The sequence below is a fragment of the Monodelphis domestica genome, chromosome 1, assembly GCF_027887165.1.
Source record: "Monodelphis domestica isolate mMonDom1 chromosome 1, mMonDom1.pri, whole genome shotgun sequence".
Taxonomy (NCBI): domain Eukaryota; kingdom Metazoa; phylum Chordata; class Mammalia; order Didelphimorphia; family Didelphidae; genus Monodelphis; species Monodelphis domestica.
The window spans coordinates 309,205,975-309,350,153 of record NC_077227.1 but is presented as its reverse complement, the minus strand read 5'-3'; the positions used below and the strand labels follow the sequence as shown (position 1 = coordinate 309,350,153).

Here is a 144,179-nt window from a genome sequence, read left to right as displayed (position 1 = left end):
ATGGACCTTGAGGAATTAAGGAGGGTCTCAGTGTACATATCAAGGCCATAAACAGAAAACTGTGGCAACAAATGATTTGGTAGCAGAATTAAGGAAGGAACTAAAATCCTTAACTGAAAAAGAGAAAGAAGGTCAAGTAGTGACCATTTCCCCTTTGCAGGAGTCCACATAGCAATCACTTATATGCCACTTCTGTGCAAAAAGGGGTTACATAATAATGAGCTGTAGGAACTGGAAACAAAGCAATTTGGAATAATAACTTTAGAAATAATAACTTCAGAAATTACAACTAAAGAAATAATACTCCACATCCAACTCCAAATCAGGCAATTGATAACTCACACTAAAATACCCAACAACAATATATCTGAAGTGGAGCCCATCCACACTATACTCAGGGTGAGACTGCCCCTCAGCCTAGAGGAGCCCAAGGTACTACCCAAAGATCATTATAAAGGTGTGAGGTGGGGAAAGGGTACTGGAATCAGAGGGTACAACAACCTTCATTTTCCCTGACCTTGATGTCTTAAAGCCAGTTATCTCTATTCACTTCCCCCCCCCCCCATATTGATGAACCTCATGTAACCCTAAAAGTTGGAAATACTTATTATGATTGTCTTCTGGACACCGGGGCCTCCAGATTTGTATTGATGACTATACCTGATTCTGATTGTAGTTCCATTGGTTCACTACATGTATAGGGGTTATCAGGGCCACCTCTAAAGGACCTAAAGCTTTCCCCTTGGATGGTGTCTGTAGGGCCCTTAGCAGTGAAATATTCTTTCCTTCTAATGCCTAGCTCCCCAATAAATCGCCTGGGGAGAGTCTTTTATGCAAATTTAGAACCACAATAACTTCATTTCCAGATGGCTCTGTATCACTCAAATTGCCAGAGGAGTCTTTGAATTTGCTTCCTGTACTTCTTTCAAGGAGTCAGGAGATGAAGGAACCCATTTTTACAATCCCAGCTGATATTACCAAATCACTCTGGGCAACATCATCTTTTGATGTTGACCTATTAAAATCAACTTTTCCTGTTCAAATTTGTACACAATCTGGCCTACCTTTTATTTCTCAGTACCCTCTCTCAAAGGAAGCAATTGAAGGAATTACCCCAGTGATAAATTCATTAATTGAACAAGGCATAAGAGTTCTTTGCAAATCTACATATAATACACCCATCATACCAGTGAAAAAGCCAAAATTAGGTACCAATGGAAAACCTGTCTATAGATTCATTCAGGACTTAACCATCATAAATAATCATGTCATTAAAAGACATCCTGTGGTTTCAAACTTAATTCAATTCTCTCTAATATTCCTAGCACAGCTACATACTTTACTGTAGTAGACTTATGCTCCACATTTTTTTCTATTCTGGTACCTGAGGATTCCAGGCATATATTTGCCTTTACCTGGAAATGTTCAAAGTGGACTTGGAATTTTTTGCCCCAAGGGTTTGTGGACATCCCTACATAATTTTCCCAATTTCTGAGTGAAGACACAGACACTATTAAGTTTGAGCATAGCAGTTTGATTCAATATATGGATGATTTGCTCTTGGCCTCCCCAAATACTACAGTGTGGCAAGAAGATATGAAGCATCTCCTTTTAGAGCTGCATAAAAGAGGCCACAAGGTCTCAAAGGAAAAAGTTCAGTGGTGTCTCCCCAAAGTCAAATATTTAGGATTCATTTTACTGCTGGTTCCTGTTCTATTTCTCTTAAGCACATTGAAGATATTAAAAATTTGAGTGCTCCCTCCATTAATAACTGAGGGCAATTCTTAGAGCAACAGGGCTTTGTAGGCAGTGGATTCACTATGGGGAAACCACTAAGCCCCTTATAGTATTAACAAAAAATTCAGAAGCAGAACATCTTATAGCTCTTTTGAAATTAAAACAACCTATCCTATCTGCCCCTGCTCTATGCATCCCAAATTACAATAAGTCACTCACTTTATATGTACATGAATGGAGAGGAATAGCTTCAGGTGTTTTGACTTAAACTTTAGGGCCTGCTTGGTGCTCAGTTGCTTATTATTCCGCCCAGCTGGACCCAGCCACGCTAGTGACTAAATCTACTGATTTAGTATTGGGATTCCCTTTAACCATAATGTGCCCACATGTGGTTGAGGCATTGTTTCTGTAACATAGAACACAGGCAGTTTCTGATCAGAGAATTACAAGGTAAGAGGTAACCTTGTTAAATAATGAAAAAATTACATTAAAATGCTATGCAGTTCTAAATCCTGCAACCTTTCTTGCTGATTTACCAGTTTCAGGAGGACCTTTGCACAACTGTGAATCTTTAGTGTCCATGGCTTAAAAATCTCAAAATTATTTACTGGATACTCCTTTAACCAATCCAGACCTCATATTATTTACTGATGGTTCTTCCTTTATGAAAGAGGGCATATGCTATACAGGAAACTGTTGTTGTCACAGAATTTGCCACTCTGTGGTCAGCTTGGTGAGTGAAAAGGCTGACTCATTTCCTGGATTTTCTGAAGGCACTAGCCTCGGGAGAGACCTACCTCTTGAGAGAGGCTTCCTGCATCCTCAGGTCCTCGGCTCAAAGCCGAGGCCCCTCCGGCTAAGGACTAGTTAGCTATATCTGGATTGAGCCCAGGGCCAGAGCAAAATACTTAGTGTGTAGGCTTACCTATTATCTTACCCTATTCTCTCTCTTTCACTCTTTCTATATTTTATAAATAAATTTTTAAAATAAATCTCTTTGGAATTAATTAAATTCCTAGTGACCCTATTCTTAGATAATCCAGTCCAACCTTTTATAAAACCTCTCAACATTTCTACCCCTTATGCCCAACAGCCTTAGTCTGTGGAAACTGTCATTGGTTATTTAACTATTAGGTGACTTTGCTTCATAAATGTGTCTGATTCCAGGAAAAGGGATCAAAAAGGAGCACAGACTTCACTTGCATGTGCCTAGGAAGAACAGACTTAACCTGAATGGTGCCAAAAGAGCACATTGGTCAAAAAGAAACCAATCCATGTAGGGTTGATGAGATTCTGCACCAATATGAAAGGACTTCAACCATGTGTGAGACTCGAGGTTGTGGCACTTGACTTGTTAAGACACAGGACTCCTTGTACCACACTCCTTATAAGATACTTTCTATCAAGTACCTAACATTGGCTCTTCTGGGTCACCTATCCCTGAGAGATAAGAAAAGATCAGACCAGGGAATGATATTTTTCATTTGCTTTGAATATCTAGTCCCTTTTCTATATTTAATTTACTGTAGTCTTGGCTGCTAAGTGGGTAAGTGTATGATTACTATTACAAGCTTAGCGTACATAAATTACTTTAATTAGACCCTGATTCAAGGACCTGTCATAATTTTATTTTTCTGTACTTGGGATTTTTTATATATCAGATTTGGATTTGGATATTTTATATTTCATCCAGTAGTTACTTTTTTCTCTTTTAGTTGGATTTCTGTAATGTTTTTTATTTTTCTTGGCAATGATTCATATATTTCATACCTCAACCATGTATCCTTGTATGATGTCTATGTTTCTCTATATCCTTCTCATGGGGGAATGTGTTATTATCTTATGATGAATAGTGTAAGTTCTTTTAAAAGTAATTTTAGGGTAAGAAATTTGCTGCCTCCCAGAATCCAAAAAGTGAACTCCATGCAGAAGATACCATAAAAATGCCTGCAGATACCACACACTGCTCCAAGAGATTCTGAGCAAACCTTTTGATATGTTGAATTGAACTTTGAGGGGTCAAATGCATTTGTTTTATTAATTGCATTTATTTTGTATGTTCTTCCAAAAGGGACTTCCCCCTAATTGGTTTTGTCCTTTTTCTCTTTTGCTTCCTATTCTCCCCAAGTTGTTGTATATTCCCCTTTAAAAATCTTTGGGGAAGCTGTGTAGCTCAGTAGATTGAGAGCCAGACTGAGAGATGGGAAGTCCTAGGTTTAAATCTGATCTCAGACACTTCCTAGCTGTGTGACCCTGGGCAAGTCAGTTGACCCCCAGCAAGTCACTAGACCCTCATTGCCTAGAACCAATACATAGTATTGATTCCAAGATGGAAGGTAAGGGTTTTATAAAACAACAACAACAACAATGTATCTTTAGTTTGGTTATATTTGCAGGCTCCACTGGGGAGACTGGTCTCTCAACAGATCCCAGGGGGAAATGTGGGTTTTGAGAAAAAGAATGTATGCTGGAACTTCATCCTCCAGCATGCCTTGAACTTCCCAGGGTCCCTCCTCCCTACTACCTAGTGTGGAATTGGTCTGTGAGTGGACCAATCCCACGCCAGGGCCAGGGCGGGGGGGGGGTTGCCCTTTGAATTGGACAGGGAGCTGGTTCAGGGGAGCAGAGTGAAGTCGAGCTGAGGAGCTGGACTGGAGCAAAGGTATTTTTTGTTTTCTCTTTATTAAAACACCCTTTTAATATATTTTTGGAGTCTCTCTTTTTTTTCCATCTCACACTACCATTTTGTATCTTCACAGCCAAACAACCTTAAAAAAACAACATTCTTAGCTATACCTTCTCTTCTCATATTCACTTAGTCTATTTACATCTGACTTCTTATCATTCAATTGAAAGAGCTCTCTTCAAGGTTACCAATTTAATTATTAATGCCAATGGCCACTTCCAAATCTTTATCCTTTTTTTTTAACCCTTACTTTCTGTCCTAGTAACAACTCTAAGACAAAACAGCAAGGGCTAGCCCAAACATAATTAAGTGATGTTTAGGGTCATAGATCTAGGCAGTATATCACCTAGCTGCCCCACAATCCTTATCCTTCTTGACCTCTGAAGTATATGATCTTGTTGACCACTTCCTCTTCATAGATACTTTTATCTTTCCATGGGTTTGATGACATTGCCCTTTTGGTTCCCTTTCCTATCAGAATGCTCCTTCGTGGTCCTCTGTTGCACTGTCACCTATATCCACAATGGAAATCTTCCAAGGTCTTTCTTAGACTCTCTTTTCTCACTACAATCTCTCTCAAAAGTCTTATCCTTTCATGTATTCAATTATATTCTCTGTGTAAAACACTCCAAAATTTACACTGATACCATACTCTTTTATGTCAGAAATATTCAACTCGATATCCCATGGGCATCTTAAATTCCACATATCCAAAACGGATTTCCGTCTTTCCCTTTAGATCTATGTCTCCTTCAAACTTCCCCATTTCTGTTGAAGGCAGCACCATCTAGTCAATCAAATTTCCAATACAATCTTCTCAGCTTGACATTAAAGTCATTCAAAATGTAGGTTTCCTGCCTTTTATTCTACTTGATGCACTTTATGTTCTAGCCAAATTGAATTATTTGCTATTTCATCATCTCCCACCTTTGTGACACTGCACACAACATCCTTTAGGCCTATAATACATTTCTTCCCTACCTCCACCACTTGGACAACAAGGTGATATACCAGATAGAGCATTCGACCTGAAGGTCCAAGAGGAACTGAATTAAAGTCCTGACTCAGATCTTTACTAACTCTGTGACTTTGGGAAAGGCACAACCTCTCTCAGATTCAGTTCCTTTATATGTAAAGTGGGAGTATCATCTATTCTGACAGGACTGTTGTGAAAATCAAATAAAAGTGCATATGTAAAGCACTTTACAAATGTTAGAGTGTTATATAAATGGTAGCTATTATCACAACCCTAGCTTCTTTTTAAAAAAGTTGTATTGATGCTTTAAAATAATAATTTCTCTTTTGAATATTATCTCTCTATTCCAATAAGACTAATTTATGACAAAATATAGTTTTAAAAAAACAAACACATTTGTTATATAGGATAACATATGCCATGTTCTGCAGCTATAGCTGATCACCCCTCTAATACATAGGTCATATTTTTGTGCTAGTCCTCTGTAGTCAAGAGGACTGCATTGACCACAGTTTTGAGGTTATTAAGAATTTCAAACTTATGTCATTGGGTCCCTGAAGTGCCATCTAGTATAGAAGGCTTTAGAAAATCTCTCTAATTATTAGTGTTCTGTACTTTATCAAATCGTTATATATGTATTTACCTGTTTATATGCCTAACTGTAGGATTGTAAGCTTCTTGAAGACTAGATCTCTTTTCTTGTCTTTGTAGATCCAGGGCCTAGCACAGCGCTTTGCATATTTGTTGTCTATGGTTCAGTTCTGTCTGACTCTTTGCGACCCTGTGGACCTTCACACACCAGGCTCTTCTATCCTCCACTCTCTCCCAAAGTCTGTCCAGGATGATATTTGTTGTTTCTGTGATACTATCTATCTCATTTTCTGCCATCCCCTTCTCCAACTACCTTCAGTCCTTCCCAACTCTTTTCCACTGAGTCCAGTCTTCTCATTATGTGGCCAAAGTATTTCAGCTTCAGCTTCAGTATTTATCCTTTCAATGGATGGTCTGAATTAACATCTTTAAGTATTGATTGATTTGATCTTCCTGTCCAAGGAACTCTCTAAAGTCTTCTCCTGCACCACAATTAAAAAGTATCTATTCTGTGGTGTTCAACTTTCCTTATAGCTCAGTTCTTACAACTACACAGTGCTATTGGAAAATCCATAGCTTTGACTATACAAACCTCTATCAGCAAGGTGATGACTCTGCTTTTTAGTGTGCTATTCATATTTGCAAACATCTTTTAATTTCATGCCTATAGTTTCTATCTGCAGTGATTTTTGAGCCCAAGAATAGAAAATCTGACATTGCTTCCACTTCTCCCTTTATTTGCCAGGAAGTGATGGGACCAGTTGCCATGATCTTATTTTTTTTTAATGTTAAGCTTCAAGACAGCTTTTATTACTCTCTTCATTTACCCTCATTAAAAGGTTTCTTAAGTCTTCATGTTGTACCATCAGAGTGGTATCATCTGCATATCTGAAATAGTTATTTCTCCCAGCAACCTTAATTCCAGTTTTTGATTCATCCAGCCTGGCATTTCACATGATGTATTCTGCATATGAGTTAGGTAAATAAAATTATTATATACAGTCCTACTGTACTCCATTGCCAATCTTAAGCCAATTAGTCATTCCATGTTCAATTCTGATGGTTGCTTCTTGATCCATATAGAGCTCCCTCAAGAGACAAAATCTAGAACCCCCATTTCTTTGAGGCCTTGTTGTCATCTACAGAGTCAAAAGCTTTAGTGTAGTCAAGTAAGCAGAAGCAGATGTTTTTCTGGAATTCCCTTGTTCTCTCCATTATTTAGTGAATATTGGTGGTTTGGTCTCTTAATTCCTCTGCCTCTTTGAAAAGTAGTCTGCACTCCTGGTAGTTCTTGGTTCACATATTGCTGAAGTATAATTTGCAGAATCTAAAGTATAAATTTCCTGATAAGTGACATGAGAACAATTGTTCTGCAATCTGAACATTTTTCAGCATTGCTTTATTTTAGGATTAGTACATAAACTTATCTTTTCCATTCTAGTGGCCACTGTTGAGTTTTCTAAATTTGCTGGCATACTAAGTGCAACACTTTAACTAGAATTCCATCACCTACTCTAGCCTCATTGTTAACAATTGTAAAAGTTAAAATTAAATCTCAATAATAAAAATATTATATTTTAAGAGATTTATTAATGATCATTAGAAATTAAGGAATAAAGAAGATATAAAATAAAGACCACATGCCCATGGCTGATCAGTCAGTTCAAACACCCACCTTACCACCACCAAGCTCAGGAAAGACGTGCCTTTAACACATGTTAAACATACACAACGTTGAACCCCAAACATTTTCATCAATACCATCAGGATTGGTTGGTCTCTTTGACTTTGTGCTCAATTGGCACTATGCAGTTTAGCTTTGTGCTTCTTTGGCACTGTGCAGTGGCTCTTTTTGTATTTGCTTGTCCTAAAATCAGACAGAATCATTAAGCAAAGTTCCATATTTTTTTTAAACAATCAGTGGCATCATTTTTATAGTCTCAAGCTTTTTGGGTATACATTGACATTATAGCAAATATATTTTAAACTTATATTACTGCAAAATCAAAAAAGTTAAGAAAATCTCAATACTGGTGACATGTGCTTCAAATACAAAAAGGAAAGAAAAAACTAAAATAGTATATTGCACATGCAAGCAAAAACAATAATAAAAAGTTTTAAAAATCAAAAATATATAGCTTACAATCAGTGACACTCTGTGTGAGCTAAGGAAAGGTAGAATACAAAGGTTTCTCACCAAAAAATGAGATCCATTTCCTCTTTTAAACCTGGCCATGATCCAATGTGAGTACAAGCAAATAATTTTCACAAAGCAGCAGTTTTTTATAAAGAACAGTAGTACAGCATGTAATGCACATTCAAAAAGTATTAAAATCCCCAAAGTTATAATAGCCCATTTAATGACAATAGCAAGCTTAATTTTATGGTTGGACTGAATATATTTAATTGGTAGCCAGAGATATATTTGCTAAATCCCAAAAATGAATTACTAAAGTCAGAATGGAATTTACAGTAGTTTATTTTACAAAAGAGGGAAAATATTAATGAAGAGAGAAAGAGAAGAAAAGGAGAGAGAGTTTTGACTTCCTCTGACCCAGATAGGAATTCTAAGGCCCCAGGCAGGGTAAAGGCGTCTCAAGACAATGGACCTTTCCTGGAGGCTTATGACTCCAGAAAGGCCAAGGAAAGGAAGTCAACCTTTACACTCACCACGTGTCAGTTCAATCAGCAGATTCTGTATCAGATCAGCCTCAACTCCAGTAGAACTGCTTCTTAAGGAGACTCCACTCCAAGTGTGTCTCTTTCAAACTCCCAGAAGACCAACCGCAACAATAAACCAACCTCATTCAGGTCCTTGTCCCTTTCTTATAAAGACCTTTTTCTTGCATCACTTCCCCTAATTCCACATCTACCAATCACAGCTGATGCTCTGCTCTAGGACTGCCTAGAAGGCAGTTAGTCTATTCTAATTTGTTGCCCATTGTCGAACAAGTGGGTCATGAACTTCCCAATACATGATTAAGTGGGATATTTACACCTTTGGTGATTATATCTAACATGGGCAGATCTTCCCATTCAACTTTAAGTACTGTGCTTACATTTATGGGGATTAAATCAACAAATAGACAGAGAATTATAATTTAATCTTCACAGTCAAGGAAGAGCTAAGTACCTTCATTGTTACAATCAGGGGAGAGTCAAATCCAATCTTCACACAATGCTCCTTAAGGCCCACTTGACTTCATTCTCCAGTATATCTGGTTCTAAATCAACAACTACACCATCGTGGTTATCAGTGATGTTAAGATCTTTCTTTCACATTTCTGCATATTCTTGCTGCTTTTAAAAAATCTCTTCTAGTTCTGTTGTCTGTGCCAATTTTGTCTTTTAATATGCTCATTTTTGCATGAAATGTTTCCTTGATAGCTCTAATTTTCTTGAAGAGATCACTTGTCTTTCCCATTCTGTTTTTATTTCCTATTTCTTTACATTGCTCATTTAAGAAAACCTTATCTCCTCTTATTTCCTCTTCTATGGAATTCTATGTTTGCATATATCTTTCCCATTTTCCTTTACATTTTCCTTTTCTTCTTTTCTCAGATTTGTAAAGCCTCATCAGACAGTCATTTTTCTTTCTTGCTCTTCTTTTTCTTTGAGATATTTTTCATTGCTGCCTTTTGTATAATATTGCGATAGTTTCTCAGGCACACCCTTTACCAGGTCTAATCCCTTAACTCTATTATCACCTCCATTTCAGATTCATAAAGGATGTTATTTAGGTCATATCTATACAGTCTGATGGTTTCCCCAACTTTCTTCTGTTTAAGTCTAAATTTTGCAATATAAAGCTTATGATCTGAGTCACAGTCAGCTCCAGGTCTTGTTTTAACTGACTGTATAGAACTTCTCCATCTTTGGTGGCAAAATATATATAGATATATAATCCAAGTTCATTATTGACAATCTGCTGATATCCTTGAGTAGTTGCTTTTGGGGTTGTTGAAAAGGAATGTTTGCTATGACCAGTGAGTTATTTGGACAAACCCTATTTGTTTTTACCCTGCTTCATTTTGTACTTCAAGGTCAAAATTGCCTGTTAATTCAAGAATGGACTAGCATTATTAATATGTTGAAGAGTTTGCCTTGAATTCAAAGAGATATCATTCTGTAATTTTTTAGATTATACCCTAGTACTACTTTTCTCACCCTTTTATTGACTATGAGGGCAATTCAATTTCTTTTCATGAATTCTTGTCCACAGTAGTATATATAATGATCAATTGAATTAAATTCACTCATTTCCTTCTATTTAAGTTCACTGACACCTTAGATATCGATGTTTACACTTTCTGTCTCCTGTTTGGCCACATCCAGCTTACCTAGATTCATAGATCTTACATTTCAGATTCCTATGCAATATTGATCTTTGAAGCACTAGACTTTCCTTTAGTCACCAGACACATCCACAAGTGAGCTTCCTTTCAGCTTTGACCTACCACTTCATTCTTTCTGGAGCTACTTGTAGTTGTCCTCCACTCTTCTCCAGTAATGTGTTGGACACCTTCCAATCTGAGCGGAGCTCATTTTGATGTTGTATCTTTTACCATTTTAACACTGTCTAAGGGGTTTTCTTGGCAAAGATACTGGAATGGTTTGCCATTTTCTTCTCTAGTGGATCACCTCTTGTCTGAACTCTCTGCTACGAACTGTCCATCTTAGATAACTCTGTATGACATAGATCAGAGTTTCATTGAGCTACTCAGGATCCTCCACCATGAAAAGGCATTGATCCATGTGGGGGCCTTGCCTATAGTAGGTATCTAATAAATCTTTGTGATATTGTTTTAAAATTGAATGGACAAAACAATGTGGTACTGGCTAAGAGATGGAAGGGAAGATCAGTGGAATAGGTTTGGGTTAGGTGACCACAGAAAGACAGTGTATGACCAAAGATCCCAGCTTTGGGGACAAAAAATCCACTATTTGACAAAAACTGCTGGGAAAATTAGAAAACTGTATGAAAGAGATTAGGGTTAGATCAGCATCTCACACCCTACACCAAGATAAATTCAGAATGACTTTAATATAAAGGAAACTATAAGTAAATTAGGTGAACACAGCATAGCATACTTGTCAGATATTTGGGAAAGGAAAGATTTTAAGACCAAGCAAGAGTTAGAAAAAATTAAAAAATATAAAATAAATAATTTTGATTACATTAAAAAGTTTTTGTACAAACAAAACCAATGCAAACAAAATTAGAAGGGAAGCAACAAATTGGGGAAAATATTTATAACAAAAACCTCTGACAAAGGTCTAATTACTCAATTTATAAAGAGCTAAATCAATTACAAAAAATCAAGCCAATTGATAAATAGACAAGGGACATGAATAGGCAATTTTCAGAAAAAGTAATCAAAACTATTAATAAACACATGGAAAAGTGTTCTAAATCTCTTATAATTAGAAAATCTCTTATAATTAGAAAAATGCAAATCAGAACAACTCTGAGGTACCACTCACACCTAGCAGATTGGCTAATATGACAACAAAGGAAAATAATAAATGTTGGAGGGGATATGGCAAAATTGGGACATTAATGCATTGCTAGTGGAGTTGTGAATTGATCCAACCATTTTAGATGGCAATTTGGAACTATGCCCAAAGGATGCTAAAAGACTGCCTGCCCTTTAATCCATCTACACCACTGCTGGGTTAATACTCCATAGAGATCAGAAGGAAAAAGACATGTACAAAAATATTTATAGCCACACTCTTTGTAGTGGCAAAAAATTGGAAAATGAGGGGATGCCCTTTGATTGGGGAATGACTAAACAAATTTTGGTATCTGTTGGTGATGGAATACTATTGTGCTAAAAGGAATAACGAACTGGAGGAATTCCATGTGAACTGGAATGACCTCTAGGAAGTCATGCAGAGTGAAAAGAGAAAAACCAGGAGAACATTATACACAGAGAATGATACACTGTGGTATAATTGAATGTAATGGACTTTTCTACTAGCAGTAATGCAATAATCCAGGACAATTCTGAGAGACTTATGAGAAAGAACATTATCCACATTCAGAGAAAGATCTGTGGTAGTAAAAATACAGAAGAAAAACAACTGCTTGATCACATAGGTTGATGGGGAAATAATTGGGGATATAGACTCTAAACGATCACCCTAGAACAAATAATAATATGGAAATAGGTCTTGATCAATGACACACATAAAACCCAGTGGAATTTCATGTCAGCTACAGGAGAGGGTTGGGGGGAGGGGAGGGAAAGAACATGAATCATGTAACCATGGAAGAATATTATAAATTAATTAAATAAAATTTTCCAAAAATAACTGAAAATTCTATGAAACTTAGACTAGAAGCATAATTTTTGATACAATAAAAATGTATCTCTAAAATAAAAAAAATGAATGGACAATGAGTTGGGCTCAGAAATAATTGTATCCCACTGCTTCTTTTAACTCCATTATTTTGCAGATTAATGCTATTTGGTGATAAGGCAGATAGCATTCCAATCTCTGAAGAATCATGGATAAACTTAAAATATATGTACACAAGCTGCAGCATATTACAAATAATGACTTATACAGAAGAAATGGCATAGAAGAGTATAGTCCAGAAAGGTACGATCAAAAAAGGAGACAGGTTGGTTGTAGAGTGAGAACAAAATATAACTGAAGAGGAACCTGAATACATTGGTACCCATAAAGCATGAAAAGACCTAAAGAAAGGCCTGCAAATACCTTGAGTCAAACTACTGAGGGAAGCATGGCAGAATGTGGATGAAAGTTTGCATAGAATAAGGGGATATGAATTGGCCCTAGGATACATCACAGTGATGTATCCTGTATGCTCACATTGATGAAATCCCACATACATTTAAGTATTGTAAGAATTTAAATTTAAGTTTTGTGCTAAATATGAGAATTCTAAAGTAATATTGAAGTCATCAGTTTAAAAATATTACAGCTTAAATCAAAATGACTTTTAGCAGCTTTATTTACAATGAGGTGGAAAGAGTGAAAGTGGAAAAATGTAGATAAAGAGACAGAAAGTACTGCCTAGCTACAGATACCCTAAGTGTAATCTTAATGTCTCCAGACTGCAAATGTGAATCCAAAAGGAAATCTCACCAGAATCCAAAGTTCTAATTAGGAAGCCAAAATCCAAAGTGCCAGAAGATGTTGAAGATCACGCTCACCATGAATCTCACCAGAACTCGTGCTGAGGGGAGTGTACCACCAAAGCATTGTCGAGCAGAGAGGGCCTCCTCACCAAAGAACCAAGGAAGAAATCACTCCATTCACCACTGAAAACTGGCATAGGATCCAGGGAAAAGGTCTCCTCCAAGTCAGAAAAGGAATCTCTGGAACCAATCTCTCCAAATGCTAAGAAGGGAATCAATCTCTGGAAACAATCTTTCCAGAAGCTAGGAAAGGAAATGCATGCTCGACCATGCCATTCTCTTTTTATGCCCCTTTTATCCACATCACTTCCTGTCACTTCCTGTCACTCCTCCTTCACAGAAACCAATGGCAGGCTTTCAATTTGCCTAGCACTGTCTGTGTGTGTGTGTGTGTGTGTGTGTGTGTGTTTGTGTGTGTGTGTGTGTGTGTGTGTGTGTGTGTAGAATAGGGTAGTTTCCAGAGATTATTTTATATGATGTTCCCAATCAGAGGTCAATGAAACTGAGAAGGGGTTGGACAACCACTAGAAACTGGGATGAAAAGCGTTATCAATGTAGCTTTATTGCACTTTATTCTCTAGATTAGGGCTTCAACCTCTGGGGAAACAAGGCACCACATTATATGTAGAAGTCACCCATTTAGAAAGTAAAGCTGAGAATAAGGAAATTTTGGGACTATGAGTTAGCTATTATTTTACCATAAATTCACAATAAAATGGTTCCAAATCTGACATTCCTAGTGATAGTGCTGTGATTTCTGCCCCCTAAACCCACCCAGGTGGTCTTATTGCTTTCTCATAATATAATTCTTTATGTTTACTTTGCTTCATAATTTACAAAGCACTTTGATTTTATTTTGATTTTCACAAAATACCCAAAGGACACAGACTATCTCTGTTTTACAATGAAGAAATTGAGATTTAGGAGATTAATTTATGCAAGGTCACATGATTAATACATGGCAGGCATGGACATAGAATCCATGTCCCTTGACTCCTAATCCAGAGGTGATAACTTTGTTTGGGGTTGAAAGTGGGTCCAAAATGCCTTGAGGCAGCTAAGTTGCATAGTGGATATAGCACTGGACCTGGAGTCATGAAGTTGTTTAGTTGTTTTCAGTTGTGTCTGACTCATCACGACCCTATTTAGAATTTAATTGGCAAAAATACTGGAGTTGTTTGTCATTCTTCTTCATGCCATTTCCTTCTTCAGCTCATTTTACATATAAGGAAACTGGCAAACAGGGATAGGTAACTTGCCCAGGATCAGATAACTATTAAATATTTTACACCAGATTTGAACTTAGGAATATGAGTCTTCCTGCCTCCAGGTCCAGCACTCTTTTCACCTGGGTGGTGCCCTAGTCATGAAGACCTGAGTTCAGTTCCACAACTTACAAGCTGTGTAACTCTAAGTCATTTAACCTGTGTTTGTCTCAGTTTCCTCAATTGTAAAATTAGGATAATAACAGAACCTGCCTCACATTTTTGTTGTGAAGGTTAAATGAAATTATTTCTGTAAAGAGCTTAGCACAATGCCCGGCAAATAATAGGTGCCATAGAAATATTTATTCCCTTCCCTTTCATTAGAAGACTGTTTCATGGATTCAGTGCTTCAAATCTTTTCTTTTCCTCAGGAATAGTCAGCACTCCTTCCTACCAGAATACATCATGCATGATGCTCTCCTTTGTTATCTGCCTTGATAAATTTAAATCTCTTTCCCTGTTTTGCATCACAAGAACTTTCTATTTTTGGCCCTGTGTTCTTGTCAGAAAAGAGCAAAGAGCAGCCGGCTGCTGCATGAGTTAATAGTTTTTATTCTAAGAAAAGAGAAAACCTGCAACTACACAGAAAGACAATCTAAAGCATGCCTTCCACATAGCAACAAGCTATCTGAATGTCTCTTTAGTTAGATTTACATCATAGCTCAAGACAGAAAAGCCAACAAATAGACCCAATAAAGTCTAGGCTGGGGTTCTCTTAATATTTTTCCATTGAAGGCAAAGCATTTCAATGCAATTGAATGAAACAAATACCTATTGAATGCTCTCTGTGTGCCCAGTCTTGTGCTAGGCATTTTGAGAAGACTTCTGAAACCTGTAAAAAGATAATAGATACTATGTTAATATATTCTTCTTTGATTATGTGCACTAAGTGCTATGTCTTCTACATAGAAGGGAAAAAATGACCATTTTAATAGGATATGATGTGAGATATTTGGGGAAGTCTCTCCTGCCTAAACCTCTTCCCACAAGTGCCTTTAATGCCCAACAATGGATGTGTTGCCAGAATGGCTTTATGGAAATGTATTTGTGTTATCTGAGAGGAGTAGGACACCCCTCACACTCATGTAACACATGAACATGGTGTAGCTTGGGGGGCAGAAATCAGAAACATGGGGGGATGGGAACACTGTACATATATGTTTGGAAAGGAGGTAAGGGGTAGCGGATAACAGGAAAGGGGCATGGGATTTTACTGGCTAGAATGTGGGACTATGGGGAACCTCAGAGGTTCATGGGGAGATGGGAATGCTATAAGGGATGGGCTGAAGTGCCAAAGACTAATTTCATTTCATAAAGTTCACCATTTGTGAGAGGCTGTCCACTGTCCTGCATATCTGGTAAAGAGTTTCAGAGCCTGCTCTATGTAGTGCTCTAATCTTCCATGTCTCCACTGCTCTAAGCCTGTGTGCACAGAAAAACAAACAACGTAAAAGGCCACTGCTTCACTGTGTTTAGGAGGTGCTACCATATGTGTCCTGTTGTAGCTGCCCCATCAGATTTAAAAGCAGAAGCTCTAACTCCAATCCTAGATCTGTTACATTGAGCCCTTGGGCAAATGGTTTTATCATTCTGGGTCTCCATTTCCTCACGTATAAAAAGAGGAGTTTGGACTAGGTGACTTGAAAGGCCCCCTCCAGTTCTAAATCTAGAATCTATTGACCCTAGTCTTAAAAAATCTGTAATAACAAGGACAGTTTAGTCCATTGCTTCTCAAAGAAGGAAACCAAGAGATTATAAACAATGGAAAAGTGGTGTGCATAAGTATGTGTGTTGGAGGTGCAGGTGGGTGGTTCAGGGGATAGGCAAAGAGTTATTTCAATTCACTTAACATTTATTAAGCATTATCTTTTATAGGAATTACTTCTTATGCCCCTGGAGATATTTCTATCTGCTCTATTTTAGTGTGCTTAAGCAGGAACACAGATAAACATTTTTAAGCAACTCAAAACAAAAATGGATGTGCTCATTATTGAAAAATCATCTCAGACACTTCCTAGCTGTGAGACCCTAGACAAGTCACTTAGCCCCCACTGCTTAGCCCTTACTGCTCTTCTGCCTTAGAACCAATAGTATTGATTCTATGATGGGAGGTAAAAGCTTTTTTTTTTAAAGCTTTTCAGTAATAGGAAGCTTATACATTGGTCCCACTGGAGCTATGACATAACTAGGTTTTCTATCTCATAAGTCTTACTTAACCTTGGAGCACTGTTAACCACTGGCAGTGGGTACTATGGCTGTAGACTTAGTCTCTGGGGTTTTTTTTTTGCTTTTTTTTTTTAACCAACTCATTCCTTTCATTATTTTTTCAACTCTATGTAGAAATAATTTTTAACAATAGTTTTCTGACCTTGTCCCTGGGTTTTCTTAGATCTATAGGCCATTACCCTTGCCTTGGCCCTCAAGGAAACTAAAAGTTTCTGGAAGACTTGTCTAACCTACAATGAGGTGTTTTTCTTCTTCTTCTCAGTTTTATTCATAGTCTTTCATCAACATAGACAGCTGCTATATTTGAGTTAGAACCTCAGAAGAACAAATGTTTCAGTAATTTTAGCAGCTATTAGTGAACCGTAACTACATGAAATGAAGCAGGTGAGGATAATAGAATTTGAAGATAAAGGTCAGTTAAACTTGAGTTTAAGGAAGGCAAAATTCCTACTTAGAAATACCAAAAATATGTTGCTGCTGGTTTGAATGTGGACTTTCCTCTCATTTATATCATAAAGGTGCTATAATCCCAGCAGAATTCATGAAGCAAGGCTCTCCTGTCAGACAAAGTAATATGGTGGTAACTAAAACAACTTGTTACCAGCACACTGTTTTGATATATGTGTATATATCAAAAACAGTGTGTGGAATATATATATATATATATATATATATATATATATTCCACTCATAGCTGTAGATCAGATATTCTAGTAGGTTTATTCTCAAAAGGCATAGACCTTGGACTCAACCTCAACATGCCATTTTCCTTTTTACTCTATATCCAGTTAGTGACTAAATCTTGACAATAAATCAGACAAAATCTGATATCACATTGCCTCTCATTACTCATCTGATCAGCATTTCTTGGTCACACCCCGAGTACCCCATGTCTAAACTAATTGGTCTCCCTGCTTCTAACCTTTCTCCAATCCTCTGCACAACTGCCAAAATACTATTTCTAAAACACTACGTCCCTCCCTGCTCAGAAATCTTCAGTGGCTCCCAGAAAATGAAAACTTCTTGGTTTGGCATTTCAATCCTTTATAATCAGTCTCCAGCCCACTTTTCAGGCCTTTACATTACTTCCCTTCATGCCCAGCTGGTTACTTAACTTACTTAACTTACTTACTTATTTGCTTTATGCCCCAAACTCGTTCCATCTGGTGCTTCCATGCCTTTGTTCAATATTTGTCAGTTCAGGTGCTGCCTCCTATGAGAAGCCTTTCCTGAGTCCCCTTATTGTTTGGGCTCTTTCTCTCATTATTTTAAACCTATTTATTATAATAAGTGTTTATCTACTCATTTACATATTGTACCTCCTTTTAGGATAGGATTTTGGATAAGGATAAGGGATGGAAAGGTTTGCAATTTGCAAAACTGTGCAAGAAATGAAAAGTACAAACCTAGGTATGATTGACAGTGGCATGTGACCAAGGCTCACATGGGAGCCTGAGCTGGAGGATCAGGGAAGATTCCATCTTGCCCCAATGGACTTTTCTTCTGGGCTCCTGAGGAAGTGAAGAGGAAGGTATCAAGAGGATTTTCCCTGTGTTGAACTGAGGAAGGTTCCTGTATCTAGCTGCTGGCAGCATTCAGTCTCACTTGGACATCAGGACTTGCTTGGACATCTAACAACAACAGATCCTGGCTCTAACTGGTTTTGGAACCCTGATGTGATATTTTGTTAAGTTCTTGTAGTTTAGTAACCTAGTTAGGATAGTTAGTTAGTATTTTAAATAAGAAATAAGCATAAGTAAATCCCTAAGCCCTTATTCCTTTCCCTTCCAAAACAATAAAGTAGGTTTTTATATATTTTTTCCTCTTGTGTTTCCCTTATCCAAAATCCTATCCTAACAGTTTGGCGAAGCCAGCTAGGTAAAGAATCTGTATATTGTATTTGTTTCTTGTATGGTTGTATATTTCTCTGTGTACTTAGCTAGCTAGGAGCTTAGGGGGTTACATAGAATTCTGAGGGTTGGCTTCCTGAAGGGGTTACTGAACCTGCACCACAGACCCTGGCAGCCATCTTGGGGCAGCCATCTTAAGAGGAAAAAAACTGTTTTGATTGTTTGAAATTTATTTGTGTTGTCTTTAGTTTATGTACAATATACATTGTAGCAATAATATTACAATGGAAGCTGGCATGTCTGTAGACATGTTTAGCAATGTACTATATCTGTTCTTCAATTATTTTCTGCATGTACTATATTTTATATTTGTAATGTTCCCTAATTATTGTCATTATGTGTTTGCTATTGACTGTCTGAAACCCCTAATGGATGTTAAGCTATGTGACATTATGGCTTATGTACCCCTGACTGTAATCTGTGCCTGTGTGGTCTATAAGTCTCGTGTCTCTGTGTGCCTCTGTGTTAAGCATCTAAAATATCTGCTGACCTGATTTAGAAGGGATGACATGAAGATGATGATTATGCAAATGAAATTCCAACTAGTTACTCTCAAATACTTAATAAACCTAAATATGACCCAAGACTTTGCACAAGATACCAAAAGAGTAAACAATAATGGGAAAAACTTAAATAAACTAGATAAAGAGGAAGCAGCAGGAATAATTTCTTTGTGCCCACTTAGAGATATGCCAGTGGTAAAACAAAATGGAGTCCATAAAGTGAAAATACACGAGATTTTCCCCAGAAAACCTTGAGTCCACCAGGAAGAGAACACCACTTTTTAATGACGAACCCAATAGGGTGATTAAGGAGATGCATAGGACAATTGATTTGTAAGATCCAGACTTCAATGATTTTGCTCTACTGATGAAGGAGGTCTTGACTAAGAGAGAAAGAACCAAATTTATTCAAGAGACTAGAACAGATCCGTTATTGCAATCCTGGCCAGAGGATTTGAAGTTAGATACATCTGAAGAGGCAGTTTATGAGATATTAGTAGAGGCAAGAGATGCAATTCTGGAGGTAATGGGAAGGTATGCCAAAAGGCCCAATTCATGGTCAAAATTTGAGGCAATCAAACAGAAGGTGTCTGAATCTCCTGCAGTTTTCCTGGAAAGGATAACTGAGGCAACTAAAATTTTATTGGGAATGGATCCCCTGGAAGAGAATTCAATTGCACATATTAAGAGGGTCTTTGTTAAAAATGCAGTCCCAAAAATCAGGCAATTTTTAAAAACAAATTACCCTGACTGGGAGGAATTAGAGTTGGATGATCTACAGAGAAAGGCTACATATTTGCTTACAGTCTTGGAGGAAAGGAATGATGACAGGGATACTATTGTTGAGGACTTAAAGAGGAAATTGAAGGAAGCTGAATCAAATGCTAGAGAGAGTGAAATAAAAGAAATAAAAGCTGTGGCTGCATTAAGATCTGTACAGCCAAGATATACTAATAATACTTACAAACCAAATAAAAGGAAATTAGGCCGCAGATGGTGTTTTCTGTGTGATCTCATTGGACACCTGTACAGAGACTGCCAATTTAAGAATCAGGTTAGGAGACAATTAAGTAATGGGTATAATAGAAACAATAACTTGAATGATAATAATTAAAATAATAATAGATGGAATGCAAATAATAACAATATCAAATAACAATATCAAACTAGGTATGCCAATCAATGTCAAAATGTCTGTTGCCAGGGACAACAAGCACCTGATTTATATCTTGGGTATATCTTTATTATTATTTATATCTTGGGCAGTCTTGGGTAAATGCTGGAGCAAGGCCTAAATATAGCCAGGTTGTAAAGGATGACCAGAGTAAGAATAGTTTCTTATGAAGGTTTGCCCAGGGAACACATGAGAATGAATCAAGGAATGAGTGTGATATAATTGCAAATGAGTTAAGGATAAATGAAAATGGGAGTAATGAAAATAATATAGGTGGTGATACAAATGAATTAATTGAATCAAAGGAGGATATAGTTGGTATAAATAATTGTACATAAAAGGAACATTGTAATATAAATTTAATAGAAAATCCTAATGAATGTATGATAATAGAAATTAATGAAAAATATAACCTAAATAATAATAATGAAATTGTAAATGGGAACAATGATACTAAGATGGAGAATTTAATGACCAATGAGAGTAATATAAAAGCTAATGATGCAAAATCCTGGGAAAGTCATATAATTCATGCAGATGTTGACTTGGATGGACAGGAAATGACTGAGCTTTGTACTGATGTTACTATGCTTGCACCAATTCTTGAAACCTTCCAATTCCCAAATAGTACTGAACCCTATGTTTCTGTAACTATAGAGGATCAGACATATGATCTTTTGATGGATACTGGAGCCAGTAAATCAGTTTTGCAAAGTCTTCCTAAAGATTGTAGAGCTGTTGGTACTATGGAAGTGATTGGAACTACTGGAAAACCAGAGAGAGTTACTAAATTACAACCTAAAATGATTACCCTTGGTCCATTAACTGTGGAACAGGCATTTCTATGTATGCTTGGATGCCAAATGAACCTTCTTGGGAGGGACTTGCTTTGTAAATTACGAGCAACAATTCAATGTATTGACGCTGGGGATATATCATTACAACTCCCAGAAGAATCTCTGAAAGCCTTTGCATTGCTGTTCTTATATTCAGTCAGTGCACAGAATGAGTTGAATTCCATCTATCCTATTCCTGAGGAACATACCAGAAAATTTATGGGCAAAGTCTTCCACAGATGTTGGCCTATTGAAATCAGCTGATCCAGTGATAGTGAGAACCAAGGAAGGACCAGTTCCTTGTGTTCCTCAATATCCTTTGAGTAAAGAAGCTATAGATGGAAGACTGATTATTGAGTCCCTAATTCAACAAGGGATCATAATACCATGTTTTTCAAATTACAATACTCCCATACTGCCAATAAAGAAACAAAAGCTTGATCAAGATGGCAAAGTTGTCTATAGATTCATACTGGATTTAAGAGCTGTAAATGATCGTGTAATTAAGACTCATCCTGTAGTATCAAGCCCAGTTACTATAATATCATCCATTCCAAGTCAAGCAAGATATTTCATTGTGATAGATTTGTGTTCAGCATTTTTCTCAATACCAATTCACAAGGATTCTTAAAAGATCTTTGCTTTCATGTGGGTCAGTGCCCAGAGGATGTTCACTCATCTTCCACAGGGATTCTGTGACAGCCCGAACCAATTCTCTCAAATTTTGAACAGAGACCTTAAAATAACATCATTCAAAGAAATTAAAATAGTGCATTTTGTAGATGATATCCTCCTAGCATCTCCATCTGCTAAAGTGTGTTTGAGAGACAGCAAGATTCTTTTGATTGAATTATATAAACGTGGACATAAAATATCTAAAGCAAAACTTCAGTGGGTTTTGCCACATGTTGAATATCTTGGTTTTGTGTTGTCAGAGGGTTCCAGAAGTATCACTAAGAAAAGAATAGCTGATATTCAGAAACTGAGTGCACCTAAGACCAAGAAGCAACTCAGAGCTGTTCTTGGGACAACTGGTTTTTGTAGACAATGGATACCTGCATATAGTGAAATTACTAAATATTTAACAGATCTAACTAGGAATATAGAACCAGAACCTCTGAAACTCAAACCTGAACTTCTGCAAGCCTTAAGTAAGCTTTAAGGAAGCAATTTTATCTGCACCAGTTCTTGGAATCCCAGACTAAATTAAACCTTTTCAATTATTTGTGCATAAGACCAAAGGTATTGCATCTGGTGTACTGATACAGACTTTAGGACAAAGTTATGGTCCAATTGTATACTATAGTTGTCAGCTAGATCCAATTGCTGCAGGTACAGCAGGGGTATAGCTGCTGCAGCTGTGTTATTTAAAAAGTCATCAGATTTAGTTTTCAGATATCCATTGATGGTATTCTGTTCATATCAAATAGTGCTAATGAGGAAATTTTGTACTCAAGCATATTCAGACCAATGAATATCTAAGTATGAAATTATACTTCTAGGTCGTGAAAAACATCACGTTGAAAAGGTGTAGTGTATTAAACCCAGCTACACTTCTTCCTGATTTTCCAAAGAATGGTGAACCATTACATGAATGCTTAGAAGTAGTAAATCTAGTGGATATTGCCAAGGACAGATTTAAAAGACACTCCGATTGAAAATCCAGATTTGGTTTTATTCACAGATAGATCTTCATATTTGTGTAATGGAATTAGATGTACAGGTGCTGTAGTTGTCACAGAATTTGAGATGTTGTGATATGGATCATTACCTAGTAACCTTAGCACTCAAACCACAGAGTTAATTGCTTTAAAGTAAGCATTTCTTCTGGCAGCTGGTAAAAGTGCAAACATTTACACAGATTCTCATTATGCTTTTTCTGTTTGTCATGCAACAGGAAAAATTTGGAAACAACAAGGTTTTATTACTGCATTGGAAAAACCAATTGCTCAAACAGAAATAATAACTGAGTTGTTGGATGCTATCCAGAAGCCTAAACAGCCATAGTAATCCATTGTAGAAGTCATACTAATAGAAGAGATTCAGTTGCTAAAGGAAATCATAGAGCTGACATAATGGCAAAATTTGCGGCCAGAAATGCTCCAGTGTATATTATGAACTTATCAACTATAGAATATGATGATCTAGAAAAAGCTTATGTAGACTTAGAAATGCAAAAATGGAAAGAGACATTTGGAGCTAGAAAAGAACATGGTATATAGTTAACAGATACAGGAAAGCTGCTGTTACCAAAAGACCTGTATACCTATTTGTGTCAAGCCATTCACACAAAAGGTCATTTTTGGTAGCCAAGCTGTAATTGACACCGTAAAAAGGCAATGGGTTGCTCCTGAAATAAGTACTGTAGCAAATAAGATCTGATCAAGCTGTTCTATTTGCCAAAAATTCAATCAAGGAGCTTTCAGACAGAAAGGTTTAGGTGGTAGACCTTTAGCATATTGTCCATTTGAGAGTCTGCAAACTGCTTACATCAGCATGCCAAAAGCTGGAAGACACAAGTTTTGCTTAGTAATTGTTGATAGATTAACCAAATGGCCTGAAGCTTTTCCATATTATACAAATACATTTAGCTTTGTGGTGAAAATATTGATTAAGGAAATTATACATGGATTTGGAGTACCACTAACAATAGACTCTGATGAAGGATTGCATTTCACTCAAGATATCCTGAAAAGAGTCTATGAAAATCTAGGAATAACACTAAAATATCCTGTGCCATATCATCCCCAAAGTTCAGGCTAAGTTGAGCATGTGAATAAGGAAATAAAGACTATGGTGGGGAAGCTCTGTGCTGAAACTCATCTCAAATGGATAGCTTTGTTTTACTTATGTATGAGGCCAAGAGCAGATTTGCATATATCATCCTATGAAATAAAATGCTCTTTGGACATGCTCCACTACAAGCAAAAACTTGTAAGATAGTCTATACATCTTTCTTAGGAGGAGATTGTCAACTTGCTTCTTACAAGAATTACATGAAATGGGAGTATTCAAATTGGTCCTTTGGATTATTCTCTTCATAATTATGAACCAGGAGATATGGTATATGTAAACAATTTTGCTAAAACATCAGCAACACAGGAAAGTTAGTTAGGTCCTTACACTACTGTGTTGGTTTCTCCATCTTCAGTAAAAGTTTTGGGTAGAGATTCTCGGTATCATTGTTCACATATAAAATTAGCACATGGTATAAATAATGAAAATGTACAAATCATTGAAGAAGAAGGAAATGAAGAGACTGCAGAAAGATAGAATCATCAGTCAAATTGAGTCTGCAGTCAAAAAGATCAGTAAGGAGAGGACCATTCCTGCAGAAGAGGATAATGTAGATGAAGAGGAGAATTCAGGAATTAATGGACATTGATGAAAGACTGAGAAGTTAAAAATTTTAAAGACTTTGTGAAATTTGCACTGAAGAAGATTATAGGATAAATGGACTAATGATTTTATGCTTTGGGTAATGTATTACAGTAAATAATAACATAGTATTTATTCATATACAAACACAAATATATTTCCTACTATGGAATTGCAGAAGGATATTCAAGAGGAAGGAAGTAGTTGTATGTTGCATACAACAATAACATAATTCATATAACAGTAACATTGACATTTAAATAGCAAAACAACATGACATAACAAAAGTAACAACATAATAAAACAAACACTAAACATACATGGTTAGGTTACATTGAATCTCTATTTAAATGAGTGAAACAATGTATAGTTAGGTACTAATAGTGTTATGATTAGCTATAGATATGTTATTTACTAACAAAATGTAGTTACATACGTAGACTTAGTTTAGGTATAGAAATTTAGTTAGAAGTATTTTGAAAATAGAGATTAGTTGGGTTATATTAAGTAAGATAAGAAAATTAGATACTGACTTGCACTGCATCATACATTACACAACACAAACAACATATGACATCACATATCAAACACAATTATAAATAAATATGTAAATAGGGTGTATAATAGGATTGTAAATTAATTGTATTATAGTGCATGTAGATATGTAAACTATGTGTAAATATGAAGTGCACATAAGTGTACATATGTACATGTATAGCATACCTGCATGTATTACACATGTGTACTATATGTATATATGTAAATTATGTACATAGCTCACTGTTACATGTATTTGCATAAGTGAGTTTATTGTTTGGTTTAATGTTCATTGTAAAACTTATGCAATGTTGGGTTTATTGTGATTTTTCAAATTTTTTTCTCTAAGTTTAATGTTAATGTACTGCAATACTAGTACATTGTTCTGTTTTAGCTGATAATGTTTTAAGTTTGATATTTGCATGGACATTATGTTCACCTGTTTGATGTTATTTGCTGTTCTGATTGGCTTCTGTTTGACTTTTATACTTGTTCATTATTTACTTTGTTTTCCTTTTCCTTTTCCCTTGTTACAATTCCTTAGAATAGGTTAGTGTAAATTAGAGTAAGATAGTTGAATGTAGGTTGTTTGTTATTTTGGGTAAATTTCTTAGTTTAGGTAACTGGTGAGTATTTTAGATTGTGCACAAATTCAAAAACCCTGTTTTCAACACGATTTTAGATTTGTGCAATACAGGAGAATTGTGATAAAGGATGGAAAGGTTTGCAATTTGCAAAACTGTGCAAGAAATGAAAAGTATAAACCTAGGTATGATTGACAGTGGCATGTGACCAAGGCTCACATGGGAGCCTGAGCTGGAGGATCAGGGAAGATTCCATCTTGCCCCAATGGACTTTTCTTCTGGGCTCCTGAGGAAGTGAAGAGGAAGGTATCAAGAGGATTTTCCCTGTGTTGAACTGAGGAAGGTTCCTGTATCTAGCTGCTGGCAGCATTCAGTCTAACTTGGACATCAGGACTTGCTTGGACATCTAACAACAACAGATCCTGACTCTAACTGGTTTTGGAACCCTGATGTGATATTTTGTTAAGTTCTTGTAGTTTAGTAACCTAGTTAGCATAGTTAGTTAGTTTTTTAAATAAGAAATAAGCATAAGTAAATCCCTAAGCCCTTATTCCTTTCCCTTCCAAAACAATAAAGTAAATTTTTGTTTTTTTCTCTTGTGATTCCCTTTTACAAAATCCTATCCTAACACTCCCAAGGGTTCTTACTTAAGGTATATTGATTTCCAAGAGCTTCATGGATAGCTTTCAGGCAGATCTCTGAACTTGCATGGGAAAAAAAAATCATTTCTTTATTTTCACTAACCTCTAGCTAAAATTTAGCATTTGCTTCAATTATTTAGAAACATTATTTTGCTAAGGGGTCTACAGGCTTCACCAGACTATCAAATGGGTCTATGAAACAAAAAGAGGTTAAGAAGCCTGCCTTAATCAATTTCTTTTATTATTCCTTGAAGACAGATGCTTTGATTTATGTCTTTTTATGCACAATACCAAGTATAGTGACTTGTACATCATACATGCTTTTTTTTACCTCTTGAATTATGGAAAAGGAAAACTCCAGGAAGAGACCTAGACTACATTCCTATTTGGTTTGATTTCAGATACATGGGAAAACCTTTTTACTTAATGCATTTGATTGGTGCTGCCCTTCATATTCAAAGATTGGAAAATTGGCTCACCATTACTGGAATAAGGGATTTGAGTTATTTCCCTAGGAGAAGAAATGGATTTGCATTGAGTTTTTGTTACCAACAGAATGCCTATGGGAAGAAATTTATTTTATTTTATTTTTTTATATTTTTTCTCATTTGAATTAGTTTATTTAGTCAATTTAGAACATTATTTCTTGGTTACAATAATCACATTATTTCCCTTCCTCCCCTCCACCCACCCTTCCCACAGCTGACAAGCAATTTCATTGGGTATTACTTATATCCTTGATTAGAACCTATTTCCACGTTGTTGATGTTTGCACCAGGATGTTCATTCAGAGTCTACATCCCCAACCATATCCCTTCGAACCATGGAATCAAGCAGTTGTTTTTCTTCGGTGTTTTTACTCCCACAGTGTTTCCTCTGGATGTGGATAGTGGTTTTTTTCTTGGATTCCTCCAAGTTGTTCAGGGTCACGGAATTGCCACTAATGGAGAAGTCCATTACATTTGATTGTACCACAGTGTATCAGTCTCTGTGTACAATGTTCTCCTAGTTCTGCTCCTCTCACTGTGCCTCAATTTCTGGAGGTTGTTCCAGTTCCCATGGAATTCCTCCACTTTATTATTCCTTTTAGCACAATTGTATTCCATCACCAACATATTGTGACAAGGAAATCACTTTAAAAGACTGATATATATTAATTTTAAGGTCGCCAAGGAATTCAGCTATGTAATTCCTAAATGAAAACTCAAGTCAGCAGTCAACCTTTTATGGAGTTTTTAATTACAAACAGGAGGAAGAAAAGTATTACAGAGAGAGAGAGAGAGAGAGAGAGAGACAGAGAGAGAGAGAGAGAGAGAGAAGGGAATAGGGCTTAAATACCCCCTCTGTTTAGGCTGGGCCAAAAGGCCCAAGCCCTTAGATAGCTGAGGCAAAGAAAAGAGATCAGTCCCTATCACTCACGTGACCAAAATGGAGAAACAGTCTCAGGGGCCTCCACCTCCAGCCTCCTTCAGAGCAAGCTTCTCAGAGCACCACCTCTCAGAGCAAAACCTCTCGAACCACCCCTCAGTCCTCAGACCCCGCTATCTTTAAGGAAACCATTCCAGTTCCCTCCCCTCAGTTCTCACATCTACCAATCACTGTCCATGTCTTCCCTGTGCCAATGGTGGCTCTAGCTTAACCCAGGACCGCCCAGAGGTCTGCCCCTTTGCACATGTCTGTTGAAGGTCATATTCTCAAATAATTAAATTTTGATCTATGCTGCAGCCCTTCCTAAATCCTGTTAGGACTGAGTAGGGTGGAGATTGTAAGTTCCAAGACCTGGTTCTGTCATTCCAAGTATCTCTATTGTATCAATTCTAAAATCAATCATGACTCAAAGAACTTCCTATTCTATGCTTAAGTATAGGTCAAAGCCCTTTCCATTGTTCAGCAAAAGGTTTCTGTCCTAAAGTAATCTTAAGTAGGGAGGAGAAGGACCCTCCCATGCCAAGGGGGGTTCACATTCCAATAGACTATCAGTAGGAAATTTTTCAAGTATGAAATTTCCCAATGGTGAAATTTCCAACATTTATAAGTCTAAGAAATTTTAAGGTTTACAATATACCACAATTTGTTCAGCCCTTCCCCAATTGAAGGGCATCCCCTCATTTTCCAATTTTTTGCCAACACAAAGAGTGCAGCTATCAATATTTTTGTGCATCTCTTTTTCCTTATTATCTCTTTGGAGTACACAACCCAGCAGTGCTATGGCTGGATCAAAGGGCAAACAGTCTTTTATCGCCCTTTGGACATAGTTCCAAATTGCCCTCCAGAATGGTTGGATCAATTCACAACTCCACCAGCAATGCATTAATGTCCCTACTTTGCCACATCCCCTCCAGCATTCATTACTTCCCTTTGCTGTCATGTTAGCTAATCTGCTAGGTGTGAGGTGATACCTCAGTTGTTTTGATTTGCATTTCTCTGATTATCAGAGATTTAGAACACTTTTTCATGTGCTTATTAATAGTTTTGATTTTCAAGAAAACATGTAATGCCCAGTGGATTTATGTGTCAGCTATGGGGGATGGGGGGAAGGAAAAGAAAATGATCTATGTCTTTAATGAATAATGCTTGGAAATGATCAAATAAAATATATTTTTTAAAAATAGTTTTGATTTCTTTAGCTGAAAATTGCCTATTCATGACCCTTGCCCATTTATCAATTGGTGAATGGCTTTATTTTTTTGTACAATTGGTTTAGCTCTTAATAAATTTGAGTAATTAGACCTTTGTCAGAGGTTTTTGTAATGAAGATTGTTTCCCAATTTGTTGCTTCCCTTCTAATTTTGTTTGTGTTAGTTTTGTTTTGAAATAGAAGAGTAAACTGACAGAAACTACTACTGATTGAAATAGAGATGGTAAACTGAGGGGAAACTGCTGTTCTCTGGCTGTGACTTGAGAGAGCTGCTATAGGAGCCTGAACCTGCTTATATGTAATGGATTGTAGAAATGAGAAATGCTGAGGGGTGAATACAGCAATACTACCATACAGGGAATACTGCTCTAGATAGATACTGGAGGATACTCTAGGGTTTGCCTACGAATCCATACTGATTGGATGGATGGTGGTGGATGATGATGGATCAATCTATTTCCTAACCTCCTCCCCCCCCTTCACTTCCTCCCATTTCCAACCCTTTCCATCCAGTTCTTCTTGAAGCCTTTGGCTCCTTTCCTCCCTCTATATGAACTATAAAGATACTTCAGTTGTTTTCTCAGTCAGGGGGTTTATTGGGATAACAGGATGGGAAACTGAGGTAAGAGGGATGAGGATTTCCCTAAACTACAAGGATAATTTTAGGGGGGTTTGAGGAAGTATTCCAGTCACAAACTATGACTCTAAGACAGTTAGGGAGATGGAGGACAACAGCAATTCAAAATCTTCTTTCTTCTTCACAAATCAGCCAGGTCTCTCAGCTTAACCCCAGAAAGAAACAAAGTTCAAAGTCTCTAAGTTTTCTCCTGGCCAGCTCAACTCTCAAATAGACCACCAATTCAAAAGCCTTTCCCCTGGTCAGCTTCCACTGCTCAGAGCCAGAGAGACAGAGACCAAGTCCCAAAAGCCAAGTTTTTCTTCTCAGTGTCACCTTCAACTGCTCAGAGTCAGAGAAGCCCCCAAAAACAAATCAGCCTCACAAAGGTCTTTCAGCCAGCTTCAAACCTCCAAGGAGAGAGAGAGAGTGTGACTTCCAGTCAGAGACCCAGAGACCAAAAGCCAGATCAGCCCCCCAGGATCCTTTCATCCAGCTTCAAACCCCCAGGGGAAAAAAGTGACTTCCAGTCAGAGACAAAGACCCCTCCCCCCAGTCAGCTCAAACTGCCCCCAATTGGGGACATTCCATTAGAACCCTGGTTCTTGCATCTTAGTCCACAAGTCCTGCAAAATCTCTTCATGTCTCCATCACAGTTTGTACAAAACCTTTTTAATTTGATGTAATCAAAATTATTGATTTTACATTTTGTGATTTTTTTCTAGCTCTTGCCTGGTTTTAAAGTCTTTCCCTTCCCAAAGATCTGATAAGTATACTATTCTGTGTTTGCCTAATTTGCTTATAGTTTCCTTCTTTATATTCAGATCATTCACCCATTTCGAGTTTATCTTGGTGTATGGTGTGAGATGTTGATTCAAACCCAATATCTCCCATACTGTCTTCCAATTTTCCCAACAGTTTTTATCAAATAGTGGGTTTTGGTCCCCAAAACTGGGCTCTTTTTGCTGAGGTCATTTACCTTAAATCTATTCCACTGATCCTCCTTCCTGTCTCTTAGCCAGTACCAAATTGTTTTGGCTTTATAGTATAGTTTGAGATTTGGGATTGCAAGTCCTCCTTCCTTTGCATTTTTTTCATGATTTCCCTGGATATCCTTGATCTTTTGTTCTCCCAAATGAACTTTGTTATGATTTTTTCTAATTCAGTAAAGAAGTTTTTTGGTAGTTCAATGGGTATGGCACTAAATAAGTAAATTAATTTGGGCAGGATTGTCATTTATATTATGTTAGCTCATCCTACCCATGAGCAATCAATGTTTTTCCAATTGTTTAGATCTAGTTTTAATTGTGTGGAGAGTGTTTTGTAGTTGTGTTCATAAAGTTCTTGTGTTTGTCTCAGCAGATAGATTCCTAAGTATTTTATATTGTCTAGGGTTGTTTTATATGGAATTTCTCTTTCTGATTCTTGCTGCTGAAATGGGTTGGGGATGTATAGAAATGCTGATGATTTATGCAGGTTTATTTGGTATCCTGAAACTTTGCTAAAGTTGTTGATTAATTTCGATTAGCTTTTTGGTTGATTCTCTGGGATTCTTTAAGTAGACCATCATATCATCCACAAAGAGTGATAGCTTGGTCTCCTCATTGCCAATTTTAATACCTTCAATTTCTTTTTCTTCTCTAATTGCTACTGCTAGTGTTTCTAGTACAATGTTAAATAATAGAAGTGATAATGGGCATCCTTGTTTCACTCCTGATCTTATTGGGAATGCATCTAGTTTATCCCCATTGCAGATGATGTTTGCTGATGGTTTTAGATATATATACTGTTTATTATTTTTAGGAAAGGCCCTTCTATTCCTATACTTTCTAGTGTTTTCAATAGGAATGGGTGTTATATTTTATCAAAGGCTTTTTCTGCATCTACTGAGATAATCATATGATTTTTGTCAGTTTTCTTGTTAATATGGTCGATTATGTGGATGGTTTTCTTAATATTGAACCATCCTTGCATTCCTAGTATGAATCCTACCTGATCATAGTGAATAATCCATGTGATGACTTGCTGGAGTCTTTTTGCTAGTATCCTATTTAAGATTTTTGCATCTATATTCATTAAGGAGATTGGTCTATAGTTTTCTTTCTCTGTTTTTGACCTGCCTGGCTTTGGGATGAGTACAATATTTGTGTAATAAAATGAATTTGGTAGAACTCCTTCTTTGCTTATTCTGTCAAATAGTTTGTATAATATTGGGATTAGTTGATCTTTGAATGTTTGATAGAATTCATTTGTGTATCCATCTGGACCTGGGGATTTTTTCTTAGGGAGTTCTTTGATGGCTTGTTCAATTTCTTTTTCTGATATGGGGATGTGTAGGTAATCTATTTCTTCCTCTGTTAGTCTAGGCAATTTATATTTTTGTAAGTATTCATCCATATCAGCTAGATTACCATATTTGTTGCCATATAACTGGGCATAATAGTTATTAATGATTGCCTTAATTTCCTCTTCAATAGAGGTGAGGTCTCCCTTTTCATCTTGAATACTGTCAATTTGGTTTTCTTCTTTCCTTTTTAAAATTAAACTGACCAGTACTTTGTCTATTTTATTTGTTTTTTTCAAAGTACCAGCTTCTGGTCTTGTTTATTAAATCAATAGTTCTTTAACTTTCAATTTTATTAATTTCTCCTTTGATTTTTAGGATCTCTAATTTAGTCTTTATCTGAGGATTTTTAATTTGTGCACTTTCTAGTTTTTTTAATTTGCATGCCCAATTCATTGATCTTTGCTCTCCCTAATTTGTTAATATATGAACTCAAGGATATAAATTTCCCCCTAGTACTGCTTTGGCTGCTTCCCATAGGTTTTGATTGTCATTTTCTTCAATGAAATTATTAATTGTTTCTATCTTTTGTTCTTTAACTAACTGGTTTTGGAGAATCGTATTGTTTAATTTCCAATTAATTTTTGATTTACCTCTCTATGTACCCTTGATGATTATTATTTTCATTGAATTGTGATCTGAGAAGTTTGCATTTATTATTTCTGTTCTTCTGCAGTTGTTTGAAATGTTTTTATGCCCCAGTACATGGTCAATTTTTGTGAATATACCATGTGCTGCTGAAAAGAAGGTATATTCTTTTTGTCCCTATTTATTTTTCTTCACATATCTACTAACTCTAATTTTTCTAAGATTTCAATCACTTCTCTTGCCTCTTTCTTATTTATTTTTTGGTTTGATTTATCTAGTTCGGATAGAGGAAGGTTCAGGTCTCCCACTAGTATAGTTTTTCTATCTATTTCATCCTTGAGCTCCACTAGTTTCTCCTTTAGAAATGCTATGGATGCTATGCCATTTGGTGCATACATGTTGATTCCTGATAGTTCCTCATTGTCTATACTGCCTTTTATCAGGATGTAATTACTTTCCCTATCTCTTTAATTTAATTTAATTTTTTAAAACCCTTACCTTCTGTCTTGGAGTCAATACTGTGTATTGGCTCCAGGGCAGAAGAGCAGTAAGGGCTAGGGAATGGGGGTTAAGTGACTTGCCCAGGGTCACACAACTGGGAAGTGGTTAAGGCCAGATTCTCTATCTCTATTAACTAGATTTATTTTAACTTTGTCTTTGTCAGATATCATAATTGCAGCTCCTGCCTTCTTTTTGTCAGTTGATGCCCAATATATTTGGCTCCATCCTCTTACTTTCACCCTATGCATATCTACCTTCCTCATATGTGTTTCTTGTAGACAGCATATGGTAGGGTTTTGAATTCTAATCCACTCTGCTATTTGCTTGTGTTTTATGGGTGAGTTCATTCCATTCACATTCAGGGTTATGATTAACAGCTGTGTATTTCCCAGCATTTTGATTTCTACTCCTAGTCTTACCTTTTCTTCTTTCACTATTTCCTTCTACCCCAATGTTTATTTTTAATCAGTCTCCCAAGTTCCCACCCTTATTTTACTTCTTTTTCTACCTCCCTCCCTTCTTATCCCCCCCCTTATTTTCCTTGCAGTCTTTTTTTTTAAACCCTTACCTTCAGTCTTGGAGTCAATACTGTGTATTGGCTCCAAGGCAGAAGAGTGGTAAGGGCTAGGCAATGGGGGTCAAGTGACTTGCCCAGGGTCACACAGCTGGGAAGTGTCTGAGGCAAGATTTTAACCTAGGACCTCCCATCTCTAGGCCTGGCTCTCAATCCACTGAGCTACCCAGCTGCCCCCTGCAGTCTTTAAAAAAAACACTACCCCCTCACCCTCTCCCTCCCTTGTACTGCTTCCTTCCCCACCAGTCCTTTTGTTACCCTTCTTTTCCCCTATAGGGCGCAAATCTATTCTCTGCCCCAATGGATTGTATTGTTCTTCCGTCTTAGGGTCAATTTCAATGCACATAAGAGTTGAGTATTTCCTATCTCCAACCTCTTTACCCTTCCAGTGTATTGATGTTCTCCCTCTTCCTGCAATGAGCTTCTTTGTGACATATAAATTTACCCCCTTTTGTTTCTTTTCTTTTCCCATTTCTTTTAGTATTAACCTCTTTTTAGCTCTATTTGTATATATATATATATATACATATATATATATGTACATATATATACACTCTTATTATTTTACTCTGAGTTTAACTTTTCAAAGAGCTTTTATAAACATCATTTAATTTGGACGACATATTAGTTCTGTGTAGTAGGGAAGGGAGAATAGAAGCTGTTTATCTATGTATATATCAATATGACAATAGATGGGTAGATAAATGGAATGGTACATAGAAGCATATAGTATAGATAGAAGATATATAGATAGATATGTGGATAGATGGAGGGAGGGAGAGGGAGAGGGAGAGGGAGAGGGAGAGGGAGAGAGAGAGAGAGAGAGAGAGAGAGAGAGAGAGAGAGAGAGAGAGAGAGAGAGAGAGAGAGAGAGAGAGAGAGAGAGAGAGAGGGAGTTGGCCTCATAGTCTGGAAGACTCAGACAAGTCATTTAATCTCTCAGAGTTTATAAGATGTTGAAAATGTGCTTCATTGGTAGAGGAAGTTTCTCACTGTAATGAAATCACAGGTTTAAAAAAAAACCCAAAGACCTCTTGTTCTCTTTGTCTCTGTTTCTATGTGTCTATCTCTGATTTCAGTTCTTTCTATGCATCTGATGCTTAAATATATATTTCTAGCCTTGACTTCTACCTATTTCTACCCACTTCTAATTCCATCTTTCTAGCTGCCTGCTATATACATATCCATGATAATGTTTAGCCATCATTACAGAATCAACATGTTTCAAACTAGACTCATCATCTTACTTAAAAAAACCAAACCAAACCAAACCAACAAAAAAATCCTGCTTATCCTCCTGACTCCCTTGTCTCTGTAGATAGTATTAACATCCTCCTAGTTACTCAGGCTGAAACCTTAGGTCATCCCTTACTTCCTTGACTTTCATACTTCACCACCACCCTTCTAAGTAGTTACTAAGTCTGATCACTCTCCTTAGTAATAATTTTTTGAGTCTCTCCACTCCCACTCTGACCATCTTAATTCAGACCATCAAGATCTTTCACCTGCCCTAGCCTCTTAAAAAGTCTCAACGCCGCTAGTCTTTCCCCTTTCTGTCATTCTTCATGACAATGTCAAGAGTAATAGGCCCAAACCACAGAATTGACCATATCACTTTCAAGTCAAAAAGTCTTTCTGCAATTCCACATTCATAAGATAAAACACAAACTCCTTGGTATGTCATTTAAAGTCCTTCAACCTACCTTATCATATACTACTTCCCTTCATATATTCTATGTTCCAGTTGAATTAGGATGAATCACATTGTCTCAATTTCATCTTGCCCTTACCTAGTTCTATACTTTTGTCCAGGCTGTCCCTTATGTCTGGAACAATTTTTACCTATCAGAATTGTATTCTTCCTTGAAGATCTACTTCAAGCATCAACTTCTCTTATCTTCTATTCCACCCTGTAGAGCCCCCATGACCTATAAATCAAGTCAAGAGCATTTATTAAGGCAACATGCTACCTGCTAGCTATACAAAGAAAGGCAGCAAACAGTCCTTGTTGTTAAGGAAATCATGATCTAAAGGGAGAGACAACAAGCAAACAAATGACTACAAACAAAATTGTAGCATCAAGGGGAGCTAGGAAAGTTTTCTTGCAGAAAGTAAACTTTAGCTAAGACTCAGAAGGAGGCAGAAAAGTCAAGAAGCAAAGAGGAGGGGAGAGAATTGGGGGACACACAGAATGCCTGGAGTAGGGAGTTTAATTTTTTATATATTTTTTTCAGTTTTTATTTTATTTTATTTTATCTTGAGAAAAAAAATTTAATTAGTTAATTTAGAATATTTTTCCATGGTTACAAGAATCATATTCTTTCCCTCCCTTCCCCCAACCTCCTCCCATAGCTGATGCACAATTCCACTGGGTTTTACATGTGTCATTGATTAAGATTTATTTCCATATTATTGATATTTGCACTAGGGTAATCATTTATAGTCTATCTCCCCAATCATATCCCCATCAACCCTTGTTTTTCTTCTGTGTTTCTGGAGTAGGGAGTTTTAGAGGATCATTTTTTAGGAACAACACAGAGGCCACTGTTCCTAAAGACTAAGATGTAAGAATACTGGAAAGGTATGAAAGGGCCAGGTTCTTTTTTTTTTTTAGTTTTTAAAACATTATTTTATTTGGTCATTTTCATACATTCTTCATTGGAAACAGATCATTTTCTCTTCCTCCCCCCCAATCCCCCCCCCTTCCTAGCCAATGCGAGATTCGTCTGGGTATCACATGTGTCCTTGCTCTGAACCCATTTCCTTATTGTTGGTATTTGCATTAGGGCGCTCATTAAGCATCTCTCCTCGATCATGTCCCCTCAACCTCTGTAGTCATGCAGTTGCTTTTCCTCAGTGTTTTTACTCCCTCAGTTTGTTCTCTGCTTGAGGATAGTTTTTTTTTTTCTCGTAGATCCCTGCAGATTGTTCAGGGACATTGTAAAGCCATTAATGGAGAAGCCCATTACGTTCTCTTGTACCACAGTGTGTCAGTCTCTGTGTACAATGTTCTCCTGGTTCTGCTCCTCTCACTCTGCATCACTTCCTGGAGGTTGTTCCAGTCTCCATGGAATTCCTCCACTTTATTATTCCTTTTAGCACAATAGTATTCCATCACCAACATATACAATTTGTTCAGCCATTCTCCAATTGAAGGGCATCCCCTCATTTTCCAATTTTTGGCTACCACAAAGAGCGCAGCTATGAATATTCTTGCACAAGTCTTCTTCCTTATTATCTCTTTGGGGTACACAACCCAGCAGTGCTATGGATGGATCAAAGGGCAGACAGTTTTTTTATTGCCCTTTGGGCATAGTTCCAAATTGCCCTCCAGAATGGTTGGATCAATTCACAACTCCACCAGCAATGCATTAATGTCCCTACTTTGCCACATCCCCTCCAGCATTCATTACTTTCCTTTGCTGTCATGTTGAACAATCTGCTAGGTGTGAGGTGATACCTCAAAGTTGTTTTGATTTGCATCTCTCTGATTATAAGAGATCTAGAACACTTTTTCATGTGCTTATTAATAGTCTTGATTTCTTTAACTGAAAATTGCCTATTCATGTCCCTTGCCCATTTTTCAATTGGAGAATGGCTTGATTTTTTGTACAACTGGTTTAGCTCTTTATAGATTTGAGTAATTAGACCTTTGTCAGAGGTTTTTGTTATGAAGATTGTTTCCCAATTTGTTGCTTTCCTTCTAATTTTAGTTACATTGGTTTTGTTTGTACAAAACCTTTTTAATTTGATGTAGTCAAAATTATTTATTTTGCATTTTGTGACTCCTTCTAAGTCTTGCTTTGTTTTAAAATCTTTCCCTTCCCAAAGTTCTGACATGTATACTATTCTGTGCTCACCTAATTTACTTATAGTTTCCTTCTTTATATTCAAGTCATTCACCCATTCTGAGTTTATCTTGGTGTAGGGTGTGAGGTGTTGATCTAAACCTAATCTCTCCCACACTGTCTTCCAATTTTCCCAGCAGTTTTGATCAAATACTGGATTTTTGTCCCAAAAGCTGGGGTCTTTGGGTTTGTCATAGACTGTCTTGCTGAGGTCATTTACCCCAAGTCTATTCCACTAATCCTCCTTCCTGTCTCTTAGCCAGTACCAAATTGTTTTGATGACCACTGCTTTGTAATATAGTTTGAGATCTGGGACTGCAAGGCCATCTTCCTTTGTATTTTTTTTTTTGTTATTTCCCTGGATATCCTTGATCCTTTATTCTTCCAAATGAACTTTGTTATGGTTTTCTCTAATTTAGTAAAATAGTTTTTTGGTAGTTCAATGGGTATGGCACTAAATAGATAGATAAGTTTGGGTAGGATGGCCATTTTTATTATGTTAGCTCATCCCACCCATGAGCAATCAATGTTTTTCCAATTGTTTAGATCTAGTTTTAACTGTGTGGAGAGTGTTTTGTAATTGTGTTCATATAGTTCCTGTGTTTGTCTCGACAGATAGATTCCTAAGTATTTTGAAAGGGCCAGATTCTGAGGGGCTTTAAAGGCCAAATAGAGGATTTTATATTTGATCCTGGAGGTGATAGTCATTGTTGTTTATTGAATGGGAATTAGGGAAGGAGAAATGTCATGATCAGACCTGCATTTTAAAAAAGTCGTTTTGACAGTCGAGTAGAAGATGGATTAGAGTGGGGAGAGACTCAAGGCAGGAAGACCCACCAGCAAGCTATTGCAGTAGGAAAGGTATGAGGTACTACAGGGCCTGCACTAGTTTGGTAGCAATGTCAGAGGAGAGAAGTGGGAGTAGACAAGAGATGTTCTGGAGGTAATATTGACAAGCCTTGGCAACAGATTGGATATTGAAGGTGAGGATGAGGAGTTGAAGATAGCACCTAGTTTGTGCATCTGGATGACTGAGAGGATAGTGTTATTAATAGTAAAAGAGAAATTTGGAAATGGAAAAGGTTTGGAGGTAAAGAATGAGTTCAGTTTGGGACATGTTGAGTTTAAGATGTCAAAGGTTCATTGAGTTCAAGATGTTTAATAGGCATTTATAATTAGTCTTTCCCTTGTAAGATTTCTCATACTGCCTTATTTGGACATCTTTGCATTTTTCCTATTGTAACTTTGGTTTTAATTATATTGTAATTATGTATATATATTTCTCTTTTCCCACTCCCATTAGATTGTTGGCTCCTTGGATGATATGGGAAAAAGAACACTACATTTGGAATCTAAGGTTCTGTTCTCTATAAAATAATGGGGCTAGACTAGATGATGCCTAAGATTCTTCCAGTTCTAAATCTAGATTTCGCCTTTGGGTTCTTTACTACCCAACTGAGCACATTAAATGTTTGTTGAATTGAATTCAACCTTCTATTTGCATTTGATTCAGGAAAACAACTTCCCCTTCCCAAGCTAAGGTGCAACCAAATAGAAATTACTTCTAACTGATTTTGTGAGTCTTCTCTCCTCCTCACTGGGATATATTATGACCCAAAGATATCATGCATATTATTAGAAGGGAAAATGAAGTTTCCCTGAATGATGACTAACCCTGATGTATTTTATTCATTAGCTTGTATTCATGTTTATTTGTCTTTATAAAAGGAAAATCAAGAGATAATTGAATTTCTTTCATTAGGTGCCCACACCATCACTTCAAAGAGGGAGGGCTGCTCCATCAGTAATAAATAAGGTGATTTTGCTCAAAAGGACCAGCTCTAGCATAATAATCTATGGGCATCTGTATTAGAGTAACTATTAGCTCACAGTTTTCCCAGTTTCATTTTGTTTTTTGCTATCCAAAATATTAATTATACTAGGTCCCATGCTCAGCTACACTCTGGGAAAACTGTCTCCTATCTCTCTAGCCCCAACACCTAGTGAACATTTAAAAAGTGAAAATGCATTTGTTGTATTTGCAATACATGGTCCCTGCCCCAAAACAGCTCAGTTCAGTGAGGGAAAGTAAGGACTATACAAATAAAAGATTAAATAGTAAGGTAGTAGATGATTAAATTAGAACATGATATCATCCTTCCAGCTTTGCTACTTAATAATAGTTCTCTGACCATGAGCAAGTTGCTTCACCAGGATAATGTGCCAACTCACTTGATCAAAACCATTTTAAAAATCATATAAATAGGGATCCACAATTTCTTGCTCATAGGATAAAAATACAGATTTCTTAATAAGTGCACCATCTTTCACATGAAGCATTTCCTGATCCTTTCAACTATTAGTGTCTTCTCTCTCAAACTACTGTGTATGCAACTAATTTTGTGTGTATACTATATTAAATACATTAACTTTCTATTTATGCTATATACGTATGTGTCTCCTTCATTAAAACATAAGTTCATACAAAACATAGAACTTAACAAAGAACATAACATAACTTAGAAACATAAGTTTCTAAGAGAAATTGATCCTTCTTTGTACTTATATCCCTAGCACATTTGGCACATTTGGTGCTTAACAAATATTAGTTGATTGATTTTTCATATTCTTCTTCACGGAGATCTGGGATTTTTTTAAAACCCTTACCTTCTGTCTTATAATTAAATCTAAGTATTGGCAGAAGAGTGGCAAGGGCTAGTCAATTGTGGTTAAGTGACTTGCCCAAAGTCACACACACCTAGGAATTGTCTGAAGCCATATTTAAACCTCCAGACTCTGGGCCTGGCACTGTGCTATCTAGTTGCTTCAAGATCTATGATTCTTAAGTTGTTTCTATGGAACTTGATATTGAGGACAATGGCTTTGGCCTATACAGAGATTGTGTGTCTAACATTGTTGCCTTTTGATTCTTGGCTGTCAAATTTTCTTCTACTTCAGTATTTTTGCATTATAAATATGTTAATTTCTATAATTTTTGGGAAGAATTCCAGCTCCAATTTTTTTCGAATCTACTAGTTGAATTTTTATTTCCAGGTTGAGAGCAATAAATTCTGACATGTATTCATTCCTGATTTTTTAATTTTATGGATCTCATTTTTCTTTTGAGGCATTTGGGAATTTCTTCTCTTTTTTTCATTTTTTTTCCTATTTAAAATTTTATTTATTTAATTTAGAATATTTTCCATGATTATATGATTCATATTCTTTCCCTCCCCTCCTCCCATAGCCAATGAGCTGTTCAACTGGGTTTTAAATGTATCAAGATCAAGACCTATTTCCATATTATTAATATTTGCATAGAGTGATCATATAGCGTCTACATCCCCAATCATATCCCCATCGAACCATGTGATCAAGGAAATATTTTTTCTTCTACTGTGTTTTCTACTCCCATAGTTCTTTCTGTGTTTCTACTCCCATAGTTCTTTCTCTAGATATGGGTAGTGTTCTTTTTCAAAAGTCCCTCAGAATTGTCCTGTATCATTGTATTACTGCTAGTAAAGAAGTTCATTACTTTTGGTTGTGCCACAGGTGTCTCTGTGTATAATGTTCTCCTGGTTCTGCTTCTTTTGCTCTGCATTATTCCTTTTAGCACAATAGTACTCCATCACCAACAGATACCACAATTTGTTCGGGCATTCCCTAATGGAAGGGCATTCCCTCATTTTCCAATTTTTTTGCCACCACAAAGAGTATGGCTATAAATATTTTTGTACAAGTATTTTTCCTTATTATCTCTTTGGGGTACAGACACCAATATGGTTAGATCAAAGGGCAGGCAGGCATTTAAAGCCCTTTGGGCATAGTTGGGAATTTCTATTGTTCCATACTATCTTGGGATTCCACAGGAATCTGTGTTCAATCAGGTATTGGATCATGTTCTTTTGTCTTGTAATAGTTAAGAGAATTTTGTATTTTCTTTGGGGATTTAGAACTCATCCTACCTTTGAGATCAGTTTGTGTTTTGCATTTTTATGGGATTTTTTTAACTATTGAAATTTTTAATATTTCAGCCATTTTTCCCTTATATCCTATCACCAATATTCCTATCACTGACTTTGACTCTTTCCCTTTGGTTGGTGAATATATATCCAGGACTGGATGGCAAAGCTTCCTCAACCTCTTTCCAGATTGGGGGTATTTATTTAGTGTGCATTGACCTGAGAGGTCCTGCTACTAGTAGCATTTAGTTAGTCAGGATTGGCCCCAAATGGATTTTAGTCCCTTTTTGTTCAGGTTCAACACAGCCATTTACACTGGTCCCCAGCCCCATTCAAGACTCTCCTCCTTTCCTTCTTTGACTGGGTGGATCTACCATTTTTTGTGAAGTAGTAGAAGGTAGGATAGATTTTCAGGGTAGAATATCTGCAGTTTTGGAGATCCCTAACCTATGAAAAAATAAGGCAGAAGGCAAAACCCTTCCCTATCTTTCTTCTTCATATAGTTGAGCACACAGAATGTGTCTTGCTAATTGTGGGATTGGGGAGCTGGAAAAGAGTACAAAAAAACCTCTGAATCAGGAGAGGTTTAACAATGTGGGCCACAGATACAAACCCACAAATCAGTGTGTGTGTGTTCTTACCAGAGTTTGGAGGCTGGGGGAGGGGTGATGAGTGATCCAATTAAGTATTAATTCATGAGGATTTTACTTTGTTGGGGTTTTCTCCTTTTTGTTCTATTGATTCAGCCAACAATCCTCTGTGTTTGGTGTATAATTATTCTTCTAGGGTTTTGGGGGGAGTTGATGGAGTCTGGAAAAACTGTCTAGTCTGTCATATGTCCTGAAAGGCTGGCACCTTTTTTGTACAATAATGTCACTTTCATATTCATCCTTCATTCCTATTCTTGCTTCCTTTATTAATAATGAATATGAATCTTAAAAATCCCAGTGGGTTATGAATCTATACTTGTCTCTTTAAACAACTCTCCACCTTTCTTCCACATCAGGATTTGTGTTGTCAGTATTTTGTTCTTAGACCAATTTTTACCAAAATTTTCATCTTGGGCCATAGGATTCTACCTAATGATCCAGAACAGTAGTCCCTCTCATGGTTTCTTCTACTTTATTAAAATAATCAAGAACACCAATTCAATCTCCTTGTTATACAGATAAAAGCATAGAGATACAGGAAAGGGACGCATTTGCCTTTTATCATGACTTAGAATGGGCAGAACCTAATTGGCCTTCCTGACTCCTATGGATTGTTCTGTTAGAAAGCTTCACCTAGATTTCTGATTGTTGAAGTCAAAACTAGCTTGAATGGTTAGGGCAAAAGAAGGACCTTTCTCTGCTCTCAGGAAGTAGTGGTACCATCTACAGACAGAGGGGGGTTTGGAGCAGGAACCATTGATGTTACAGTGTAAATAGTGTGATAGTGTGTATAGTGTTATAGTTAATTCTTCTCATTTCACTTTGTATCAGTTCATACAAGTTTTACCAGGTTTCTTTGAAATAGTTTCTTTATTTCTTCTAGCACAATTTGTTGTTGTTATTGTTCAGTCCTTTCAGTCATGCCTAACTCTTCATGACCCATTTTTAGGTTTTCTTGGCAAATATACTGGAGTGGTTTGTCATTTCCTTCTCCAGTTCATTTTACATATAAGGAAATTGGGGGGAAATGGAGCTAGGTAACTTGCCCTGGTCACACAGCTAAGTGACTGAGGCCATATTTGAACTCAGGTCTTCCTGACTTCAGATCCAGCACTCTATATCCACTGGTTCACCTAACTGCAGAATTATATTTATAATATATCCATTATATTTATATGCCATAATTTTTCAGCCATTCCTCAACTATAGAGAACACCCATTGTTTCTATTTCTTTTCTACTTAAAAAAAAGCCATTAAAATACATATAGGCCCCTTTTCTCTTTCTTTTATCTCTTGGGAATATAAATCTAATAGTGGTATCACTGGGTCAAAGCTCATGTACAGCTGAGTAATTTTGGGAATATTACCAAATGGCTTTCCAAAATGGCAGTACTAGTTTTCAGCTCCACCAACAGTACATCAATGTGCCTGTTTTCCTGCTGCTTCTCCAATATTTGTCATATTCCCTATTTGTTAGCTTTGCAAGTCTGATGGAAATTCAGAGTTGCTTTAATTTATATTTCTCTAATTATTAGTGAATTGGAGGATTTTTCATAGAGCTATATATAGTTTGTATGTTTTACTTTGAGAAGTGCCTGCTCAAGCCCTCTAGCTATTATCAATTGGGGAAAAGCTCTTATTCTTACACATTTTAATACATTTTTTAGATATCTTAGAAATGAGACCTTTATTAGAATAAGGTGAAAAATAATACTCTTCAATCTGTATTCAGACTCTATCAGTTTTTACTCTGGAGATAGATAGTATTTTCTCATCATAAGTCCTCCAGAATTGTCTTGTATCATTGTATTATTGAGAATAGTTTCCTTTCTTAGTTTATCATCATGCAATATTGGTATCACTATGTACAGGGTTCTCCTGGTTCTGCTCAGTTCACTCTTACATGAGTCTTAATAGGTAAGCTTCTAAGGTTTTTTAAAAAACATTTCTGTAGTTATTTTAAATAAAATTTCTCTTTCCATCTCTTCCTCCTGGGTTTCAGAAATGTTGAGGATTTATGTGGATTTGTTTTATATCCTGCAAATTTGCTCCTTATTAAACTTTTGTTTGTTCTCTGTCTATGTTTATTCCCTCAATTTCTTTTCCTAGACTTATTGCAGTAGCTAGAGTTCTAGGCTGGGCCTGACTTAGGCCAAGCCCTGGTATTTTAGATTTGATATCAGAACAAAATCAGATACTTGTAGGTCATCAAGTTATTAACAAAAAAGAGATTCACTTAGTTGTAGCAGAAGAATATTTAACAAGGATGGATAGTGAGAACATCTCAAGTTGATTCAGCTGACAAAGCTCTTTTGCCTTAATCATTCACTGTGATCTCCCTGCCAAGCATCAACATGACTTTGGAGTGAGCTCCTCATGGCTATTTTGTATTCAGACAATGAGGAAGTGATATCAACCCTTTAGTCTCCAAGAAGGTCTCAATTTTTTAAAGAAAAGTTCTCCCAACTTACAAAGGGAGAAGGAAGTGTATTGCTCCTATCACACTCCAAGTCCTTATCTAGTGGTAAGGGAGGCCCTTAAGTTTTCTTCCAGCACAATCTCCCAGTTAGATTAATTTAAGACTATCAGCTCTGACATTCAGTTTTCCAGAAACCTGATACAATGCCAGTTGTAATAAAGGTGGAAGAGGAACAGTACAATAGAAATGTAAAATAAAAAAACTAAACTAAACTATCAGTTTTCAGGAAGGAGTGACTGAATCTGGAAGAGTCCTAAAAGGACTGAGTCCTTGTTTTGATTGTTTTCAGTTGTATCCATCTCTTTATATCTCCTTTTGGGACTTTCTTGGCAAAAATACTGGAGTGGTCTGCCATTTCCTTCTCTAGCTCATTTTACAGATGAGGAAACTGAAGCAGAGTTAAATGACTTGCCCAAGGTTACACAGCTAGTAAGTGTCTGAGGGCATATTTGAATTCAGGAAAATGAGTCTGACTTTAGGTCCAGTAGGCTTATCTACTGCACACCCTCCAGTTGCCCTTACTAAAGCCTAGGTAAGTTACTGTCTATAACATTCACCTGACTTACCAGTTTAGAAAACTTGCAAAAAAATAAAATAAGGTAAGTCTGGCCTAATCTGTCCTTTATGAAACTATGCAGTTTAGATCACTTTCTTTTTTAGATGTTCAGTCTCTTTAATGAGCTGTTGTAGAATTTTCTGGCAATTAAAGTTAAGCTTACTGGCCTATAATTTGAAGATTCTATTGTCTTCCCTTTTTTTGAAATCGTTCTTTTCCAGTCTCTTTTTACCTATTTCATCTTTCCCATGATCCATGTACTTTCAGATATCACTGATTGTTACCCAACAATCACATCTTCTTACTTCATGAGCTATAAGAAATAAAATATTTATATATCTTATTTATATAAGAAGTAAGAATTCCGGTAAACATAACTTGATATAGAATAAAGTAAGGAGAACCAGAAAAAAACACAATATACACAATGACCTCAACAAAATTAAAATCATCCATCTATAAAATAAGGGAGTTAGATTAGATAATTCCTAAGGTCCCTCTGCTTTAATATTTATAATCCTAAAGAGAATACCACTCCAGAATTAAGGCAAAAGGAAAAAAAATCAAATAACTAAGGTTTAGTGTCTGGCTTTTTCTACAATTCCATTGGGGATTATCCTTTTTAAAGTGCCTCAGAACTCACCACCACAAAGTTAGACCAATCCCAGGCATCTCTGACTATTCCAATTGCTCAAGCATCATATAGGGGATAAAGTCCAAGAGCTGGAATCTCTCAGACCTGGGTTCAAGTCTGGCCTGAGATAGTGACTAGCTGTGTGGCCTTGGGTGTTTGTTGATGTCACTGAGTTTTAATTCCCTCCTTTGGTAAATGGGGCTAATGATAGCATCTAGCCCCCAAAACTGTTGTGAAGAGAAAATGAGGTCATGGATGTAAAGCATTTTGCAAGCCTTAAAGCATCATAAAAATGTGGACTTTTCCCCTTCTCTTTCCACTCCAACTTCTGGCAAACACTTTGTATTACTAGTTACATGCTCACTTTTATAATCTACTTTAGACTGCAAGGTCTTATAAGGCAGGACCTTTTTTTTTTTAACTTTCTCTTCCCTAAAACCATCCTGGGGCTTCAAACACAATGGATGCTTAATTGGTTATATTGAATGACTAAACCCAGGCAAAGGATTTCTCTCTTCAAGCTGTAGTCTTTGCATTTACAAAATGGGAATAACCGTAATGATCACCTCTCTAACAAGTTATAAAGCTCAATTAATGATTAGTTTTCAGGCACTTTGAGATTTCAAGACAAAAGATGCTCCCAGAGAGCAGGATGTCATTAAGTCACCTTTCTGAAAGAAATATTGCTCTTTGGGCTTTATAATAAGGCTTAAGAAGAGACCATTATGCAAGGATCCAAACAGCACTGAGCATCATAATCATTATCCTCTGTATCTATTTATAAAATACAAGAGGCTTGGCTTTGAAAGACAGCCATACACAGAGGCACAAATGTACTAATAACCAGTGTTCATTAAACAAACATCTAAGTCTACAAAAATATTTACAAAAACATTTATCATAGAAAGCAGAATTAGGATGTGACATTCAAAAAACACCCTAAAACAAAACCACAAAGATTGCTACTGCATGGTGGGGGCAGGGTGGGGGAGGGAGGGAGGGGATACAATGGAGAACAACCCATGGATTTTTGTGCATCTTCCAACCAAGCATGCCCTTCCCCCTTCCCAGCTGGCCAGGAAGCAAAATGATGTCAGGGTCAGGACAGACTCAGGCAGTGTACCCTGCAGCCCCACTGATGGGCTTGGCTTAATGCTCTAATGAGATCTACGATGCATTTCATTTCCTTATTTCATTCCTTTCCTGAAAAGGTTTCATCCTGCAAAGCCCAACTTCCAGCCTTGAAGCCTTATTGTACTAAAATGGCATCCTTATTCTGAGAGGATCACAGTTCATAACAACTTTTAAAGGTGCAGTAACTTAATCGTTAGGCTGTTTTTGTGTCTCTAAATGATTAAACAAGAGAAATTAATTAAATTCAAAGAGTTTAGTTGAATGTAAAGAATTTCGAATCCAAAATCCAAAAGGGGATAAAAGGAATAAAAAAGCTGTAATGGGTTACAAAAATCATAGCATCATAGAGGCGAAAGGGACTCAGTGTTCTAATCCAACATTCTTATTTTACAAATGAAGAAACCTGGGCCCAGAGACGTTAAGTGACTTGTCCAACATGGTCACACGGGTCACTCTAGGTAGACTCTACTTAGAGCTCCTAGGGCCTATTTTCATTTACCAGGGCATTTTCCATACAACATGCCCCCATCCCCTTTTCAGCCACATACACAGCTGCCAGATGTCCTGGGACAACTCCACTAGAGGATGAACTCCTATTGTAGATGATAACCTACCTGTTCCCCATCATATCTACTTCATGATTCTGAAACTGATTGACACTGTTCAAACCCTTTTCTCCATCTTTTGCTAACTGTTCCTTTATTCTCATCCCCCTTAAACTCCCACTCTACCAATCTCTCATGCTAAAACTACCCAACCCTTCCACTGTGCTCTCTTAGGTAAAAAAAAAACAAAACTGGATTTCACCATAACTCTTCCATTCTAGCTCCTTTAGACTTTTTTTTACTTACTGAGATCCAGCTTCTTTCTGATGACACAGCTTCTCTGGCTATTTCTAGCACTGGTTGCACTTTCACTTAACCCCTGACTCACTGGTCCTGCTAGGAAAGCTGAAATATTCCTTGTACCCCAAATGACTCTCAGGCTCTGCCCTCTACCACCATCACTCAGTATCCTCTTCCTTTGAGGTTCATATAACACATTTATGATTCAATCAAGATTCTCATAGCTTTTTCTCTAGATCTTCAGGACATTCTTTCTTCCCTAATAAGTTTAGTGCCTGGTTAACAGTCTTTTTCTCCTCCCTAACACCTGCCCTTATACCAGAAGACTTCAATTCACACACACACACACACACACACACACACACACACACACACACACACACACACACACGTTTTTATCTATATATGGATATATATGTATAAATAATACACACATGTGTATAGATAGATACAGGCATAGATAGATGGAGATAGATAGAGACTCCCTCAAATGCCTAAATCATCCAATTCCTCAACTCACCTATTTCCCATGACCTACTCCATCACTATGCAGTGGTGGTCATACACTTTGTATCATCATTCTCTTGTAAGTGCTCCATATTCATGTTCATAAACTGTGAAATCCCTTTATCTGCTCAAAATCTGTTGTCATTTCACTTGTCTTGCAAATTGAAACCCTATTCTTCATCCTTACAACCTCCAATCCCTTTAACCTTCAATCCTTTCCTAGATCATCACCCTTCACTGGATAGCCTCCCTTTCTTTCTCCATCCTTATCCTCTGGTGAACCATATCAACTCTACACTGTCCTCTTCTCTCAAGTCCCTTATTCTTTATCCTGTCAAAGATTTTGTCCTTCCAGACCTCAGTCTTGGATGACCTCTACCATTTGCTCTCTTTTCATGTACTACTGAATGAAGCTGGAGAAAATAATTAAACCATGTTAACTGGATCCACTACAAATCTGTGTTATCTTAATTCAACTGGACCCTCACTTCAGCAGAGCAATTTTTTATACCTCCATCATCAACTATCTATTCCACTCTTCACAATGGCTTTACCAATCCTTTTCATCCCTCTTCAAGATTCCCACAAATCCTCCTCCCCTACCCTCCCAGTTGAGAGCCTTGCCTCATATTTCACTGAAAAATATTTGTCAAAAGCTCCTTTTTCTACCCTATTCCCCATTTCAAATCACTGATGCCTTCTCCCACTTTCTCTTCTTTCATCCCTGTTTCACAGGAAGACATGGTCTTTCTTCTTGCCAAGGCTAACACTTTTACATGTACAAGTGATCCAATTCCATTCAGTCTTCTCCAACAGATTGCACCAATCTATTATCCCAATTAACTTAATGATCCTCAATTGATCCCTGTCTACTGATTAATTCTACTATTTACAAACATATCCATGTCTCCCCTTTCCTCAAAAAATCTGCACTGCATCATCATCCACCCCTGTCTTCTCCCTTTTGGGACTAAAACAAGCATGTCTACAAGTAAATTAAAATATGCATATCTACAGTGAGTACCTCTACTTCCTTTCCTCTCACTCTCAACTCTGCATTCTAGCTTCCAAACTCAATTAACTGAAACTGCACTCTCAAAAGTTACTAATAATCTCTTGTCAAATCTAATGATTTTTTTCTCAATCCTTATCCTGACCTCTCTGCTGTTCTTGGCACTGTCCATCACCTTGTGCTCTTTGATGCTCTCTTTTTTCTAGGTTTTCATGACATTTCTCGCTCCTACTTTTCCTCTTACCATTCTGATTGTTCCTTCTGTGCACGTTTTGCTTCACTTTTATCTATTTCATGCCTGCTAATGATAGAGGTCCCTCAGGGCTATTTCATATTCCCTTTTCTTCCTCCACTTCACTTGGAGATCTCATCAGCTCCCATGGTTTCAATTATCATCTCTATGCAGATCACTCTCAGATTTATTTATTCATCCCTCTTTGCTGACCTCCAGTCTTTGCATCTCCAACTTCCTTTTAGACATCTTGAACTCAATGTACCATCATCATGTTAAATGTCCATAACTAAACTCATTAGCTTTCCCTGAAAACCCTCTTCTCTTCCTCATGTCCCTAGTACTCTTAAAAAAAAACAACAACTTATTTTTTTGTCTTGAAATTGGTACTAAGGATTGATTTTAAGGTAAAAGAGTGGTAAGGACCAGGCAATTGGGGTTAAGTGACTTGCCCAGGATCACACAATTACGAAGTGTCTGAGGTCCAATTTGAACCCAGGTCCTCCCTGTAGCAGTCCAGCCTATAGGTATTATGGAGAGACAAGGATTGTGAGTGAGCACATGGCCATCCTGCGCATGGCAAAGAGCTCTATTCCCAGCGAGGCTGAAGTTTAGGCGCGAAACCTTGCTTCCCTTTGTCTCATTCGCCCAAGGATAATAACCCCACCTTCACCTTGTCATAAGTTGCATTATCCAATGGCAATACGCCAGGTAACTCATCCATATGTATTGAGGTATCATGTAACTGATCAATATGTATTGAGCTCATTTGTATGTCAAAGAGAATATAAGGGACGTGACACAGCCAGCCCTCCCACTGGGAGGACACCAACAGGTTTGCAATGGAGCAACTTCTCCCCTTTCTCTCTCCTCTCTATCTTTCTCCCTGAGGCCTGGCCCTTCGGCCAGGCCTCCCTGTTTCTCTCTCTTTTATAATGCTAATACCTAGCATTATCTACCCCCTTTAGTTTCTGATCTCCTTTCCTTCTGAGCTAGCATTATCCTCTGACCAGTGCAGTGTTAAATTGAGACCATTGGATGGGAATAGCCTGAATTAATAACCACCAGTGGTCGGAGCAGGCTGTGGCTCCCGAAAAATAATAATTGATTACTGACTCGATTATTTACATCTCTAAAGTCGGCTCGTTCACGCCCTTCGCGGGATCTAAAACTTCTATCCTGTTTCTATCTTCTCTCCTTGTAACCTCTCGCAGGCCGGGAGGTTGCACTCCCAATGCCAGGCCTGGCATTCTATGCACTGAACCACCTAGCTGTCCCAATTTCTCTATTACTCTTGAGGGTACAACTACTCTCCCAGTCCCCCAGGTTTAGAACTCCCAATCTAAGTGTCATCTTTGACTCTATTCTATCACTGCTCATATCCAATCAGATGTCAAATCATTTCTACCTTCATAACATCATATATATACATATGCATGTTTATATCCTCTCCTCAGACACTGAAATCACCCTAGTGCAGGTCCTCATCACCTTACACCTGGACAACTATAGTTGCTTGCTGGTTGATCTCTGTCTCAAGTCTCTCTACTCCTCTAGTCAGCAAAGCAATCTTCCTAAAATTCAGTCTGAGCATATTACTTCCCTGTTTAATCAACTCCAATGCTTCCCTATTCACAGATAAACATGCATTCTAGTGGAAGACATAAGTACATATAAAAGTAGATAAAATATAAATATAATATTTACACAAACATATACAGCCTCCCCAAGTACTTACAACCAAAGTATTTTCAGAGGGAGGATACTTGTAGTTGAGGCGATCAAGAAGGACTTTGTGTGCATGATGGTGCTCGATTCACTTTTTAATGGAAGAGAGTCTATAAGGTAAAAGTAAGGAAGAAGTTCATTCCAGCTATGGTGTTGTGAGAAGATAATTTGTATTTTGATTTGATCAATCAGGGATTTAGACTTCCCTTCCATTTATTTTGAATTTGGGTCAATCAGCAACCAGGGAATTGATTCCACAGGCACTACCCCTCCTTCCCCCTCCCCCATGCCAGGCTAATTGAGAAATTGTGATTGGTTCCTGTGGTGGTGGTGGGGGGGGGAATGTAAGAGACCTAGTGAGTGTAGTGAGGACTTATGAGACCTGGCAGGAAGCTGGGGATGATGTTGTTATTTTCTGAGACTGAGATTCAGAAACAGTGAGTTGTTAGGCTTTGGATTATTAGGCTAGGAAATTCAACTCCTTTCTATATTTCTTTTATTTTCTTTTTCTTACTAATAAATCTAGCTCTTAACAGTCTTGTGACTTAAAGGTCAAGTACAATTTTGGTGACCATCCATTCTAATCATTATAGCATGGAGACAGGAGATGGAATGCCACCAGTGAGGACAGAAAGTCAGTATGGCTGGTTTGAACAGATATAGGAGAGAAATTCTAAGGGCAGGAGATGTGGAGATAAATACTATGTCATGCATTGGGACTCATTTATGAAGAAAGGAAGATATTCTAGGACATAACAGATAATGGTTACTAGCACCTTGAGAGAGTAATGGTATGGACCTCAAAGGAAGAGAGGTTGCTGAGTGATGGTAGAGTCTGGAAGTGACATTAAGGAGCAGATTATTCCAATCCCTCCCCCACTTTCATGACCATTGAATTGGAGCACATGAATGAAAGTGCATTAAGTATCAGAAAGGATGAATAGGGATACAGGATCATTAGGAAGGATTCAGGTCTCACTGAGTGCACAAAGATAGAAGGAATAAGACCTTGTTTAAAATTAGAACAAATTTCTTATTATGAAACAGGCATTTAAGAGAGCATGATGGAAGGGGAGAATAAATCGAGTGGGGAACATTGTGGGGTAGCATTAAGAGGGAGAGGAGTAAGAGAGTAGGTTATTGGGTATGGTTTATACATCAGTATATAGGGGTTTAGAATCATTGAAATATGGAAGTGTGAGGATATTAATATGCTTATCATTAAGGAATAAATGCAGACAGTGTAATCGTGGTTGGAGAGGGATCCATTGAAGAAGGGAGATGGTTAGAGACTGTTTTAGGTTTTCCATTGAGATCCATCTTTAGTGAGTCAACTTTTTTAGTGAGGAGAGGACACAAGTGGAAAACACAGCTAGACATATCTGGGGAGTGCAATAGAGGCTTAGGACTGAATAAGTCAGAGCTAGCCTATTAAAGCCCAGTGAAGTTCCAAGGACAGAATCCATTTTTCTTGTAGGTAACTACAGGTTTTGGTCTTTAAGAAAAGAACATGGTACTTCATTTTTTTAATTAGAAAGATATTTTATTTTACCAGTTACATGTAATAAATTTCCACAGAAGTTTTCCGAAGTTATATGATCCAAATCGTCTCCCTTTGTTGCTCCTCCTCCAAGAGCTGGCAAGCAATTTGATCTGGGTCATACATGTATTATCATGCAAAGCTTATCTCCATATTGCTCATTTTTGTGAGAGAATAATCATATAAAACCAAAATTAAACAATTAAAGTGAAAAATCATGCTTTGATCTGCATTCCACCTCCATCAGTTCTTTCTCTGGAGATGTCATAAGTCCCTCAGAATTGTGAACAGGGTACTTCATTCAAATGGCAGCCTGTGGTCTGGTCACACACCATTTTGTGGCATTCAGGTCTGCATGCTGCATTTGAGGAAAGACATTAGCCATTTGCAGTACATTGGGATAGTGAAGAGACAAAATATGAGATATGTGTTGACTGAAGAAACTAGAGATGCTTAACACAGGGAAAATAAGGCTGAGTTGAGGAGAGGAGAGGACAGCTGTTCAAGTATTTGAAGGACTGTTAGGTAGATGAGGAATTAGAATCAGTCTGCCTGAAGGCAACATGAGAAAGCTAGGTTTGGGAGCCAAAGGGCTAGAATTCAAATTCTGGCTCTACTGTTCACTATTATGTAATTTGGGGCAAGCCATTTACCTTCTGGGTCTCAGTTTCCACATGTGAATGAATGAATGAAGAGACTGGAGGAGACAATCTGTAAGGCCCCTTCTATTTCTATGATCTTATGATCCTGTGCTTGTCTCCAAAGGATAGAATTAGGAAAAATGGGTAGAAGATGTAGAGAGGCACATTTAGCCTCAATGTAAAAACAAAAGCTTTCCAATAATGAGAACTATCCAAAAGTGCCATGAATTAACTTAGAATGTAGTGGGTTCACCATCAAAGGAGATCCTCAACAGGAGGCTGAGTTTGTCAGGGATGTGACATAGGGATCCTGCTCACATAAAGGTTGGATTGTGACCTCTAAAATCATTTCTAAGACTCCTTGAAATCAGCACCTCATCACATTCCTCAGCCCAAGAAGGTGAAGCAAATTGCTTCGACAGAGAAATATTATAAAATGACTCTTCCATTACTTCCATAAACTGCCTATCACAGATAATTTCAAAACTTTAGTTGCTTTAAATTTTTAAATTTCTTTTAAAAGAACCAGGAGGGTTTTTTCCTCCTATCCACTTAGCACATATGAGTATTTTACAGAGAGAAATTTTTTTTAATTGTTTCCAAAAGTACTTGGCAAAATATTTCAAATGAATGAGAGTTACTGTAACCTTAGAGCACTATCTGCTACTCTCATACTCATACTTTCATTTTAAGTTTCTGGTGTCTGTTGAGTATCCCTGCATCCCAAGATCAAGAAGAGATCACCCCTAGCAGGCCTAAAATAAAATGCAGATCAAATGTTACCAGGTCCATCCAAAGAATATAGTGTTTTACATATCATCCATCTCCTTAAAAGAACTATTTCTTGAAAAGCTATTTTTTCATAGGAAACTATACAGAACAATGCCTGCTATGTCAGGTTTGGTTCAGGTTCTGGTTAGTTTCACTGTTTTTTTTTCTTTTTATTCTTTATTATAAAGGAGGGGAAAAGGGAGTATATAATATTAGTAATAGTAGTAGTAGTAGTAGTAGTCTAGTAGTAGTCTCTCGATAACCGAGGATGACTATTGTCTTTGTGTGTTTTTGTGCACAAAGACACTTGTGCATGAAGATTTAAGTGGAAAAGTCGATGCACAGAGACAGTCCCACTCTCTCATTGTTGGAATCCTGGGTCCATTGGCACAAAAGGCCGTTACACCTGGAGACTTCCTCAGCTGCATTGGATGGCCGTGTTGTCTTTTGTGCTCCATCATGCCCTAAGCACTCCACAGTGCCTTGCTGCGTCGCCATCTCAGCCGTTGAACCTTCTTATTGGTTTCTTCCATCTGTTCAGCCGAAGCAGTCTTCACATGCTGGGTGAGCAAAGCCCTAGTTTACCAGGGGTCCACAACGACCTGATGGCTACCCTCACAAGGTTTAGCCGGCCTGTCGAAGCCATTGCCCAGGGTGTGGCCACTGCTGCATGCTAGCAGCTACTAGGAGCCACAAGTGAGAGCTGGGTGTCAGGTGAGGGTCAGAGGCTGGAGAGCTGCCCTAGGAGGGCACGACAAGCCCTCCATACCAAAGATATTACTCCTCCCTGAGCACCCCATACATGTAAAGAGACCAATTTTTTAAAAAAAGGAACCTTTCGGGGGGCCGATAGATGCTCAGTGAATTGGAAGCGAGGCCTAAATGGGAGGTCTTGGGTTCAAATTTGGCCCCAGATACTTCCTAGCTGTGTGATCCTGGGCAAGTCACTTAACCCTATTGCCTAGCACTTATCATTCTTCTGCCTTAGAACCAATACACAGTATTGATTCTAAAACAGAAGGTAAAGTGTTTTTTTTTTTAAGGTTATTTCTCAGAAGCCCGTTTTGTAATTTTCCTTTATTACCGAGTGTGTGTGTGTGGGGGGGGGGGGGTCTGTTGTGTGTGAATCAGTATAGAAGTGAGAATACTGTTCTCACATTTTTATTAAGTTTAAGGTGGCCTGGCTTAAGATAATTCTCAGCAGAGAGCTCTTGGAACTGATTGGTCATTTTGTAGCCAGGCTTATATGGAAACTCACCTCTGCAAACATTTATTCATAAGTGAAGCAATGATAAGAGGATATCTAGATGACATCTGAATGAATTCAAGTTACCAGGCCCACAAGAATTACATGCCAGGATTCTGAAAACTTTATTAAATTGCTTAACCACACTTAGTGATCCTTAGAAAATTATGGAGAAAGGGAAAAGTGCTACAAACCTAAATGCAAGCCTGATTTTAAAAAAGTAACAGAATGGAGTATGTACCTGATTTTGATTCTTGACAAATTTCAAGAACAGACTATTCTGTTTATGAACTTTAAAAACAAAAACAAACCAACATGTCATCAAAGACAGGACATGCCATATAAAAATTCATTTCCTTTCTGAAGAGTTCTTAGATCCTCTAAGGATCTCCGCTGGTTAGTTATAAGTTGGACTAAATGACCTCTTCTGATTCTGTGATTCTCCAGAAGGATTGTGTTTAGGAAACCTTCTTGGACCATGAATTCAATAGAAAGGTTTTTACCTTGGTTCTGAAAATGTTTAAATGACACTTATCTGTCCAGAGATCACAGGGTCACAGATATAGCATCTAGTGCAAACTCTGCATTTTACATATGAAGAAACCAAGACCCAAGAAGATTAAGTGACTTGTCTAAAATCACACAGGTAGTAAAAATTAGAGGCAAGATTTGAGCCCAAGTCCTTTGGTCAGTACTTTTGCCACTGAACCACACTTTCTCCAAATATTTATGGTAAAAACCTTATGGTAAAGAATAACAAAAGGGGGGGGGCATTTGGAATTCCACATTTTAAAAATTGTGTTTCTCATTCTTCTTGGAGAATGTAAAAATGGAAACTATATTTCAACACTCTGATAAATTCACCTGCTATTAGACTGTAATCACTGCCTGAGGTTAAAACTCAGAAGAAAAAGGGATTGGATATGGGAAGGGAAATAAGAGCATTTAAATATAGGAAAATATTTTGTTATTGTGTAGAACTGATACTACTATACGGTGACTTCCTCTTTTGAGGGATCTTTTCTGAAAGAGTTGCAAACAGCACTGAACATGGCCTGGATTATAATTTACTATTCAATCCAACAGTCATGTTGGATCCAACTATCATGGTTCTTTGTATACATGTAATTAAAGAGCAGAACAGATGGTAAACAATTCATTTAAGGTGATATACCCACTAATATGACCTAACATGTTGCTGTTGTCCCTGGGAATTCAGTATGACAGGACTTTGATTGGGAAAAGTAGAATGGGAAGGCATCTTCCTTGGGAAACACTTTACTATGCGAAGATACTGAATATGAGTGAAATCCTCTGCATCATCATGAATGAGGTTTTGACTCAGTTCCAGCTTTCCTCAATGCCTAAAGTGAGACTAAGCAAGCTCAAACCTCACCCAAATAGCAGGAAATGCCTACACCTCTCAAGGGAAAAAATGCAGCCCGACAACATATTTTGACAACACGAACTAGGTATATGTAGTCAAGACAACCAATTGGAGAAGGGTTGCCTTATGGTTACTGAGAAGGGTCAGTTAATCATGATTATGGAGCAAGGAATCCATTCGAATGGTAATATTCTTTTCCCTCCTTCCTCCACTATACACATGCACACAGAAAGGCACTCCATGTTTCTTTGTGTCCAAAGTATTAGACACAGTGGAAGAAGAGAGAGGGGTGTTTATCAGTCAAGTCTCCCCACCAAAAGCTGTCAATTCTCTAAGCACTGACTCTAGTCTGGAATATGGGCAGAGCTTCCAGAAGAATAATGATTGTCATTTGGGGAATTTACTCATTTTTGAAAATATATTTGTATATCAGTTTATAAAGCACTTACCCTATTTCATTTGATCCTCACAACAATCCTGGGAAGAAGGCAGAAAAGAGATTATCTTTATTTTACAGACAAGGAGGCTGAGGTCCAGAAGGATGATATGGTTTTTCCAAGGTCATACAGCAATAAATGGCAGACCTGAAGACTAACCCAGAGTTTCTGATGAAAGGAAGGATCTACCTGCAGTGACACCTTTCCCAATTATAGCAGGAATTTGAGAAGTTCATATCTCTGGGCTAGGTCACATTATATGCTTTATCTGCTTTATCTGCTCCACTTCTTAATTTCTTTAAAGGAGATTACAGATAAAGTGAAATTAGCATTCTTTATTACTTGTCTGTCATGAATCATTGGTAAGTGGATATTTACAATAGGATTTCAATGGTGGTTTATGTAATATAGGAAGATTAAACCAGCCAAAAGACTAAACATATATTCATTTTATAAGCTGTTAAAAAAAAAAAAAGCAGATGTTAAAGTCTCTTAGAAAGTCCTAGAAACTGATACTTTGATGCATCTGTGGTCTCATTCATGTTGATACTCCATGATGTAGACTGCAACCCACTTAAGCCCTCTTGCCTTACATGACTTTTGCCCACAGCACATCTAACAATTTGGAATCACTTAGGTTTTCAGACATCATACTGCTGAGAAACATGCTAATAGAAAGGTATTTCAAGGGTAAGGATATCTTATTAAAACTGCCCAGTTGTAGAAAGGATCACCACATGGAAGTTTAGAGTTCCTGGTCATGGGAGAAGTTCAGATGCCAGATGAATCCCTGTTATTATAAAAGGGATTTGATTTGGGTGTATGCATGGAAAGAGACTGATTATACTAAATGGCTTCTAGGTTTAAGTCTTTATGATTCTAATAGGAGAAAAAAAATAGAAAGAAATGGTTGGGGAACCTCACATCAGAATGAAGACAGTATTTAGATTAGGCCAGAAATGGGAAATTTGATTGCATTGGTTTTGTTTGTAAAAAAAAATTTTTTTTAATATAATGAAAATTATTCCTTTAACATCATCTCTATCTCTTGCTTGGTCTTAAATTACTCTTCCCTTCCCCATAGATCTAACAGGTATACTATTCCTCATTCACCTAATTTACTTATATCACTCTTGGTTTAAATTATATACTCATTTTGAACTTATTTTGATATAGGGTGTGAGATATTGATCAAAACCTAATTTTTTCCATATTGGTTTCTAATGTTCCCAGCATTTTTTGTCAAATAGTGGGTTCTTATCTCAGAAGCTGTTATCTTCAGGTTTATCGAACACAGATTGCTGAGGTCATTTACCTCTAGTCTATTCCAGGGATCCACCCTTCCATCTCTTAGCCAGTACCAGGTTGTTTTGATGAGCACTGCTTTATAGTACAGTTTAAGATCTGGTACTGCACCATCCTTCACTTTTTTTCCATTAGTTCCCTTGATATTCTTGATCTTTTGTTCTTCTAAATTTTGTTATTGTTTTTTCTAATTCTATAAAATAATTTTTGGTAATAGGTATGACTCTGAATAAGTAAACTAATTTGGATAGGATTGTCATTTTTATTATATCAGCTCAACCTATCCATGAGTAATTAGTGTTTTTCCAATTGTTTAGATCTAGTTTTATTTGTGTGAAAAGTGTTTTGTAATTGTGCTCATATAATTCCTGTATTTGTCTTGGCAGTTAAGAGTCCCAATATTTTATATTGCCTAGTGATTTTATGGTGTTTTTTTTTAACCCATCTTAGAATCAATAGTGGGTATTAGTTCTAAGGCAGAAGAGTGTTAAGGGCTAGGCAATGGGGGTTAAGTGACTTGCCAGGGCCACATACCTAGGAAGTGTCTGAGGTCAAATTTGAACCTAGGACTTCCTGTCTGTAGACCTGGCTCTCAATCCACTGAGTCACCCAGCTGCCCCCTTGCCTAGTGATTTTAAATGGACTTTCTCTAACTCTTGCTGATTTTTTTTGGAAATACATAGAAATGCTGAATTATATGGGCTTATTTTGTATACTGAAACTTTGCTAAAGTTATTTCCATTAGTTTTTTAGTTGGTTTTCTAGGATTCTCCAAGTATATCATCATATCATCTGCAAAGAATGATAGTTTAGTTTCTTTGTTGCCTACTTTAATTCCTTCAATTTCTTTTTCTTCTCTAATTGTTACTGCTAGCACAGAAATGAAATTTAAGTATAGGGATGTCAATCCTTCCAATAAGTAGATTAAATGACTATATCTCTCAGGAAAATATATTTCTGGCCACAGAATCTGAGATTTAGAATTAGAAATTATCTCAGGAATCATATAATTTAACTATGTTATTATGTAACACAGGTCCTCTGATTCTAAACCAATGCTTTTTCCCATTATGTCCTGTTGCTTCCCTCTTGATTTCTAGATACCTTCAAAGTTAAAAGCAGACATATATAAATTCTACTACACTTTGGCCAATAGAAAAAAACAAATTTCTGAAGCCAGTATTTGGTTTTACCAAAGACCACAAGACCTTGCTTCCCAACTCCAAATTGCTCATGGATATAAATAATAAAGCTGGTCTCACCTTTAAACTTAAGTTTTCAAAAGGAAGATATTTCAAAATATCAGGGTATTATCAGACTAGTAATTCAAGCCATGAAAACCATCATTATGCATATTTTAAAATATAGTTGCAACATCTTCAATTGGATGACATACCATTTGTCCAAAAAAAATTGGGCATAATGGCCTAAAATAAGGAAGAAACTGAAGGGTCAAGTTGTAAAAGAAGTCATATTTTAGATAAGAATTCTTAAAGGTTTTCTTTTAAATTTTAAAGAAATCATTCATATATATATTTAGGAAGTGAAAAGGGCTCAAAGTTCATTTCCAATAGTAAATGTTAAAATATGTGTAGGATGAAATTTGGTTTTATTCCTATCTATATACATACTGAGCCTAACTAGACCAATGCCATGGTTAACCATCAGAAGATTCTAGAACCAACTTACCCAAAGTTAACTACTTATACTTGTATCTATCACATAAGGTATAAACAATGGCATATATAAACAATGTCATAACATTCATCTCTCTACACACATAAGTTCAGGAAGAGAGTAACATGACTTTTTCATTGTGAAATTAGGGGTAGGAGGTGGGCAGGAAATGGGTTTCCTGGCTTTCTCCTATCAGCACTGGATCTCAGTCTTTCTTTGGAGGAGGCTGAAGCTATTTGACTGGAATTCTTTTGCTTTGGTTTGCAGGTAAGAGATTGTTAATCATATTCATACATGAGGAATGACACATTAGTAATGGGAAATGCTACAGAGATTAAAAATGTGAAGAGGTAAGACATACAACATCAAAGATTGTCCCTTTGGGAGTATGCTTCAGGAAAGCTTTTTTTTTTTTCCCTGTCTCAATAGAACTCTGTATAGCGTCTAACACAGCTGATCACCTCTCTTGATATTCTCTCCTCCTTTGGCTAATATGAAACATTTTTGTTCAGTTGTTTCAGTCAAGTCCAACTCTTCATGATCCTTTTTGCAGTTTTCTTGGCAAAGACATTAGAGTAATTTGCCTTCTCTAGTTCTTTTCACAGATGAGGAAACTGAAGCAAACATGGTTAATTAACTTGCCAGGGCCACTCAGCTAGTATATGAGGCTGGACTGAAACTTGGGTCTTCCTGACTCCAGGTCCAGTGCTATCCACTGTGTCATAGCTCCCTGTCTATGATACATGGTTCTTTCAACAAACATTTTCTCTTTTGTGGAGAAAGCAATGAACTAGATGTTAGAAGTAAAACAAAAATTCGGATATGACAGTCTCTTATTGACTGCATCATCTGTAAAATTAATAAGAAACCAGATCAAATAACATTTTTGATAAGGGAATAAGAATTGCAAAACCAAGCCCTATGTGAAGTATGAGAGTGAAAGTCATCCTCCTCCTCACACTGTCGCTTTTGCAGGCTTGTCTTCCTCTCTTCCATTAAATGAATATTGAAGATTTACTCTCCTTTGCCCTCTTTTCTCTTTTATCCATACTTACTCATTTGATCTTATTCACTCCCATGGGTTCAATGATCACCTCTCTGCATATTACTCTCAAATCACTATCTCCATTATTAACTTCTCTCCAAAGCTCTAGTACCAGGTTTAAAATTTTTCAGTCAAATATTCCTTCAAAATGTCCCCAAACCCTCAAAACTCAACATGGACTAAATGGAGGCCATTTTATTTCCTGATAAATCCTTTCCTTGCTTTTTTCTATTTTTGTTGACAACATACTATACATCTGAATACAACCCCAGAATCACCTTTGCACTCTATTATTCCTTCATCCTTAACTTCCATCAAATTGCCACATCAACTTGAAGCAGCAAGGCATCATAAGGGAAAAATAAGCAGACACAAGTTCCAAGCACTATCTCTACTTGGGCACCTATGGAGATGGCCTAAATCTGAGAGTTTTAGGAATAGCAATTGCCCCCAAACTATCATACTTGTTTCTAGCCCAGTATTCATAGTCACCATTGAGGGGAGAAGGGACCCACTTTCCTCATCATCAGCTGTTCACCAACCACCATCAACAGGCATATAGGAACAATATTATGAAAGTAATATGGTTTGGGAGTGGTGGCACCCTTCAGAACATCAGTCCTGCTTCCAACTCAGTAATTACCATGGAATATGGCTCCTGTAAATTAAGGATAAGTCATCCTTACCATCTTCCAAGGAACTGCCACCCACAGGACAGACAAGCCAGCCTTTTAGGGAACCATTAGGGTACCCTGAAGGAGAGAAGGGTAGCAGTAGGTGGCAGACAAATCAAACCATCACCACTATCATGTAGATTACCATCTCCCCTCAAATCCTGATAGAGATGTTCCAAGACCATAAACCCAAGAATCTTTGGAACATGAATGCTTCCAGTCCAGTATCCATGGCCATCATCCTGAAAAGCAGCCACTGTAGAGATGCAGCTGGCAAATATTCCTGCAGATGTTACAGCATATCTCTTGAAGCACCTCCCCCAAAAAACCCTATCAGTGAAGTCCTTGACACTGTCAAATGGTTCAGCATCAGAAAATGATAGCATTTTATCAGTAGACATGATATTAAAAAAAGTAACATCTGCTTTGCCATAGCATAGGATGTTTACATCTAATTTGCAGCTGAAACCTTCCATGTGTTGTCTTTACAATGAGAATGTGAACTTGAGAACATGAGCTGTCGTACTTTTTTGTGTCTCCAGTGCTTTGCACATATTAAGCTTCATTCATTTATTGAGTCCTGATAATTTTTGAAATTTCTTTGGAATCTTTCTCTCCTCCATATTTATTGCTCCATGCTAGTTTAGGCCTTCATCATTTCTTACCTTGACTCTTAAGTTACCAGAATACTTCCTATCCCTAAATCTCATCCTGTTTTGTCCCAGTTCCATGCCTTTACTCATACCATTACTCAAGAAAAGAATGTACTTTCCTCTACAATATATAAAATGAGTTTGACTATATGGTCTTTGGAGCCCTAGATCTATGATTTTATGAAAATGTCATGAAGTAACTCCTTTCCTTCAAAACCTTTTTTTTTTTAAATCAGGTGTACTATCTAGCTGCTCATGCTAGAAATTATGGCATTATTTTTGACTCTTCATTTTCCTTCATATTGTGTATCAATTATCAGTTCTATCAGTACAATCTCTTATATTCTTCCCTAACTTTCCAGTTCTACCACCATAGTAGTGGTCTTCATTAATACTGTATTGGACTATTAGAGATTTATAACAAGTCTTCCTACTTTCAATGTCTCCAGTACTCTCCAATCTATTCTTCATATAGATACATAATTCATATAGAATTAATCTCTTTTATGCACACACCTGATCATGTCATTTCTATACTCAAAGATAGTACCTATAATATCCTCTATCTCTTTTTGCCAGTGGAGTTTAGACCCTTTCTTTCAAGCCCAACTCAAATGCTACTTTTCTCCTAACTCCTACTGGTCAATAATGGTATTCAGATGGCTATGAACATATGTACAAAGTATAGATAATGATGTGAACTAGGGATCCTAACACAAGGAGGCAAGTCTGACCTCATAGCTATCATTGAGAACTGAGGAGATAGAAAGTAGGGGTGAAATTAGACTATGAAAGGGTTTGTGCTTTCATTAGATAATTAAAGTGCAGGTGGAGTAGCACCATATATTAAGATGTATGCACATGAGGGAATTTAGAAATCTGAGAAACATGGTGGAAAACATTTACATGAAAATAATTAGGAGAAACAAAAGTAATATTGTCTTGATGCCATACTACAGATCACTTGGATAGAAGGGAAAAAATCAAGTGAAAACTTTGAGAAATGGATCACAGATTATATCTTTTGGGGCTCTCTTTGCCAAAAGCAAAACAGACAATAAATTCTTGTTCATTAATGATAATTTTTGTGAATTCCCTTCACTCGAGGTCCTTGAACTAGATGACTACTTGTTGGCAATATTTTATCAGATCTAACTTGATTCTTCATTAAGTAGAGAAATTCCATGACTTTGGAGATCCCCTCCAACTCTAAGATTTTGGAATTCTCTTAATTAAAACTTGGTTAGAAAATTCTATAGGGTTCTATATCTTAAAATCATAAATGGGAACAACTTAAAACCATGAAATTTTTTACAGAATCATTTGAGTTGGAAGGGATCTCAGGAACTATCTACTCCAACCCACACATGGAATCCCAGCTATGTACCCAACTATTCTGCTTAACAAACTCTGAGAGGAAAATCCACCACTTCTGGAAGCAAAGTCACCTAATTCCACCTAATTTAATAGCATGTGCCCAACACAGAGTAGGTACTTAACAAATGCTTGTTAATTGACAAAATACGAAATGAGGTTAGTCTGGCATGATCCATGTTTAATGAAATTGTGCTAGCTATTTTTAATCAATGCTCCTTTTTCTAGATAAGTGCTTTAAAAGCCTTAAAGCATTTATATATGTGTGTGTGTGTGTGTGCATATGTATATAGCTGTGTCTGTTACTTAATCCTTTAAATTCAATAGCATGGTATTAACAATGACTTGTTAACCAGAAGTTTTGTTTCTTCTCAATTTACATTGTCACAGTTAATGAGTAAATTAATTTTTTGGTTCTTCAATGACTTTATGAAATTTAATATTTTTTATAAGCCTCAACTTTCCTTTTTCTTTTTTTTAAATGCTTACTTTCCATTTTAGAATGAATACAGTGTATTGGTTCAAAGGCAAAAGTATGATTAGGGATAGAGCAAATCGGGGTGCACAGAGTCACACACCTAGGAAGTGTCTGAAGCCAGATTTAAAACCAGGACCTTTCATCTCTAGGTCTGATTCTCAATCCACTGAGCCACCCAGCTACCCCAGCTTCAACTTTGCTTTTATCCTTTTGTTGCATTTGATAGTGCCAACTTCTCCCTTCTAGATATTCTTCCCTTCCTTGGTTTCAGAGGCATCACACTCTTCTAGTTCTCTTCTCTAAACATTTCATTCTCTTCAAACTACCCAAGGTATTATATAGCAGGTATTACCCAAGGTACTATAATTGGTCCTCTTTTTTTCTTTCTACCTTCTCTTTTGACAATCCCATTCACACTCATAGCCTCAACAATTCTCTATACGAATAACTTCCAAATCTATATCTCTATTGGGAGCTTGATTCACATTTCTTTTTCTGTTCTTCTCACTGGTATATTCTACTTATACCTCAAATAAATATATTCCAAACCACATTTACCATCTTTTCCTCTTTGTTTTTTTGACTGCCATTTTTCTCTTTGGCACTAGCTAGCATTCATCCAGTCGCTCACATGTGTTACCTCTGACTCTTCTTTCCCCCTAACTGTTCAAATGTAATCAATTGCCAAGTCCTACAGAGTGTGCTAGAATCTCCATAATGGTCTTCATATCTATTAATTCCTGCCACCCTAGTATAGGCTTTTATTCCTCAGGTCTTCCCACTTCCTTTCATCCTCTATTTCTTGTGTATTATTGTCAAACTAATCCTTCTTGTAAGTTGTCACTGTTCTGCTCTCATTTCTTCAGGGACTTTCTAGTAACTATTGCTTGAGGAGTAGATTTAACTCTTCCAGTTGGCTTTAAAGATCCTCCACAATCTGATGCCACCCTACCATCCAGTTTGATTTCCATTCTCTGGAAACTTCATGCTTTCCACTTTTATTCTTTGTCTAGGAATGCCTTCTTCCCTCCCTATACTAATCTTTTAAATCCTAGTTCATATCCTACCAGCTCCAAGAATCCATTCCTGATTCCTCTCCTTCCCCATTCTTCAAATAATCATCTTTCCCACCTTGAAGCTCAGAGTATTTTGTTTGCATTTCTTCTACTGATGATATATTTTTAAATTTCAGAGTCATTCAGGTATATGAATGACTACTAGCCCTGCTTTGCCTGTTAGTTCCCTAATGGAAAACTAATATTCACCTTATGAGTATGACTCTCCAATTATTTGAATAAACATTTTAAAATGGTATTAGTCTATTGATAATACCATATAGGAAGGAAACATTCTTGTGGGCACTTGTAGGTACTTTACATGCTACAACATTGAGTACAGAGTTAGGTCTCTGCTGTTACTCAGTCATTTAAGTCATGTACAATTCTTTGTGACCCCATTTAGGGTTTTCTTTTCTTTTAAAAAAATTTTTTTTCAAAAAAATCCTCACTCTCTGTCTTAATAACAACTCTAAGACAGAAAGGCAAGGGATAGGTAAAAAGTCACCCAGGGTCACACTGCAAGGAGATGTCTGAGGCCAGTTTTGAACCCATGTTCTCCCAACTCCAGGTCTGGCTCTCTCTCCACTGTGCCATCTAGCTGCCCTAATTCTTGGCAAAGTTATTGGAATGATTTGCCATTTCCTTCTCCAGCTCATTTTACAGTTGAGGAAACTGAAGCAAATAAAGTGACTTGCCCAGGATAACATAGCTAGTAAGTGTCTGAGGTTGGATTTGAACTCAGGTCTTCTTGACTCCAGGCCTGGTATTTTATTGACTTTACCATACAGCTGCCCAGGTCGATAGTACAGATGATAATAAATAAATCTTGATTATTTGAAGTTCCTACATACTCCATCTATTTGCTTCTCTTCTCCACCATCTCTATATTACAAAAGGAACTCAGTCTGTCATAAATTTCTTTCTATAAATATATATTATTATTATTCACAACTTAAGTGTTCTAGTTGATTGCAAAATAGAATCATAAACTGTCAGAACTGGACATTCATTTAATCTAATCGGCTCCTTTTGTCATTGGGAAATATATGGGATGTAGGGAATGTTTACAATGGGCATTCTAATGCAATTCTTTTCTTTTCTTTTTTAAGCTGTGGAACCTACTGTGTTGTTTTGCATTTCCTGAAGTTCCAACCTGGCCTAAGAGCAGACTCAATAGTAGCCAATGACTCTATCTTCTTTTAGCAACCCTAAGTATAATTTTCTCTATTAAGTACTACATTATACTTGTGCAACATTTTAAATCTGTCTTGAAGTAGACATTTTTTCATTATCGATGCAAGTAGCTAATTACCTCAATCACTTGCTCATTCAAAATGTAGTGTCCAGGGGCTCACTCCATAATAATAGTTTCTTTGAAAAACTATTAGTAGTGCTCATGTGTACAATTATCAATTAATATACTGAGTTAACCCAAATGGGTTCACCTTATCATTACCTTATGAAAAGTACCTTTAAATAAAATTACATTCAATCCTATCAAGTATAGTCTTTACAATAAAGTCACATTTTATCATTGCCAAAGAGTTTGTATGATGACACATCATTTACATTAAAGTTTTTAGATCAAAAGCAGTTTCAGGACAAGATCCTATTTTACACAATAGGGAATGAAATCATGTCCATACAGGGTTCTCAAGCTTTTCTTAGACTTAGGTGATCGTGAACTAAAAGGGAAGAAAATCAGTAAAAGGTTGTATCAGGCAATAACTTAGGCAAGTCTTAATTTCTTGGCAGTTACTCTAACCAGTCATCTTTAAAAATTGCCAGGGATCCTTATACTTAGGATTTGAAACTGCAACATAACATTTTTAAGTGCAAAAAAAATCCTCATACCTTTAATTATCATACACACATAATTGAAAAGTAAGTCACCACTACCAGTAAAGATACCTGATCCTATGGTTTCTGCACAGAGTAAAGATGTGGGCAGACTAGCAGGCTTCTACTATTGTATATTTTCCTTTGAATAATCTTAATTTTCCATGGACAGAATTCCTACCTGGCTGCTAATGCTAAGAATGTGCCTATTTGGAAGGATATCCCATTTACATGATTTCCATTATTATTAATCCTAACGAAAACTTTGTGTTGAAAAGAGATCATAAAACAGGACTAAATGAAACAATATTTTCCTCTGTGAATACAAAATTCTTTCATTTACAATTCCAAGAAAGCAAAGAAGTATATAACAATTCATTTTATAAGCATACACAATATTTATGAACTGCTTAATAAATAAATTTAAGACACTAATTACTATTTGTTACACATCAGTTTTATGTTGATCTATATCACAAAACATATAATTCAGTTTCAGCCATAGAAGGGTATACAATAAACAAGTGGATTTAAAACTAGGCTTTTGGAGTCACTGAAAGGGTAAGTTAGGCAAGTTTCTGGCCATTTATTAAACATATGGTATTCTTCCCCCTTAATTACATTCATCAGTATGTGACAAAACCGGGTCAGGAGAAGTAGGAACAAGTGCTTTCATTGCTTTCAGTGTCTCAAATGATCTGGTGCAATCAGCACTAATTCTTACTAGTACTCCCCACATTTAAATTTTTATATATGTGAGAATCATCCTGAACCTCAATTATCTGTCTAAAGAATCAGATATAGTTCTGAAAAAACATCAGAGAAGATCATTTTATTAATGCTTTAGGAAATTTGGTGGTGTGTTTCCTCTGGATTTTCATAATATTTTACATTAATTACTATGTGAAATAATAATAGGATTCTGTATGAAATCATATATAGTCAAAGGGAAGATCACTCAGTTTTGAATTGTACTGGGAAGTATTTAAGATGATGCTAGAATTTCATTAAGATTTTATACCATATTATTTCAAATATTTTATTCACCTTTACTACTGAACACCAGAATATAGTTTAATCCATGGAAACTGTAATGTGTGGTTGTTGTTTTGGGTTGGGTTTTTTTTTTTTTTTAGAACAATGGGTCAAATATTCACTAAGTGTATTACATGTATTTCAGTAAGCCTGATCATCCTAAAACAGAATTTGACTTCTAGGATTTTGTGATTATCAGAAGGCAGAAATCAAATCATCACTAATACAGTGTGTATTAGATAGTAGGATTTGTGTCCTACTGAGTAATCACAATAAGTAAAAAAAGCAGAAAAACAGGTGACATTATACTTCCATTTCAAAATATCACATCTGAAGGGACAAATAGAAAAAAGTGAAATTTTTGCTAACAAAACAGAAAGAGTTCATTGGTGTTATTCAGATGACTGGCTGTCTTTGCAGCTCACATTACATTTCAATGGTACACAAAATAAAAAAGGATTTTAGTATTAAGGTTGCCAAATTCTTCCCTTTTTAAGATTATTTGGATACAAAGGCACTACCCTGAGAAAAATCTGTTCATCTTCAAATTTTTTCCCCTCACAATGGGCATTTCCTTCCTAAAATTACAAACCAAGCTAGTAAGGACTATGGATAAGAATGGAAATTATCTGATGTCAAAACCCTGGATGTAGTATTGTTAAATTATTTATACACTACTAAATGATTAGTATGCTGATGGGGCCTGGAGACCCTAGAACTGTGTTCATTTGTGTTTTCCCACTTTTCTATCACTTAAAAATATACAGTATGTTTAAGTGCTCTTCTAATAGTTTCATGTGCAGAAACAAAAGCTGTGTTTCATGCTTGTCAGTTCTATTTTATTGCTCAGCAATATTTGATGCTTCCAGAAATAATGATCTTACCGTATCAGGAATTCAGGAATTTTTTCTTCCTCATTACTAAAGGCCTGAACCAAAGCTAAGTATGACCACCAATGACCACAAAGTTGAGTAGATGATCAAATCAAATCCTGTAACTTAATGTAAGCTGCAGTTTTTTTTTATTAAGATGCACCTGTTAAGCAGTTTTTATAAATTAATGTTTAAATTAGGAAAATATGAATAATTTATTGATCAGTAAATTTTCAAACAAATCTAGGTGAATATACACATAACGATACAGGGTCTCTAGTCAGCATTGTATATGCAATGTTTATAGAAAAGGATTATTTTTAACCATACTGGAAATCCCTGAGATTTCAGCTGCTGCATTTTCTACTCTATATCTGGCAGGTTCTTCTTCCTTTTAGTTTGTGCAATTCCTGTATTCTAAAAAGTAAATATAAACAGGCCCTTAATTGAGAGAATATTGATTCTTTGGCCAATTGAAGACAGTCAAAGAGAAATTTTAAAAAATATTTTGTACTCATGGGCTATTGCACAGACATTTTATGCTTCTTGAGGACAGGGATTATATCTTTTTTATCTTTATCTCCCCATCGCCTAGCCCAGTGTTGTGTGCATAGCAGGTGCTTAATGTGTGTTGAATTAAAGTAAACAAGATAAAGTGATGAGCAAAATATCTTTAACATTAAAACACAATTTAAAGCAGTCATTATTATGGGTTCTAGACTTCCTCTCACCTGTCAGTCCATAGTTAGGTGCCTAAGGAATCAATGAAGGTTTTCAGGTCCTAGGGCCCATGGGGCTTCAATACACATTTAAAAGCCTGAGAAAGTTAATGCACCTTCATATAGGCTCATATCTTCAAGACCAAATATAACGTGCATTTTATAGATGGGGAAGGTGATTAGATGATTCAAGAAAATACAACATTAGAGTCAGAATTAGAACAAATAAATAGTCATTCTTCCTTGGGGAAGGTGAGGAGAGAACAGAGAAAATCCAAAAAGCATGTGATATTCCCTCTTCACTCTGAAATGACAAACTACAGATCTAAAAGTTTCCAAATTTCTTATGTTTTCTTAATTTTAACATTAATTTATTAAAAGCATTAAAAAGGAAATAGCCTTGCATTAGTTTGTTACTAGTACAAATGCAGTCAGTTGCTTGGAACTGCCTTTCAAAGTGCAGTGCAAATAAACTACAACTTACATCAGTGACCTCTGACTCTTTACAGTAAAATTACAACTTAAGGTCACTTTTTAATGTCAGGGTTTTCAAATCAGTGAAGGGAAAAGAATTCTCCTTCCTTCCTTCTCCTGTTTATACTATATAGACACTTTTGAAGACTTTTAAGCATCTCTTCTTCTGAAAAGTATAGAAATTGAGTTCTGTGGAACATTATTGGACCAAGGTATTATAAATATATTCATCTCACCACTCATTTGTTGCACCTTAGTTTCATACAACCCCACTGTCCTTTAACTTATCTACCTTTCCAAAAATGTGCAAATGGAGTTTATCACAAAAAATACCATATAACAAAAGACATCCATTTCATTTAAAACCAATTTGAATTTTTTTGGTAAAAGCTAAAAAGATTTCCACTGACAAAATCTCTTGTTCCAAATGTAAGCAGGGGACTGAACAGGGGAAATTCTGATCAACTGAATCCCTTCAGAAAAGGTGGACCTGCTTTCTGTCTCTTGCTGAAGGATGTGCACTTTGCTGAGATAAACAGACATTCCCGATTGGTCCCTATGGACAGGGTGGGAGTGAGGGTGCATCAAATATAATTGAAATCTATGAGTCAGGAGAGGCTGCTGGCTCTGTGTTCTCTGAGAAGAGCAAAGGAAAATAACTCTGCTCTCCTCTTTGGGGCTCATCTTTTTTGGACCTTTTTGAACACTTTTTCTCCCTTGGACTCCCAATAAGGCTAGCTAGGGAGGGGAATTCTTTTTCTTGCTTGTTCAATGAGGGGGAAGGAAGGGGCAATGGAGAGATTTAGAGCTGAAAATGAAACTGAATTTTTTAAAAAGCATATGACAATGGTGATCAGCTTATGCTTGCTATGGTGGCCTGAGACTGGACCTGGGGTCCCTTGATGTTTTCTGCCTATTTCCTTCCCTGAGCACAGGCCAGCAAACAGCAATCCTGAAAAACAGATTCTTCTAGTCTTAATGGTAACCTCATGGGTTGAGAACTCCAGACTTCCAGATTCAGGCATCAACTGACTAGAGAGCGAATAGTTTCTCAAAAGAATAGAAAGTCACCACTTAGATCATCTTGTGGTTGAGGGGCTAAAAAAGTTAGTGGTCTGGCTGGCCAGGAAATATGGACCTTCTGAACTGTTCTAACAGTGAAGATCTGATATAAATATGAAATACATGTCCAATGGTTCAACAAAGGGCCTTCATCTTTTGGGGGGAGAGCAATTTGATATTTGAGATGCTTTGTATTTTCTGTATTGGTTCCTGCATGCCTATGAATTTTTTGTATCTTAAATATATATATATATATATATATATATATATATATATATATATATAGTACATTGACTACTCTTCCTAAAAAGGGAAATGTAGCCACATTTTTGGGAAACTTTAGACACGAGCCATTCCTAAGTATGTTTTAGAGTTTTATTCTGGGGTGGGGGGCAGATCTAGAGTGAAAGAGAATCCTTAGACCACCTTTGAGGTCAGGCCCTCATAGTATGAATTTGGGTCTAGATGAGCCTAGAATTACTTCCCCTAGTGAGGCCTCCTGAGCATGAGGGCATACTTTGCAAACTTGTCCAGGACATGGAAGATGTTCCATGTTCCATGGAAGATGCAATGTTCCTTGGGAGAAATTTATGGGTGTCTTATGCATTTGCAAAATATAACTAGAGAAATTTTCATCAAAACCTTCATCTGGATTGCTCTAGTTATTAGAAGGATCCATTGCAGACATTAGTTGTCCTCTGTGCAAGGAACCCACGTGAATAATTTTTTACCCAATAAAGTTTGTTTCTTCCCTTAGGATAGGGGAGTGACTTACATTTAACCCCAAGCTTCTAATCCCTATTGGAAGAATTGCACTTGTTCTAGGAACTGATTTGAAACTAGATTTTTCCCCTAAGGGAAGAAGCTTATTGTTTTTATTTTTCCTTTTTCTTTTTCTGCTTTTGCTATTAATTGTTCATTTTAATGTTGTTCATCTTCAATTGTTCTGGGTTGTAACAGGCCCATCAGGAAGTAAGATAGGTAGTAACCTATGAGAACTTTTAAAAATGTGGTTTGTTCATACATATATATTTGGAAATGAGTAAAATCTCCAGGATGCCAACAATGTTAGGTCTGGACTCTCATAAAAGACTTAACTGGGAACTAAGAATTGTGCTGAATAGATTTTGCTGAGAATTTTTGCATGGCACTTGGGAGGCATTTAACAATCATGCCATGAGAAATCGTATAAAACTCTTTAGTACAGGGCACTGAAATGATAATGCTTGAGGCTTTCTAGAGTTATTCAGAATGGGGAATGTAGGAACACAGGGAAAGCACCCTCTTTTTATTTGTTAGGACAGCAAATAAACTAGGGGAAGAGTGTAGAAAAGGGTTGAATTGAATCTCTCTAGTCCACCTAATGAGACTCTGGTAGAGCTGGACTGACCAGAATTTTTCTCCACTGACATAGCCCAGGATTATCTCCACATCACAATAGGGCATTAAAGTAAGGTTTTAGTGGAGGAATTATTTATTAATCCAAGATAATGATGATAAGTTTCCAGCTTTAAAAGAATTTGGTATTTGGCATTTTTATTCAACTTTCTAGCTGGGCTGACTGAATTTATACATTGAGTCAAGACAGAAAATACTCAAATGTTATTTGAGTATTCTAGCTAAACTGACCAAATGTATACATTGATTTAAGATGTTCAATAAGAATGTCTTACTAATAACTAAGTACATAATAGTTTTACCTCTGGTTTTTCCTGATTTTGATCCACATTAAGTAAAGTTGGTATTTTAGATGTATCAGTTTTCTTTTGTTCTCTCTTCAGCACCTTTATCTGTTTAACTTTTATAAAGAGACAGAATCATTACTATTTATAAGTCCTAGTCTGAATTTCTTTTCCTTCTTACAGGTTTCACTAGTCAATTCTAATGCATGTAAATGTCTTTACCTTTCAGTTCTTGGTTTACTACCAAAATATTAAAACCTAATTGTGAGTCCTGTGGCAAATATGCAAAATAAATTATTTTTCTAGAAAACCATACCAATATGCTGTCAAATATAAGATACAGAATATTCCTTTTTAAGCTCTGAGCCAAATTATTTCAGGAATGTGTTTTCTTGTGTACTGTCCAAGCATAACATTACTGCTGTTACAGTAACTTTTCACTAGATGTCACTGTTCTTTAACAAAGTAAAATAAATACGATTTCATTTAGAAAAACAATGCTTTTTTGTTAGAGACCTTAAGTCATTAATTCTCAGCATTTCTTGCAAATATGAAGTAAATATTGCATTTCCTCTACTGATAGAGGGAAATTCAGTCAGGCCATTTGTTCCAAATCATAAATAAAAATCTAGGTGAGAACCTATACTAATGTTATATATGCCTTGCCATATTTAGCAATAAAAATAAGATTTAATAAGAATTCCATCTTTTAAAGCTTTTCCTAACTCTGTTTTAAAATGTGATCAATGAGAGAATATTCTAACTCAAATTTAAATATGACAAAATCCTACCAATTAAAAATTCATAGAAGTTTGAATTTCTTGACAATTTGTAATTTTTTTTCAATAAGCAACACATTTAAAATCAAGGTTTTGCTTTTTTTTTAAAGTCTTATCAATAATGCCATTTGAATCTTTACAAACCCAAGACACAAATGTATACCTTCCATTACTTTCATTTCCTTTGATTGTATTGTGAAAGGCAGCTCTGGGAAATGGATCTCTTTCTTGTCATTCCTGGTAAGATTCAATTTCCTTTTGTTCCCATTTGCTGTTTGATCATTTTGAGATATTCGATCATGAAGTGTGCCCCTCTCTGTTTGATTCTAAACAATAACAACAACAAAAATATGTGTGTATGACTATTCATAGAATGACAGAAGAGATCCCCAGTTAAGTCTTCTGTCTCCATAAAAGACTGCATAAAAATCATTAAAATAACTGGTTCTTTATTCTTAAATCAGTCCAAAGAGGACTTTTATTACTTATCACATTTTTCTGTGTTAAGAAGATGTAATCAGGAAGAATTAAAGGAAAAAGGACAAAGGAAAAGTTAAAATGAAGACAAAATGTAGAGCAGTTTTAACTCCAATAAATATTTTTAAAACTAAGGTTTTAGTATGCTACACATCATGGAAAAAAGGATATATTTTAATGGGAAAGAAAAGGTAAAAAAATTATGTGTATGTTGATTCCAAAGTCAGAAACTTTTGTTTTTACAGAAGTTGTTTTCATTTCACCATTGTACAACTTCAATTTTGAATAGCCTGATTTTCCTATGTGTAATAATAAGTAGATGTGCATTTTGTTAATTTTTTCTATAAATTTTTTGTAAGTATTACACAAAATCCAGTTAGTAATAATTTTAGTGAGAGTAAACAAAAATAAACTGACCTGTGTAAAATTATCCTAAAATCCTAAGTTTAAAATCTTTTGGAGAAATTTTAGGAAAATAAAATCACCAATACCCCAAATCAAGTAAGGGGATTTTTTGGAGGTGTCATAAGGATGCCTGCAGAAACACACTGCATCAAAAGATCCAGAGTCAATTTTGGGATATAATGAACTGAACTGAAGGGGGTTGAACACATCATTTATTCTGAATTGAAATTCTTATGCCAAAGGGGAGTGCCCCCTAATTGGCTTTTTGTGAATGCATCTATTGATCGTTTTTGTTTTCTTTCTCTTTTCTTTCCTTCATATCCCCAAATTGTTGTAATTCCCTCTTTGTATTTTATTCACATCTAGTAAGAGAATCTTTAGAGGTATAAGCTGGTTATTTGAAGTGATTCATTGGGGAGACTAAGCATGTTAATCTCCCAAAGACCTCAATTGGGGAGATTTCAACATGCTTGTCTCCCAATAGAATCATAGGGGGGATTGATGGAAGAGAATTTCTCTCTCCATTATGTCACTCAGAGACCTGGAAGTCACTCTGAGTAATTCAGGTATAGATAGACCCTCACAGAAAGGAAGTTAAGAAACCAAGGAACCAACAAGACAGAAAACTGATTCCACAGGCAGTAGGCAATCCAGGCAAATTAAAAAAAACTATGGTTAGTTCCTGAGATATGATATGTGAGAACTAGTGGGAGGAGAAAACTACTTACAAGGGGACACCCAGCAGGAAGTAAGGCTCTTCTTGCTGGAGTGTGGAGGCTGGAGAACTATTGTTGTAGTTAGTCACAGGCCCATCGTGGTAGCCAACAGAGTAGTAATAAGCAAAGTAACTCTCTACCTCTCTCCTATTTTTCCCTCTCTTTACACTATTCCTATTACTTTGATTTGATAAAGTTATCAAGCTACTATCAGCCTCATAATTCTAATTATTTTACACCTGAAGAAGTTATATTCACCTCTAGAAAATAAAGCATTTACACACTTGATTCACAAAAAAAAAAAGAAGAATGAGGTTTACTGCTCTGTTAGAAATGTAAAGAATATCCTCAAGCTAAATATTAAGTAGCAAAGTCAGGAAAGAAATGTTGATTCTGTGGTGCACTTAAATCTCCAGAAGAAAATATAATTTAAAATCAAAAGTAGATTCAATAAATAAAAATGGAAATGAAGTATAAATGTTAAAAAAGACTTACTTGAACAAAGCCTGAATCCTCTTGCTTGTTGTTAGACACAGATTGTATGAGGGACTGTGAGGAAGTCCTTCTCTTCTTAGCTTTTTCAGATGTCTTATTACTGAGAAATGAATATGAAGAGTTGTAACTGGCATGTGTAAAGCCTTACCTCTCAATGCTAGCACCAATATCTGTCCTTGTTCATTCACACTAATTAGAGAATAAAGCCAAGGCAGAAGATCAACAGCTTCTGGTCACCACTAAACTGCTATAGTGCTAAGACATTGAAGTTGCCTATTTCTTCCTATCTAAAGGGTAGATCCCACTTACTACTCCTGTTGTGCTTAGGGCAGTTTGTGCTTAGGATAGCACCCATCCAATCCTGGCTTCTAATCCATGTAACTAAGTTTTTATGTGTCTGAAGTCTCTATCCCTCTGTTCCCAGGCTTTTAGCCTGTGTTCCTGATACTTCCCCTCACTCAGACTTAGCCTGTAAACTTGCATCTTCGCTACTTTTCCTTGCATATGTTCAACTCCTGGACACTTAGCTCTAACCTGTCCAATTATGTCTCTGCTACTTAACTTAATCCTTATTGCCTGTTGTCACCTTTGACTCTTACTCTCCTCTTGGACTCAAAGAACTTGTGTGCCTTTTCTTAGAATTAACTTAGATGTGACTAGTCTGATCCTCATCCACTGAACTTCTTGGGCTTCTTCAGGCTTACCTGATTCTATAGCTTCCTAAGAACCAAAACACAAATGGTAAACATAAAACTGACCCAAAATAAAATTCTTTTCTTACTTAAAGAATCGCAGGGAATCAACCAAAAAGCTAATCGAAATAATCAACAACTTTAGCAAAGTTGCAGGATACAAAATAAACCCACATAAGTCATCAGCATTTCTATATATCTCCAACCCAGTTCAGCAGCAAGAATTAGAAAGAGAAATTCCATTTAAAGTCACCCGAGACAATATAAAATACTTAGGAATCTATCTGCCAAGACAAACACAGGAACTATATGAACACAACTACAAAACACTCTCCACACAATTAAAACTAGATCTAAACAATTGGAAAAACATTGATTGCTCATGGGTGGGATGAGCTAACATAATAAAAATGACCATCCTACCCAAACTTATCTATCTATTTAATGCCATACCCATTGAACTACCAAAAAACTATTTTACTGAATTAGAGAAAACCATAACAAAGTTCATTTGGAAGAATAAAGGATCAAGGATATGCAGGGAAATAATGAAAAAAAATACAAAGGAAGGTGGCCTTGCAGTCCCAGATCTCAAACTATATTAAAAAGCAGTGGTCATCAAAACAATTTGGTACTGGCTAAGAGACAGAAAGGAGGATCAGTGGAATAGACTTGGGGTAAATGACCTCAGCAAGACAGTCTATGACAAACCCAAAGACCCCAGCTTTTGGGACAAAAATCCAGTATTTGATAAAAACTGCTGGGAAAATTGGAAGACAGTGTGGGAGAAATTAGGTTTGGATCAACACCTCACACCCTACACCAAGATAAACTCAGAATGGACGAATGACTTGAATATAAAGAAGGAAACTATAAGTAAATTAGGTGAACACAGAATAGTATACATGTCAGAACTTTGGGAAGGGAAAGATTTCAAAACCAAGCAAGACTTAGTCACAAAATGTAAAATAAATAATTTTGACTACATCAAATTAAAAAGGGTTTGTACAAACAAAACCAATGTAACTAAAATTAGAAGGAAAGCAACAAATTGGGAAACAATCTTCATAACAAAAACCTCTGACAAAGGTCTAATTACTCAAATCTATAAAGAGCTAAACCAGTTGTACAAAAAATCAAGCCATTCTCCAATTGAAAAATGGGCAAGGGACATGAATAGGCAATTTTCAGTTAAAGAAATCAAGACTATTAATAAGCACATGAAAAAGTGTTCTAGATCTCTTATAATCAGAGAGATGCAAATCAAAACAACTTTGAGGTATCACCTCACACCTAGCAGATTGTTCAACATGACAGCAAAGGAAAGTAATGAATGCTGGAGAGCATGTGGCAAATAGGGACATTAATGCATTGCTGGTGGAGTTGTGAATTGATCCAACCATTCTGGAGGGCAATTTGGAACTATGCCCAAAGGGAGATAAAAGACCGTCTGCTCTTTGATCCAGCCAGAGCACTGCTGGGTTTGTACCCCAAAGAGATAATAAGGAAAAAGACTTGTGCAAGAATATTCATAGCTGCGCTCTTTGTGGTAGCCAAAAATTGGAAAATGAGGGGATGTCCTTCAATTGGAGAATGGCTGAACAAATTGTGGTATATGTTGGTGATGGAATACTATTGTGCTAAAAGGAATAATAAAGTGGAGGAATTCCATGGAGACTGGAACAACCTCCAGGAAGTGATGCAGAGTGAGAGGAGCAGAACCAGGAGAACATTGTACACAGAGACTGACACACTGTGGTACAAGAGAACGTAATGGACTTCTCCATTAATGGCTTTACAATGTCCCTGAACATTCTGCAGGGATCTACGAGAAAAAAAAAAAACTATCCTCAAGCAGAGAACAAACTGAGGGAGTAAAAACACTGAGGAAAAGCAACTGCTTGACTACAGAGGTTGAGGGGACATGATCGAGGAGAGATGCTTAATGAGCGCCCTAATGCAAATACCAACAATAAGGAAATGGGTTCAGAGCAAGGACACATGTGATACCCAGACGAATCTCGCATTGGCTAGGGAGGGGGGGGAGGATTGGGGGGGAGGAAGAGAAAATGATCTGTTTCCAATGAACAATGTATGAAAATGACCAAATAAAATAATGTTTAAAAAAAATAAAATAAAATTCTTTTCTACTACACTATTTAACTATTCAAAAGTCTTTCCAGCTTTCCTTTGATCAGTGGGAACATATGTGATTACAGTTAAAGGATATTTTGTTTTACCAAAAGCTAACATTGCTTGAATTTTTGCATACCATCTTTAAAAATCAAAGCATTTCATATACACTCTTTGTTCTTTTCTCCACTAAAATTCTTCTTTAATGCATAAAGGCATCCCCAAGGTCTCAAAGATTATACCAAAAGAGCACAAATTCTAGCAAGTCCTACCAAACTAAAGGCTTCAAAAACTGGCCTGCTGATGGACTAACTGCCAGAAGCCCAACCTAGTTCTCTTCATTGGTTTGGTTACAAGGTGATGAGTTTTTCAGCTGAAAACTATCATTAGCTAAAGGCATACACACTCCAATATTTAAAGATTCTTGAAATATTGTATAAATACTCATTCTCTGTAATATGCCTGGTAAAGAAAAGTCTAGATCACTTTTTTAAAAACTTTAAAAAAAACACCTTACCTTCTGCCTTAGAATCAATACTATGCATTGGTTTCAAGACAGAAGAGTGGTAAGGACTAGGCAATGGGATTAAGTGACTTGCCCAGGGTCACACAGCTAGGAAGGATCTGAGGCCAGATTTGAACCTAGGCCTGGTTCTCAATCCATTGAGCTACCCAGCTGCCCCCCTATATCACTTTTAGCATTTAACAATACCCTATCATTTCCACAGTTACTACCCACCTTGTATTTGTGTGGGTGAAATGTGAGTTAGGATTTGCAGCAGTCAAATTACTGCTATTTGGATTGATGGGTGGCATGGTCATACACCCACTAGTGTGGGAATCTTCCTTCATATTAGAATCAATGTTGAAGTTTGCAGGGATAGGTGATTCGGTTGTTACAGGTTTATCTTGAGAAAAAGTGTGAAAATTTTCCGAAGTGTCACGTTGGCAATATCCTCCTTCATGGTCTATCTTTTTACTGTCAGAAATATCTCCTTTCCCTCCTTTTATTTTATAAGCTCTGACTTTAATATCTTTGGTCTTTTTGTCCTTGTCCACATCCTAAAATAGATATAACCAAATTCTGACTATAGAAAATAACTTAGTCACTAAAGTTCTAACAAGTATTTTATCAATATTATAGCTTCCCACATTCAAAGTGAAGTTTTTGAGGAAAACAAACATTCAGATGCTCACCTTTCCTATAATTGAATTATTTGGCAATGTATTTATGTAGGTTGTTTTCTTGTCTTCTTTAGTGGGTTCAATTTCTTTAGAATATTCTCTGGGCTTTATGAATGAATTGACTTTTGCTTCTTGTAGTAATTTAGCCTTCAGTTCTGGTATGAATCTGATAAAATGCAAAGCAATGACACAAAGTAATTTATGGACAAAAATACTTTTTCTTCATGTTCTATCTGCTCTCATTTACTTATTGGCTATGTTAACAAATAGATTTATATATGTTACATTCTGAATCAAGTCAATTTATTAATTGCCTACTTTGTTCTAGGTACTATGTTAAGCAATGGAGATACAAAGAAAGGCAAACAGTTTATATTTAATTCCTCTGTACTGTTTATTGAAAATGTAAGTTTTCAAAAAAAAATTCTGAAAGTAAGAACTCAATATGCTTAGATTGTTTTAAATCTTAAAATTAAACAAATGCCACTAATGGATAATGAAGCTTAGGAAAGTATAAAATGCTGGCTCCAAAGTATAAAAGTTATAGCATGCTGTCTTTCAGCATTGCACAGTAAATAATGAACTTTCCTGGCTCTATCTGCTACAAGGTCATGTAGCTTCTCAAATGGTACCAGAATAAGTTATTCATTCATAAGCAATTGTTTCCATTATTTTCTAAAGCACAGGTAGTAATCATGAGGTTGCTTTAAAAAAGAAAAAAAAAGATCAAGTATCTGAGAGCACTTTTGCACTCAATATTATAAGAAATTTTTTAAACTATAAAAATTATGATCCCTGTCCTGAAGAAGTTTACAATCTACCCAGACTACCTACTCTGAAATCTTAATATTTATTCTAATCAGCTCTACTCTTCCCAAGGACCATTGCAACATGAACGGTCCTGGATCTAACATGGTCTGAAAGCAATGACAGCCAACAATAAATATGTTCTCTTCCTTCTGTTCTTTTGATTTAGGGGAGTAAGAGAAGTAAACCCAGCAGAGTGAGTCCCCTACCTCATTCCAAAGAACCCTTTGGAACTCTTAAATATCTTTCTTGAACTTTTCAACCAACATTCTCTCCTCCTCACTCTAACAGAAATCTGGTTCTCTTCTGAGGATATTATATACTTCATAACCTTCTCCACTAGAAGCCCATATGCTTTCATTACTCAGGGGCAAGAAAAGGGATTTATGTAACTTTGCTTCTTATTGTTGCTACCTCTAAACTATTCCTCCACCACTATGACTCAATAACCATTCTTCTTCTAAAGTCCATGTCTGCTACAATTTCCCTATCCCTTTGTTTCATATAGCTAAACTTCAGGTCACTTTCCCACCTTTCTTCTGAATACTGTCCCCTAAGAAACTCTCAATAGCTTTGATACCTTGCTCCAAATTCGCAAGTCATCAATTTACTCATTTCCCATAAGTTACTGATGACAGGATTCCAATAGGACACTCATCATATCACACATTTCCAATACCCTCAGGATTCTACTACCTAAACAAATTTTCCACTCTACTTTTCCCATTCTGTCATTCACTATAAATTTATTTTTCAAACTTATCATGATCAGCCTTATCACTTGAGCCCCCTCGCAAGCGAAGTGAACAAAATTGGAACAATTTATACAGTAACAACAATACAGTAAAAACAAACTCTGAAAGTCTGAGGAATTCTGATCAGCATAATGACCAACCATGATTCTAGAAGACTCGTGATGAAACAGTTTGTCCATCTCCTGATAGAGTTATGATGGACTAAGAGTTTAGAAGGAGAGACTTAAAAAAAAGATGGCCAATATGGGAACTTGTTTTGCTTACCTATACATGTTGATAGTAGGGGACTTTTTATTTCTTGTTTCCTCAATTGAGAGGGGAAAGGCAGGAGGGAGAAAAGGCAGATATTCATTTGGTGGAAATTGTTTAATTAAAAAGATAATTTAAATTGCTTGACATTAAAATAGTATTGCACCATAAATTATGAAAAGGATGGATTCGGAGAAACTTGGGAAGACTTTATGAACTAATACAGAAAAAAAATTATAAGACCAGAAAAACAATTTATAAAAGGGTCAAAATAATGTGAAAAAAACAGCTTTGAAAGACTTCAAAATTTTGAACAATGCCAAACATGACACAAGTATGCAGGGAGATGGGCTAGAAGTGCAAAATAAAACACATTTTCATACTTTGCCAATGGATTGATTTGTTTGACTTAATTATGCTAATTTGTTGTGCAACATGTGTGGTTCTACCTAGGGGATAAGAAGAGTCAGTAGGTAGTGACATAAAAAGAAAGAAAAACACATTCATAAAACACTAAATTTACATAAAGAAAACAAGGATATTTAGGAGACACAAAAAATAAGGCAATTCTGTTATTAGTTTTTAAAAGGTACTATGAAGGGCTTGAACCCATGACCTTCTGTTATATCCAGTATTTTTTGAAAGTACATATTATAATCCTCTTTATAGATATAATCCTCTTTTTTATTCACTTCCATATGTCAAAATATTTTTATTTGATTGCATTCTTAACAAAAAAAGAAAACAACTTAAAAACAAAACAATAATGGAGAAGAGTCAAGTCATTAACAGGTACTAGAGTAGAGTGTCTCTGATTAGTTAAATAAATTCAGTATATTGAAAATATCTTTCTCTATTCCTCACAATTTAACTCACTCTACCTTTTCAGTCTTCTCATATTCCCTGTGTACTATTTCTCAAGCCAAACTGAACTATCCTCTGCCCCATAAACATTCTCTCTGCTTTTCTTGTCTCCTAGCCTTTGCTTGCTCTGGGCCTCTATCCATGAAAGAGCCTTCCACTCTCTCATTTTCACCTGGTGAATCCCTACCAATCTTTTAAAGGTCAACACAAATGTTCCCTCCTGTGAAAACTAGATATTAATCTTGTATTTTATATTCTATAATTGATTCTATTTTATAACTTTATTCCATGTTTCATATAGCAAACTAATCCTTTTTCTCTGTCTTTGAGTGTAGAAGTTCAGGGGTTCAAAAATTCTGTCTCCCTCTCTCAATGCAGATGCAAATGTTAAGCTTTCCCACAATCACTGTTAAAAGAAAAACTGAGTTAAGTTTAAAAGGTTTAATATTCTCATAAAACATCCTAATTCTAAGGGAATCAGAACCGACTAGAGATTACTTTGGTAACAAGGAAGCTTGTCTCTAATGACTCCAGCTCTTAAGATATTCCATGACATCTATGTGCTATCCTTAGCCTGATCCTTACCCACTAAACATGGCATTTATGATCTTAACTCATTCCCAGGCCCCTGTGAATCTGCTATTCTCAATCCACTATCAGTGACCTAAGAATATAGTTGGGCCCCATAAATTCACAAAATTCCTCCATGTAACCAATCATTATCCCTCATCCCCATGATGTTCCCAATCTCATAGGTATGATTTCCTCACCTATTCTGTTCCATTCTTTGTTCTATGCTTATAAAAATGAATCAGAGCAGTTAGGTGGCAAAATGGACAGAGTGCTAGGTCTGGAGTTGGGAGGACCTGGGTTAAAACTGGCTTCAGCTACTTCTTAGCTGTGTTACCCTAATTGCCTAGCCTTGGCCCTTCTGTCTTAGAGCTGTTACTAGGAGAGAAAATAAAGGTTTAAATTTTTTTTTAAGTTGCTCCTTCAGGTCTTTAGCAGGTATCATCCCTGTTAATAAAATGTTATCTTGTTCAGAGAAAAATGCCTTGGTTTTCCTTTTTCTTGAATTTCACTAGCTACAGTTTTGGAAGTAATGGTAGGATTTAAGGAAAAAGAACTTCCTCCACAGACCCTTAACAAAAACTCTTTCCCCTCTCTTGGGCTCAAGTGAAAATTTTTTTCTCCCACTAAGCAAGAGTTTTCAGATATGGAATCTAAGACTGTGAATAGGCTCTTTGCTTTAATACTAAACAATCAGATTTTCTCCACACAAGAGGATAATTTTTTTTCCAGATTACATGTTGAAAAAAAATTTTAATAATTGTTTTATAACATTCTGACATGTTCTCTTTCTCCCTCTATACAATATATATTTCCATGTTTGTCATGTTGTGAAAGAAGACACATTGCTTACACTAAAGAAAATTTCAAGGAAGCAATAAAGTGAAAACAGAATTTTCAATCTTCTCAGACTCCATCAGTTTCTTCAGTACCTTAACTATCCTAAGTACTTTAGGTACCTTTAGTACTTCAAGTATCATAGGAATCTTAAGTATCTTAGTTATTACCTTCTTGTGTAGTAATCAATTTAACCCCATTGTTTCCCTTGATTACCTACAGCATTTGTTTGTATCATAGATATCTTAAGTATCTTAGTTATCACTATTCAATGTAAGAATGTGATTAGTTTAATCCCATTGAGTACCTTGAGTTTTTTCTTTTCTATTTATCTTTTTATTCTTTTCTTAAGTATGGAATTTTATCATTGAATTTTCTTTTCAGCTCTGGTAGTTTCATTAGGAACGCCTAGAAGTCCCCCATTTCATTAAAAATGTATTACTTCTCCTGGCATCTTATATTCAGTTTGGCTGGGTAGCTGTTTCTTGTTTATAGTCCTAGCTCCTGTGCCTTAAGAAATATCATATTTCATGCCTTCTGGTACTTTACTGTAGAAGCTTCTAGGTCCAGTATAATCCTGACTATGCCTCCATGATATTTGAATTTTTTTTTCCTGGCTGTTTTACTGTATTTTATCCTTGGCCTGGAAGTTCTAGAAATCAACTATAATAATTCTGAGAATTTTAAAATTTGGGATCTTTTTCAAGAGGTGATTGGCAGATTCTTTCAATTTCTATTTTTTCCTCTTGTTCAGGAACATTGGGGCAGTTCTTCCTGATAATTTCTTGCATATGGCACTCAGGCCTTTTTTTTTTTTAATCATGGCTTTCATGCAATTAAATGATTCTTAGGTTTCCTAGATTCCTAGATCTATTTTCCAAATCAGTTGTTCTTCCAGGGTCATATTTCAGATTTTCTTCTATTTTTCATTCTTTTGAATTTGTCTTATTCTATCCTGCTGTTTTATGGAGTCATTAGCTTCCATTTATACAATTTTAATTTTTAGGGGGCCATTTTATTGCTTGAGGTTTTGTACTTCCTTTTTTAGGGAATTATTTTCTTGCTTAAGGTTTCTGTACTTCTTTGGTGAGCTATTTTCTTGCTTGAGGTTTTCTATTTTCTTTTTCAGTCTCTCATTTCCTCTCACAATTCTTCTTCTACCTCTCTCAATATTTTTGTGATCTTTTGGAACTCTTCCCGGAATTCATTCTGGGCCTGATCCCTTTTCATATTTGCCTTTGGGGCTTCATACATTTCTGTTTTGACATTGCTGTCCTCTTCTGAACTTTTCCAGGTTCTAGCTTTTTCTTTTATTCATTGGGGGGGGGGGGGCTTTTTCACTACCTTTCCAAAATGTTGGAACTCAGTTCCTCTCCTGGAGTAAAGGGAGCCTGTCCCTGGGGCTACATGTACTGGATTGATTTGTATTCCATTCTTCAGCTACTAGCTCCCCAAGTTGTTGCAAGTACTGGACTGCTCCTCCTGCTAAAGATTGCCTGAGTAGGGATAGAATTAGGGATGTAGATTCTAAATGATCACCCTAGTGCAAACATCAACAACATGGAAATAGGTTTTGATCAAGGACACATGTAAAACCCAGTGGAATTGCACATTGGCTACAGGAAGGGATGTGGGAAGGGGAGAGAAAGAATAGGATTTTTGTAACCAAGGAAAAATGTTCTAAATTGACTAATTAAATAAAAATTTCCAATAAATAAATAAATAAAAATTTAAAAAAAAAACGGTTGCCTGGGGTATGTTTTCATTGGCTACTCTTTGTGCCTCTTAAGAGTGGACTGGGTTCATCCTCTGCATGTGCCCAAAGCTGTTCCTCAGAATGATACTTCTGCTGCTTACCTCACTTACTTCTATAAGGCTGGTCCTTTCTACTGTCCCTCTATTTTTTTTTCTTTGGCTGAAATCCTACTTCACTTCTTTTGATGGTTCTGCTGCTCCAAAATCTGTTTTAAGGCATTGGGGGGGGGGGGGGCGATTATGTGTATGGTTGTTTGGAGATGAGTAATTTAGATTAACTCAGAGCATTTCTTACTCTGCCATCTGGGATGCTGGATGAGGAAGAAGCAAATTCCTTCTGTAAGAGAAAAATTTCTACAAAGAAAGTATTTTGCAGAATTTTGTTTGTTGTGTCTTATTTGTATTGTAAGAAGCTATTTACTGATTTGGACATAATTGGCTAGATAGACAGACAGACATTTCCTGCAGACAGCCATTAACAGACATGCATCCCTACTAAGGAAGATCTCCCCTAAGCTAAAGGGCTAGGAATTCAACTTGAGTGGGTACCACAAGTCTTCAGCTTTCCACCTGCTGGGGAATCTGAGGGTAGCATATGTCCCAACTAGAAAGTTAATACAAATGCTTCCATTAGTTCTTTCCAATAGTTTGCAGTAGTTGAAGTTCATAATTTTTCTAGTCAAAGAGTTACATAATGTTCTTGGTGATTCTCTAGTTTGGTAGGATCAAGATCTACCTGATCTTACCTGAATTATGTTGTTTTAGAGCTAACATTTGATTATAAATAAAATTTTAAAATATTAAAAAAAAAAAAAGAAAACCTGAATTAAAGCAAATGGAGTTCTGTGTGTGTGCCCATGTGTGCAGTGTGTGTGTGTGTGTGTGCCCATGTGTGTGTGTTAGCATGGTCTTTGGTGACATCTAGTGACCTAACTGAAAATTGCAAAACTCAACTGAGTTGGCTAGTGGCATTAAGTAACTTCTCAGTAAGTGCTCAAAATTTGGACCAGTAAAAGATTTCTTTAACTTCTTCATATAGAAGAGGTAAATTATCAAGGGAAATAATCTCTTTTTCCAGAAAGCAGATCATTGAAGCTTTGCATTAGAATCACTAAAGAAGCATCATAACTACTAATTATACAGGTAAATGTTCATTTTTGCTGCATACTTATATTATTAATAGTTAAAGGTCTTATAGAATGTAGAATTAACACCAAGTAGACATGTCCTGATGTACAAACTTGTTTTACTATAAGCAATTCATTTGATATGCACTGTTTTGAACTGACTTATTTATTATATTTGCATAGCCTATTCTAGGTCTTTTTTAACAACTGGAATAAAACTAGCAACTTTTAAGTGAATTCATTCGTGTAAGAGAGACCACCTACTTACAAAGATTATTGTTTACTATGTTATCATGTAAGGATTAGATACTTATCAGTTTTGACTCCTAAGGAGGAGGAGTTCTGAATAGATTTGAAAAATTGGAGTAAAAAAGGAAAGCAACAAGATCATAAATGTATACATAAAAATATGGTTTTAGGAGTTCTGCCTTCTGTAGGATTTAAAGATATTTAGTTTTTGCTTTTTCATTTGGTATACGAATTTCTTAAATATATCAGCATAACAATTTGTTAACTTACAACACAGGAAGTTAAATTGCCATAGAGTCAACAATTTAGGCAAGTACTTTTAGCTCTAGTTTCATTTGCTTTGGTAAGTATTAAATCTTAAACCAGAAGGACTCATTTTACAAGTCAAAGACCCCAAAGATTTTTTTAGATTTTTCAGCCTGTTATTGACAGGTACAGGATTTGCATAAAGATAGAAATAGCAGGGGGGTATTTAAGAACTTACATTATCTGAAGTTTCAAGTGAACTATGGCTCCTAATTTTATGCTCTTCTTATATTGTTAATAAAATTAAAACCACAAGGTTTGAGATGGAAGTACAATTTAAGAGGTTGTACTTTTTATGTACAGATTATATATTGAATGTTTTGCAAAAGATTTTAGCAGGAACATCTGAGAATTTACAAGTAGCAAATCTACAGAAGGAGAGCTTTAACACCTTAAGAACTGATCAGAGAATGAGACCTTCTTAGAATGTCAAAGAGAAAACGAAACCAGAAGCCAGGGGACTACATGGAGCATCTGGGATCCAAGATAAAATGTGTTAAATTAAATGTATATTTAGAGTGGGTTATTAGGATACAAGAAGACTTGATGTTACTGTTAATGATTATTATTGTATTACTTTGGCTTTTGTTACACTGTATCTATGATCACTGAGTTTTCTTACTTTGAGACATGCATATTTCCTTTCTAAATTTAGTACATGATTTTAGATATTCTTATTATGGCTTATGCTGTAATTAACCAACCTTGTTGTTCTTACATTAATTGACCAGTAAAAATTGTAACATATCTGCAACAAATTATAGCAGGGACACAACTACTTATTTCAGATAATCCCTGATGGAAATTCTCTTCTTGGTTCACTTGGCTGCAGGGAAGTAGCATATTATCCACCCTTGGTAAATGGGTACTTATTGCTCTCTCTTTTCTTATTCTTTTTAAACTTCACATTTGTTGCTTTTTTTAAACCTGTTCTACAATTTTATCAGAAAAACTGATGTTCACATGGTTCAATGGGGATATGATTGGGGATGTAGACTCTAAATGATCACCCTAGTGCAAATGTTAATAATATGGAAATAGATCTTGATCACATGTAAAACCTAGTGGAATTGTTCATTGGCTGTGGGAGGGGGTGGAAGAAGGGGGAGGGAAAGAACATGATTCATGTAACTATGGAAAAATATTCCAAATCAATTAATTAAATAAATAAACTTAAAAAACTGATGTTGGTATGATAATGTTAAAGAATTAGTTTATAGGTAAGTGATCCATGAAAGATATGATCAAAAATGGGAATTATGAAAACTAGATATTGATCTGGTATTTTATAATCTGTAACTCTCTTCTGTATTTCATATAGCAGCCTAATCCTTTTTCTCTATTTCTGAATGTAGAAGCTCAAGAATTGAAAGCTTCAGTCTCTCTCAAATTAGTTGCAAAGGTTTAAGCTTTCCCACAATCACTGTTAGTTAAAGAAAAACTCTAAGCTAAGTTTAAAAGCGTATTATCCTTAATGGAACACAAGCAGACCTTGTGCCAGTCTCATCCTTACTCACTAAAGGTGATCTTAACTTATTCCCAGGCTACTCCCAGTTCACTATTAATGGTGACATCAGGATGTAGCTGGGTCCCATAAATTCACAAAGCATTCCTTTAAGACAGAGAAAAGTGGCCTTATCAAGGCCCACATGTGTGTATGCATGCTCATTTTCCTCAACGTAACCAATCACAATCTCTCCCTGATGCCACCAGCTCCATAACCAATGGTATGATTTCTTCACTTATCCTACTCTGCTCTTTGTTTTATAGTTTATAAAAATAAGTTGTATGTTCTATTCTATGTCTTTTGGCTAATTGAGGCCATCATTAGACCCATTCTATTGGCAGGTAGTACCTGTTAATAAAATGTTTTCTTGCTTGGAGAAATCCACCTTGGTTTACCTTTTTGTTGAATTTTATTCTTCCCCCAGGAGTCCTACCCTCTACTGGTTATTACCTTTTTTTTTTAACTTTATAGCATTTAACCACGATATTTTATATTACAGTTATCTGTTTGTGGTGTTATATGATTACATCAGATAATATTTGTTGCTATCTGTATAATTAGCACTGTGTGCATTTAGTATAGTTCCTGGCATATAGTAGGTGTTTGTTCCCTCTCTTCCTCCTCCCCTCATTATCCTCCTTGAGACTACAAGCTTAAAAAGGACAAAGATCATGTTTCATCTAAATTTTGAGCCCCCCCCCCAATGCTAGTACCTAGCAGTGCTTAGCATAAAGTGTGCTATATATCTGTGAATGAATAAACAAATGAATATAGTAGTGAGAAATAATATGAACATATACAAAACATTTATATAATAAATTAGTCATAGAATCTAAGATTTAAAGTCCATTGACCCCCTCATTTTAGGGATGAAGGGGACAGGGAATAAGTATTTATTAAGCACCTATTATGTACCAGGCACTGTGCTAAGTGCTCTACAAATAATGTCTCATTTGACCTTCATAACAACCCTCATTCTCCAGTTGAGGAAACTCAGGCAAACAGAGGGGATGTGCCCAGAGTCACCCAGCTGGTAAGTGTCTGAGGAGGGATTTGAACTCGGGTCTTCTTGGCTCCAGGCACAGTGAATAGGCCTGAAGTTGGGAGAACCTGGGTTCAAATCTGTCCTCAGACACTTCCTAACTATGTGACCTCAGGCAAGTCTCTTAACTCTATTTACCTAGCCCTTGCCCTTCTGTCAATAGTTGTTACTAAGACAGAAAGTAAGATTTAAAAAAAAAGGAAAGAAAAGAAATTCCTATTTCTAATGGGAATAAAGACAAAAATATCAGCCAACTCCAGTTTATACTCTCTAAAGGTGATATATATGAATTTACTTTATTCATTTTCTTTTCTAGCACATATATATTTTCTACATAGAAGAGCCAAAGAAATCTGTCTACTCTTACAGCCTAAAAGCTTTAATTTAAATATTTAAAAAATCTTCAAATTGCTTACTTTTCAATGAACCCATCTCTAGTAAAGTAGTCATGATTCAGAAGATCTGTAGATGACACCCTCTCCGCAGGATCAATTTGTAAACAAGCCTGGAAAATAATAAGTTAAGAATACTTTACAAAATTTTTTATAGACCATAGTAGACATTAGCTCTTTTTTTTAAGCTGAGTAAAAAGGGGTTGCCTAGCTCTAAGTCCTTAAAAATATAAGATTAGGACTCAGCAGTTTATGTTTCTGAATCCTCTTCTTCTTCTTCTTACCTTTGCCAATTTCCCTAGTTTAAATTAAAGTAAACCTGTTATCACAGGTTACAGTAGGTGAAACACATAACTAACATAGTAACACAAAACACTAATGACACTGTGTTATGGTAACTCAGAAAAAAATAGGGAGAGGAGCAGGTAGATGGTTCAATGAACAGAGAACCAGGTCTAGAGACAGAAGATCCTGGGTTCAAATCTTACCTCAGACATATCCTAGTTATGTGACCCTAGGAAAGGCACTTAACCCCAACCACTATTCTGCCTTGGAACTGATACTTAGTATTGATTCTAAGACAGAAGGTAAGGGTTTTAAAAAATAGGGAGTGTTTCAGTAAACAATTCCTGGGGTCTGAATTATTGGCTTTGGATAAAATGATCAAGACAAAAAAAAATATATATATAGGAAATTTCCAGTCTTGAGCTATAGTGGAAAGAATATTTGATTCTAGTTAGAAAACCTGGACATAAGTACTAACTCCATCATTGATTAGCTGTTTTGTTGTAGTCAAGATACTTTCAAGTCTATGATGCTCAGTTTCTTCCTATGGAAAATGGACCTTAAATCTCTGTTCTATTCTTACAAAATTTGTTGTAAGCTACTCTGATGAGATAATATATGTGAAAGCTACTTGATAACTACAAAATACCTTACCGCTGTAAAAGATTATCATTGAACCATAGGATTTAGAAGGGAAATGGGCCTTAGTGATCATCTTTTTATGATCTTAGTTGATCATCTTAGTGATCAACCTTTTATTTTATAGAGGGAACTGAAGCCCAGAGAAAGGAAATTTGTCCAAGATTATATAGGAAGTAAATAGTAAAGTCAGAGTTCGAACCTAGTTCTAAATCCAGGGCTTCTTCCACTAGACCAGCTGTTTATCATGTGAATATTATTATAATTTCTTACACGAGTAGGGCTGATACTGACTTCTATCTTACAGTTGAGAAAACTACAACAGAGAGATTTAGTAACATGGCAAAACAAGTCTAGAAGCAGAACCCAAGTCTTTTTACTATTAGCCAACAAAATACCATGTAATTCCATTTTAGAAAGGCTTCAGTGTCTTCCATATAACCTTTAGCCAGACAATTCTACTCCTTTCTCTATTCTTAGGGAAAATAACACTGATCAAAGAAACAGCACAAAAGATAAAGAAGAAACAAGGTGTTTGGATAACATATAAATGAGATCACAGATTTTTAAATAATAAAAGATCAATTACATGCCTATTGAAACCATTTTATAAGCCAAAATAACAACAAAGGGGCCAAATTTTAATAAATGTCCCAAAATAATTTACATTTCAAAGTTCCCTTAAAAAAATTACAGATCACACAATAGTTTACTTCAAAAGGCCTAAACTTGAATTTAGCTATAAAATGAAGTGAATTAAAAAACTATTAGCTAGTGCATGATGTGAATATCCTCATAGCCTTAAAATTGTCCCTAGCTAAAATTTTGTGGGTGGTTTTAGAGCAAGATGGAGACCCATTGGTAAAGTTTTACAAGGAAAAATATAAAATGCTTGCCTAACCAAAATTCTTCTATAGTCAGATAAATCAGACTATCTGAATCATATATTTCAGTGAATTAAGAAAATAGAAAAATGCATTTTGGTAATTATGACTTTATAATCACAGCATTTTCCAGCAGCCAATCAAATCATTTCTGGAAAAGCCACCTTCTATTACATTTATTTACTTCTAAATTAGACTTTTATATTTCAATTTTTTTTAGTTGCTACAAATCCAGCAATATCATATAAGTTCAAAACAACCACTTTTAAAAGGCCTATTTAAATTCATTTCAAGTTAAAAACTTGATATTGATGTATCCTCAGATGCCAACACCACAAAAAATACACTAGGATATTATAGTGCAGATAACATAGGCCATTTGTAGCTAGAAATGTGAAATATAGGATATCCAGTTTTTACTAAAAGTTCTCAAAAGTCCTACCTTCTCTACTTCCTATGATAGACTGGATGACCTGTTTATTCTTTGCTGTATAGATTTGCCCTAATTTAAATAGTCATCATGGTACAGGGGAAGAAGTACTAAGCTGAGTTGAGAATCAGGAGACTAAAGTCCCAGATCTGCCACTAATGGGAGGGGTTCAATTAGATGATTTCTAAGATTCCTTCCACTAAATCCTACGGTTCTCTAAATAATAATTGTAATTCCTACTTCATATCTAAGATACAAATTTGGAAAGATATACTAATTATTTCTAATAACATTTTTACTTATTAGTACATTTTAATTTCTATTAAAGTAGGATTTTAAAATGCTATTAAAATTTACAAACAGTTCTGGGAAATAAGCCCTTGCTCTCATCTAACATACATGGACTATGTCTGCCAGTAATCCATTTAGCTTTGGATACTTTTTTCTTGCATTTTTAGGATGCTGAACTTGAGGAAGAACTACCCCAGCAAAAATGGGACTCCTGGAAAAAACATTCTGCAAGTGAGGTGTCAAATTGCCTGAAAGAAGAAAAAAACAACTTAGAGTTGAGGAAACAACCAACAGTTAAAATAATCAAAATGCTATTTTTGCACATAAAGCAAGAATAATTTAAATTACAGACATAAGACAATAAGGCTTATGTATATTTAATTTTTATAGCTGGACAAATAATAATTTATGGCATGAATCTCTTGAGGTTCTTAAATAATTTGTCAACAGGTTATAGCATGATTTAATGCAAAACCACCAGGCTCCTTTCCTTCTCTCAAAAGTGGGGATATCAGATCTGATGCCACAAAGAAAAAAATTATCTAAACATTAAAACTTAGACATATTTCCATGTGTTTTATCTTAACTCTTCATTATTATACATTACCTAGCTTGAAGCCACATTCATAAAAGCTTAAATTTGGCAATAATTTGGAACTCTGAATAGATGTAGTGAAAGAATGAGACTGCAGTTATTATACAGGAAAAAGAAGACTTAATAAAGGGCTAAGAAAATTGGTCTCAGTTCTGCCACTAACTACCACTTAACTTTGGGTAAATTACTTCACCTCTCTGGGCCTCAGTTTCCTCATTTGTAACATGAGGAGTTTGGACTAGATGACTGGTAAGGTCTCTTCCAGCTTTAAGACTTTATAACTCTATGGCTAGAGAAAGGTAAGGAAAAAAAAAGATGTCTTAAGGCACTGAAACATATTAGCATAGATGATAACATATATAGATCACTTCCCAATGCTTTGCACCTCAACTCCTCTCATTACTTTTAATCATTAATCAGTTCCTGTACAGGAACCCTCTCTAGGCTCTGATGCTACCTGGGCAGTGACTCAGGAAAGCCTCCGGAGGAAAGAGGGAAAAAGGTAAGCCCCAGTTGGTGTTAAGAAAATTTTGAGATTCATAGATCATAATATAAAAGAACAAAAGGCCAGGTCAAAGAGACTCCTGTTCTCTAAGACCTTATAATAAAAATCCAGAAATAGATGCTTCAAATGTCATATGTTTAAAGAATGATGAATGGAATGATTCGAAATGCTTCTGCCTGTTTACAAAGAAATTCATTTGGATAAAAAAGAAGGCATTAGTTAAAATTTCCCTAAACACTAATTTTCTTTAAGAAAAATGAACCATCTAAAATATTCTCCCAAATCCATTCTAAATTCTAAGGTAGATATTAAATAAATATTGAGTTAATCTCATAATTAGCTAGCTGAGTCAATAAATAATAAATACAATGAGATCTTGCATTCTTTGTTCCTTTCAGTCAACTGTGAGATGTTAAAGATCAGGTATGTTTCTTTAAATTGTGAAAGCCAATTTATCTCTTTCCATAGCTAAATCAAAGATGGCCTGGATGCTTTTTTCAGATAATTCTCATAAAGATTTTGTAGTAACAGGAAAGTAGACACATTCAGTAATTCTTCTGATTTTTCATGATATTTTCTCCATTGCCTTTTATTGGTAATAATAACATGATTAGGAAAGGCAAAAAAATGATAGCCTGAAGGCTTCTCCCAAAAGTTCCTTTCATGCAATATGTTAATAGTACATGGTCCTCTGAAAAATGCCACAAAAGAAAGAGTTCTGTTCAATTCATTGTTCCAGGAGACAGCCACCAACTATATTACCACTGTTACTAAGGATTACTAAGGATGTTCAGTATAGAGTCCAAATGGCAGAGGAATCACCTGTGGATGGTGATGTCCTCTAGATGCTTATATTTGTGGATGACCTTATGCTTATTGTATCAAACTCTGGAATATGGCAGAGTATCCTAAATGAAATCCATAATTACTCAAAACAGTTTGGCCTAACTATCCCCACAAGAAAAAACAAGGAAATGAAGATTGACTATTGTCCAAGGCAATTGGATAGACAGTCCATCAATATACATATCTTTGATAGACGTTACAGATGGACAAGGAATGGAGCCTATAAAGGCTAGATTAGATTGTCTTTGGAAAAATCACCCTATACTTTTATTGAACCCAAGTTTCCCACTGAAACAAAAACCTAAAATTTTAACACTAGTGTTCTTCTGGTAAAGTTAAATGACTACAAATCATTAAATACCCCTGTGTCCTGAGGAATTAAAAGTGCAGGCCACATGAAGGGCAAAAGAGAGCTTGGTAGGAGTGGGATAAAACATAATTGATGAGACATAATACCAGAAAAAGTCATCTAATAAGATCAAGGGATTCGTGTGGAAAGATCAAGGGATAACAGGTAGACAACCCAAATACTCTACTGATATTCATTCAATGTTAAGAGATTCGGAGGAAGACCCCCAGCACGTTGTATAGACTTTCTGCAGTGGATTTATGGGAGGGCATGCACAAGAATCACATAGGATGAAAAGGTATGAATGAGTCGTGATCTGCAATGCTGAAAGGAGTACCCACATTAATAAGATCAGAGTTATCAAAGTATAATTAGTCTCTTTTTAAGTGAGATTTTCATACTTGTAAGTTGTGTTTTTATATGTACTTTAGGTCTCAAACATTAAGATGTTATATAGTTTATATATTTAGTGACCATCTTATATAACTTTTTAGAAGGGAGGAAAATGTGATGTAGTAGAAAGAACTTTTGACTAGAATTTAGGAATTCATTTCTAGTCTTGCCTATACCTTTAAGGAGTTACATAGTCTTATTTTATATTGTTACATAGGCCTTATTTTTTCTCATCTACAAAATGAGCATTGTATTGGAATTCTGAGGTCCCATCTAGATTTAAATGATTTGGAAGATAATTTTACTATATTCAGTCATTACAGAAGATGACACACATTTTTAGTTATAATGATGCTTTTTTGATATTTGAGCTTTTCCTCAATAACACACCTTCCCAATTATTACATGAGAAATTTTAGTCCATTTTTCAATTCCACATTTTGCCAGTTTGCCAGAATGCATCATAATAAAAAAGGAAGTACTCTCCATTCTAAGAAAACTTTGAATAGCCAGCTAGGAAGTGTTCTGGTGATGCTTTTGGATTAAAAAACAAACAAGTGAACTTCTAAAATAGGAAAATGGTCATCTGCACATTTATTTTTTGTAAAACTGAAAACTTTTAGTGCTTTCATATACTATACATTATAAATCTACATATTAAAATTCAGTATTGGTTCTAGGTGGTTTAGGGGATTAAGAGTCAGGCCTAGAGACTGGTACTGGGTTTAAATATGACCTAAGACGCTTCCTAGCTATGTGACCTGGGCAAGTTACTTAACCCCCAATCCCTAGCCTTACTGTTCTGCCTTGGAACCAATACATAGTATTGATTCTAATATGGAAGGTAAAGAATTTTAAAAATTCAGTATCTAGAATCTTCAGTATAATAATTATTTTGTACACTTTTAACAGAATAAGAAACTGCACTTAAATTATAAATAAAAATAATATCCATGAAATAATTTAGGAACTTTTAGGTTTAAAATTTTTTTTTTATTTCTATAAACTGAAAAGAATGTTCAAATCTGACCTCAGCTTCCTGGCTTCCTAGCTGTGTGACCCTGGGCAAGTACTTAACCCCCATTGTCTAGTAATTACTGTTTTTCTGCCTTGGAATCAATATACAGTAAAAGTTAAAAAAAAAAAGAACTTCTGCAAACCAAAAGAAGGAAATACTTAATTTTTAAGAATTTGAAACAGCCTAATTTTAGCTCTATTACAAGGAAATTTTAGCACAATAATTTCTTTGAATTTTATGCTTCAAGATGCTTTTCAAATAAAATATTATTTAATGCCTTCTGTTCTTACCCTAGCCCCCAATATCTGGTTAATTAAAATTAAAGGGCAATATGTTTCAAAGACTGAATAATAAATCTGCATTAGTGGAGATTTACACACATACACAAACACACACACACACATATTCCAGTTTCTACTCTAAAAAGTAATACCTTTGGGGAACAAAAATGTTTTCAGAAATTGAAGTTCTTTAAAGTAATAGCTTTTCTCCAAAATGAAAAGTACTTAAAGTACCATTTCTCATAGCACCAACTAGCAATATATGGCATTGCAAAGCAGGTTCTAGCCTGGCATGATGTTACTTACAACCTTAAGCATTTATGGTTTGCATAGTTCTAGGGACAAATTTACTACTATCTTTGTGAACAACATGACTTGCTGCTTTGGTATAAAACAGCTATTACTCTTTATAAGTAGAACTGGACTGAACAATTTTCCTTTTAAAATGTAGCGAAAACCAAATTAATATGGTTTGTTTCATTTTCTTTCTTCAGTGTAACAAAATATTTCAGTAATACCTACCTACTTTTATCACAATTTTATGAAGCAAATCCAAATCAGAGCTGCTAGGAAGATAGGGATTCCCAGTGGCCATTTCAATGATCATGCAGCCTAAAGCCCAAATGTCCACAGGTCTAAAACCAGAAAAAGAACAAATAGCTTTTCAATGAGGAACTAAACAAATGCCACCAAAAACATGAAATAGTATCTAATAGTTTTTTGTTTTGTTTCTGCTCTTGTTTTTAAAATAAGCCATTTTTTAAAGCGTCATTATTTGAAGAACAAAAAAATGTCATCTATGCCAACCACAAAATAAGTTTATATTCTATTATACTGAACACTGCCACAGAAACAGCACAATAAAATTCAGATAATAATGAATTCAGAAATAAAGGAGGTTAACCTCAATTTGTACAACTCTGTAAGCCAAAGCATTGGGCTTACATATAAAAGCATAATTTTTAAAGAATTTCTGAGAAGCAAATGGTAGCTTGTTGCTATGCTGCAAATTTACCATTAAAATAATCTTATCCTCAAAACTTAAAGTTATCTCTACAGAATGGCATGCATAAAACTTATGCCCCCTTCCTAAAACATCTCTTTAAATTTATTGTAGGTTGCTCCTTCACAGATGAACAGCCAGGGGCCACTGGGAATTGGATTTTTCTCCTTAAACGTTCTCTAGACATGTGAACTATTTCTAATAGATATTGATGCCCCATACATAATAGAGAGAAAGAAGAAAAATCATATTAGCAGTGCCTGGCAAATACTTCAATTTAAGACCCAGAAGTCAGTATATCTAGTTAATTGTTGCTATGAACAAAATCTTGAAGGCTTTCATAATATTATTAGAATGTTCTTCTTTGACTATTGAAATAATCCCACAATAACTAGAACATTCACCAATATCCATTGTGTTTCTGATCCATTTTAGCTGTTGAAAAAACTCAATGTTATTCTGAGGGGCTCTAAATATAGCATTCTGTTGCAAGAACAACAGTGTCATAAGCTCTATGAATAATTTTCTTCAAGCATTAACCTGACAAATGATTTCAGAAAAAATGAAAAGTTGTTTGAATTTAAAACAAATTCCTTGCTAGTCCTTTTACATGGAGGTATGGCAAAATTTGGAGTTTCCCCATGAGACTGATGATTCCCTAGGAATAATATAGAAGACAGCTCCATTTAACATTCATCTTTTTATTGTACTTATTTATATAATACAACTTGTTCCTTTCATACTTTTCTATATTTCTTTCCAACTCTTAAATTCTTGATTTTATTTTTTCCTGCAAACCCATTAGACAGAGACCAGGCAATTTTCTAAAGTCCTTAGAAGGGCACATCATGCATAGATCAGTCCAGATATCAGTACAAAGATGCCCCTCCAAAGCTGCTTGTATAAAATCCGAGTAACAGTCTATAATGAATATTACTTTCTAAGAAAGCAAAAACAAAATGGGGAACCTCTAATTTTCTTTACTAGTACACCTGCCATAAAGCAGGATACACACTCTAGCCCCATCTCATTATGGAATGAACTTGCTCTGGCCTCTGCTCCTGTGAATCTTAAAAACTACTCAGACTGTACCTTAGAAGATTTGATTTAGCTATTCCCTTATTGTAACAATGGAGATACTTGGTCTAAAAAGAATCAGGAATGTATTGGGAACTTTTAAAATTATTCCACCCTAATCAGACAGTGCCTTAGGGGAAAATAAAGTTGTAAACTCCTGATTGAACAATGAAAGTCCCTAACTCATACCTTATAGTAAAGCTAGAACCTTAAGATAGGTCTATTTTTAGTTCTAATACAAAAAGGTGTTAAGTACCTGTAAAGGTTAAATTAATCACAAAAGGGTCAAGTAACTTACAAAAGGCAAACTTATCAAAGAGGTGTGAATTACTCAGAAAATATTTCTAACTAGAGAAGATGAGAACCAAAGAAGATGAGAACTAAGAAGGGGCAGTCCTGGAAAAAAATGTCTACTGTGATTGGTAGACGTGGAAATTTAGGAGAGGTGACATAAAAGAAAATTCTCTTTAAAAAGAGGTCAGTTGAATTGAGAAAAAAATTGGAGTTCAGAAGATTCAGTGGAGGACTGGAGCTTGCTTGGAGACAGTCTTGTGGTGAGTAATAAGACTGACTTGCTCTCCCTTAGGCTCAAGGAGGCCTTTAACTACTGCTTGGCTCAGCCTGAGCCAGAGCAGTTTAAATTAATTCTCTCATTCTCTCTCTCTCTCTCTCTCTCTCTCTCTCTCTCTCTCTCTCTCTCTCTCTCTCTCTCTCTCTCTCTCTCTCTCTCTCTCTCCTTCCCTTAATTCCTTCATTTATATTAATTTAAATCTCCATAAATCCCAGCTGACTTGGGTATTTTCATATTTGGGAAATTCTCATGGTGACCACTTACTTAGATTTTTAAGTCAAAACACTAAAGTTATCCTTACAGTTTTGCCGTTTACACTCCAAAGACCCTTTCTCCATGAAGAGAAACTGCCTGCAATGCCATCTTGCAGCAACCTATCTTAATCTCCTGCAGTTAAGTCTGAGTGATCCAGAGTAGCCTCTTTTGATTTCAGCAGTCCACTCCTGAGAGATATCTTGGAACCCCACAAAGCCATTTTCCATTTTGTTAGCATAGAATCTCCTCTTATTTGCTAGATCAACTTCGCCAGTTTGGAGTAACCTAAGATACTGTTCCTTTTGCTCATTCAGCTATACTTACATACCCCTTGATATCTGAGTCAACCTGGTATGGTCCATGTTAATGGTCTATAAGAGGAATTGAGATGAAACAGGTCCACTACTTTTAGGACTCTTTTTCTTAGTTTTTTCTCACTTGGATCCACTGAGATCTGCTTGTATACACTGTGTAAGTACAATTTTGAAAACCACTGGATCTCCAAGAAGTCCAAGGCTTTATTGGTCCCATCTTAGTTATCTTATCCATGTTCAATAATCTATACATATATAAGTCTTGTGCATAAGGTATACACATATACATACATACATACATATATAGGACTTGGTGATATTGACATCGACAAACTTCTTTCAAAACTTTTTTGGGAAGTGTTCTATATCCAAGAAGGCTCTCTCCAGAAAAGGAAAATTATAAATGTTGGAGGGAATGTGTTAAATTGGAATATTAATGCACTGTTGGTAGAATTGTGATCTAATCTAACCATTCTGAAAAGAAATTTGGAACTATGTTCAAAGGGCTATAAAACTGCATGTATCCTTTAACCCAGCAATACCACTACTAGGTCTGTCCCCCCCCCCCGAAAAAAAAATTAATGACAAAGGGATCTAATTGTACAAAAATATTTATGGCAATTCTTCTTGTGGTAGCAAACATTTGGAAATTGAAGAGATGTCCATCAATTGGGGAAAAGTTAAAATAGTTGTGGCATATGCTTGTAATGGAATACTATTGAACTATAAGAAATGATAAGCAGGATATCAGAAAAACCTGAGAAGACTTACATGAACTGATATAAAGTGAAATAACCAGAACCAGAAAATCAGCATACACAGAAACAGCAATATTATATGGCAATCGACTGTGAATGACTTTATAATACAAAGATTCAAGACAATCCCAAAGGACTCATGAAGAGAAATATATCCATCTCTAAAGAAAGGACTGATGGAGATTGAATAAAGAACAAAGCATACTATTTTTCACTCTTTTCCTTCATTGATATGAATCTTTTCCTTCATATTATATGAATCTTCTTCCACATGACTGTATTTTGCATGATCTCCAAAGTATAACCTAGATCAAATTTGCTTGTCATATTGGAAATGGGAAGAGGAGGGAGGAAGGAAGTTGATTTTGGAATTCAAAAAAAATTTTTAATGTAAAAAGTATTTTTACATGTAACTGGGAAAAAGTAAAATATCATACATAAAAAATTAAAATATATAAAAAATAAATTCAAAATTTCTTTCCTGTGATCACCTACTTTTTTTCAACCCTTACCTTCCATCTTGGAATCAATACTGTGTATTATTTCCAAGGCAAAAGAGTGTTAAGGGCTAGACAACGGGGGTTAAGTGACTTGCCCAGGGTCGCACAGATGGGAAGTGTCTGAGGTCAAATTTGAACCTAGGACCTCCAGTCTTTAGACATGGCTTTCAATCCACTGAGTCACCCAGCTGCTTCCTGAGGTCACTTTTGAGTCACTGAGCTAGATTCTTTGTGCTATTTCTCAGGCATAACCCATACTGCACTTAAGCAGTTATGAGAAATGTATCCATCTCTAGAGAAAGAACTGAGACTGAAGATCAAAACATACTATCTTTCACTTTTTTCTTCTTTGAGATATATATATATATATATATATATATATATACATATACATATATTATATGAATCTTCTTCCTATTATACTGGCACTGACATTTTGCTTCAAATTCTATAACAAAGGCACTAGAGCAGTGATAGGGAACCTTTTGGAACTTTTTAGGCACTCCATGCCATGCCCCACCCATGCCCCCAGACTGTGTGCTAAAGACCCCCCCATTATATGCCACACCCCACCCCCAACTGTGTGCCCCACCTTCTGACTACATGCAGGGACATGGCAGCCAATGTTACATAAGGATACTAGTAGCTACAAATAGAGGAATGCATCATCATTCCCTACCTGGAGGTGACAAGGTTCCAATGCAATTTCTACACAATGCATGAGTCATATCAAAGGAAAAGGGTCAGTGACCAAAACCTTAGCATAGCACTTATTCTGGAAGGGGTCTTGATTAACCCATCCATCCTGAATGAATCCTGGTGTGCTGGGCCTGAGAATATTCAGTAAAAGTGAAAGGTTGTCACTAGAACCAGAGTGGATTTGAATTTCCTGGAAGCCTCAGGCATTTGGTAGGCCTTTGTGGCACCTAGACCTGGGGCTAGGGGTGGGGAGGGGTGGGGGGGGAATTTCCTTTACTTTGTGGGTGTTTCTGGCATACCCAACAGTCAGAGGGACTGTTTGCTACCCAATTGAATTAGGGAATTATCTGCTGTGGAGGACAGAATTTACAAGGCATGCAAAGGACAGAAGCTGGAGATGGGTCATCTGTCAGTCAAATGAAAGATTCCATTTGGAATGTGACTGGGAAACAGTTTGAGGCAAGAGTTTTTTCTGGTCTTTGGGAGCTGATGGTAGGGACCTAAAGAAAGATCTTTGGCTTCTGGCTGACCTGAAGAAAGAAGCTGGTTCTATCTCTGGGGTTTGTGATAATCAAGTTGGAGGTGACCTGGCTGATTTGAAGGAAGAAGAAAGACAATTGTCCTCATATCTCTCTGACTGATTGTGTTTCATGCTAGTGACTGAATTGCCATTTCTCTCAATATCCTCCAAACTAACACTCACTGTAGAGAATAGGGATATCCCACCCTTCTTACCTTATCCTCCATCCTTGTCCTGTCTTCCTCAAATAAACCCCTTGTTTGACAAAGAAGATTAATAACTATTTCATTGAAACCTCACAGCTCACACTGAATGACTTGAAGGAAATTGAAGAAGGGGGGAGGGGAGGCTGAAAGGATTCTGAAGAGGGAGGAAAAGGGAGGAGGTTAGGAAAAAGAAGATAATTACCTGATCCATTAGTTATCTAGTATTCATCAATATACACCCTCAAAATATCATCTATTACACTGCCCAGGTAGCTGGGTATGCATAGTTCAAAACCTGGGAAAAGACCCAAAATGTGAGGAGAGGAATAGTCAGAGGGTAATTAAGTAAAGCAACAGGTATCAACAGGAGGGATTAATATAATAAAGAAAGAGAGGGAAGGGATTTCTTATTCCAAAGCATTCTGCAGCTGTTTTTTTTTTTCCTACTGCAAAAGAGATAATTGAGGTCTTCCATGGGCTCACAGGAATAGGTGTCCCTACCTCCTCTTCAGTCACCTGTTTCTGGGCTTAATGCGGGAGACATGAGTCCATGTATTCTGCCCTTCCAGTTTTACAGCGGTGGGGGTGAATAGGATAGGTAGATGGGAGTCCCTATTGAGGAGTTAGCTGGTTGGATCCCTCTGTTTGGGTGGGGTGTGTGATTTCTCCATCCTCCTTGGAAGGATTAGGGAGGATCCAATTAGCATATTCCCTTAGGGCTTGGTGAATGGGGCTCAGCCTTAGATTTGCTCAGGGGCAATCAGGAGAGCCTGGACCTAATCAATTCTTTGCTTACAAAAGCAGGACTGTTGGAGGGTTGAGGCCACACCCAGGGCTGATCCAAGCTCAGTTGTGCTCAATCCTGGCAACAGTGGAGAGAGGCTAGAATGCCTCACCCCCTTTCATTTGGGAGCGGGGGTCAGCCTCCCAGCAGGCCAAGCCAGGGGCCTACGCATGCCCATGGAGAGGCCTGTGAGTGCCATCTTTGGCACAAGTGCCATAGGTTCACCATAACAGCAGTAGAGAGTCACCAGAGCCAAATTTTTATGGATTCACAATCAAGACAGAAGCAGGTCTTCTGGCCAGTAATATTGTATATTTGTTCCAAGACAGAAAAGCATTAAGGGATGAGCACATAGCTGGGAAGTGTCTGGGTTCACATTTGAACCTAGAACCTCCCATCTCTAGACCTCTCTCTCAATACCCCGAGCCACCTAGCTGCCCTAACACTTTTGCTACACCTAAATGTGTATATGTATGTATATACATATGTATTTCAAAAAGATGGCATATATTTGACCAATATAGTTACTAAGCATTTAATATAATGGGAAATTTATTTCTAACTTTGTAGTGAAGTAAATTAGTTACACAAATTCCCAAAAACACAACAGCAAGAGTTACTAGTAGGTATACAATTGGACAACTGACCAAAGATTTAATGTATGCACTGATGTCATCTAAGGAGATTCTGAGCAAACTGACTGCTACCATACCTGCTACATCCTTCAGAAGAAGAAATGGAAGTGACAAATTAGAATACCTAGAAGTGCTTCCCAGACCTAGCCATGTTAGATGTGCCTTGTCAGAAGACACAGTGGAGATCAGAAAAGAATGGTATGGGAAAATAAAGAAGGAAAGAAAAGTAGAAAGTATATTAAAGCATACTTACTTTCCATAAGTGGTATCTTTTAGCACTAATTCAGGAGCTCTATACCAGCGAGTAGCCACATAATCTGTATAAATGTCTCCAGGGGCTGCTAATGTCCGAGCAAAACCAAAATCACAAAGCTTAGTAATTCCAGATTGGGAAACTAAAATATTCTCAGGTTTTATATCTCGATGAATGATCTAGAAAAAAGCAAAAACTCAATTTAGATTAATTAAATATCAGTAACTAGGGATATTTTCCAACAAGAGAACAAATATTTCCAGTTAAAGCAGTAAAGCTCTTTCTCTACAGATGGAAAGAATGCTATGTCTATCCTACGCATTACGTTTCTAGTTCCTGGTCCTCACCCTATTCCCTCTCCCCCCAATCTCCCACATTCAAAAGGATCTGAGGCTTTCTTATATGTATATTGTGCTCTGTTCCTTTTTAGAGCAAGGACATACTAAAGGTAAGGTGCCTCATTCATACCTACCAGTGGTTGTCCCATTTTATGATAAGAATAAGTAACTTAGGGGGCAGCTAGGTGGCTCAGTGGATTGAGAGTCAGGCCTAGAGATGGGAGGTCCTAGGTTCAAATCTGGCCTCAGACACTTCCCAGCTGTGTGACCCTGGGCAAGTCACTTAACCCCCATTGCCTAGCCCTTACTGCTCTTCTGCCTTGGATCCAATACATAGTATTGATTCCAAGATGAAAGGGTTTAAAAAAAAAAAGTAACTTAGAGAAGTTATTACATTGTCACAGAAAGTCAGTGATACTCATTAAAAGTAAAAACAATCAAGCATCCCATTTTACTGTAATACCATGGAATAAAAATGGAAAGTTCTTCAAAGTCAGAAATTTGGGATTTTTCCTTGGCTATACAACTAATTTGGTGTGATCTGACTCTATGCCTTAGGCTCTCTTTAAAAGTTGGGGAAAATATTAACATAGAGCAAAAAACTTGCTATATTATATTAAATAACATATAATTATATAATACATTGTATATAATTATATTATATATAGTATCATATGTGAATATTATTCAAACCTGCAAAATATTACTTTAATCTGGATTACTGTATAGCCATTTCAGCTTTGAAAGTACTATGTTCCCTTTCTCATAAATTATCTAATTATTTTTTCAATATAAATGTGTTTACACACACATACAGAGGCATATTTGTTCTTTGATCCCTTTCTAACTTATTGATGTTAAACTGTTAATATACCAGGAAAAAAATGAAGTTGAGAATTTTACATTGTATATGACATTTTTTCTTTTTTTGATATAAGAAATTATATGATTTGATGAAATAAAGTTTGCTTGATGTCAAATCAATAAATATTGATTTTGTTTTCTATGCTGGAGAAAGAGGGAAATGAGAGTGAGAATCTAGGACCAGGTTAGTGAAACTATGTGCAAGAGGGGGCGGCTCTCTTTCCCATCTCCACATGCACCTAAGGACATTTCTCAAATTACCTGCTCCTCTGCCCAGCAGCCTAACAGGAGTGCTTCCTCCCTCCTCTGTCTGAGGTAAAGGGGCAGTCCATATGTGTGTGTGAGGGTTGTAGTTCGGGCACTTGGTCTCTAAAAGGTTCACCATCACTGATCTAGGACTTCTATATTCATTCATTAAGCAAATATTTATCAAGTACTTGTAAATTCCTTTTAAATGCTTGGGTTAAGTGTTCAGGAGCATTCAGGAACATAAAAAAGCATTTTAATAACAAGAGAATTTTTGACAGGTAGAGATAGAAAGGTGACATTTCAGGAGAAGATATTGGCATGAGCACAATCCCTGAAAAGTCTAGTTTGCCCACAGTGTAATATAGTGAGAAAGCATAATAAAGTGGAATAAACGCAGTCAGGAGACTTGAGTTTTAATCCTGACTCCAACATTTACTAGGTCAAACTTCTTAATCTATAAAGTGATAATACTCTCTACCGTCACAGAGTTGTTTTGAAGAAAGTGCTTCAAAAACCTTAAAGCACTACAGAGTATGAGTTTATATTATATGAGGAATAAAATAAGCAACTACAAATATGTATATTATGCTCTGCCCTCTTGGAGCAAAGCCAGACTAGAGGAAAGGAGTCTCATTTTATGTTAAGAGTAACTTAGAGAAGTTGTTAGATAAGATCAAAGCTTTACTAATTACTCACCTCCATCTATAAAACACCTTTGAGAGATTAAACACCCCCACCCCCAACCTTTACTTGTATGTTAAGTTCCGTTTTTAAAATATATGCATACATATAAATACATTGGTATACATATAACACATGCATAGATTGACAACCTGTGGTAAGGTGTTAAAACAGACAGCTGCTCTTGGAGCCATGAAGCTCTAGGTTCAAATATTGCCTTTGAGACATACTAGCTGTGTGACTTTGGACAAGTCAAAAACTCCCCATTCTCTAAGCAGATCTCTAAGACAAAAAGCTGCAGAGAAGGTACCAACCCGTATTATCAGACAAAGTTCCTCACCAGGAATTCCCTATACCAGCGGAATCACAGGTTCTGCTGCAATTTCTGTCCCTATAGTCACACCCCAAATCTTATATCAAATTTATATATGCAAACATTAATCAAATAACTGACTAGAATCTGAATTAGATAACAATTTGATACTATCATATTTTGAACTTCAGTTTTGTAGGATTCTGTGGTACAAGAATATGCAAGTCTAAACTCTAATTCACAACACCATTGTTCCAAACCACTTCAAATACTTGAACTTAAACACACATCAAAATATGGAAGTGTCCAACTTTTTACAACCTGACAATTTGGGGAAGATTTGGAGTTCTGAATTATGTTAGAAATTCTATTAGTGGAACTTTCCACCTGGCTGTCAAATCCTTATATCTAACACAATGTGGAGACAATTAGATATTAATGCAACACATATAGTGATAAACTGTTTCCAGAGTGACAGAGATATAGAGATAACACAGAGACAAAAAAAGAGATGCTGAATAAGGATGATTGCGAATGACCAGAGATCAATTTTATAACCATTCTTCTTATTTTATTGCTTAGAATATTTTGGCATTCTCTTCAGATAGAAAAAGATGGTTTTAAAATAACTGAAATGAAACTCTAAAAATAAGGATCAAGATAATAATCAGAAGGGATTATAAAATTAAGGAGACATGGATTTTATCATTCAATTTTTTCTTTCATACTCTAATGTCATATAATAAAATTCCATTTTGAGAATTTTTTGCTTGGATAATCATTTTGTAGGGAAGGGAAGAGAAAATGAGGCTCAGATATTTTGTATAAAATTTTGCAAATATTCCCACTACATAAAAGTAAAAAAATATATATTTTAGAAAGATTCAACTGACTCAGTAATCCCAAAGAATGCTTTTCTAAGGTACTACAATGAAAACAATAGTTTTTTGGAAACATTAGTTTGAAAAGTGATATATTAAATTATTTTCTTGTCCATCTGCAGTGACTATCTAAGATAAATGCATTGATGGAACAACTCTATGGACTATCCATTCAATTGCCTATCATAGTTTGAACAATAGTCGATCTTAATTTACTTGGTTTTTTCCTGTAGGGATAGTTAGGCTAAATTCTTCTTATTATGTATTTCATTTAGGATGCTCTGCCATATTCCAGTTAAAATAATCAACATAAGCATCCGGAGGACATCATCATCTATAGACGATTCCTCTGACACATGGACTCTCCAGGACACTTTTAGCAAGCAAAAGTCATTTTTATTATTAAAATAATACTAATAATCAGGAGGTTGTATAAAGTCCTCTCTGTTGTTATATTTTTCAAGGAATAGTAAATGATTTTGATATATGATGAGAAATACTTTGTGAGAAAAGAACCTTAAAGGCAGCATTTTGCTTTAACTTTGCTACAGTGTAAAGGTTAAAATTAATGGTTGGACAATAATTATATGAAATTATGTGGTGACCAGTATTTATTATATTGTGAGTCAGAAATTTATTTACAAATATTCACAAATGGAGAGGAAATAATAAAGAAGAGAAATGTGAGGTGGATAGAGAAATTATCTATCCTATCAACCTAAATGTTTTGCTCCAGGTCTGCTTAATCCAGGCAGAGATTAATTAGCTCTCAACCAGGAAGGCTGGCAGTGGGTAACCACGTGGCCTCCTCCAAGATGGAAGCTAGCCTCTCCATTAGCTAGGAAAGGGGTCAGCCTTTTAAAACTCACCCAACAAAGTAATCCAAGAGTCCGAGTCCAAGTAGAAGCTGAGCTCCAAGCCCACGATCCAAGCTGTAGTCTCCAACAAAGCTCCCTCAAAGATTAAGACTATCTCTAGAAGACAACTTCTTCAGACTATCTTCTCAAAGACAATCTGCTCTGAAGGAGTTGGGGTTTGCTTTTTATGGAGACTTCTTGTCCCTTCCCCTCTTCACAGGGGCCAATTGCAGTTTCCAAAATCTCATCAAAAAGATTCCCAGATTCCCAGCTGATTGAATTTCTAAAGGTATGAATTCTCTAAGTACCTTGCTAGCTTCTCACCTAGTATTAAGTAGGGTGTTTAATCTTTTGGTGATTCAATTCAAAAGTAGACAAGTGGAAGTTAATCCTATCTTCAGTCTAGTGAGGTACTAAGTAGGGGTACTTAAGTTAACTCAGGATAGACAATAAAGAATTCTCTTTCACAATATCTCCTATGATCCTTTGGGAGACTAGTCTCCCCAATGGACCATTTTAATATAATTGGAAACCACAATAGTTAGAGAAAGAAAATAAAAGAGATAAAAATAAAAGAGAGCGTAAATGAATGTTTGTTAGCCACACTGACAATAAGCCAATTAGGGGGCAATCCCCTTTGGCATGCAAGTTTGCATTTAAAATGCTTGTGTTCAACCCCCCACAGTTCAATCAATTATTGATTTTATTGATTGAACTCCAAAGTTCATGCTGGATCTTCTGATGCTGTGGAGGTTTTCTCCCAGTATCTTCATGGTGTCTTCTTCAAACAATTCATCTCCTAGATTCAGAGTTATCAAGCTGAAGGTGACTTCTGGAGCCACCTTTCTTCTTTGAGCTAACCTTCTTCTTGAAACTGACTTCCTTCTTGAAGTTGACTTTCCTAGCCCCAGAAATTCAGGGTCTTTTATAATGGCTTCTTGTCCCTCTTCACATGAGCCAATCACAGTACTTGTTACAACCTTTGTGGTTGCCAAAATAGTCACTGAAACTGTGTTCAATAGGCTTGCACAATATTGAGGGTCTTTTTTTATGTTGCCATAGCTAAATAACTTATTAATCACCTTCTGACTAAACTATGAGCAATAGCCTCTCCATACTTAGTTAGATTGATCTTTAGAACAACCTATTAGGATTATACCTAAATTCTTTCCAGTTTGGCAGAATCTGCCAGAGCTTATACCCTACTAATATAGCTTTAGAAAATCAGCATTGACTCCACACCATGATGCTGAATTACAGCAGAATTTTTATGTAGGATTTTGGATAGTAGATAGTGCCATTCTAAATCCAGGCTGTTTTTCAGGCATGATCCCATTAAATTAGATTTTTTACAATATGTAAAAATAATTATGCTCATCACATTCCTATGAAGAGTCAGTGGGAAAGATATCTTCTGTGAATCATTCTTCTTTTTGAAAGTAGATATATAGTGTGACCTAGTTTTACTCAACCAATATATTCCAATATCATTTGTGCAAGTTGAAAATTGTGCATAATCACAAATCTCATTATTTAATAAGTATTTCTTAAATGAACATACCTAGGCACTTTATAGCTTTTCTAAGGTTTATCAGATCTACCAGCAACACTACTCTGGTATTTTCAGGCAATTATTAATAACTAGTGTTAATGAAACAAAGAGCAATACTGCTCTTGCATGGACACAACTTGTTACGAGAGAACTCTAGACAAAGACCAATCTGAGAGCTAATGCTTGAGGTAAAACAATGTAATAATTCACACTAAAACTTCTCAGAGTGAGAATAAGTGTGATAGATCCAACTACTATAAGACTATGTCACCTGGGAAAATGGTGAGGATTTAGTATGTAATTTTAAAATTTTATTTTGCATATTTTTCTGCCTTTATTTTTTTCAATTGCCAATCATGTTTACCTGAATTTCAGTTCATGTAAAACAAGGCTGTACTGGGTTCTTTATTGTTAATGATAAATTTTAAGAATTAGTGATAGAAATGAATAGTTTAACAAAATATGAATTATATTTTTGAATCTCTTCCCTCCCATTCATCCTCTTTAAAACCTATTTTTGCTTTTATTTTTACATCATCTTCACTACTGAATATATTCTTTCCCTCTATCCTATATATTAAGCCATTTTTTAATAATAGATTAAAGAGGAGAAAAAGCACTTCAAAACACTGACACATCAATTGTGCAGCTGACAATATATACAATATTCCATACCTATAGTCCCATATTTCTATACATTAAATACCTTAAAAACTATTCTCTGGTGCCAAGTTTGGTCATTACAATTACATAGCATTCAGATTTAATTTTTGTTCTTTACATTTACATTGCTGAAATAATTATGTAGTTTTCCTTGTTCTGTTTACATGGCATCAGCTCATATAAGTCTTCTGAATTCTTCATATTCATCATTTCTTATAGTATAGTCATAGTCTAATGAGCCACATTTTGTTTAGCCACTATTGAATTGATGGGCACATACTTTTTTTCAGTTAATTGCTACCATGAAAAATGCAGTTATAAATATTTTAGTATATGTGTGACCTTTCTCTCTGCTTTTGACCTCTTTCAGTTTTGTCCCAAACAATGAGAGCTCTGGGTCAAAGGAAATGGGCATTTCAGCCACTTTTCTTTAGCATAATTCCAAACTACTTCCCATAATGGTTGGACCAATTCAGTTACTCTAATAATGTATTAGGGTACTCATCTTTTTGTAGCCCCTTCCAACACTATTCTCCCATCCTTTGTCAAATTCTAGGGCATGAAGGGAAGTCCCTGAGCTGTTTTGATGTTACTATTTTGTGATAAATAAATTAGAGTAATCTGTCACAGATTTAGTAGTTTGCAATTTCCCCTCTGTTGATCCTTACCCCAGTGCTCTCTGATTATGTTTTCCTATTTCAGTCTAGATTTCTCACATGGCTATATCTTCATAGTCCCCCTACCTTGAGTCTCTGCCCTCTCCAATCCATTCTTCAGACAGGGAGCAAATTGATATTCTTAAAGCACAGGATTGAAAGTCCAAAGGGCCCTTTATTGCCTCTAAATACAAACTTCTCTCTTTTGCATTTAAAGCCTTTCATAATATGGCTCCAAACTTTCTCTCTAGATATATTACACAATATTACTTTTAATGTATCCTAAATTCCAGTTAACTTCATCTGCTTGCAATTCTATCTCCCATTTCTGTCCACAGGCTTGGAGAACGTTCACTCTTCTTTGCCTCAGAGAATCCTTAATTTATTTCAGAGCATAACTCACCTCCTACAGGAAGGAGTAGGCTTTCCTGATCTTACCAAATATTAGTGCAATCTCCCAACAAAAGAAGTTTGTATCAACATTATATATATATATATATATATATATATATATAGAATATATAATTTTTTATTTTAAATATTTATTATAATTCTGTATAATTAACATAAATTTATATTTAACTAATTATCTGTGTGTTACTTCCTCCCAATAGAACAAAAGTTCCTTGCAGGAAGGGCCTTTTTTTTAATATTCGCAACACCTAGCACTGTGCCCAAAAGATAGTAAGACATTTAAATACTTGTTGAACTGAATTGTCCCTCTTATCTCTTATTTTTATACATGGACAAATACAAATATGCAGATATTTGTCCAAAGCTATATTCTAATAATGAATCTCATCCAATTAAATATCACTGATACCAGTGAAGTCAACTTTGCCTCTCTGTGTTATGCTCATTAGCTCTTCTAATTACTTAACATTTTTATATAGATAGGAGGCTATGCTTTTTATTGTTAATTTCTTCTTGGGCATTATTTTATGAATTATGTTTTCTACTGATATTCTGATTTTACTCTTCATTATATTTTAGAAATATTATATTTTATATTAATATTCTAGTACTCTTTACAGTATCAGCTTGTCATAAGTAGGCAGTTTTCTCCCTTTGTCTTCCTTTTAAAGTTCTAATGCTCAAACTTTGAAAACCCTAAGCAAAAACATTTTAATTGGACTTCATTGGAAACAACATATTCTCAATGTTAAATCACTATATTTCTGTCTCCTTTGATGCTGATAAGAAGTACTAAACTTTGATATATTAAACAAAAGCATATCTGTAGCTTCATATATCAAGAAATCTTCTATGATCTTTTTTTTTTTAAACCCTTACCTTCCATCTTGGAATCAATATTGTGTATTGGTTCCAAAGCAGAAGGGTGGTAAGGGCTAGGCGATGGGGATTAAATGACTTGCCCAGGTTCCACAGCTAGGAAGTATCTGAGGTCACATGTGAACCTTCCATCTCTGGGCCTGATCCTCAATACACTGAGCCATCTGACTGTCTTGAAATCTTGTATGATCTTAACACATACATGGGAAGTACTTTGTTGAAAAAAAGTCCTTAAAATATTTGGCTCTAAATAAAATACTTTATAATTATCACTGTAGCAACTTCAATTCTCTACACATTTGTCAACTTTGTAACTTTGAAGAAAAATATACTTTATTAAACAATATACTTTTCATAAACACGCTTCCCCTTTTCTCTCATTTTTATCAAAGATAATCTTGATTCATGCAGACCACTGTAATAAACATTTTCTAAAAATAATAAAGATAAAAAGTAGGCATAAATGTGTATTGGTTTATGGTCTTATTGGTTACTTTTTAAAACAGTAATAATGTCTGTGATTATTTTTCTACTCCTTTGGTATCACCTCTTTTTGAGCTATTTTAAAATCAGTTTAGAAACTTAGAAAATTCTATAACCTCTAACATCAAATTCTTCTTTGATGTCCAATCACTTTTCTTAATTTCATATTTTTGTGTCATTTCTACTTATTATATAATGTAAGTTCTGAAGAGCTTGAATCCAAAGGTGGCAAATTACACTGCCATTAGTTATGAGAATAGAGTACACTACAGAAATGCTTCCAGCATGTATCTCTTTATAATCTTTCTTCCAGATTCACTTATAAATTCTCTTGTATGATCTGACTTAATTGGCTGAGTAATCATTATGTAGACTAATTTTTCTCTTGTCTTTTTATTATTTTGTGAGGCATAGTTTTATTTTAGTCTTGTGCCAACCTCTTCCATAACGAATTGCAAATGAATTTGTACTTTAAACCAATATTTCCCTTCATTGCCATTTTTCACTTGACAAGGAGATTAAATGTTTGCTGGTAAAGTTCTTTACTAAGCACCTCCCCTTGCCCCACCTCATCAAAATCTTAATTGTGGCAACTGTTTGACACTTAAGTAAACTTCTCTAGGAAATTGTGATGTTTAATGTCAGTGTCTTTACTTTTAACAATTTTTCAGAGAAAAAATCTTTGCCTCATTGCATTTGAGAAACTGTACTATAGTACTTTAAATGATCCTAAAGTTCATTTGCATTGCCAATCACACATACACACAAAAATATATTTAACATCAATATTTTCTTAGTGATATGATGTAACTATGAACCAGACATGATAGCCATTTTCAAGGATTCTGAGCTGTCATCTGGCAGTGAAATTAGATTTATTCTGTTTTGGTCCCAGAGTATAGGACTGATGTCAGGAAAAACTTCCTAACAATTAGAATCATCTAAAAGTGAAACAAGCTGTCTGAGTGGAGCTAATGGGTAGGGAGAGGTATAGGGGTGCTTTTCCTAATTGAAAGTCTTCAAAAAAATTTTTTTTAAGATGTGGTGTCTCCCTATCTTGCCCAGGCTGTAAGTGTGATGGTCAATCATGACTGAGCCCAATGCTAATCAAAATGAAAAGTTTTAACCTGCTCCATTTCTGGCCTGAGCCAGTTTACCTTTTCAAATGCAGTTAGATGCTCCCCATCATCTCCCAATCCAAGGGGTTCACACATTGGTGCCAGATTTATTGCAGGCATCTGCTCAACTTTAGCCCTACTTCAGCCCATAACTCCCAAGCTCAAGTGATCCAAGAGTCTCGGCTTCCCAAAAGCAGGACTTATATACATAGAGTAAATGCAAGAAAGGAATCAAATGCTGTAAGCCTGGGTGTTTGGGATAATAATGTTCCTCTCAACAGTTAACAGAGAAGTTTGGAATAGGGGACTCTTTGGGGATAAAGATGATAACTGGATTTGAGATGTCTTCAGGGCATTCTGGTTAAGATGTCAAAAAGGCAATTAATTAAAACATGGGCCTCAGGCTAGGACTGCATATACTGTATAGTTCAGGCAATCATCTGAATAGAGATGATAAACTGAACTCATGGGAACTCAAGAGATCATCAAGTAGGGGGAAGTTGGGTAGCTCAGCGGATTGAGAGCCAGGCCTAGAGATGGGAGCTCCTGGATTCAAGTCTGACCTCAGACACTTCCCAGCTGTGTGACCCTGTGTGACCCTGGGCAAGTCACTTGACCCCCATTGCCTAGCCCTGCCTTGGAACCAATACACAGTATTGATTCCTAGATGAAAGGTAAGGGTTTAAAAAAAAAATAAAATTAAATTTTAAAAAAGAGATCATCAAGTAAATAATACAGAAGAAGAGAAGAGGTCCCCCAGACAGAGCCTTTGGGGACACCCAAAATTAGTGGTCAAGCTCTGAATGATCCAACATAAAAGATTATTAAAAAGTGGTCATACAGGTAGAAGGAGAACCAGGTGAGCTCAGTGTCATGAAAACCTAGACAGGCAGGTTATACAAGAGAAAAGAGTGATCAACAGTGTCAAAAGTCAAGAAGAATGAGGAATAAGAAAAGGTTATTAGACCTGGCAAGAAGGAGATCACTGGAAGTTTTGGAAAGAGCAGTATTAGTTGAATGATGATGTTAAAAACCAAAATAAACAAGATTTAAAAGTGAAAGGAGAGGAAGTAGAAAGACTTAGTGTAGATAGTATTCTCAAAAAATTTAGTCAAGAAGGGCAGAAGAGATATAAGGATAAGAGCAGAAGAAGCAAGCAGATAGGATAAACAATCAGATCAAGTGAGGGTTTTTCAAAGATGGAGAAACCATTGGAATAACTATAGGCTATAGAAAAACTGCCAATTATTGCTTACTGTTGATCCTTTGTTTTTCAAAGAGAACCAATGACATCATAGAATGATGTCTTGACTTAAGCTTGAATTGGATTTAAGTGACAAAAGTCAGGACAACTGGGGATGGCTCAGAATGCAGTGGATGACCCTAATGTCATCCCAACATCTTTGATGTCTGACCAAGCCCTAAGAGTTCCACAGTGCCTGTTTCAGTTCACTTCACAGCCATGGAAACAAATTGTTCTCATCTACCCATTCCTCCAGAAGTCTTTCATGTGCTTGGGATAGGCATCCCCCCTAACTTATAGATGGATTTGAGGTCTGTTGATTACCTTCAACTTGGTTTGACCCCTGTGCATGCTATAGCTTCTTAGCAAGTGAGAGTTGGGTGAAAAGTGGATACGCAGCCCAAAAAGTTCTTGGCAAGCCCCCACACCAGAAGTGCTAGTCCTCCCAGCACATTCCATAACATAGGGGGAAATCTACTAAAGACGACAGTATAAGATTGAGGACACATGCACAGACAGGTTTGCGTTGGGAAGAAAAGCCAATTTTTCAGTAGAGATTGAGGTGGAAAAGATAGTGGAGGAATATGTCTGAGAGATATGAAACGGAGAAGTGCAAGAGGGAACTCGCATTGAGTGGGCTCCATTTTTTTGGTGAAATGTGAGACCATGTCCTCAACTAAGAGGGCTTAAGAAGGGGTGAAAAGGTTTGGAATAACTACTGTTTTGAGAAAGAAATTTTATTAGAGAGGCATAAAAGGATTACTTTGCTGTAGTGAGAGCCCAGTTGAGATTATGGAGATTATAGCAGATGTAGTCAGCAGTTTTTATAAAATTTCTCTAATTCTTTGGCAGTATATAAATAGGGAGAAAAGTAGTGCTTGGTGGAAGTGATCTAAGCCTATAGTTTGACAAAGTACAATTGGTGTCTGATAGGGACCAAGGAATTTGTATAAAGGATAATATTTATTGCTGTCCAGTCATTTTTCAGTTGTGTGCAACTCTTCATAACCCTACTTGGGATTTATTTTCTTGGCAAAGATACTGGAGTGGTTTTCCATTTCCTTCTCTAGCTCATTTTACTGATGAGGAAACTGAAGCAAACAAGGTTAAGTAACTTTCCCAGGGTCACATTGCTAATAAATATCTGAGACCAGATTTGAATTCAGAGGGATGAATCTTCCTGACTCTCAGCCTGACCTTCTATCCACTGTATCACATTCACCATGGAGTCAAGATAGGAAAAGGTGGACAGTGTTGCCAGTGTAGGGTTGATAGTCTGGTAAATAGCTGAGGGATAGGAATTGAGGGTCATGATGAAGATAAAGAACAGGGTTAGGGGTCCCAAGAAAAAGTGATGGATGGAAAGGTGGTTATGAAAAGATAAAACTATTTGGGATACATGAACATGGTAGAGAAACACTTAAAAGTAAACAATAAAATCAAAATTAAATATTAAAAGCTCTATTTGTAGCTGAGGTGGAATTAAGTGGTAGTTCAAGGGCATTTACTAGATTGAGGAACTGGAAAGTTAAGAGTATTTGAGGAAACATCAATAGATAATAGTTACAAGAATCTGGACTGGGTGATAAATTTAAATAGTGTGAATCTCACAGAAGGAAAAGATTGCTGAGTGATATGGTAAAGGGAGTCCAGAAGTGTCAAAGGAAATCAAGGAATATTCTAACTAGAGTACGATGGCCTACTCATCACAGCCAGTGAGTTAAGGGATAATAACTGAAACCAGGACTGGAAAGGGTGGCCAGGGACAGAGTATAATCAGGAAGAAGCCAGGTCTCAGTGTAGAAGAGAAAACATTTAAGATGAAAGCATGTTTTTAAAAAAAAATACAGATTAAGCATTCCAGTTAGCACTGTGTAGAGTGGGTGGATCTTGAAAGGGGACATGAAGTAGGGGGAGGAAGGGGAAGAAAGGAAGAGGAGAATTGAGTGGGATGGGAAGAAACAGGTAGTTGGTGATGGGAAATGAAAATTGTACTTTAGCAGCCAGGGTTCAGAATTACCAGGTTGAGGAGATTATGAGGAGAAAGAATATGCTAATAATAAAAAAAAAATGAGTTCAGGCAAACAGTATCAGGGGCTAGAGAGAGGTCTGTTGAGGGAGGTAGGCAGACAAACTGTTCAAGGTCCTCCCTCAAGATCCAGTCTCTTAGTATGTTGTGTTGTTCAAGGCCCAGGATGCCTGTCGCAAAGAAGCAGAAACAGGCAAAGGAAACTCCAGTAAGGAAGCAGAAACTGATAGTTCAAACTAGATAAAATTCAAGAAAGGCCTTCAGAGCCTTGAAAGAAATCTCTGAGGCAAAGAAGCCAGTATTGGGTAGCTTGGATCAGGAGCTGACTCAGGGCTCCTGGAAAAGTTTCCATAACTAAGAGATCACAGGGCAAGAGGCCTAGATCAGAGCTTGAAGCACAGCTCCCTAGGAAGGCACTAGGCCAAAGACAGAGGCCAGAGACTACAGGTTGTCTTTTACCCTCCTTACCACTGATTCAAATCTTCCCCATGTTTCCAGGTCCATCTATAGTTCTTAACTCCTTTTTGAAATCTTCTAATCAGACTCCATTCTTACCCAAAATGATTCCCCCTTTTCTGAACTCCTATAATCCTCACTATCTATATCTCTTAATTGCATAATGTCTCTTACTGTTATTTAATCCACAATCCTGATTCTATATCTTCTTTCCAATTCAATTACAAACTCCTTCCCAGCAAAACATGAGTTCTCAAAAATTTCTTTAAAAGATCACATAAATCAAAATCAAATTAGCAAACATTAAGCATGTACTATATACAGAACATTGTGGTAGGCTTTGTACAGAAATAAAGTTTAGATAGTGTGATTCACAAATGTTATTTTACCAACTACAAATTTATAGTAAGTGCATCAACTAGGCCTTTGGTGTTGCTTAATAACTCTTCTATTGACTTCCCCTCATTTTCCATGACAGTTGCAAATCTTGTCATACACAGAAGCTCCAAACCTAAAACAGAGGGCAGTGTCACTGTGATAAAATTCACTGAAAAGAAATCTGAAGGAAACTGATTCCACTGTTTTCCTCCCAGGCTCAACTTCTCAGCATGCTTCTTCACTTTAGTCTCAGATAAAAAGTTATCTTTTGCTAAAGTTAATTCTTTGTTTGATCTCTTGATCTTAAGCCTGCTTGCACTTCTAAACATTTCACCAAAAGCATATACTCTCTTCAATCTGAGTCTCTCCATCAGCTCTTGTCGACTTTTTCAACAAATATATTTGTAATATATTCAAATGACTCCTTCTACCCTCTTTTCATTTCCCCCACCCATCTACCATCCCAACCTAAAAACTGTTTTTTAAAGGCTATTCATATACAGTACTTCAATTCCCTTTTCACCCATTCTTTCTCTGCCAGTCCCTAGCAATTTCACCCTTCTCCTTTCTGCTAACACTTTTCAAAGATCAGCAATAATTTAATACAGCAAAAAAATTTTCAGTCCTTATGTTTCTTGACCTTTTCACAGTATAGTACATTTACCAGCTGAATAAATCCCGCTTTGGATATAGAAGTTTTTCTGATTCTCGTTTCTCCAATTGCTCCCTATTCCTAGCTCCTTTCCAAGGCCCTTAAAATATTTGTTTGAGAAGTTTTATTCTTGGGCCACATTTTTTCCCTCAGTAGACTCTTTTTTGACAATCTATTTATTTACTCGTTAGGCTTCAACTATAATCCCTTTCTCTCAAGTTCTATCTAGAGTCCCATCTCTACCTAAAAATCTACCACCAACTAAAATTCAACATATTCAAAACAGAGTTTATCATTCTCTCACTAAATTCACTGTCAGTGACAATATCATTTACTAAGACTCCAATGTTAGAAATCTTAATGTCATTAATTTTTCCCTTGCTGCTGAAATCCAATTAGTGACCAAGTCCCATTGATTCTACTTCTCTTTATTTGCCTCTAGTCTTTCTCCTCCAATTTATTACTCATACGATTGCAATCTTCATTATGCACAGATTTGGTTATGCCATTTCCTTGCTCAAATATTGTCAATAGTTTCTTATTACCTACCAGATTCAAGTTATTTTGCCTGGCATTCAAGTCAAACCTAAATCTGGTGATCTCTCCAATCTTATCATGTACTATTTTCTCCTAGTTTGTTATAGCCAAACTGGATTGCTGTTCCTACTAAGCATGCCATGCACTTTCCTGGGTTTTTTTTTTTGTTTGTTTTTTTGCCTCTCTTCTCTCAGCTCTATATCTAGACTAGCTGCCCTCCCCTTCCACCTGCCTCTTAAAATCTTGACTATACTTTAACACCTCATACTAATTAGCTCCTTTATGAAGCCCTCCCTGATCACTCTGGTAATTCAATAATGACCTTTCTTTCAGTGGGATCTTACATTGCAGGTCATTTTGTACCATTCTAAGATATTTCTGTGTATTATTTTATTAGTTATCTGTGTATGTGTCATCCCCCTTACTAGAGGTCTAGGAAGGCTAACCTCCCTCCTTAACTACACTTTGTAATTCTACAAACAAAAGTCAATTAATAATTGTTTGTTGAACCGAAATGTCCTAGATAGGGTACAAGGCAACACTACGTTTCTTTATAATACTTTTCCTCTAAGGTTGCAAGGCCCTCCACTTCTCAACAAAATTTCTTTCTCAGTTCCTTCAAAAGTGGATTCCAGAAAGTCCAGGTAAACAGGATAGCATCTCAAAAGTCCACGTCCCCATGCTTTCAGTCATTCCCTCCCCTCTCTAACCCATATTTCTGGTCTTCAAAACCTAACTCAACACTTACCTCCTCCAGAAAATCTTCTAGGATTGACCTCACTGTTCATTCTTGCATTAGGCACACCTTAGTCCCCCATGTCTTCACTTTGCACATTATTAATATGTACTCAGAATTAGAAGAAAACTCAGAGGTCACCTAATCCAATTTGTACCTGAACAGGAATCCCCTCTACAACATCCTCCAAAAGTGGTTATCCAGTCTCCATATGAAGACCTACAGTGATAGAGAACTCAATAATTACAGAGGCAACCCATTCCACTTGTGGACAGCTCTACTTATCAGGAAGTTTTTCTTTATATGCATATAACCTTTCTGCCTCTGGGACTTCTACCCACGGCTCCCAATTCTGCCCTCTAGGACCATGCAGAAAAAATAGCACCCCTCTTTCACATGACAGGCCTCCAAATATTTGAAGGTAATTATCATGCTCCCCCCCACCCTCTTAAGTCTTCTATTCTCTAAACGTTCACAATTCCTTTAACCAATGTTCAAATGTCATGGTCTTCAGTCATCTCATCATCCACTGTGATTACCCACCCTTTTCTAGATGCATCTGAAGTTTGGTAATGTGCTTCCTAAACTATGGCACCTAGAACCAAACAAAATATTCCAGAGGGCAGCATATAGTGGGATTATTGGCTCTCATATTTTGGATATTATAACTCCATAAATGTGGCATAACACTGTTGATTTGTATTGACTTTAATTTTAAGTCCACTAAACCTCTCATATCTTCTTCATAACAGATTTCACATCCCTATTGTTTATTACTGTGCATGGCCCATAGTATAATAATAAATGCTTGTTGACTAAAAGTAACACTTCTCCCATTCTGTACTTTGATTTAAAAAATCAATTCCATAAGTACAGGATTTTGAATTTGCTACACTTAGTTCACTTTTCTGCCCACTTGTTTGATTTTCTTTTTTAGAGGAAAAAAGGGTTTTCAGATATTATTTCAAGCAAAATAACTTATAAATGACCTAAATAATATTAAATTGAAGTTGATATATTATCAGACTTTTAAATGATCAGATACACTACTTAGATCTTTTTGAATCCCAATTCTATCAACTGACATCTTAGAAAATAATCCCAGTTTCATATTATCTGGAGATTCTATAAGTATTCTATCTATCTATCTATCTTAACAAAGTCATTTGATAAAAAGAGGTTGAGGCACAGAGATCTAAGGATCTACTTGTCCCCATTACACTTCACTAAACACCTCTCTCCATGATGACATTTATTCCTCAATATGCTTTTTTGGTTTCTTCATTTGATCAGTTATAATTCCATCTAATTTGACTATATCTACCTCACACCTTTCCATTTTGTCTTCAAGGAGAGCTTGTCATATGTCTTGCTAAAGTCCAGACATTCTCCTGACCCACCAGTCTAGTAAAGTCTGTCCAAAAAACAAAATGTTAGTCATGACCTGTTCTTATTGAACCCATGAAGGCTCTCAATTTTCACTTCCTTTTCTTAATTCTTAAAGTTGTGTTGGTCTTTTGTCTTGGATATATGTTCTAGATTCCAAAATGTAAGATTCTTGATTATAATCTACTTATCTGTATCTGGTTCCCAACAGCACTTCCAGTCATTTATTATCATCATCATCATCATCATCATCATCATCATTATTATGGAAGTAAAGGCTAGTAACTTAATGACACATAAGCTTTTAAATAGCATAATGAAGTTTAAAGTAATCCTAAAATATGTCAGCTTACTATGAAGCACTTACATTGTTGTTGTGAAGATATTCAATTGCTCGAAGGATCTGGAAGAGGTATTTTCTCAGTCGTTTACTCTCAAGTCCATGACAATAATGCTGTAACTCATCTAAAACTGTGTGATCAATAAATTCAAATACCAAATGAATTTTCTTTTTCTGTCTAAATACTTCAATCAGATTGACCAGGTTTTCATGACGAAATTGCTATTAACAAAAAAATAAAAAAGTTTTCAAAAATTACTCCAAGCACCTTAACTTGTATATAAGAACTATTTAATTTTGAATTGAGGTTAAATTATATTTTGAATTGAGGTTAAATTATATTTCCTCTTTCAACTTAATTCATAAATTAAGGGAATTTTGGTCTCTGAAGGATCTTCTTTAACTGAAGGCAATACCTCAATGCCAAAACAATGCTTCAGTTTTTCATGCCTGCTTATTCCAAGATGACTACAGAAGTTAACTCATGTTGATATTTGGTAAAATGCTAGAGTCTCACTAACAGCAAGTTCTACTTGTAGCACAATACAATATCTTTACTAAATGGTAGTAAATAAAAGTTCTATCAGCAGAGCTTACAATTTTAAATTGATTTCTATGACATGTGGTAGAGGTTACAGAAATAAGTAACTAAGACTGGGGTTTATATGTCTCAGAGCCAATAGTTATTCTAACCTCACCAAGACACTATGTCCTGAACACTAAAAAAAACAATGAAATAAGTATTGGTTATTCATCTGGTTAACAAAATTCAAGAAAATTACTTTAAGATGCCTAAAAACTCCTCATAATATATTCTTACTTTAGATATATGCATATAATTTAAATATATCATTAGGAATTTAATGGGAATTTGTAAAGCTATCTGTGGGTAGAACACTCCCATAAGTCCTCATTATTCAACTAAATACACAAAATACTTATGATTAGAATAATTTTGATTTTGTACCAAGATTTCTTAAAATCATGGCATAAGTCTTTCACCATTAAATTTTTTCAGTGTAAAAAATGTTATTTCAAATCTCTGACTGCTTAGAAAGCAAAAATAAGATTGAATTTAATACTTGTCATTCAAGATAACAGCATATTTCAACTCACCTCACATACTCAAGGACCTACTCGAGGTAAAAACTACTAAGATTAATCATCAATTTCCCTAATAAAAGAAAACTTGTACACTGCAGCAAATGTCTTAGCATTTGTAGCAATAAAATATGGCAACCATCTTTTCTTTTGACAGGCTTTTGACCTATAGCAAATTACCTATAAACCCTAAATTACAAAAACAACTTGAATTACCAATTTTGTAAGGAAAGAAAAATTCTTATGTTAACATTCTTTCTCAATTTTACCAAAACTCATTTTAATGTTATGCTTATTCGATTTGTAAACATTTCCATTTATCCTAAGGGGCAGGTGGATTATTTAAAACTACTCTAAGCTGGGGTGTCATGCAATTTCACCCTTTCAGTTTTTTTATGTGACTAAAAGGTAAACATTGCAAAACTTTCTTTAAAGTTTTTTTTTTAATTTTTATCCCAATTCCCCAGATTGACAAGATCTAGCAACATAAGAATCGCAGGTAAAAGAATAATCGTTTCTGATAATTGCAACACAAACCACTAAACTGAAAGAGGAATATTTATTTTTAGCTCTATTTTTATTGTATCAGGTGACCCAAAAATCTGAGTGGAGTTTAAAACTGCACTCAGACTTTTAGGTCACTGTATAAAAGACAAAGGTATTGAAAACAGGAATGTTTTAAAAGAGTAGAATACTACAAATAGATTATCCAGAACAAGTGGTCAAATTTTCTCTACACATTATGATGAAATCAAACTGACATTACCCAATTTCTAGTTCTACTACTATTTTTTTCCCTGCAGATGGCAGCTGCATTCCTTAGAAACACACTTCCTAGTGATGTTTAACAGTTTTTTTAAGTTATTACATCTCTTCACCATAATTAAGTTTAGTTCAAATTATCAGCGAGTTAAGACTTTAAGAATTCTATCTAGTTCAAACTATACATGACACTAAAGTTATGCTAGAAATAAGCAAATCCGAGATAACACATTTGAGGTGTCTCAAAATACTTTTATTAATAATCATGACATTAATATACATCATCACAAAAGTCTTCAGAATCTTGTAACAAATCAGTCATTTTTTCCAAATGATTAAACAGAAAAAACAACCAGCTGCACTACTCCAAAGCCAAACCAAGACAGAAAACAGCATTTTCTTTGGGAAGAGTTCCATTTGTATCTAAGTATGATAGTAATATGGGCCATTTCCACTAAGAGCACAGACAGTTTTGAATTACCACATTTTAAGATTACAAAAGTGGTCTTAAAAAAGTGAAGAACTTGTGATTTTTTCATGTAAGAGCATAGTGTTGGAGGATTTGTTAAAGAAGACTTAGGATCACAAAGAGTGACAGCTAATTTCAAAGGTGGTAATTGAATCTAGATCTTCCAGACTCCAAGGCCAACACTTTGTGGTGCCTCATGTATTGTCATCATGCCAACTTGAATCCCCTTTTCATTGTATAAAATAAATCATTTATTTAAAGACACAAATACTTATACCCTTCTTCTTACAAACTGAATTGGTCATATCTCATGAGGATCCACATGCTGAAGAAAAGCATGACAAATCACTCCAATATCTGCCAAGAAGATCACAAATGGGGTTATGAAGAATGAGAAATGGCTGAAAAAATAACTGGACAACAATGTAGATCCACACAAGAGGCAAAAATATTTTTTGTATTAAAGAAAAAAGATACCTCCCCAAAAGGCAGTGATCACTATGTTCTATATACAGCTCAGATTAAAATAACTTGAGACAATTGGTATTTTTAAATATTAAAAAAAATAAAATAAAAGCACAATCATCTAAACAAGAGTTTTGTTTTGCCCTCCATTTAATATTCTAATATATTAAATATATGCATAAGTATCATAAACATCAGTTCAAATCATTACACGTGATGACTCATAAAATATTTATGCTCTTCTCTTATGCAATCCTTTTCTTCAGAATTCATTTAATTTTCTAATTTCAAAGATCATTTCTATGTGGATCTGTATTTGTATCCAAATTTACATCTCCCGCTTCGAAAATGGATAAAACTAAACTCATATTCCCCTTCAAATTAGCTGTTCCTAGATAGTAGTAATGCCACAATTCTCCCAGTCAGGCTTTGGAGCAGAGAATTTAGGGGTCAAAAGATAAGGCTGTCATTGACTATCATATGACCTTGGGGTAAGCCATTTAATTAAACCTGTTTCCTCTTCTATGATATGGAAATAGTGACATACTACATAAAGAATTTAAAGCACTTAAAACAATTTTAAGAACTGCATACAATTATCTTTGACAGCCATCAAGACTGGTTAAATTTTTCCAGCGCAGTCACTAGGTCCCTCATATTCAAAATTTTAAGATCCTATGTAATCTGGGCTCAGTCTAATTCTCTGACTCTATCTTTTATTAATTGCACAAAATGATCTACCCTCTTTATTTTTCTACCTCCCCACCTCCTGTGCAGTTATCCTGACCAGAAATACCTACCCTTCTCTTACTTATCTAAATCCTACCTAAACTGTAAGGTCCAACTCAAATTCTAATTGAACCTTTCCCAAATCACCTCAAAACACAGGACTTCTAAGAACCCCTTCCAGTAGCACTCACTGTTTGTACAACTCATTTGACCCTTACACTTTATTAACCTGAATTGTTATCTATTTAAATGTCTCCTTTAACTGTAAATTCCAGAAGATAAAGGAATCTTCCTGTTTTGGTAGAAAAGGATTGTGTACTTTCAAATGGTTAATCCGAGTAATTCATAAAATAGAGCTTTAAAAACTTGAATTTTTATACATGCATATTATTTGTAGTAATTTCAAAATACTTTCCACAACTTCTCTATAGTTTTTATTTCCATAAATCATAATGATAAGTAATAAAACTGATATGACAAGACACCCTTTTCTACTCTTATGCATATATGTAAAACATAATTTAACAAAATATCCCCATAAGGAAACAATTTTTATTTCCTAGCCATTTCTCTTGACTTACATAGCAATTAAGGCAAAAGAGTCAAACCTTAAGAAACTTTATTTCTCTCATTGCAATTTTGTTGACAGATTTTTCCGGTTTTTCATAAAATATCTTAATGGCCACTATCTGCCCAGTATCCTTATGTTTACACTTCATGACTGTTCCATAACTTCCCTCTCCCACTTTTCCAAGAGTTTCATACATCTCCATTTTCAAGACTGGTTTCTAGTTCTTCATGGAAATAAAGGGAAAAAAAAATAAAATGTTTATGCTTGTATTTGTTCCAGGCTGGAAATCTATTTCTAGAACAAATCCATTTGCACCAGAAGTTATTCCTATAGAAAACAAAGGATCTTGAGTATTTAGAAATCTGATCCCAAATAGAACGGTAAAGGAAATTGACGAGGTTCCCTCCACCACTACACAGTTTCTGCCTTTCTTTAGGGGTCTTACATCAGGCTCTTCTCAAAACCTTGTGATTTTATCCCCATAATTTCTAACTATATTTTTCATATGGTTTCAATCACACTCATCAAACTTTGGGATCCCAGAAAACTTCAGATAAAATACATTTAAATGTTTACCTGGGACTTCATGGCACCTCAGTCCTTTTTCAATCAAACATGGGACAGTCAGTGGCCCTCTCCTATCAAACCTGGGATTCCAATATTAGCCTGTAACCTTCTAGTTATATGAAACTTCCCCAATCCAGAAAGCTCCAAGGTGGCCTCAAGCCAAAGTTCCCCCCACACACACCGCACACTCCCAACCCTCACCCCCGAACATCCGGTTTGGTCTCGGTTCCTCCGCCTCAGCCCTCGGGAAGGTAGCACCCCCCCCCCATAACCGGCATCACATTACCCCAACAATCTCTCACTCTCTCCCAGAAGCCCGGCATCACCTACCCATAACGGTCTCACTTCCTTATCAACCTCCATGGTGGTTTTCCCGAGGCAGGTCCCTTCCACTACGCCCTCGCTCAGACCCTCCCCCATGAGGTTCCCAGAGGCCTCAAGTGCCTTCACCGGCTTGGATGACCTCGTCGCCCAAAAACCTTAACCTTGAGGATTCCCCACTGTGCCCAGCAAGAATGATTTCCTATTACCTAGCTCCCACAACGCCTCAATCCTCCATCCCCCTCATCAAACCCGTGGTTCCCAGGCCCCGACCGGCACTGGCCCGGCTACAGCAGCCCCCTCCGCTCCGTCCCGCCGTTGACCTGGTCAGGGCAGCTGCTGCCGCCGCCTCAGCCCATCCTGCGGCCCCACAAGCCTGGCTCCGAGCAGTCGCAGCCCCAGCCCGGCCGCGGGGACGCGGCCTCGCCCTGCCCGCCTGCCCCACCACCCACTACCATGGCAACGCCAGCAGGGCGGGGAGGGAACGCGGCGCACGCAGGACCGGAAACCTCATGAACCCACCTGGTTCAGAACGGCAAGCAGAGGAGGACCAAAAAGAAGGAAGGTGGGCCAGGCCCGAGGGAGAGCGGTAGGTGTGGCCATGGTTAACGGCCCAGTGGATTAGGGAACTGCCACCTGCTCAGGTCTTTCTGCTGGGGCGGTTGAAGCCAGAACGAAGCCTATCGGGCTCGAATGATTTGTCAAAAGGCAAAGGGGTCCGTGACTAGGAGAATGTCGGCCAAAATGTGAGAATTCGGGTCTGAGAATGCGAAACAAAAAACTAGCACGCAGCGGCGGGAGACCCGGGGGAGAGGCGCCAGAGGGGCCAGGACAGGTGGTCCTGCTTCAGAAGCCGCCCCATCAAGAACCTCATTACTTCCAAACCCCCCTCCCCACGGCTGTTGTCTTAGTCACCAAAATGGATTTTCTTGCCCTCCTTCCCTTCTTCTCACTTACCGGTTCACCACTTCCCATTGGAATAAGAAAGAAAAGCAGCCTCCTAAGCCTGTACCTCTGTCAGAGGTGGGTGGCATGTATCATGGATCCTCTGGAATCACGGCTGATCACTGTTTAACAAGCATTAATAATTCACTTAGCAGTCAGTAAACAAGTATTTATGTATCAAGCGCTGGATACACAATGAAGGGGGGGGGGCATGGTCTTCACCCTCAAAAAGCCCACATTCGAACGGGGGTGAGGGGAAGATACCTATATACATATAGACTCATACAGTGTAAATGGAAGGTAATTCCAAAGGGAAGTCAATATGTGGTGATGGGAAAAGAGAAAGCTTGCAGAAGGTGGAATTTGGGCTGACTCGTGAATGAAACTGGGGAAACAGTCCGAGGTGAAGGGGCAAAGCATTCCAGGAAAGAGGACAGGCAATACGAAAGAGATGTAGTTTGTAGCACCAAGATTAACAGCAGGTGGGCCATTGCAGCTGGATTGGTGGAGGGAAGTAAAGGTGAGAATACCGCAAAGGTAGTTAAGAGCCAGACTGTGAAGAGCTTTTAAATACTAAAGAGGAGTTCATAGGGAGAAAATAAGGTGCCACTAGAGTGAGAGTGGTACTGTGGTGAAAGCTGTAGGAAAATAAAATTGGCATCAAAATGGAAGGTAGATTAGATAGGAGAAAGACTTGAGGCATGGAGGCTTTGAGCAGTAGTTTAGAAGTTATAAAGCTAGAATTATAGTTGTATGAGAGCAGAAAAGGAGATCTTTTGAAAAAAGATGTTTTGAAAGGACAAGATTTGGTAATGAGATGTTTGGGTGAGTGAGGTGCTAAGGATGACACCAAAGTTGAGAGCTTAGGTAACTGAATAATAGCTTCCTCAATCAAAAGTTTAGAAGGGTTTGGGGGAAGGTAATAAGTTCTATTTGGGTCACGCTGAATTTAAGATAATTTTCAAACTGTGTAAGAAACAGTTGGAGATTAGTGGCTACTTCAGGAGAGAAGCCAAGTGTTGAATATATAGAACTGGAAATCTGCAAAGAGAAAACAAATTGCTTGGGAGCTGATGAGATTACCAAGTGAAATAGCATAAAACAAAAAGAGGACTCAGTTTGAAGTCTTGGGGGATTCATGAATTAGTAGATATGAAATGAAGAACTAGCTAAGGAAACTGAGGAGCAGCAAAATAGGAGAACCAGACAGAATAGAGAAAATGGGTATAGATTCAATTGTGATCACAAGCAAATAATAAATTAAAGCTACCAGAAATTGCCATTGTACATCAATGTACCAATGTACATCAATGGAGGGAATTTTCACCCTGAGAGAGTTTCCCATTTGATAAAATCATAGATCTGAACCAAAACAACAGAGGAAAGACTTTCTAGATCCTTGCTTAAGTGGCATTTTGAGAAGGGTAAACGATTGCTATCTATCTACATGTAGAGATGGGAGGAAGCATAGCTGTTTCTTTGTGAATAAACAGTTACATTTTTAAATTGAATTTATTGAAGACTTATTTTATCTATGATGCATATTTCAAGTTTATTTTCTATAGCTGCTAGCTGAGCTATGGTAAGAAAGCATTTGGATAAATGTAGGTTTCTTCTCTGTTATTCATAGTCATGGTCATTCTACTGGAAATCCTATGAGCAACACTAACAATCCTCACAAGAAAAACCAATTGGATGGAGAATATTTATTTTTCAGATGTCAATTGCAGTTGGATGGACAGTCCTTTGAGTTAGTCCATTATTTATATCTCATGGGGAAACTATATATATATATATATATTTTTTTTTAAACCCTTACCGTTCATCTTAGAATCAATACTGTGTATTGGTTCTAAGGCAGAAGAGTAGTAAGGGCTAGGCAATGGAGGTTAAGTGACTTGCCCAAGGTCACACAGGTAGGAAGTGTCTGAGGCCCGATTTGAACCCAGGACCTCCTGTCTCTGGGCCTGGCTCTCATTCCACTGAGCCACCCAGCTGCCCCCTGGAAACAATATTTTTTAAAAGACAGCAAGGCCCACGATTGAAAAGTTGTATGTGCTAGAGTTTGGGAAAAATAATACATCTCCTTCTACAATCCCAAATTGTTCTCCAACACAAAACTTCATTTAGAAACTTTAAAATAATGCAATAGGGCAATGATAGCAAACCCTTTAAAGACCATGCGTTCCCCTTCCTGCACCACCACCCACCCCACATGGGAAGGAGAAAGCTTTTCCTTTGGGCTACTGGGCAGATGGGCAGGTGAAGTGAGGAACATCTTCGGCAAATATAGAGATGGGGAGGGGAGTGGCCCAAGGGCTCTGCTCCCCTCCAGCTCTTGTCACCTGTGAGCTGCCCACCTTACTCCCATGCACTCCCTGGGCAGAGGGGTGGGGATGTGAAAAAATGTCAGGCACAGTGGAGCAGGGGAAGGAAGAAGTTCTGCCCACTCTGCCTTTCTAGTAACAAACTGGGAGGAGGGTGGCACACATGCCCACAGAGAGTGCTCTGTGTGTCATCTTTGACACATGTGCCATAGGTTCATCATCACTGCAATAGGGCATGAGTCTACAACATATTTGGCATGTCTCTCCATTCATGTGCCTGCTATTCTTGTTCAGGATCTCATCACTGCTGGCTTAGACTATTCCCAATAGTCACTTAATTGGTTTCTGTATTTCACATCAGTATAGAAGTATTACATTCTGGCCAAACTGGCCTAATTGCTCCCTGTACTTGATATTCCACCTCCTACTTCTGTACCTCTGCATGAGCTTTTTTTTTTCCACAACTGGAATGCCACCCCTCCTGACCTCTTAGAATCTCTATCACCTTTCAAGACTCAGCTGAGGTGCCACCAACTAGATGAGGCCCTTCTTCATATCCCCTAGTTTTAGTGTCCTCTACCTCCCCATTCCCAAAATTATTTGTTTGATTTACATTATATACACTTTATATTAACTCTTTGTTATATATTGCTAGTGGAAAGTAGGTTACTTGAAGGTGAAGATTGAGTTTTTTGTTGTTTTTAAATCTTTATATCCCTAGTGGCCAGCAAACAATGTTTTATAAACTGTGCAAGCAGATACTTGAACTGCATCAGATCTACACTTTATATTTCACCTCACATGGTCCTTATCAAAGTAGTTTTAATAAATATATTTTGTATTCTTTGTGATATATATTTTACAATACTTTTTATAAAGTCAAGTAATCGTGATGTTCAGTTGTCACCGATTTTTTGTGACTCCATGGATATGCTAATACTGGCCATGGGATTTTCTTGGCAAGAACACCAGAGAGGTTTGCCATTTTCTTCTCCAAAGGCAAAGGTTAAGCAATTTGCTCAGGGAAACAAACACACAAAACACACAATGTCTAACACTGGATTTGAACTCAGCTCTTCTGACTCCAGGTCCAGTCCTCTGTCTAAGACATCTAGCTGCCTCTTTGACGATGTTATCAAATAACATTAATGATAATGTTACAGTCTTCTTAAAACCTTGAAGACACACTCCTTCCCTGCTTCCTCATGCTTGACTCTGGTCTCTGGGTCCTTTGCAACTACCATACATATAATGTCAAGAGAGGAGAATGTGGTGTGAAGAGTACTAACAATCACATCTGTAAGCCTTACACAGGAAAAAAAGAAGAAAAGTCTTGTACTGAGAACCTCTTCACAGGACTTTAATAGAGCTGAATCTAACTTTATAAAGCATCTCTCAGAGAAAGGTATATGCTTATCATAAGACTGTCTCATATACTTTTTTTTTACAGCTACCTTTTTAAAAAATTACATTTCATTTTTTCAATTAGCAAAAATTTTCTACCTTATCTCCTCTCAACATCAAACCACCCCCTTCAATTGAGAAGAAAAACAAAATCCATTACAAACATGTAGTCAAGTAAAACATATTTCTGCATTGGCCATGTCCAAAAGTCCAAAGTGGTCATTCTATGACCCCCATCAGGAGGTTAAGTAACATGTTTCCTCACTAGCATTCATATCAATTCCTCAGTCTAATATTAAAAGCCTCTAACCTTTATATCTAAGTGGAAGATTCTGATACTTTGAATCATGGTACCTGACTAGAAAATAATAGTTTTGATTAGTGGTTTCTCCTCTTGGGTTTTTTTTAATTTTACCCCATACCTTTTGTCAAAGAATCAATGCAAAGTATTATTTCCAAGACAGAAAAACAGTAAGCAATTGGGGTTAAGCAACTTGTCCAGGGTCACACAGCTAGGAGGTGGCTACAGCTAGATTTGAATCCAGGATCTCCTTCTCTCAGGCCTACCTCTATCCACTGAACTACCTATTTGCCCCTTCCCTTAGCTTTTAAATTATGGATTCTTAGTAATATAACCACAGCCCTGCTTCAGTTGACCTTTCTGGCATTATTTCTAATTTTTCCCTTTCATATATTCTATTTTCCAGCTAAACAAGATTACTATCTCTTCCCTAGAAATCAACATTTTATCTTACTCTCCTACCTATGCATTTGCACATACTACCCCATATACCTGAAATACTGCTTTTTCATCTCTACTTTCAGAATCTTTGTCTTCTTTTAAAGGTCAGTTCAAGTGTTGTTTCTATGAAGTCATGATCGCCCAAGTTGTTTGTGTTCTTTCTATTCTCAAAATATCTTCCTTTTACTTATCTGGATATATGTGGTATTCCCTGGTAAATTGTAAGCTCTTTGAGGGCAGGAACCATTAAAAAAATTGTATCTGCAGTGCCTTGTACATATTAGGCACTTAAAGTCTATTGAATTAAGTTGAATGGAAAACTGAAGTACATGACTAATGACCTATTCACTATTAGGTAAAATATTAAATGTTTTATCATATTAATAAGAAAAACAAAAATCATGATTATATCAGTATACAGAAAAAAAATTTGATAAGATACACTACCCATGCCGGTTAAAAACACACAAAAAAAAATAAGGACAGATATTTATGTAATATAATAAATGTTTATTTCTAAAACCAAGAGCCACATTATCTGTAATGGGGATAAAATGTCTAATAAGGGTAAGGGCATCTGTTATTATTATTATTAATAGCTAACATATAATTCCTTGAGGTTTGAAAAGCACTCTACATATATCTCATTTGATCCTCACAAAATCCTGGGAGGCAAGGGTCATTATTATCCCCATTTTATAGATGAGGAAACATAGGCAAACAGAAGTAAGTGACTTGCCCAGGATCATACAGCTCATACATATTGGTCTGCAGTAGGATTTGAACTCAGATCTTCCTGTCTACAAGTCAAGAGCTCTAGTCACTATGACCCTTAGATGCCTTGGTTAACATAATTATTCTTCAATATAGGGATAATAATATTGTTAACTATAGATGACAAGAAAAAGAAATGGAAACAAATCAGAAATAAACATAGTTAAAGAGGAAATAAAATTGTCATCTGCAGATGATATGATAGTTTACTTAGAAAAGCCTACACATTCAACTAAAAACTAACTGTAACAATTAACAGCTTTAGAAAATTTACAGGATATAAAATAAGCCCACATAAGCCATTAACATTATTGTATATTATAAGGATGATATTAGAAAATAAGTATTGTTATGTTAGCTTAAAGATAAGAAGTGGAGAAGCTGGCTTGAGAAGGAATTGGAGTTTGAAGCAGATCTAGGACAGTGTCAGTTTCAAATGCTGACAGTTTTAATGGTTTTCTGTGACAGTTACTCTCTCTGGGTGTGGCTGTTACTGAGAGGGAGCTGGGAGTTACTCTCTCAGAGTCCTAACTTGATTCTTGTTGAGACTCAACCAGCTAGCCTTTGTTATTTTTATAACTTCAAGACAAAGTTAAGAATCATAAGGATAAGAGTGTTAGTTTATTGTAGAATAGGGAAAATTTGGATTAGTTAGATTAGGAAGTATTAGTGTAGCCTGTGGACACAGGAGAAGCTGTTCCTTTTGGAACCAGGGAGACTTATTTATTAGAATCCCCTAGAGTTAGAATCCCCTAGAGTTAAAAATCCTTTTATCTTTATATATTTCAATAAACATTTTATTTTTTTATATCCAGAGTCTCTTTAGCATCCTTGCACCTGGCCCTGAAGAGTTCATTTATGAGCTTCACTTCACTGATATAAACTGAGGATACTTTGTGAGTGCATCAAGCAGAGTATCCAAATCAGTTTATAATCAATAATCAATCCATTGCTATATTAGTTTTTGCAGTCTTGCCTTTTTACTTTTACAGTTTGACAAATAAAATCCAGCAGGAAGAACTATTAAAAGAAATTTCATTTAAAATAACATTAAATATAATCTACCTGCAAACATACACATGAAATATATGAACACCACTACAAAATATTCCTTATACAAATAAAGCCAAATCTAAATAATTTGAGAAATAGTGTTTGCTCAAAGGTAGGCTGAACCAATATAATTAAAATGATATTACTAACTTAATTTACTTATTTAGTACCATACTAATTAAACTATCAAAGTAGTATGTTAAAAAAATTAGAAAAAATAATAAAGTTCTTCTGGAAAAACAAAAGGCCAAGAATTTCAAGTGAATTAATGAAAAAAGTGGGGAAGAAGAAGGCCTATCGGTACCAGATTTCAAACTATACTACAAAATAGTAATCATCAAAACAATTTAGTACTGATTTAAAAAAGAGTTTTTTTAGAGGAAGAAATCTAATCTATCAATTAAAAAATACTTTAAATCATTATTAATTAAAAAAAACAAATAAAAACAACTCTGAGATTTTACCTCAGAACTTACCATCAGACTGACAAAGGTGAGAAAGAAAAGGCAAATGAAGGTAGGACTTGAAGAAAAGAGATATATGAATAAATGTACTGTTAATAGAACTATGAACTGATTAGGCCATTTTAGAAAGCAAATTAGAATTACGCACAAAAAGCTATTAAACTGTGTATACTCTTTGACCCAGTGATACTACAACTACCATTGAAAGAAGAAAAGAATCCACATTTTAAAAAAAATCAATTTAGAGCACTTTTATAGTGGCCAAGAATTGGAAACTGAGGAGATACCTATTAACTAGAGAATGGAAAAAAGTATGAATTATCATATATGAATGGGAATGGAATACTATTGCAGTATAAGAAATAATGGTGACCGTTTCAGAGAAAGATGAAGATGGAATGGAGTAGTTCTGAATGAGGTGATCAGAATAATAATGTGAATCAGAAATAACTCATACAATAACAACAATATTTAAAGAAAAACAACAGAAAAAAAATTTCATTGGGGATAACTTTTAAGAACAACTTTGGGTGCTCTGATTAATACAATGACCAACCATAATGCTAGAGGTCTCATGATGAATTATGCTACTCCCTTTCTAATAGAGATGATATATTCAGAGTAAAGAAAAAGACATTTTTTAGACATAACCAATGTAGGAATTTGTTTTGCTTGATAATACATGTTAATAACAGAGGTTTTGGTTTTTCTTGCTTTTTCAATGAGGGATAAGGAAGGGGACGTGGGAAAGAGAGAAGGTATATGTTCACTTAAAAATAAAATTAAAATGTTATTTAAAATCAGACATGCACTCTAGGCTTGTTATATATTATTGACACAAAATTTAATAGACTGGACAGAATTGCATTTTTATTCTCTTGTTTGCCTTTTGGGGTTAATAATTTTCTCCCCACATCTTTGGTCTTTTTCCTTTTTCAGATACTTTGAGAAATCACCCATTAACATCATTCAAAATTGTGTTACTTCCTGGGTAGATCTTCTCTGTCTATATCTGGGCTAATCCATCTACCTTTTCCATCTTTATTTTCTTACTACTGTTTCAACTTTCTTGTACTATACACAACTGTTATGTTAGAATGTAAATGTAGTGACTACATTTTGATAACGAATTTTTTTAAAAGAAAAGCTCTAAAAGAACATTTCAATTTTTTATCTGTTAGCCTCTCAATTTTATCCTTAAATGCCCTCAGTATTACTTTGTTTAGTTGAGTCTCTCATCAGACTTTCTCTAAACTTTTACTTTAAAAGGGATACTACTCACATCTTCTACTTTCCTCCTGAATGAGATTTTACAAATGGATCTGTATTCTATACAGTGCTGCCCTTGGTGGCCATATATGTTGATTTGCAAGATCAAGTATTTTCTTTTTGAAGTGGTATCTTCACTCTTTAAGATTTCCTTATTACAATAACTAATTTCCATTCAACTGCTTTGAGAAATGGTCACAATTGATGTCCCTACCCATTACTCAATCCATTTTTCACCTTTTTCTGTCAATAGCTTGTTCAGAATAGGTCAGATTGGAATTATTTTAATTTTATATATCTTTTTGCATTTGTATTTTTCTTTTAGTTTTGTATCAACACTGACCTTTGTCCCTAATAAGTCTGTAGTATAACTACACTCATGTCAGTTGATTTGGGAATAAATTTCATATCAGTAGTGCATTGTTTTCTCTCAAAATATAATTGGTATTTTTTGTCCTATTGTAGTCAGCATGTCTAGCTACTTTTGAATCTTTTCTCAAAAAAGTATTCATGTGATATAGGCATGAGGCTTTTGTGTAGTCCACAAGCTTTGACCTATGTTATTTTGCACTCCTGAACATATTTTCCAACATAATTTTCATCATCTTGCTCTAGGTTCATCTTTTGTGTTAAAGTCACCTAGTATGTTATGTTTTGATTTAATTTGTGAAGTCTTATCAAATTCTTCATAGGATTTTCCTCTACTTGCTTCTCCATCCTCTCTAATAGATGCTGGCATATAAGGCATAATTATCTTCATGGTGATGTTTTTGCAAATACTTATGAATACCACAATACTCAAATGTACTATGGAATGACGCTTCTTATTGCTTTTGGTCACAGGATAGAACCAACTTTGCTGGTTTCTTTATCTTCCTCTCCAAAGAGAACCTGTGAGCCATCCTTCAATTTAACTGCAGCTTCCTTCTTTCTTGGTTTCACTAAAAGAATGTCAACGTTAACATGATTTAGTTCCTATGGTAGTATGTCCACATGTGTATTTCACATTTAGAGAGCTAACAGCTAAGATAATTTTTACAGATGACCTAAAAACTGTTATTCTGAGTACTTTCTTTGGTGAAGGAAATAAGAGGGAAAGCCTATATACATGGGATATGGTATCATAACACAAAGGGTTGAGTAACCCCAACTAGAAAGTTCACAAGATTCATTCGCAAGACCTGCTCTGTTGCATTTATGGTCTTGTTGCTTGCACATATTGCATCTTCTCACTTCATGTTCATCCTCCTAAAAATACTATCTTTTTAAGACTTCCTTATATCAAGAAAACATCACCCTGAAGCAAATACCCTGATGATTTCCACTATAAGCAATGGAAATTTGAGACTCATCAAATAATGGTGAATTTGATATCATGGTATAGGACAGGAAAAAAACTAAGGACTTTGGCCACTCAGAGACAGATTCCTGAAGAAAAAAACAAACAATTTTTAAAGCTCTAGAACACTTCACTTTATTAGTATTTTAGTGGTTAAAAATTAAAAGGGCTAGCAATCCCAATATAGCTCTTAAGGCAGTAAAAGGAATTTCTCAGTATGTTTTAGCTCTGAAGCTTTGAAGGATTTGTGGTCTTATTAGTAAAGGTGTTCTCTCATATGAATCAATCCCTTTACACCTTCTCATTCTGTGTAATTCTTATCATTGTTTTTCAGTAAACCTTCCACAGAGAAATCACACAATACACTGGCCAGCTTTTTCTGTTTTTAAAATATTCTAAAAAATAATAAAATACTGTATGATAGCAAGCTCTTGGGCTATATCTATTCAATTCTATCCCATTACTTTATTGTCTTAATATATCACTGATCTTGCACTGATCAGTATTATATTCTACCCAGCAGCTCTTTGATCTTACATTGCTGCTAAATGAAACTGGAGAAAATTATGAAACCTTGCTAAATGGGTCCACTTAAAATTTTTTTAAGTAACTTTAACTGAGTCTCCGTTGCTGTTAGGCAGTCCTTTTATATCTCCCTAGTTAATTCACTATCTCTCTGGATTTATAGAAGCTCTTCCAAACTTTGTCATCCCTCCTCCAACATTCCAAGTTTCTCCTTACTCCTTTCTTTTCAGTTAAGAACCTTTCCTCACATTTTACTGAAAAAAAAAAAATTGAGACCATTCACCAAGAACTCCTTCTTCCTCATCTCATATCACTAGATGCCTTCTGTCACCACCTCCTGTTTCATTCCTTTTTCACATAATGAAGTCACCGTTCTTGGTAAAGCAAACTTTTTGCATATACAAGTGAGCCTTTTTCTATTGTCTTCTTCAGCAGATTGTCCTGTCATCCCTAGTCTCTTATCTTCAATCTGTCCTTATAGACTTGTTGCTTCCTTACAAACAAGTTCATTTCTTCTCCATCCTCAAAATAAATCTCTTCTGATCCATCCATCCCCAGTAGCCATCATCCAAAATCCTTTTTTTGTGGGCTAAACTCTTTGAGAAGTAAGTGCCTTAGTTCCTTTACCCTTAATTCTTTTAGGATTGGCGTCCAAACTGATCATTTAACCAAAATGTTCTCTCCAAACTTAACTAACAATCAGATGATTGCCAGAACCAATAATTATCTTTTCTCAATCCTCATCCTTTTTGACGTCCTTTGATATTGTCAATTACCCCTTTCTCTTTGATACTATCTTCTTGCTAGGTTTTCAGGATACTGCTCTCCTCTGGTTCTCCTGCCTATCTGATCTCTTTCCTCAGGCTCCTTTACTATATCTTCATATAGGTCAGGCCAGCTAACTATGGACAGCTAACAATAACTAACAACTGACTCCATTCTGGGCCTTCTTATCTCTTGCTATACTATTTCACTTAATCATCTCAGTTTCCATGGGAATTCAAGTATTATTTCTATGCTGATGATTTTCAAATCTACTTATCCAGCCCTATATAATGTCTCTGATAACTTCTAAATTGAATTATCTCAAAACTGAACTATCTTTCCCTCTTCAAATTCTTCTATGTCCTAACTTCCCTATTACTGTTGAGGGTACCACCATGCTCTCAGGCAAACAGACTGAAATCCAGATGTCATCCTCTACTCCTCACTCTCTTATCACCCATATCCAATCTGCTACCAAGACCTGTTGATTTCATCTTCATAACTTCTCTCACAAACACCCCCTTCTAACCTGACATTACCACCACTCAGGTATAAGCCCTCTTTACCTTATTTCTGGACTATGTCAATAGCCTGCTGGTTGGTCTTCCTACCAGAAGTCTTTTGACATTCTAATCCATTCTACACACAATTTACAAAGTGATCTTGCCAAAGTGTAAGTCTGACTATATCATGCCCATGTTTCCTACCATTATTTAAACACTAGTTGCTCCCCATCACCTCCAGGAACAAATAAATATAAACTCCTCTGTTTAGTATTCAAAGCCCTCATAACCAAATACCCTCCCTCTTTTTTTACATCTTATGCTCCTGCCCCCAAGGTATTTTTGATTCAATGACACTGACTTCTTTGTTGTTCTTCAGAATGTTTTCTCCTTTCTTTGGCCTTCCTTAAAGTCCCACTTAAAATCTCACCTTCTATAAGAAACTTTTCTCAATCACTCTTAATACAGAATACTGCCTTCCTTCTGGTGTTTATTTCCAGATTATTCTGTATATAGCTTGGTTGTACAGTACATCTTTTTTCCTGTGTTGTTCCCCCATATTAGACTATGAGCTTCTTGACGCAGGGTAGTTGCGTTTTGCTTTTCTTTTTATTCCCAGTGCTTAACACAGTGCTTGGCATGTAGTAGGTACTTAATAAACATTTACTATTATCAACCATTCTTACTATAACACCTTCTTCTTTTTGTCCATTATACAGGATTGCATTAAGGACATAACCCCCTTTGGTTTGCCTGTTTAGTTTTTAATCAACTGTTGTTCAAGACTCTTGCCCTCCTCTAAGGAGCTGGATTTGGTATCTGAGACCTAGGTTTGAAGCCCAGCTCAACTACTTACTACTTTTGTGACTTTGAATAAAACCGTTTAACTTCTCTATATATCTCAAGGTCCTTGATTTATAAAATGGGGAGTTTGGCCTAGCTGTAACTCTTAAATTCATTGTAATTTATAACAATAGTACTCATCTAACTGGCCATTTCTTTCTTTTTTTTTCTCAATTTGAACATTTTATTTGGTCAATTTCAAACATTATTCATTGAATACAAAAATCATTTTCTTTTCCTCCCTCCCCTCTCACCATCCTTCCCCTAGCCAATGATAGCTGACACGCAATTCCCCTGGATATAATATGTGTCCTTGTTCCAAACCCATTTCCATGTTGTTGGTATTTGTGCTAGGATGTTCATTTAGAGTCTCCATCCCCAATCATGTCTCCTCGGCCCCTGTATTCAAGCAGTTGCCTTTCTTCAGTGTTTTTGTTCCCACAGTTTGTCCTCTGCTTGTGGATGGTGATTTTTCTTGTAAATCCCTTCAGGTTGTTCAGGATCACTGCACTGACACTAATGGAGAAGTCCATTATGTTTGATTGTACCACAGTGTGTCAGTCTCTGTGTACAATGTTTTCCTGGTTATGCTCCTCTCACTCTGCGTCACTTGCTAGAGGTTGTTCTAGTTCCCATGGAATTCCTCCACTTTATTATTCCTTTGAGCACAATAGTATTTCATCACCAACATATACCACAATTTGTTCAGCCATTCCCCAATTGAAGGGCATTCCCTCATTTTCCAGTTTTTTGCCACCACAAAGAGTGCAGCTATGAATATTCTTGTACAGGTCTTTTTCCTTATTATCTCTTTGGGGTACAATCCCAGCAATGCTATGGCTAGGTCAAAAGGCAGACAATCTTTTATCACCCTTTGGGCATAGTTCCAAATTGCCCTCCAAAATGGTTGGATCAATTCACAACTCCACCAGCAATGAATTAATGTCCCTACTTTGCCACATCCCCTCCAGCATTCATTACTTTCCATAGCTGTCATATTGGCCAATCTGCTAGATGTGAGGTGATACCTCAGAGTTGTTTTGATTTGCATCTCTCTGATTATCAGAGATTTAGAACACTTTTACATGTGCTTATTAATAGTTTTGATTTCTTTAGCTGAAAACTGCCTATTCATGTCCCTTGCCCATTTTTCAATTGGAGAATGGCTTGATTTTTTTGTACAATTGGTTTAGCTCTTTGTAAATTTGAGTAATTAAACCTTTGTCAGAGGTTTTTGTTATGAAGATTGTTACCCAATTTGTTGCTTCCCTTCTCATTTTAGTTATATTGGTTTTGTTTGTACAAAAACTTTTTAATTTTATGTAATCAAAATTATTTATTTTAATTTTGTGACTCTTTCTAAGTCTTGCTTGGTTTTAAAATCTTTCCCTTCCCAAAAGTCTGGCATGTATACTATTCTGTGTTCACATAATTTACTTATTGTTTCCTTCTTTACGTTCAAGTCATTCACCCATTCTGAGTTTATCTTGGTGTAGGGTGTGAGGTGTTGATCCAAACCTAATCTCTCCCATACTGTCTTCCAATTTTCCCAGCAGTTTTTATTAAATAGTGGATTTTTGTCCCCAAAACTGGGGTCTTTGGGTTTGTCATAGACTGTCTTGCTGAGGTCACTTACCCCAAGTCTATTCCACTGATCCTCCTTTCTGTCTCTTAGCCAGTACCAAGTTGTTATAATGACCACAGCTTTATAATATAGTTGGAAATCTGGGACTGCAAGGCCACCTTCCTTTGCATTTTTTTCATTATTTCCCTGGATATCCTTGATATTTTGTTCTTCCAAATGAACTTTGTTATGATTTTTTCTAATTCAGTAAAAAATTTTTTTGGAAATTCAATGGGTATGGCATTAAATAGGTAGATAAGTTTGGGTAGGATGGACATTTTTATTATATTGGCTCATCCTACCCATGAGCAGTTAATGGTTTTCCAATTACTCAAAGCTAGTTTTAGTTGTGTGGAAAATGTTTTGTAGTTGTGTTCATATAGTTCCTGTGTTTGTCTCGGCAAATACATTCCTAAGTATGTTATATTGTCTAAGGTGATTTTGAATGGAATTTCTCTAATTCCTGCTGCCGAGATGTGTTAGAGATATATAGAAATGCTGATGACTTGTGTGGGTTTATTTTGTATCCTGCAACTTTGCTAAAATTGTTGATTATTTCCACTAGCTTTTTTGTTGATTCTCTAGGATTCTTTAAGTAGACCATCATGTTATCTGCAAAGAGTGATAGCTTGGTCTCCTCATTGCCAATTTTAATACCCTCACTTTCTTTTTCTTCTCTAATTGTTACTGTTAGGATTTCTAGTACAATGTTGAATAATAAAGGTGATAAGGGGCATCCTTGTTTCACTCCTGATCTTATTGGGAATGCATCTAGTTTATCCCCATTGCAGATGATGTTGGCTGATGGTTTTAGATAGACACAGTTTATTATTTTTAGGAAGGATCCTTCTATTCCTAAACTTTCTAGTGTTTTCAATAGGAATGGGTGTTGTATTTTGTCAAAGGCTTTTTCTGCGTCTATTGAGATTTCTGCATCTATGTGATTTTTGTTGGTTTGCTTGTTGATATGGTCAATTATATGGATGGTTTTCCTCATATTGAACTATCCTTGCATTCCTGGTATGAACCCTACCTGATCAAAGTGAATAACCCTTGTGATTACTTCCTGAAGTCTTTTTGCTAGTATCCTGTTTAAGATTTTTTAATCTATGTTCATTAAGGAGATTGGTCTGTAGTTTTCTTTCTCTGTTTTTGGCCTGCCTGGCTTTGGGATCAGCACCATATTTGTGTCGTAGAATGAATTTGGTAGAATTCCCTCTTTGCTTATTATGTCAAATAGTGTGTATAGTATTGGGATTAGCTATTCTTTGAATGTTTGATAGAATTCACTTGTGAATCCATCTGGTCCTGGGGATTTTTTCTTTGGGAGTTCTTTGATGGCCTGTTCAATTTCTTTTTTCTGATATGGGATTATTTAAGAATTCTATTTCTTCTTCTGTTAATCTAGACAATTTATATTTTTATAAATGTTCATCCATATCACCTAGATTGGCATATTTATTGCCATATAATTGGGCAAAATAGTTTTTAATGATTGCCTTAATTTCCTCTTCATTGGAGATGAGTTCTCCCTTTCCATCCCTAATACTGTTAATTTGATTTTCTTCTTCCCTCTTTTTTATTAGATGGACCAGTATTTTGTCTATTTTGTTTTTTCAAAATACCAGCTTCTAGTCTTATTTATTAGTTCAATAGTTTTATCACTTTCAATTTTATTAATTTCTCCCTTAATTTTTAGGATCTCTAATTTGGTTTTCTTCTGCGGATTTTTAATTTGTTCACTGTCAAGTTTTTGATTTGCATGTCCAATTCATTGATCTCTGCCCTCCCTAATTTGTTAATATATGAACTCAAGGATATAAATTTTCCCCTGAGTAATGCTGTGGCTGCATCCCATAGAGTATGAAAGGATGTCTCATCGTTGTCATTTTCTTCAATGAAATTATTGTTTCTATGATTTGTTCTCTGACTAGTTGGTTTTGGAGAATCATATTATTTAATTTCCAATTAGTTTTTGATTTAGCTCTCCTTATACCCTTACTGATTGTTATTTTTATTGCCTTATAATCTGAAAAGGCTGCATTTATTATTTCTGCTTTTCTGCAGTTGTATGCCATATCTTTATGACCTAGTATATGGTCAATCTTTGTGAATGTGCCATGTGCTGCTGAAAAGAAGGTGTATTTGTTTTTTTCCCTATTTTTCTCCATATATCTACTAATTCTATTTTTTCTAAGATTTCATTCATCTCTTTTACCTCTTTCTTATTTATTTTTTGATTTGATTTATCTAAATTTGATAATGGTAGGTTCAGGTCTCCCACTAGTATGGTTTTACTATCTATTTCCTCCTTCAATTATACTAGTTTCTCCATTAGAAATTTGGGTGCTATACCATTTGGTGCATACATGTTGATTACTGATATTTCCTCATTATCTATACATCCTTTTATCAGGATGTATTTACCTTCCCTATCCCTTTTAA

General features: G+C 36.1%; 1 protein-coding gene across 22 annotated transcripts; it reads right to left on the bottom strand.

The window, feature by feature from the left end:
- Positions 1-45,144: 45,144 nt before the first annotated feature.
- On the bottom strand, positions 45,145-127,846 carry CDKL3 (cyclin dependent kinase like 3). Of its 22 annotated transcripts, XR_008915050.1 has the most exons (15): positions 127,481-127,637; positions 126,307-126,492; positions 122,200-122,394; positions 104,468-104,646; positions 97,415-97,527; positions 93,014-93,153; positions 90,401-90,489; positions 81,743-81,775; positions 79,929-80,082; positions 79,471-79,793; positions 75,907-76,006; positions 73,977-74,139; positions 73,053-73,150; positions 51,076-51,175; positions 45,145-45,286 (listed from the first exon to the last, which is right to left on the bottom strand). XR_008915050.1 is itself a non-coding variant. In XM_056811124.1 (14 exons), the coding sequence occupies exons 2-14, from the start codon at positions 126,469-126,471 to the stop codon at positions 52,907-52,909; spliced, it is 1,809 nt and encodes a 602-aa protein (XP_056667102.1). In that variant the 5' UTR covers positions 126,472-126,492; positions 127,680-127,809; the 3' UTR covers positions 52,587-52,906. The 22 variants fall into 22 exon arrangements, 21 of the variants coding, with proteins under 21 accessions (XP_056667102.1, XP_056667099.1, XP_056667111.1 ...); XM_056811124.1 differs by lacking the exons at positions 45,145-45,286; positions 51,076-51,175; positions 127,481-127,637 and adding exons at positions 52,587-52,963; positions 127,680-127,809; XM_056811121.1 differs by lacking the exons at positions 45,145-45,286; positions 51,076-51,175 and adding an exon at positions 52,587-52,963.
- Positions 127,847-144,179: the final 16,333 nt, after the last annotated feature.

Coding starts and splice junctions, on each gene's coding strand:
- CDKL3 (XM_056811124.1), bottom strand. CDS start 126,471: ATGGAGATGTATGAAACTCTTGGAAAAGTGGGAGAGGGAAGTTATGGA. Junction 90,490..93,013: donor TACTGGCAGACATAGTCCAT/GTATGTTAGATG, acceptor ATTATTTTCCAG/GCTTGTTTACAAATTGATCC. Junction 79,794..79,928: donor ATAATTCAATTATAGGAAAG/GTGAGCATCTGA, acceptor TATCTATTTTAG/GATGTGGACAAGGACAAAAA.